The 121,896-nt window shown below is 44.5% G+C and overlaps 3 protein-coding genes across 11 annotated transcripts; 2 read left to right on the top strand and 1 right to left on the bottom strand.

Moving 5' to 3' along the window:
* Positions 1–4,408: 4,408 nt before the first annotated feature.
* VEPH1 (ventricular zone expressed PH domain containing 1) lies at positions 4,409–90,012 on the bottom strand. 5 transcript variants are annotated; one of them, XM_040566746.1, is made up of 15 exons: positions 89,686–89,923; positions 81,950–82,020; positions 77,364–77,655; positions 75,384–75,599; positions 70,549–70,723; positions 56,572–56,738; positions 54,560–54,769; positions 48,050–48,270; positions 42,262–42,471; positions 40,758–41,152; positions 27,809–27,948; positions 23,753–23,887; positions 18,692–18,809; positions 8,759–8,895; positions 4,409–5,189 (listed from the first exon to the last, which is right to left on the bottom strand). In XM_040566746.1, the coding sequence occupies exons 3-15, from the start codon at positions 77,499–77,501 to the stop codon at positions 4,953–4,955; spliced, it is 2,499 nt and encodes an 832-aa protein (XP_040422680.1). In that variant the 5' UTR covers positions 77,502–77,655; positions 81,950–82,020; positions 89,686–89,923; the 3' UTR covers positions 4,409–4,952. The 5 variants fall into 5 exon arrangements, with proteins under 5 accessions (XP_040422680.1, XP_040422681.1, XP_040422682.1 ...); XM_040566747.1 differs by lacking the exon at positions 89,686–89,923 and adding an exon at positions 84,603–84,901; XM_040566748.1 differs by lacking the exon at positions 89,686–89,923 and adding an exon at positions 82,375–82,393.
* Positions 60,638–67,210, top strand: PTX3 (pentraxin 3). Its single transcript, XM_040566751.1, has 3 exons — positions 60,638–61,476; positions 61,869–62,399; positions 65,926–67,210. Exons 1-3 carry the CDS (start codon positions 61,329–61,331, stop codon positions 66,537–66,539), a joined length of 1,293 nt encoding a protein of 430 aa, XP_040422685.1. The 5' UTR covers positions 60,638–61,328; the 3' UTR covers positions 66,540–67,210.
* Positions 90,013–94,164: 4,152 nt separating the features above from the next.
* Positions 94,165–111,407, top strand: LOC121074653 (lysosomal amino acid transporter 1 homolog). 5 transcript variants are annotated; one of them, XM_040567022.1, is made up of 10 exons: positions 94,165–94,336; positions 96,544–96,655; positions 98,062–98,145; positions 98,272–98,407; positions 99,641–99,770; positions 100,709–100,799; positions 102,553–102,677; positions 103,592–103,687; positions 104,640–104,825; positions 110,517–111,407. In XM_040567022.1, the coding sequence occupies exons 3-10, from the start codon at positions 98,070–98,072 to the stop codon at positions 110,616–110,618; spliced, it is 942 nt and encodes a 313-aa protein (XP_040422956.1). In that variant the 5' UTR covers positions 94,165–94,336; positions 96,544–96,655; positions 98,062–98,069; the 3' UTR covers positions 110,619–111,407. The 5 variants fall into 5 exon arrangements, with proteins under 5 accessions (XP_040422956.1, XP_040422951.1, XP_040422955.1 ...); XM_040567021.1 differs by having other exon boundaries at positions 94,180–94,336; positions 98,062–98,172; XM_040567019.1 differs by having other exon boundaries at positions 94,224–94,336; positions 98,062–98,407; positions 110,517–110,630; positions 110,848–111,407.
* Positions 111,408–121,896: the final 10,489 nt, after the last annotated feature.

Here is a 121,896-nt window from a genome sequence, read left to right as displayed (position 1 = left end):
ACCTATGGCTCCCATTTCTAGGAAACGCTGCCGAGCAGGGCTGCAGGCGTGGAAGCGCGGGGCCTTGTAGCACGGGGCCTTGGAGCACAGGGCCCGGGGAGGCTCCAGCCTGGCCTGCGCCCACGTGGGCCGGCTGCATGTGGGAATGTGCCCACTTTGGAGCACAGCAAATGTCCCGGCCTTCTGAGGTTCATTTTCAAGCTCGGTCAGTTCGGCCCTGGGGAGGAAAGAAGGATTTAACAGGAGGGTTTGTGGGAAACGCTGCCATCGGCTGGCTGTGGGCGCTGAGCTCATGCTGCTGGGACAGAGCCGTCCCCAGCCAAGCGGCACGAACTGACCAGAAAGTGTCCAGAAACTGCTGTTTGCAAACTGCCCAAGAAGTAGCAGCAGGATTTTTCAGAAAATGTCGGAATAAATACATTCAAAAGGAAGCACTATTTGCTTATGAACAACAGAAAAATAGTTAAATACCATTCATTGTCATACACACCCTCTGTCATGGAGCTACCTTGGTGGACACCAAGTCTCCCACAGAAAAGTGGATTATCTCCTTACACAAAAATGCTCAGATGAGATGGTGTTTGCAAGAAGTATGTTTCCTAGAGAAATTACACTCATCTGTAAGACTGGGTTCCACCTGGGAACTGCTGGTATTCGGGAGCGTCCAGATCCGGCGTCGGGTCTGGTTTCCTCGGGGATGCTGGGCTGGGATCCGGCCCTGGTCTGTTCCCGGCCAGCAAAGGGCTGCAGGGCACCGGTGCGGGCTGGGAGCTCTCCCCGCTGGTGGCTGCAGCCCCCGGGGACATCCCGTGGCCATGCTGGGGACAGTGCCACCATCAGGCCCCACCACCAGGCCCCGCCGCCAGCCTGCCCTCGGTGGGTCAGGAGCGAGCGCAGTGCTGGCTGTGCCTGGCGGTTTTAGCATCCCGTACAGCCAGGGCTTGGAAAGTATTTGCTGCACCTCTCGCCGCAAGACGAAGGCTGTTTTCCTTCACCAAACACTTCCTGAATAATGGCGTCCTTCAGCAAAGGTTAATTCACCCAACAGCAGAGTGAGAATGACATCTTCTGTGCTGAGCGTTGCGCAAGGCGGTAGGCGAGCGGTTTCCTGGAAGAGAGGCGCAGCGATGCTGCGCTGGGCCCTGCAGCCGGAGAGGGACCTCACAGCCTGCACCAGGGCACTGGGACACTGGCCTTGTCCCCTGCGGGCAGCGGTGGCTCCAGAGAGGAGCAAACAAACCGGGGCAACGCAGCGGGAACCACCAGAGTGTGCCCTGGTCAGAGGGCAGCGGCTATTCAGATTTATAAAGTTCCAATACATTTTGAAAAGAACCAGTAAAAGCTATTTATATATTTGTTCAAGAAGAAATCTTGCAACAGTGGGATTTTTATTTTTTTTTAATTTTTATTTATTATTTTTAAATCTTCTTGCTCTCATCATAACTAGATTGATGATTTCTGTGTTTCTCCTTTTAGGAGGATGACTAGAATAAGTTGCCAGCTGAATTTCTCTTTTATTTTATTCCAAGTTTTAATTTAAGACAGGAGAAGTGTGGCTAAGCTTCTTATTTTATGTAATTATTTCTTGGCACAAAACCCAGGGTCTCTAACAACACAGCTATGCATTCCATATTGTTTCAATCATGCTGAGATTGAGAGGAAGGACGTAAGGGATGGATGACAGCGAAGTGCTGACGACAAAGCTCTGAGGCAGCAGGTGAAGCAGCCACAGCCTTGTCCTGTATCAGAGTTTCACACTCATGCATGGGAATCACTCAGCAGCACCCTGGATTCTCAGTCGCAGTGTGTGCACCCTGCGGGCTGCCTACATATGCACGCACAGGTGATCAGGTGCCTTAAACTGATGCATAGGTAGCAGCCTGAAACGTGGCTCCAAGATTAGGAAATGCAGCCCATCTTGTCTATGGATGTTTTGTTGGCCAGCCTGTTATGCCCCTGAGCTCCAGTGACGTGACCTACACCGATGCCACCAGACTTGCTTGGATTGACTGGTCCCAGGCAGGCTGTCGGTACTTCCAGTGACTAGCTTTTACAGAGCTGTTGCGATCACTCTCCTACACTTATCATAGCATCACAGAATATCCCGAGTGGGAAGGGACCCACAAGGATCATCGAGTCCAACTCCTGGCACCACACAGTAGCACCCAAAAATTCAGACCATGTAACTAAGTGCACAGTCCAAACGCTTCTTAAACTCCGACAGGCTTGGACTACGATGCCATGCTTGCTGCACCCCAGGATGTGGTTGGCCCTCCTGGCTGCCAGGGCACACCGCTGGCTCATATTCAACTTGCTGTCAACCACAACCCCCAGATCCCTCTCTGCGGGGCTGCTTCCCAGCGTCTCATCGCCCAGTCTGTACGTATAGCCAGGGCTGCCCTGTCCCAGGTGCAGGACCCGGCACTTGCTCTTGTTAAACTTCATGCGGTTGGTGATCGCCCAGCTCTCCAAATGTCCAGAGCTCTCTGCAAGGCCTTTCCACCCTCAACAGAGCCAACAGCCCCTCCCAGTTTGGTATCATCAGCAAATTTGCTCAAAACACCTTCTAGTCCTACATCCAAATCGCTTATAAAAACATTGAAGGGACTGGCCCTAAAATGGAGCCTTGGGGGACCCCACTGGTGACCATCCGCCAGCCCGATGCAGCCCCATTTAACACTACCCTTTGATCCCTGCCAGTCAGGCAATTATTCACCCATCGCGTGATGGCTTTGTTTAGCTGTAAGCTGGACATTTTGTCCAGTAGGATCCTAGGGGAAGCTGTGTCGAAAGCTTTACCGAAACCCATCAGCTGGTTTCCCTTGATGACTAGATGTGTGAACTGTCGGTGACTAGCTTTAACAGAGCTGTTCCGATCACTGCTGCACTTGATGATCCAGCACTCATCTCCACCTTGTAGCTGTTACGGGAATTTTCAGGAACTGGAGCACGTCGAGCATCTCCCCAGAGAGCCGAGACGCTCGGGGAGTCTGGAGCTGGTTACAGCACCGCAGGGGCAGCACGCAGCGGTTTTCTCCTTCCCCTCCAACACCGCCAGCGGCGATGCAGATTGATTGCTTAGATCCGCAAACCTGTGGCCGGCTTTGAAGCCCTCCCTGATTTCCCATCACCTAGGAATGCTTCACCAGCTGCTCTGTTCCCAGTCGCACGCAGTGTGATGTGATTTATCGGGACTTCTTTGCCAAGGACAATGGGGGTGTTGGAAATAACACACCCTCTCCTCACACCAGGCTCGCCCACCCCCTGGGACACGGGTGCCAAGGCAGCTGCTCAGCATGCCTGGACGCGTGGCTGAAGCAGGGCTAGGACACGCTGCAGCTGGAGCTGCAGTCAGCAGGGCTGGAGGTGGCTCCAGCCTCGGCTCTGGGAGGAACCGGCTCGCAGAAGGACTGGGAACCCTCCGGAAAAACAAAGTCAAATTACACGAACTCCCAGCAGTCGATAAAGGACTGTGAGAGCATCAGGAAGGGTTTGCCGGTTTTGTTTCAGTCTCAGAGGATTTGGGGAACACATGGAGAGCTGGACAAGAAAGGAGCTGGGTGCTGGCGGGGCCCCCCGGGCTGGATGGTCGGTTCTCAACAGCAGCATCAGGAGTAAGGGCGGGCAGCATGGTGGCACCAGGCAGATCCGTCGTCCCTGCCACCAGAAAGCCCCTTTTGGAGCCTGGTCTCCTCAGATCACATCGCCCCAACCAGCTTCGAGCTGGTTTGCTTTTATTTCCCACCCTCCGCTCCCAACACCGTGCCCACGTCTGTCCCAATAACCAAATTAGAGCTCCTGATGGGGATCACGGCTGAGCAGCAACAGCTCACATGAAACCGGGAGAGCTGCGACTGTTCAGGACGGTGCAGAGATCGGGCTGTGAATTCAGAGGCAGGCGTTACTTCTGTCCCACCCCGCTGGAGAAACAGCGGCCGCCCGGCAATGCTCTGCAAGGAGCTCTCTGAGATGCCGTGGGCTCTCCTGATGAACAGAAGGTCCGGATGTCAGTTAAATCACTACAGGCAATTTTTTTTGGAAACATCTTTTTCCAAAAGATACATTTTTCTAGGTTTTAGGCAGATTGGGAAATTTAAGATTTTATATCTACTCAGCCTTGATCTCCAAGTTAATTTCTTCATCTCCAGACTTCTAATTTTTTCCCTCCTTTCCCTCCTTTCCTCTTTTGCTTTCCATCTTTTCTGCAGTACTTTCTCCACTTTGGAATTACTTTTGGAATTACAACAACAACAAAATACCTGGACATTTTTCAGTTTTGGAGACATTTTGAAAATTTGCAAAACAGTGAAGACAAGTAATTAAAAAAAAAAAAGGAAATAGATATTTTTTAAATTACATTCAGTTACAAATAGGGGAAAAAGCAGGAGAAAGAGGAAAAAGCAAAACGTGTAATATAGAATTTTATTTTTCAGCACTATTAAATCTTTAAAATTGCCCCATCTCAGATCTGAAAGAAGAAGCAACTATGATTTTTTTTTTTTTCATGGGCACATAAACAGTAAAAAGGTACATTGAGATTAAATAAGAGGGAAAATTATCTTTTCACAGACGGACAGCGAGTGAGGAACGCAAGAAGCCCATACATGCTCAAATGCTCTCGGCAGTGTTCAAAGCCACAGAGACCTCATCTCTCAGGAGCTGGGAGGCCAGGGCCGGGCTGTTTCTGACCACGTCTCCTGGCCTTGAGGCAATTAGGCTGAAGAAAAACCTGCATTTTGCTTGCGGATGTGCAAGCTATGTCTATGGGCTATGTAGTGCATGTGTATGTGCAAGCTATGTAGTGTTAAAGCTGCCGCGCTGCCCCACGGCCTCCCCGGCCCCTGCCAACAGCCTCCCGCCAGTTTCCCACGTCCCAGCAGCTGGCCAGGGCCAGGGAAATTCCCCTCGAGCAGTCTGCAGGCAGCTGCCCCGTTTTGGAGGTGCCAGCAGCCCTACAGGTAGGTGGTGGCCTCTCTGCTCTCCCTTTCTTTTGCCTGCGCGACGGCAACGTTGATGCACTGAAGCCACTCCTCCGCGTTCTTCTCGTCCTTGGCCTTGAAGACGTAGGTCTTGCTGTCCGTGAAGATTTCGAAGGCCCGGGGCAGGCTGCGGTCCCGGCGCTTCTTCGCCACCACTTTAACGCTCTGCACCTTGCTGAGCTCGATGGGGCAGTCGTCGGGGTCGTCTTTCTGAAACACAGGGCGGGGAAGACAAACAAAACCACGTTCATGCAGTACAGCTTCCACCATCCTGACAGGTGATCCAGCAGTATTTCCTTGAGAAACAGGAGACAGCTCTGTCTCTTAAGGAGTGATAAGCTGACCCCCTCTCAGGCTCTCCCCAAGAAAGGGAAGCAGCAACTCCTTGTACTGGTTGTAACAACAGAACAAATACTTTGTGTCTGGCCCAGGAATATGAGGGAAGTTGGCATTTTTCAGTGGGGAGCGGGGAACATGGCACAGCTCAGTTGTAATGTGGTTTGAAAATGTACAAAGTAGTACATCTGTGAAATCTTGGCGTCGTGGTAAGAGTGGGAATGTGATGCAGGGAGTGTAAGAGATGGTTACACAAAGTCACAGACGTTTCCTGCAGGAGATCTGTGAGCTCATCAAACAGATACGAATTGTGGTTTCCAGATGAGAAGTTTAAACACAAGGCTCTGATTTGTCAAGACTGTTTAGGTTTCTCCTGTTGAGCTTCCTATGCTTTTTACCAAGAGGAGTAAGGCGGGTTTTCCAAAACCTTTCTGCTCCCACCATGCAGGCAAGCAGTGTCAATTCCCCATGTACCAAGAGAACTTCGCACCCCGTGAGCAGCCCTTCAGACATAGATGCCTGCCTAGCAAAACCGATCTGCTCCCTTCATGTTATGTCATGGACACACAGCACTTGACCTCAAGTTGCTAAAGAAAGTTGAGAATGTACCCTAGGCACATTTCTGTGGAAGGAGTTTACCACCGTTTTCCAGGAGTCTGGACTCATTTCAGACCTCTTCTATTTTGGTTTTCTAATTCTGCCCCTTCACCCACTGGCCATACAATCGCTTACGCAGAGCAAATGTTGTCCTTCTGGTTACTTCTACGAAGGGAAGGTTTGTAGTGGGACTCTGGGAAGAGGCAGGCACAGCCAGCTGGCTATCTCACAATACTTCCTCTGTGTTTGGTTTGTGTTTTCAAGTGAGCAGCGTGAAAAGTCCAAACACCCACGCGGCGCCTGTCCCTGCTCAGCGACGCCAGAGATGAAGGGGCAGAGCTGTCACGCTCAGCCAGGCAAGCCCTGTGCTGCTTCGGGCACCGCAACGAGCACCAGATGTGGCTGGGCAGAAACCTTTCCTTTTTGATACAGAACCATTCACCGGCAACACCTCAAGCCGCTTGGGCGCATCAGTCCTTGCGACTGCAGCGCTTTCAGTGCCTCCGCTGCCTCCCCGCTGCTGATGGCACCTTCCCTTCTGCTGCTCTCTGGCCCAGCACCAGCACTTCGTTGCCTACTCCCTGTCTGACATTGACCAGACTTCCCCGGCACTGAGAGGCAAACTGCTTCACCCCACAAGGGTGCAAAGATGCAGGATCAGTGCGTGAGAAACTGCCGAGCCCAGCCTGGGACGCGCTCCCTCACAGCTGCGGAGGAGCGCAAGGAGCCTGGCTGTCTCCTTCGCCTGCTGTCAGGGCACGCTCAACAGAGTGGGATTTGAAAACCTTCTTTCACACTTTTATTGTCTGAAGCACTTCTGTGCAGTGTCCTAGCTCCAGCCCCACTGCAAGGCAAACCCTTTCTCTTGGTGTCTGCAGCAGTCAGCTCTGGGCATGCACACAAGGCAAGCTGGAGGGCTCAAGGGGTTCACAGGCTGTAGCCCAAGCAATGGTTAACAACAGGACTCAAGTCTGTAATTTAAAAAAATAATAATAATGCAGAAGTAACAGGATATAACGCAGCAATTTGAAAGACTGATTGCCCAGGCACAACAACCCGCTACTGTCCCCGGGGGCTGGACGCCAGCCTGTTGCTTGGAGGAACCAGATATTTTTGTTCAACTTTAGAAAAAAAAAAGAAAGTTGGAGTTTGCCAGCTAAAAAAAAGGTCAGTTAAGCTATATAGACTCTGCTATTAAGCAAAATCTGCTGTTTGACAACCTAACCTGCCAGCTTCATCTGCCACCAAAATGCTGAACGCTCCTCACGTTAACAAGAGGAGCGCCGAGAATGCAAATGCAAGGAGGCGACTGCTACATGCTAATCGCATCCCAGGAGTAATCAAGGTGTTCTGACGTGACTTTTGCTTGGCTTGTTTGCGGAGCTAATTAAATTCACTCCATTAAATCCATTTCTTTAAGCCAATCAACTTGCTAGAAAAGTGACAATTATTCTGACACCTTAAGAAGGAAACATCAGCCAGTACTGAACTGAAGCTGGAACACTTGTATGGATTGAACTGTCTTCAAGATCTCAACCAAACATCAGAAAAAGTCGCTAGAAAGTAAAGAAAAGGCCGTTTTATGAAGTACTTGCTCTCAAGAGGGTCGTACTGCCCCATGAAAGGCACATGTTTCTCCTAGGCTGGATGCCCTGATGTGTTTCTTGGAAGAAGGGACTCAGGAAGCCATTTCAGAAGCTTAAAGAGCTTTGCTAGGTTTCTGTAACAAAATATACTGTTTACCAGAAATATTAAGGCTTGGTTTTAACTGGAAGATGCTGCTATTCTTGGTTTATCTAAGAGAACACTATTGCAACAAAAATAAAAGGACTATTTTGCCCAATGTTTGATAATTTTCACTGTGAACAGCTGAAGAAAGTTAGTTTCTAATAACTGACAAGTAATAACTATTGAGGACTGGATTCAATTACCTTCTCTTCTACGCCCAGAACAAACTTGTCATTGAGTCATATTGGTGGAAATTTCAAACAATTTTGCAGAAATTTCAGCAGAGTTACCCTGAATTTAGATGAGGGTAGAAGTGAAAGAACAAACTTGGATCCTCTCGGAGAAGAGCACTTCAGCATCACCTTGCTTTAAGCAAACCTGCACCTCCTGTACAAATAACACCAGTTATAACGCCATCATCTCAAGAACAGTTACTAACGTACAAAAGCAGGCGAGGCTTTTAAAAAAAAAAGTGAACTGTTGTTTCATTATGGAGACTGCCCCGAGATGCTTGGACGGGCCTGACTTCCTAGCCATGCTGAACACAAGCACCTCACCCCGAGCACTGCAGATCCCGTGACACTGGGGACCCAGGAATCACCGCTCCCTTTCGACGCGTTGGCCGTGGCTGCACCACATGCCATACGCTCAGCAAGTGGGAAAGCAGATGCACCTAAGCAGAATTTATTGAAACTTTATCTAATGAAATATGAACCGCTAGCCAAGACTGACAACTAGTGCTTAGCCCACTGGAGTCCTGTCAGGATGGGATGCACTCATGAAGCAGGAGCTTTGGAACACCTGGGAGGTGGTGCCGGGTGCCTGGAGGCAGCGGGGACGATGCTCGGGCAGGGGGGGTGTAAAGCACTGAGATGTGAGGGCTGCATCGCCATTACCCTGAAGAGCAGCAGTGGCAGCTTAACACTGAGTCCTCTCCAAAGTCTCGCGCTCCTGATCCAGAGAGAAAAGCATAAACAGACCCTGTGAGCAAACGCTTGGCTGAAGTCAGCCGTGTGGTGTACAGAGCCCATGGAAAAAGCTGAGTGGTGAAAACCTCTGGGAAATGGTGATGCGGAGGAGGGAAACAAAGGGATCAAACTGACGTTCTTCTGACTTACGGATTTTCCTTTCCGAAAGAGCAGCTGGTTGCCAGCCAGGGTGAAGTAGCGAGTTTTCCACCTTTTGATAAACTTCCAGCGGACTTGCTTCTCTTTGAGCTTGCCTTCCATCAGAGGTTGGCCATCCTGATTTACCACTGCAGAGGTGAACACACAGCGAGGGGTTAGTTCTTTCCTCCCTCAGCCTCAGCGGAAAGCCAGGCTTTGCCGCGATGCAGAGAAGGTTTCTGCAGCTTGGCTGTGTCAGCGCCAGCCTGCATTCCTCCCGACCTCAAGCACTCAGCCCTTGGTCAGATTTTGCTTGGGAGGCCTGACAGATGGAGCCGATGGCTCAGACCGCTCTGCCTGTCACTTTTTCTATTATTCCTTTATCCATCGCATACTTCCCCCACCATAACGCCTCCCAATTGTTCCTCAGCCCTGCGATAATAATTTATAGCCTTGTGCGATTAAAAGTCAGCATTCGTGCTGTCTCGGAGCTTTGTGCCCCACTGCAGAGCTCGGTGCTGTTATGCTCCTGCTCTGGGGTCCGAGGGACAGGAACAGCTCGGGGCTGACCCTGCGCTCCCCTTTCGCAGCAGTGGCCCCGTGGAGGGAGTTAAGAGCCAGGCTGGGGATTTCTGTGTGGGCTGTCAGGCCAGGCGCCCGTCCCACGGGAGCCCCCGCCAGCCCTAGGGCTCACAGACAACTCCAGCCTGGAAACGTGAACTCTGCTCAGCAAGAGGTGAAGGGCCTTGTCCCAATGGCACGGCCTTCCCTCCTCATCCTCCCCTTCCCTCCATCAGGACCGGGCTCCCTCACTTGTAAGGACAGAGGCGTTTTTCGCCAGCCCCCTCTTCTCTCTTCAGAGATATTTCTAAAGTCATTTAAAGTCAGTGATCCACTTTGTAAAAACCAACCCTTACAGCAAACCAAGTGGTACTTCTGCCCTGTAAATCTCACAGCACTGACCCATTGGGATTGTGATGTTTTCTGTCGCTTTTATGTTTTTAAAGTAACACGATTTGTTTTGATACAGGCCCACAAAGGCCAGGGCCTCACAGCTCAGCCCACGCAGGGGTCAGTGCCGCCCCCACAGGAGCAGTCAGGGCCCTCCACTGTCACCGGTTGGGACAGCCAAGTTTTTACTGTCTTGTGGCAAAATTTATTTACAGATAAACTACTAGCGTGTCATCAACCATTAACACTGCTTTCCTTGTACTGGGTGGGAATAGCTAAAGCAGCGCTTGTGCCACACGTGCAGGTAAATGCCACCCGTAGGAGCGCACATCAGATGAAAGAAGGGGTAGCTCTGCCCGAGTCAGACGGCTCAGCGCCATCCAGACCGTTCATCTCCCACAGCGATCCGAAAAGTGACTTCAGCCTGCCTTAGAGAAATAGCTCAGGTTTGTCACCACAGATTTTTCTTCTGTTGATTCCCTTACAAAGACCAAACAGAATCGTTATTGCAAAAATATCGCTATGTTTAAAACTACTTTGAGAACTCAAAGCACTGCACGAATGTTGGGAAGCCCTGCACTTTGTTCACGTTGTGGTTATAAAGCTGGGGCCACCTCCACCATCAGCCCCATGGCCGCGGAGTTTCAGGAGCCAGAGGAGCGTCCCCAGACCTTGACCCCAAGAAGGAAGCTTCCAGCACAAGGAAGGCCCAGCAACTACGAGGATCACCCTGGGCTTTAAAACACTGCCCTCAGAGCAGCCTCAAGCTGCTGTCCTTGCACACGGAGCAAGCAATTTTTAACTTTTGTAATGCCACTGTTGGTTCTTCTTTTCCGCTTTCTCTTCTATTTTTAGACAGACAGGACAGGACAGATCAGATGGACTGAAGAGCAGTCCAAGGCGTAAGCAGCCTGAGAACGGATGTGTTTTGATGTGATGTTTGGCTTGGAGTCCTTCCCAGCATCTGTCAGATAGTTCGTTATCCTCTGGCTGGCCGTACTCGCATACCTTCGCATTCAGCTTTATCCAGCAAAGCTTTTTCTCGAAAGCCTTTGCTGTCATCTGTGCATGGCCCTTCAGAGCCCAGAGCACGAGGGGCCGCTGTGACACCGAGGCCCTTGGGAGGACACGAGGTGAGCACGGTGGCCAAGGGCAGCCACCACAGGCAGCGCTGCTGCTGCTCTGAAGGGCTTCACCTGGGGCTTCAGAGGCTTTGTGGCTTTTTGGACACGTAGCTCTCTTCGCTACCTCCGCTCTGGTAGTGGGAAACAATGCAAATGCAATGCATCAGAGTTAGATAAAGAATGTATGCTTTCCCCAGCGCTGTTTGTATTGGCAGAACTGCAGGCATTGGGGGTCTTCAGTGCGTACTACTTCAATTTCCTCATGAAAGACGACAAATATTTCTGTCTCTGTAGACAGCAATTTTCTGGAAGGAGATACACTGAATGAAAATGGGGGTGGCCAAGTCGCAGCCGCGATGGGGAAGCACGCCTGTGATTTTTGTGATAAAAAGGTCATTTTCCCTGCTCCCCGCAGCCCGCTGCACCCCTAGCTCGACGTGGCAGCTCTTTGCATATTCTCATGCCAGCACCAATACATTACAACACCCAACCTGACATGGGACAAAGTAAAACAGAGGCTTATTTTCTCCCTGAGCAATTTTTTGTCACTGCAAAACCGCACAAATTTACGGGGAAGCTGGTTTGGGGCTGCACCAATTTCACAACATGCCTTCCAGTGGGATGGAGCCACGTCTTACAGTGTGCCCCTTAACAAGAACTTTTCAACTGTGTTAAATATTGTTTTCAAAATGACTACAGATACACGTCTTCCTTTGTTTAAGAAATTTCCTCAGCTGGCAAGCTTTTGTGCTCGGCCTTCCAGAGAAGCGTGGTTGGGGCGGGGGCAGTTTGGAGATCAATATTCAGTTGATGTGAAAATCCTGGTGACTGGATCAAGAAAATGCATGTTGTTGTCAAAAGGTGAGGGGATTTAAAGCCTTCCTTGGCCACAAGGAAGTTACAGCTTGCAGGGATGAGGTGACTGCAACACCTCTTTGCTGACAGCGGCCCAGCTGGCTGCTGGGGATGTGCACAGGAACCCCACTGGAAATGATGGAGCTGGGGCTGGGTTTTAATTGAATGACATACAGGCTCGTACCTCCATCGTTCCCATTATTTGCCATTCACATGTGCAGGCTCTTGGTGGAGGATATTTTGCCACCATTAGAATATGCAGTTTGATGTCAGGAAATACTATCTCAGTAGCATGTAGGAGATAAAAACAGGGCACGGTTCCATATCGTCTCCCAAGAGAAAGTGTCAGAACTGCTGCTACGAAGCCCACTCAGTGAGACAGAAAGCAAAAGATAAGACAGGATAGGAGTTTTACTTCTAAATGAGAACTATAAAGAATTCATAATGTGTACAGTAACTCTCAGACCTTGATGGCAGATGTATAAACATCTAGATACAGCAAAACAGTTTTGCTATGAAAAGACAACTGCTCAACGTCTGGGTCTTGTGCACCTACCTGGCTTCTGATCCATGGGAACAGCTTTGATACCAATTCCAGTGCAGTAGGAACATGTTCGAAGCCAAACTAAGAAGCTTTAAAGCACAAAGTTTTCTGCACTGGAAGATACTGAGATGGTTGGTGGTCAGGAAAACAATTTTGTCCCAAATTGGATATTTATGGCCAAAATCTTTCAAAAACAGGATTTACTAGAGAAATGCTGGTCTGCCTTTAGGCACTCAGTGGCTGGAACCAGTGATAACAGAGCACTTCTTGTGTACATCCACAGAGAAGTCCACAGGGAATTCTGCTGTCAGCTTCCAAAGTTGTCATAATGAAGCAGATGCCAGTATGTCTGAGGGTCTGATTAGAAGAAAAAGATTCACAAAAGATAAGAATGAAGCTCTTTTCCAATATTTTTCTAAGTCCTTTTGCTTATTTTGATTGCGGTTAGCTTCACAGAATGACAGAATAATTCAGCTGGAAGGGAGCTCGAGGGGTGCCTCATCCCACCTCCTGCTCAAAGCAAGGTCAGCTCTGGGGTCAGGCTAGGTTGCTCACGGATTTATTGATCTGGGACTTGGAAATCTCAGCAACCTCTCCAGGCAAACTGTTCCAATGCTCGATCATCCCCACGGTGGGAAAGTTTTCCCTTATAGCCAGCCTGAACATCTCTCGTTCCAGTTTATACCTCTTGTCTCCTGCCCTTGCACCCCTGGAAGAGCCTGGCTCCACCTTCCCGATCACCTCCCCGCAGACATGAGGCCACTACCACGTCCCTTCAGCCCCGCCTGAACCAGCCCTCGTCCTCCAGCCCCAGACATCCTGGTGCAGCCTGTCCTGGTCTTTAGTGGGATTTTACTCAGTCACCACTGTGGCCGCTGAACCCATGGTGTGCGGAAAGTAGGAGTAAGTGCGCAGGGTTCTGTTGGCAAGGGGCACCAGAGCAAACCCGCACTGCCTCAGAAATGCAGAGTTACTCTTCTTTCTGAACTCTAGCCAAAACCAAATGCACTCCCTGGTGGCCCCATTGCTTACCACATCGAAATACCTGCATTTTTAATACAGTTAGAATAATTAAAAAAATGCAAACAACCGCCAGTTGGTACGTGCACATTCCTTATACACAGATCGATTGCTGGAACCCTACGTCTAGTTCTGATTTCTTCACCTCGCATGAATCTAGACAAACTAAGAAGACTTCAGAAAAGTCATACAAGAATGATTTAAGGCTGATCTTTCATATGAATATTCGCATCATGGGAAACTAATGAAGTGCATTCTCTTTAATTTCTTAAGCAAAGATCAAGATGTGACATGATAAAATCTACACAGAGATTTTCCTCATAACAGGGAAGGGCCCAATGTGATCCAGGTCTTAGAGACAGCCCAGAGATAAACCCACATTTTAACAGGAGGTTAATTTACCTAAGCAACAAATGTGTTCTCCTTCACTTGACTGTTAAAAAACAGGTTTAGACATCTTTAGAAACATATACTAAAGTGTTACAGATCAAAAAGAAAAATCTTTGACATAAGCATTATTGGACTGGATTCTTTAGCTGTTGTTTTATAGAAGGTCAAACTAGGTGATCACACAATCTCCTCTGGGTTTGAAATCACTCTGTGCAGTGGTATGCCGACATATCATGAGCATAACATATCTCTAGCTTGAAAAAAATGGAGTTGAAGGATTCTAACTATCTACTATATATTTTTCATTACTTTTTTTTTTTTTTTCCTGAAGAACACCCAATAAGGCTAAAACCCAAACTCAAAATGAATAATTGCTTGCTATAATACCCATTGCTTCTTAAACCATCTCAGGAAAGAGAGACTAACTGCAAAATCAATTCAACCCTGAATAGTACCCATTGATGTAAGAGTCCTCCGTGACATAAGTTGGAATTATTTTCTTCTGATTGTATCTCGCTTTCTTTGCAGAACTACACTGCATCAAACTTGAAGTAGTTTGGGTAGTGAATAAATAGAAAACAAACAAAAAACCAAAACCAAAACCAAACTCTTGCAAGATGAACTCAAGTAAGGAAAAAAACAAAGTATTAAATCTTCCATTTGATGAAACAAAGCCATCCACAAAAATTCAGCCCAATCATGAATGATCTCAATGATAATAAGCTCCTCTTAACTTGAAAGAATGAAACGTGTGGGTGGTAAGCAGAAGAAGATAAATGCAATTAACCTAAGGAAATATGGATTCGCTCTCTTTCATTAATTATCACATTTGGTTTTGTTGAAAACCTGGAAAGGACACATTACTGAATGCCACTTTTTATAATTTTCAAGCAAGCATTATAGCTGGGATATTCCGGTTCACTAGATAATCACCACTGCTAGCAAAAGATAAATGTATTCAGAAGTTAATATGGTGTAGGCTATTCTGAGTGAATTGCTTTTTTAAGGAGAAATTCATAAAAACCCCTCGGTTTTACCCGAAACATTGCCCATGGGCACAATGTCTCTTCTGCAGCCCACAGGGATTACTGCAATTTCTTTGTAAGCTTCCAGAATCTGGAATGTACTGCAATTCCCTCACAGGCTATCAAGTGGTTTTACTGAATTTTTTTGTGCAAGAGCTTGTGAAGCCAACTGTCAATACAGAAGGTTATGTTGAAATGAAGCTCTTAAAAGCCAGCTTTTCCTAACAAGAGGCGCACTGTATTTACTAAAATTTCAAATGCCTTATGTCCTTGCTTGAATGGTTATTGTTAAAAAAATAAAATAAAATAGTGCAACTTGGTTTTCCTAGCTCTGGGACCAGCCGCACAGTTAGGGCACGTACGCGTATGTGGGCAGATGAGTAGGGTTCGCAGGAATGCTCTCTCCCTCCTTGGCTCAGGGTTAGCAGGAAAAAAAAAAATCAGGATGATTTAACAGCACTTCTGGAAGAGTGTGGTCATCTAAATAATGCTTTAAAGCAAGAAGAATGCATGTGAAATAGGCAAACTTTCTCTGCGTTAATTGCCACTGCCTCTTCCCTTGCTAACTCGGCCTCCCAGAAGAGCACGGCTCCGCAAACCTTCCTCATTGCATCTGCAAAAACCATCACGGAGCTGGCATCCCGAGGCAAGAGCCAGGCTTTAAGGCATAATCCTTCCCTAAGTCTGGGGGATAAATGGCATCTTGCAACACGGTATCCAAAAAATGTAACAAAACCCAACATTAACAGAAAACAAAAGAAAATAATAGAAAAAGAATTTCCCTCTGAATTCCTTCTTTAAGAAGAATTGGGTTGCTAAACAGCATTGCTGAGAGGGAGAAATATTTTTTTTGTCTTTCAAAAGTACTGGTAGGTTTCAACAGGGTCCGTCCGACTGTGGAATGAGGATGAAAGATGTCTCACAGCCTTTACATTTCTTACACGCTCAAGGAGATCTCTGGGCTCTCTTTTTTCTGTCACATCTTACAAACCCCCAAAGACCCTCGGGTGTCCCCCACTCTGGCACGAGTTCTCCCATTGACACAGAACTGCATCTCCGACACTAGGAACTGGCCATTTTCCTGCAGGTTTTGTCCCGTGAAGCACTACCTTCTGTATTCCCTTCATGTGTCTTGACCCATTAAATAGTCCATTCTCTTTGGCTTCTAAAGGCCTTGAGGACTGAGAAGCAAGCTGTGATATTCACAATGTGCTGTACAATTGATTTATTTTTTTTAAACTGAGACAAAGAGAAATGGCTTACAAAAAGGACAGACAGTTACAGCCCAAAAATATTGTGTGCTCAGTTCCTCCTGTTCCTGGCCATCCCCAAAGGCACCTCATAACTCACAGCCCTGGCTCCAAAACCAGGAGTAAATGGTGATTTTGTAGATGCTGACATTTATTAAAGTCTCCCCTCCTCAGCTGCGGCAGCGGGGACAGACGGGTGGCAGGGCCACCGAGGGAGGCAATCTCTCCTGCCGACACCTAAGGAGGTTCCTGCTTTGGAAAACTCTTGTGCAGGTTTGGGAGGGGCCGGCGCAGGGAGCTGCGTTTCCCCTGCTGTGCATTCGACTCGTGCTAGTCGACGTGCGCCACTTGGGGTTGCTGCTACTGTGTTTTATACCCCCATGGATATGAGCAGGGTGATAAAATCAGTGGAGGGATCAGGAGAAAGAGAAAGGGGGGAAAGCAGGGGAAGGAGGAGAAGATGACTGCTGGGTTTGGGCAAGTGGAGATACCTGCATGAAGCAATAAGGAAGGAAACGATTGGAAAGAACAGACTGGGAGGAGGCACATTTTCCTGTCCCCATAGGTTAAGGTAAGTTACAAGGTGACACATGTACTCAAGAGTGTGGAGGATGCCCCTGGGCATTCGGAAGAAGGCCTGCCCTTCTCAGGCACTGAAAGCACGTGGGGAGGTGCCTGGAGTTCGCAGGGTTATCACTGTCCACGGGTTAGAAAAACTACACAAAGGTTAGGGACCAACCTCGCAAAGTCTTTGACCAGCGCGCATTTATAGTCCCTGGTCATCGCATCCGCTGAGCAGGTGGCATTTCACTTAACAGCTCAATGCTGTCCTTGCCTTTTTTTTTCCCTTGGGCTTTAGTTGACATTATACAAATGCAAGCCAGATCAAAAGTAAATGTAAAAATATTATAAGAAGCAGTATAATTTACAAGGGCCTGCAGAAGTCCCAGCACATAGGGCTGAAAGGGAAACAAGTGCAGTCTGTGCCGACCTGCTGGCCGAGCTGCTGTCCCCACCATGGCTCAGGCACGCCGAGGATGGATGCTTTGCACCCGTCTGGCCAAGAGCTGCTGCTCTGGCACACCTCTGCGCCAAACCCAAGCCCTTTTTGCACCAGCCCAGCCCAGCGATGTGTAAGTGGGGGAGCAGCGTGCCGAACCCCGCCGCGGGTGCTCCAGGGCACGCATCAGCTCCCACTTCCTGGAGGCCGTCAGCACCCGGCACCACGCGCAGTTTATGCTACTCGAGATGTCAGCTCAAGTGCTCTGAGAACAGACTCGAGAGCCTCTTGTCAGCGGCACAGAGATGTCCCCACGTCTGCACGCTCCTGCTGTACTCGCCCAAGAGCAAGGAGGAGTTCACTGGGAATCGCGGCCTGGCATCGGGGTCTTTCGTTGCCTTTCTCCCCCGTGTTCAGAGCCCTTAGAAAACACCAGCCCCATACTGCCCGTACTGGATCCCAGACCCAGCACCACACTCACGGGGTCCTCTCATGTCTCCAGACTAGTGCCAACAGCCAAATCCATGGCATCAACAAGGACATGGTGCCTCACGTTTCTCCAAGGATTGACTTTGCCACCTGTGTACAGTCCCTTGGCTGCCCTACCAGCACAATCAGTAACTTGCCACGAACACTCCCCTTTTTGGGCACACTGAGTTCTTGAAAGTTCAAAACAAAGCTGTTTTGTAAAGTTTTGAAATTTTCAGACAGACTCCTTCTTTGTGGCCTGACACACATCTAACACTGACGTGAGGGACAAGCCATGGTAAGGCCGCTGCACTGAGGAGAAATCTCAGCTCAAAGCATGATTGTTCTTTTGGGAGGTGAGTTCCACCTGGGAGCTGTGGAAGAAGGAAAATGGTCAAAAACCACCATGAAACGAGCACAGGCAGCTGTGCCACCATGCTTACAACACTTACTAGATTCAAGGTTGATGAAATATAAAGAGATGTTAGCTGTTGAAATAAAGAGCTGAAAAAGCAAATTCTTCAAAGGCTTGGCCAAAATACTCAGAATTCTTGGCCAGAATTGTGCAGGCTATCTCAGTGTGGCAAGAAAATCTAAGAAAAAGACCATCCTCTGAATTTCAGTGCACTGATCTAAAACACACGGGTAGCAAAGAGCTTCAGAAAACCATAATCACCAGAATCTTTTACCTTGGACAAAGTTTATTGTCCCCTCATCCTGTTTTCCATAACACTGTTTCAGTATTATGGCTGTTCTTAAGAGTTGCCTTGTTCTTAAGAAAATGTGCACTATGGACTCAATTATATTAAAACAAGTAATTCTGTGGAAAACCCTGTCCACCGCTCCTCGGGATGCCCTGTCAGATGAAGAGGACATGGATTGGCTGCAGCATCTAAGCCAACGTCCCCTGACACGTGGCACCTGGGCAGTCTCCAGTGGACCTGAGACATGGTCCAGAAGATTCAACTCCTTTATCTGGGTGCTGCAAGATGGGTGCAGATCCCTCCCACTCCCCAGGCATTAGCAGCCATGCAGATTTATGAGTTTACATTAATTTTGGATTGTGTCCCCATAAGCATACGCCAAATAAGGTTTGTGTTTGACTATCTCGCCAGAAATGCTCAGACAGAAGGAGTTTAATGGAGAATTCCAGTTAAAATAGACACTGTCAGTGCTATGCTGGGAGCTTTGCTGTACTTTTTGCATAGCCTCTGCCACCATCACCATTCCTGCACAGAGCAGAGCCACACCTCATCCTCCACCCGCCGCAGCCCAGCCACTGCTCGCAGCCCGTCGGGAACGAAGGCAGAGCACTCACCTGTTGCCTTTTCGGGGTTATTGCACATGAAACACTGCCACGTTCCCGCTTCCTCGCTGTAGCCGAATAAATCGAAGAACCTCACTTCTTCCAGGTGCATCTGCACGTGGTCCAGATCCTGGGCCAACAAGGAGAGAAACCAAAGGCGCTCACGTGGTGAACGGCTGCAGTTAGCGCCTCGGAGCCCCCGTTACAGCGGGCACTGACATGTGTCCTCTTTTGTACATCTCACGGGGACGAACAGCCTGCTGGGGCAGGTGTGCTCAGCAGGACGCACCTTCCTCATCACCAGCAGCACCTAACCTAACACGTCAGGGAGGCAGGGGACTGGTCTGCGATCTTTTGTGCCCCTGCAGCGCTCGCAGCAGCCCTGGTTTGTCTCCAACTGAGCCTCCTGCATCACCTCCAGCCCTTGTGGGACTTTCCCAACGAACAAGGCAGTGCCGCCAGTCTGCCTGGGTCCCCAGCGCAGCAAGTGCACACCGTGCCTTTTGTTGTTGTTGTTTCTTTTGTTAAGAAAGAAGTCCTGAACCCCATCCAAGAAACACTAATACAAATGTTTACCATGAATGTCTCAAAAAAATGCCGCAACAGCAGGAGTGATTTATCTTACACAAAACACAACCAGGTAAACACGATGCTATTCTTCCACTGAAAGCAGTAAGGAAAGGAAGGATTAGGCAAAGTAAAGTAAGGATTATCCAAAGTAAATGTAATGTCCGACTTGATGAAAAACCTACAGAGACTACATCTGCATCTTCAAGGATGGGAAAAGCCAGCAGATGCTCTTTCTGAGGCACTTAAAACACTGTATAATTTCAAAAAATACTGTTATCTTGCATTTAGAAAAATGTTGATATTAACTAACATCAAGTTTCTCACTACACAGAAGGAATTGCCAAGACCACTCAGAAAACACTCCTATTTGTTTACCTGGCATCATCTTAGATCTGTAATACTGCACACAGCAGCCCAAAGAAAACATGGATTTACGCAGTAAATGGGACAAATACCCTCTCCTGCCAGGGACACGAGTTCCACCCACTGAACAAGGCTGTACAAAGGACAGAACTGTCTGATTCCAGCCTTTTCCATTTGTTTCTATCTCAAAAGCTTTAGAGAATGAGAAAGCAGGAGCCTGTGAGATCTGCGAGACCCGGCAGCACGGCTGCTCTGCTCCCCAGTCTCTCTAACCCCGGCAAACAGCCAAGACACAGTTCCTTACACAGTTACTGCCCCAAGAACTGGAACACCCAAGGCCACTTCCCTGCCCTCGGGGACCCCAGGCTGGGCTGGGGCTGAGCTGGCACCAGCTGCTCCCAGGTGCCCTCTTCGAGCCTAAGAGCAGAGTCCCGATGGATTTCAGGCTGTCTTAAAGACTGGCAAGGCAGCATGCGAGCAGGACTAACGTCACCTGAGCTCCAGACAACAAAGGCTTTCTCTCCTTTGCAGTAGGGAAAATGGGCTTCACAGCACAGGGGAAAACAACAGCCACACGCTGAAGGGCTCGGACGCACGTTGGCTTTGGTTGCAAGAGGGTGCTGCAGGGCAGCAGACCCAGGCTCAGCTCTTCTCTCCATCCTCATGCAGGAGATGAGTGGCCCAGCTCCTTGGTGCTCCTGCCAGTCCCGTCCTCTGGCAGTGCCCCTCCAGTGCTCGGTGCCCCGCTGAGCACCTGGGGGCTGCCCACGGCCCATCCTGAGCTCAGCCTGGGGCAGACGGGTGGAAAGACTTATATATAATCTTAGACGGGTAAGGGCGAGCCGAGAAACACCGATGTCCTGACCTGCCTCGGGGCTATGTTTCTGCTAACGCATCTAAACACGGGCGAGTTTAAGCAGACCTCCAGGAGAACGTCTGGCATGAGATCTGTCATCCATGTCTGCTCCCGCAGGGCAGCCCGTGGGGCTGCAGGGCATGCACAAGAGAGCAGCTGGCGACTGCCCCCAGGTCTCCTTTGGTGTCTGCACCGCGTGGGGAGCTGTACCCACTGCTGCCAACCTGGCGCTTCCCTCGGGTGACCCGTGGCGTGCATGCACCCCCAACTCTGGCTGTCCTGCCTTGCCCCAGGGCACTGGAAATGGCCACTAGAACTTGATTATTTTGCTCTTTATGCATTGATGAAGTTCTTATTGTCCTCCAAAGAGGAATTTTATGCATGCAAGGAATTTGGCTGCTGCACTGTGTAACAGGAGAGCTGTGCAGCCTCTCTCCGTATTTCTCCCACCGGTACGTCGGTAGTGGATCTGGTGGTTTGAGCACCCACCGCCTCCCTTCAGCTGCTTCATGCACGGCGTGGGATCCAGAACTGCCCCCCGGGGCAGGAGAGCTGGCTCCTTGGGGAGCAGGACAGACAGACCAGCCGCTCGGTCCCCCATGGAGGGGAGAAGTCCCCCGGCAGGGGACAGCAGCACAGAGCTATCCCTGCACACCTGGGGGGACGCAGGATGGACAAAATACTTGGTGGCACTGCTCTCAGCGGGTCTGTGCGGGTCATTATAAGTGCGTGTGGACTGAGCTGCACAAAAAGACCAGGACATTTGCCATCCTGTGAAAAATCTTTTAGTGGCTGCAGTGAGCTAAAGCAGTGAGAGAGGAAATCAGGGAAATATCAATGCAGCAGTCATCCTTTTCCGCTCTGTACACCTAGGACACCTCAAATGAGCCACTTAGTTTGGGAGGTGAAGCACAGGGAAACAAAAAAGCCTAATTGGAGAGGAGAGATTTATCTCATCCTCTCCCTACATCATCTTGAAAGCTTCAGTGACTCCATTGTGAAAATGTGGCAATTCTTTCTGCTGCGTAAACTGAGAAAGCAAACAAAGGGCAAGGAAGAACAGAACTAACAACGGCTTTAAAATGTTAATTATTCTCTTGCAACACTGCTCAACAAAAGGCTCTCTTAGAGAATCACACGGGGCTTGTAAAGTAGTCACTGTGTCACTGCTCTGACACAGCATGAGTCAACACAAAGACTTCTGCAAAGGGCTCACACCAGCAGAGCTTTTATAATGTGTTCTGCGTGTACTTTGATAAAGAACTATGAAGCAACTGAACGGAAATCTGTAAGGATGTACATCTGGAAATACTTTACTTCTGGCACATTTTAAGCTGTGTTGTATAAATATTTTTTGTGGCATGAACACACTGCCTGGTGATACAGGACATTCTTTCTGTAAGCTAGGTATTCGCTGCAATTCCTCACACACACAGCTCAGCCAAATTCAGATAGCTGTCAGTGATATAAATCTGCAAGCATTTCTCAGAATTTACTCCAGAATAAATCAGTGATGTAATAGATTTATCTCCAGGTTTACAACATTCTTTAGAATACATATTAAAAAAAAATTGTAAATTCATTTATTGCAGAGCAGGAGTTGCAGCAAGGCTTCACTGAGGTTGCTGGTGGCTTCTGGCCCCAGAGCTTTCCCCACGTGCTCCCACATCACCCAAGTTCCTCAAATCCAGTACAGGTATTCAGATGTCACTGTAACACAAGGTGTAAAGCTTGAACGTAACACAGGACACTGATACTGCAGTGGATTTCAACCATTATGTTTTGGAATCTCTTGATTTCAAAAACCAAGGAAAAGTGCTATGTTTACCGAAACAACCACACCCAGAATTTTGCATTCTGCACGACTGGAAGAGGAATAATATTACCTGCAATCATTTTGTCAAATCATTCGCTGTATTTGAAGTTCTATTAGCTACGGGAAGAACTTCTCAAACTAAAATTTCAGATTACTTAGTAAATTAATCTGCAACTTCTGGAGTTTCCAAACTTCCATTTTCTGCCTCATTCATGAAATCAGCGAAGATCAGTATCTCATTTTCCAGCTCCACTATTTTGGGAATGCAGAGATACTCATCCTGTTACGCAGTGATGAAAGTTCCCAAAATAGGCCAAATGCTAGTATCTGAACAGTAGTAGGATTATGCAACTGATGCGCTGGAGACTAATCACGTTTCTAGGGTGTTGGATGTATTTTGCAGAATTTGTGCACATGATGCACTACATCTAATTCTAGCCATGAAAACATGCTCTTTTCTAAGCTCTTTATTCACCCCAAACTCTTCTACACTCCTCCAGCTCTGACTTTCGACTACTAGCTTTTGGCACGGACTCAAGTTAAGCCACTACTGAGCAGAAAGACATTTCTAATGCTTTTGGATGACTCAGGCTAGGATTTCAGAAGCAGCTAAAAGACTTAGTGTGAGCTGCACTGTGTCTAAGTCAAACTGGCCCATAAGGTGGATGTCAGACGTGGGGACCCCGCTCCTCTCACAAGCTGCAGTGGCAGTTCCCACTTCAACGCAATGCTATCTTGGAGGTTCAGAAGGTGTTTCTAACAAAACTCCTGTTTTTAAATCACCCATAACCTTAGTAAATTAATCTTATTCAGTCAGACATTTCTATGCCTCAAAATATCCTGAGAGAGAGTATTTTAAAATCATGTTTGACAATTCATTTCATCCAATTTCACTGGATGGAGATGTTCAGGAATAGATATTTGTTTTACAATCCTATAGCGTTCTTTTCCAAGAGCCTGATTAATAGCTTTGAAATAGCGTTCCTGAAATCCTGGAGGCAGTAAACAGCTTTGAAAGAGTAATCTTTTAAACTGATGGGGGTAACTAATGGTGCATGTGCAAAAGATCGTTTTCATAAAATCCAAGTCCGTGTTTAACTAGGTGAATTTCCTAGTGGCTGCCAGACAGTCCATAACGGCAGCTAATCTGAATCTGGAGTTTAAAACTGTGAGCAGGAAAAACTCCATATGTAGCATCACTAGTTTTCATCCCCTTGGGAACAATCCACATGAAGCGTGTAGGAGTGGCTGGAGAAGAAGCCTGGAGATCTTTCAAAGCACCATACAAAATAACACTGTGGACCCTCTGCAGAAAATATAATGGCTGGGGAAACATTTCCCAATCTCCCCACAAGCCAAGTGCTTCCTATAAAAGGGCAGTCAGAGGCATGCACTGCAAATTGCCATATGGTCACCCAGCACAAGAGGACTTGGCACATTATTAAGAGTTTGGTTCAGAGATGCTTACCTTTTGGTGTGGAAATGTAGACTGGATCATGGCAGTTTCAAAACTGCGTGTCCCCTTGAGCTGTGTCTTCTCCCACAGGGCCTTGAGGACTTGCACAGAATTACTCTGTATTGACAAAGGTTCTGCAAACAAGCTCTGAAGAAAATGTTGAAAACAGCATTTCAAGCATTTTTTACTTGGCCATTAACAAAGAGCATCTTGTTCTTATTTCATAGTGGGACAGCCAAGCAAAAAAACAGGAATAAGTTCTTTTCTCTATAAGGAATTATGAAGGATCAATATGCACACAGTTAGATAAATGCCCACATATTTAATTTGCTTCTGGGGCTTTTTTATTGTACATTGCATGTCTTTAAGGTCCTCAGCTCACTGTATGACCATGTATGGTCCTTGGCTCGTTATATATCAGCTATTACTATGCACAGCAACTTGCATGCCATGTTTGTATGCAAGTGCTGGTCTATGGAAATGTAAGCAAGGTAGGCTTCTATAGATGTACTCAGAGAAAGGCTGCTTTGTGGAAAAGACAGGGAGATGCCATTTACTAGTCAACGCAAAGAGATGATCAGCACCGCTGCAGGTTTGTTGTGCTCATTTGGCCCTCAGGCAGGGAAGAGCCGCAGCGCAGGGCTGGTGACTGCGGTGGGTTACACAGCAGCTGCACTGAGGGATGGGGGATGAAGTGCAAGAGGAAAAGCCCCGTGGAAGCTGCTCAGTGCAGAGTGCGGGAATTGTCATCCCCTGAACACCCATAGCACAAGGTGAAACAGCACAAGATGGAACAGCACAAGATGAAACCTGTTAGGTTGGCTGCTGTTACCTCCAAGACCACCTGCCTCAGAGGACTAGGATATAACATTTGATGTAGAATTATTCAAGGCAGCATAAGGTTAAGTTTTTAATTGTATAAACTGCACACAACGTCAGTGTTAAACGAACAGCACTGCAGTTATGAGAGCTTAACATTATTCCTCCACTACATCTACTACATGATCTTGTAAGTAAAAAATGCATCTGCATGCAGGAGCCAAGTTAACAGTGCACAAGCAAATCTGATTTTCCGTATTTTGAACACTTGATTCCACAATGTGTGCTATGTCCTTTTAACGTAGATTTCCTAGATGGATGTTCCTTGTTCTCTTTCTGAACCGAAGCCTGCCGATCCCAATTCCACCCCCAGGTAAGCCTCAGCCCAAGCCCAAGCCCTACCCCACAGTAATCCTCCTGGGCTGCCCACCCAGTGCCTGCCCCCCTTGTGAGCCTGGGGATCCCCAGACCCTGAGCCCCCTTCTCTGCACGAGCTCTGCAGGCTCCGGAGCGGAGCTGGCAGTGCTGCACGGGGACGGCCAAACCCTCCTGCGAGCAGCTCTGCCTGAGCAAGCCGCCTGCTCCTGCTTCAGAGCACGTAATGTAACCGGAGGTATTGAGCAAGTGGTCAGCAGGCATTTTTAGTGTGGCCGGGGCAATGCATTTTTTTCCAGCTCTGCTGTCAGAAACAGCTGGATCATCTTGTGCAAATTAAAGCTGAGAAACAGGCAGGGTGAGGCAGCACCTGGCACGAGAGGACTGCAGCCCAATTAACCTGGCTTTGGCTAATTTATGAACGGCTGTCAGGAAGGGACTGGAAAGGGCCACGGCAGGCAAGTGGCTTGCTTGCCAGTGTGATGCTGCACCCTGATGAGAGAAATCAAACCCTATATCCTACAGCAGTATGGGATGATATAACGAATGAATCTGGGAAATCAAGCACCTTGTCTATCGAATAATTGCTCTATTCACCCTTATTCTGATTTTCTTCCTTTATTGATAATCATTTTCCTGTACGACAACTCCTCTCTCAGCTCTCCATTGAAATATGCTCATCTTTCTACTGGCCAGAAGCTACTCAGCTGAGAAAACAGGAATAATTTGCAGTTTCACAACTTCCATCTGAGGGTTTCGAAACATGATACAACTACTCGTTAAAATTTTTTAAATTAAATAAAAAGCAGGGTCTTGAAATTAAGGATATGTTCTGGAGACCTCAGAGAAAAATATTTCTTGTTTCTACTGTTGCAGAATGCAATGTCCGACAGAATATAGCGTGACTGGCAAGAGGACAATAAAAATACAGTAACTTGTACAGAAATCTGCAGGAACTGTGTATTAGCTGTCTGTTAATCTATGACAAGTCTGCTGAAAGCTACATTTTTATCACCAGTCTTTCATTTAACTCATTATTAACACACTATAAAATATATTTTATGTCAAATTTATCTCTTGTGCAATTTCACAGACTTAACTAACATTTTTCCAGGGCCAAATTCAGAGCAGTGTGATTTAATAATAGTTACGTGTCCAGTACATAAAAGCTTTAGGATTTCGAACAACAAAAAAAAAAAGCACAAATTAGCTCACATGAGGCACCACACCGAAGCACTGCAGGTTTGGGTGCAGCGTTCTTTTTTAATAAGAGAAAGCACAAAGTGCTGCGTTTGTGGTGTTTGCAGGGATGCTTTGGGGAAGTGTTGGTTAGGAGCTTTTAGGGCAGCATCCTGAGGAAGCAGAGCCTGGCTGGGGCAGGTGGAGATGGGAAGGGGGCAGCGAGGACAGGGAGGGAAAGCCACGCTTCCCCTGTCTGCTGGGCAGCACGCGTGGCTTGATATTCCCAACGAGAAATGGCAGTGCAGAATTCAGAGCGATCGGGGAAGGAGTAAACAGGGAGAGCAGTTAAAATGAAAGATATCAGGAAAAGGCTGGGTGTGGGGGACTGCGGGCGTGAGCAGTGAGCATGCCGTCGGTGCAGCTGGGTGAGGCCACGGAGCACTGGTGGGGCGAGGGTCGGTGGTGGGGTCGGGGCAGCGAGCGAGGTGTGCCTGCCCTCTTCGTGTCTGCTTCTCCTCCTTCAGTTCTGTGCCTTTCAGTGCTGTGCACGTATTTCTCAACATCTGTTTCCCTTGCTCTCATTGAGAACAAAATGTTACATTCGTAACATAATTTATTTAATCTCTCTAGGCTCTGTTTAAATTCAAACTCCTCCTTCAGGCTTTCATTTACAGAGTCATTCACCCCCTTTATTTTCGCCCTCCCTATCATCTTCTCGTTCTTGGTTTTGCTGCTGCCCTTTTCTGCTTCCTTTTCTCTCTTCTCTAACCTCTCCTTCCTGTTGCCTGTTACCCACGAGTAACAACCACGCTGGATTTTTTAAAAATATTTTCTGTATTTATTTCTAGGAACAAACACAGGGAGGAGTGACCTGACCTGTTAGCTTTACAGTAACTCACTAAGCATGTTTTAAGTTTCAGATAAATCCTTTGTATTTCTAAGTCTGCAGTAGGGTGGGGTGAATGGCAATGGCCAACTCTACAAAGGTTAAGAAAACAAACCTAATCATTTTATTATAGAAACCTTTTGTTTCATCTTGAACTGTGAACATAAGGTATTCTTTTACAATTTCACGCTATTTGTAACCTATTAGGAAGTCCCATCCACATCCAAATAAGGGGCCGCATTTGGAAGTGGCATTAAGATTTGGACAGTACTTTTAGGGTTGGTAGGTGAACAGCACTGATCTGATTTCCAAATCCCACTCAGTCAAAACTTCCACAGTAAAAAAAAAAAAAAATAAATCCAGTGGGTGCTGCCCCTTGAACGTCACCTGAAGTCTCTGGGGTCGATTCTGCTTCCACACAAACCAACTGTGCTTCTCCTGTTCATGTGCAAAGCAGCAGGGCAGCACCTAGGACTTACTGCAAGCTTTGCCTGAATCAGGACAACAAGGTTTGGCCCCACATTGTGCTCTTCAGGCTTTGTAATCTCTACAGACAGTTTGAATTTGTTACATTCAATAGAAATCCTTAAACTGCAAAATCACTTCCAACCTGCTGTAATGTACCCACCGTGGTGAGATCCACAATAAACCTGACAGCTCTCTGAGAAATCACAAGGCTCACAAAAATTCATATTAACAGCACTGTGGATTAGAAGCACATTTCAACAGATTAACCATTAAAACAGGTACATTTCCAGGTACAACATGAAAAATACAGAGGTGCCACTAATCTGTACTGCACACACCTGCTGGAAGAGAAACATGATGTGGATCCACAGCGGGGGCTGCCGGCTGACGAGGGTGAAGCTGGATTTACTGTACAGGCAGTAGTGGCCCTTCAGGGGACAGCTGAAGAACAGCTTTGCTACGCAGTTTCGCACGGTATCTAGAAATAAATATAGAGAATATTAAAATTAGCTACACAGAAGACAGAAGCCAAGTGCCCGTGATGAGTGGGGATGCACTTCCAGTGCTGCTGCACCCCAGGCTCGTTACACTTCCACTCATCAGGCATCCACAAATCAGCTCCTGTGGCATCCAGAAGGGCACTGCTGTGTCTGTGCCCTCAAATTAAGGACAAGCCATGGGACAATACTAGAGAAATTTTGTCTCAGGTGCTTTAAATCCTACATAGCAGTCACTCGCACCCAAATACAAGAGGTACAAGACAGCACACGGGCTGTTACCATTACCCTTCCTCACATACTCTGCACTGCTTTGCAGCTTATCGAACCAGGCAGATTTGCCAAAACTGTGAATTGCTTCTTTAAAGAGTTTGCTGGGAAAAAAATAATCCCATATTAGGAAATGGCTAAGGGCTCTGTGAACCCCGCTTCTTCCCAACCACGTGTGGTGCAGGTCTGCTGTCTGATCTGCAGGTCTGATCTGTGCATAAACATTATTGACCAAAATCCCACAGTGCTTACGTGGGATCCAAACGCGCCCTTTGGGAGCAGCTGCTCAGCACAAAAGCTATAGCTACGTAACGTTACCTGACTTGAACTTCCCATGCTGGTTTTAACTGGAAATAAAGCCCATGAGATATGCGATCCTGCTTTTGAAAAATATTGACCTCAAACCTTCATTTTCTGTCTTTGGATGACGCCTCGTAATGATAACAGCATGTTAGGCATAACCTCATCAGGCTGCTTTACTAGCTTAAAATAACGATATCACTTTGTAGTCCCTTTGAACAAGGGCAATGAGCGTTCCAAGGTAAAAGGCACGGAAAACAGGAGGTGAAGATCCTTAAGTGAAGACCTCGGTGCTGCACCCGCATCACCCAGCTGGAGAGCTGGGCTTGACGGGGGGAGAACAACCAGTCCCAGCGGCTGCTGCCGCGCTTGCTTCCTAGCTACGGGCAGAACAGACGGACAGACAGACAGAAGACAAGCCACCCTGCAGCAGCTGATGAGCTGTTAGAGAGTGATCCATGTGCAGAGCTCCCCTCCCTGACCTCTCCTGAGGCTCCGTCCTGCCGGCACCTGCAGGGGGAAGCCAGGCGTGCACAAGGCAAGCAGCGAGCCCACGCGTGCTCCTGCGAGCCACCGGGCAGGTCTCCCAGTGCAGCACCCGCGGCGTGAATCATTCACTGAAGGTGGCTGACACGGGCCAGCTGGGCGAGGAGCATTACTCGGTCTCGTGCTGTCCTGGTGAGTCACAGTGCAGTGAAGGTGTAGGAATAAAAAGCTGCAAGGAAATAGTCTAATCGGAACAGTAAGCGGTAACATTTTGGAAGTGCTGTGGACGTACTGACAATGGGAGCCAGCAAGAAGGAAGACTCTTGGGAGGCAGCCTCTATGTCCAGCCTCTGTGACCATCTTGAAATCCTTGTTGCGAACATTTTTCATCTAATCAAGATGTGAAAGCAAGAGAGAAACGTAATAAATATAGTATTTCACATACAAGCATTGCGTGAGAAATGAATTTATCAGAAGCACAAAAGGTTGGGTCTCCAGAACCAAAATATCAGTGGGTCAAATTGTCACTGAATATGTGACAAATTCAAAGCCTGGGCTGCCTGAACCTGCCCAGTATGCTGCAGAGGGAGCTAGTGGCTGTCAGGGGCTGGGAGAAACTTCAGAAGCTGGCACGTGGAACCTGCTCTGTTACCCTTTGACAAAGCTGTTTGAATTTGTCGAGGAAAGGAAGTCACCTGCAGCAAGTGGGGACTGCTGGGGCTCCACTGCCACGAGGAGAAAAGGTGTGAGATGTAAAGGCAGAGGAAGATTAGAGTCAACAAAGAACAGCAGAGGCACTACACACGCTGCGGGGAAGGAAACACGGGCCGAGGCAATGCATCATGTTGGGAAGTGAAGGCAAGAACTAAAACTGACTGTACAGGCACTCAGAAAGGGATGAGAACAGTGCTCCTTCCTCGGGGTAAGGCTCACAAGTTATAATTGACAGCGTTACAGCTGATGAAGCTTGGATTACCTGGACACCACCGGGTTGCTCATCAGTCCATAACCACAGGCGGGTGCACGAGCCAACGTGGGGCCAGAACGAGTGACGCTGCACGGAAAGGAAAGCTGCAGGCGCTAGAGGGTCAGAGAGACGAGCTGGGAGGCGAGGAGGAACTTGGAGGAAGTTTCCTTCGCTGTGATACAGTGATGGGAAGAGGAGCTGAAGCGGGGCCACTGCTCCCGGCTTCACAGAACATACCAGGGACGAGGCTGACTTGCTGGGCACTCCTGCACAGCAAGGTCCTGGGCTGGTCTGAAAAAATGAAACCACCCAGGAACGTTGCCTTGGTTGAAGAAGGGAGAAATCTGCAGGAGGGGGAGCTTGATGCCAGGCATCGGGCATTTGCAGACTGCTCTTTGAAGAAGGTAACGTTGAGTTGTGCATTTTGACTAATTCTGACGAATCTGGGAGTGCGGTTTGGGCTTTCTTAATCATCTGGGCACAAACCCACTCTAAATTCAAAGGAGCACCAAGATCTACAGTGAGGCAATACGGGAAGCATATGATCGTAAGCCTTCAGCACTGGAAAGCCGAGGCTTAAAGTTAAGCTAACAAAGATGTTAATGCTGCTAAACTGAGATAATAATCCTGGAAAGAAAATTACCTTAGCTGCAGATCACAAATGCACCGTGCCTGCGAGCAACACTCCCACCTTAGCAGGAAAAAAGATAGGGCAGAAAATCTCTACTACTCTTGGCTAAGCAGCTGTGGGGAAGGCCTGAGTCTAATCTAATTACCCAAGCCACTAACCTGACAGTGTTCACATTCAATATACAAGAGGAATTTGGGAAACTGAAGGGGTTAATTAGACCGACCCTAAGTCCTGGGACGTATTACAGCACAGAACTAAACGCTGTCTCCAAGGAGCCTGCTGACAGAATGCTCCTCCACCAGCATGGTCCAAACTAAAGATCCCTGGCTTATGCATCGCAGATGCTAACAAAGAACCTTAATTTCAATATACTCCCCCAGACGTAGAGGTTTGGCTTTGGTCCACGTGTGTGAAAAGTTTAATGCTTCATTATGAGAAATCGCTCTTAGCTAAAAGTGACCATAAAGCACGTTCTGCCACTGCTAAAAGGAGCTGGCAGTCAATGCCTTCCTCTCCAGTGAGCACGGCGCTTCTTTTTTCATTACAAGTGGAGGAATTGACAAGAAACCTGGGAGGCATGTGAAGGCTGCAGGCCAGCACTGGAGTGCCTTAAACAATTGTGCAAGGCAGCAGAGCCCGGAGCTGGAGCTCCTGTCCCCCACATCACGTCCACACGAAGCCGATGAAGCCCCAGCAGTGCCGTCTGCCACAGAAGTCACTGCAGCTGTGGGCAGAGGGCGGCGGAGCCCCGGGGAGCAGCCGAGAAAGGGCACTTGGTGTTAGGTGGGACTGTGCTCGATAGGACCGCGAAGGAGGTTCCTAAAGGCCACAGAACAAAAAACTGCATGGGATTTATGGAGGGACACCAAAATCTAAGAAAACGCTTAGCAAGACACTGGATGACATGGAAAAAATGCTGAGGCTGATAACGCATGCCAAAATAAACGTCAGCTCAAGCACTGGAGCCCGTGCTGGCTGAGCAGAAAGCTAATTCCTGGAAAAAAGTAACATTCGTCTGTCAATACCAAGTGAAAAAACCTCCTACTCAATTCAGACAATATTCAAACCTTTGGTACAAGATGAGCAATTACTCATAGCTGTTTCTACTACATTTGATATGCTGAATGTGGCAATATCTGGTAACAAGCCAAAATTTACTACACGCAGCTCTAAATTGATGGCACGGAACTGCTAGTTTCAACACACAACAGCTAATCTCAGCTGTTCCACAGTTAGTGGGAAGTGATATTAAAATAATAAACCTATTTCTGATGAAAACTAAGATGACCCTGATCCCTATCTAGCAGCGTTTCACTGTACTTTGCTCAACTGCCAACCACAATGTCACTACCACGGCCATTTATTCTTATGGTTGTGGGAGATCTTTGAATAGGCAAGGCTAAATGAATTTCTTATCATCCAGGCACATGAAGCTGCCACCGTTTCAGACAACTAGTTACGCTGTGCCATTTCACAAAATGTTTAAAATGGAAAAAATTATATGGTGATTTTAATTCGCAGCAGCAGCAACAACTGATATGCAAGACTGATGCACTGGATCGACAGACACGGCAGAACACCAGTGCAGGATAACCAGCAGCCCGTTGGATCACACGTTCCCCACCAACAACCTCAGAGACAGACCTCTAACTGAAAAAACTAATCCTAAATCACACAGGGTGAGTCACCGTCCTTCGAAATTTGACAGCATCCATTGAACTGCAACCATGTCAATAGAGCTCTCTTCTTCTACATCCCACGTAAAAACATTGCAGATATTGTAAATGTTACTCAACAGGCTATCGAGCCTGTCTGGTTCAAAACGCCCCCCAAAATGTTTGTATTATATAGTATTATCCTACCACCCAGCTGTTGTTAGACTCGTTTGTATGCTACATTTTCATTTTTAAGAAGCTAAACCAAAGCACTGTTTCCAGAAGTGAAAATATAACTCTTTACAAGCATTTTCCCTCTCATGCAGGCATTTCAATTCAGAGTCTCCGCACTACATCCCACTGCAGCACAGAGTAGTAACATTAACTGCTTCTTGATATTACTAGTATAACATTACACTTTTATAGTATCTTATCCAAGGATCCCAGAGAACCATGAATTAAACCTCAAAGCACCCATTGTAGCAGGCCATTTTTGCTGTACCTTCTGGGTAAGTTAGAAGAGTGGCAGGCTCATTTAGGAGCGAAGCACGCACATAACACATCCGTGTTCATACTTGTGCTCAGACACTCTCTGAGAATGGAAAAGGTACTTCCAAAACCAAGTGTAGAATTAACGAATTACATGTACTTACGTGTTCAGTATACACAGTTTAAGAAGATACATTTTTGGGCTTTCCTAAAGCACATCTCCATACATTGGCTGAGCTTTAGGTAAGCTACGTTGCATACTTTTTCCAGTCCCTCATTGCAATGATCTATGAAACACTATGAACCAAATCTCAACCTTGTGTAATCCCGGCTGATCCCAGAGGAATTAAAGCAGAGATAATAATGCATAGCAAGACCTATTTGCACCTGTGAAACTTTAAGGCAGCCATTTCTAGGGAAAACAACTCATTGCATTTGCATTTGGCAGTGCAGAGCGGCTGACAAAGGGGAATGTGATGGCTGAACAGGGACCAGGTTCACAAGGGTAGCTAGGAAAGGGGAGCAAACAGATTTTTGCTTAGGATGAGCAAAAATAAATCATTTGCAGGCCTGAATCAGAGAAAAAAAACAGTTGAATTCACATAACAGGAAAGCGCACACAACTTAGAAAAACACTTCATTTAGTGACCTGTCCCACCTGACCTAAATTAGGATTCATGGAAACACCATTTCAGCCATCAGAGCTGTGACTACCACATGGGGTCATAAAAGCTTTAACTGCAAAAAAAGAAGACAACCCAACAGACAGACCTGTTTTAGGACTAGCTTAAGAGTGCTAGCCCTTGGAGCTGGACGACAAATATGGTCATTTTACTTGGGCCAGGAAAACCCCTTGCACTTGTCAACAGACACCAAAGGATGATCAGGCTCCCCTGGAAACACAACTGCTGGTCAGGAAGCACTTCTCACCACGTCTTCTGGTAAGTCCCAAACTCCTAGCAAGAGAATAAGCACCAACTTGTTTTCTTCTACAAGAAACAAGAGAATATATGTTGCAATTTTAAAGTTCACTACTAAGTGCTTGTGCCTGGGGAAAAAGAATATAAGCACAAGAATTTGTCAGAGTTGTTGCTTGTTGTTTACTCCAGCTTACCATGTGGGGGTAGCCAGGAGGGATATAACGTAGTCGAGTAGGTACAGAGTTACTGGCTCTGGGAACAATTCACGCATTATTTGATTTACTGTGGTAATCCTTTACTATTAAATAAAGTCTGTTAATAGGAGTAAAAGTATGCTCATAAATTTCCCAAATAGACTCAAACCCACCCATAAATGTGAAACTGGAGAATAAGAAATGGATACAACTTCTTAAGTGTCAAACCATTTTCAGCTTCCTCAGTTTCCTTTTCTCTTCAGTTTAGATTACAGATAAGGATGCAAACAATACATATGTTTGTAGGAGAAAAGAGTAATTTTTAAAGCAGTCAGCTTCAAGAAATTAGTATTATTTGGAGCACTACTAGCTTTACATGCATGCCATAACTCAGTTCAATGGGCACTTCCCCCAGTAAGTCATCCAAACTACAATGCAGAGGTACGATGTCAATGGGCTCGGGGAGCCCACTACAATGCAGTCAGTACGCAGGGTTCAAATCTGAGCGGTAAAAGCCATATATGAGAACATACAGATTTGCTTAACTTCATAACATTTTCTGACTCTCTCTTCCCTGTCAGGGTCATGAAAAGCCTGTGCCATCTGGGAAGGTCTGCCTCTCTCACGTCATCCCATCTTCAGCTGCAAAAGCGCGCTTCCCTTTCTGCCTGAATCGATGACTGAAGCGCAAAGAGCCCATGATGCCCATGCAGGACAGCCAGGTCCTGGGGAAATGTCCCCATCCCCATGGCCACCTCCACTCGGCACCCGCAGCCTGGCAGGGGGCTGCTGCTTGCCCCATGGCACGGGCACCAGCCACGCAGGGCTCTTCTCCCCTACCGAAATCGGAGCTCAGGTGTAGCAGGCAGGGCAGGGTAGGGCAGGGCTGTCCTCCTGCTGAGAGCGCTCCTCAGGGAAGCACAGGGTCCATCCTGGTCCCCACCACCGCTCCCAAGTCCAAGCCCTCTCGTTTGCCTTTGAGGAGCGCTAACAAATCCCCTTCGGGAATCCCTCTGCTATCACCAGGTAAATCACATCTGGGGGTCGGCCTGTTCCAGCGGAGGCTTCCAGACCAGCACACCAGCTGCTGTCACCGCAGACGCGAGGGCAGGCCGCTACGAGCGCCTCCACACCCCCGTTACGCTCCCCGCACCACGGGGGCTCTCTACGCAGCCCAGGGCCCAGATCGCCGCGAGCACAAGGGCCAGCCCGCGCGTTCATGCCTCCATTTTCACCGCCTCACCTGACATTTGGGATGGATTTGAACGTTAATACCAGTTCCACAGGATAAAACACCAACTAATATTTCTTTGGCCTAGCAGAAACGGAGCTGATCTCTGGAAACGCTGGCCTGAGCCCGCGCAGCGCCGCGGTGCCGCTGAGGGAGCGGAGGTGCATCTGGTCCCAATCAGGCCGGGCCAAAGGAATGCTGGAATCGATCGGCCCGGTGCAGAGGCGAGCACTGCAGGGGACCAACGAGCTTTTCCATCTACTCCGTCATGTGGTACCAATTAGCTCTCGGTACAGCATAAAACATAACAACAACCAGATTTCGGGCCAGCGTACTGCAACCTGTTTCCCCTGCCGCCGCCTCCTTTATCAGAGTTCTGTCATTAAGCCCACAAAATATTTGCTGTTTATATTTCCTCCTGCAGGGCAACTAGGAGCCAGGAGCGGCTCGCTACTATAAAGCGGCTATAATATCGTTCCTTGAATTTTTAACGTGGCTTCAGTGCCCGAGAATTGAGTGATGCATCCAATGTCTCTGGCCTCGGTCCTTCTGAGGTAGAGAGGCACAAATCCTCCACTGCCCTCTGTGCACACACACCGTGTTTTCTTTCCGGTGGCTTGCTTTGCACTGAGCTGTGGCATTAACAGTGGTGTTTTTATCTGAACTGTCTGAAGAGCCCCTAGAACTAGAGGAAAGACAGGGATCTTCCCTCAAATTATAGCCAAAATTAGCAGTTCCACAGGCTCGTGTCTGGGAACTGTTTGACACCAGCCACTCGCTGCCAGGGGCAGGCCATGCAGCCACGCATTTGATCCGCTATCCCTTCATGTCTGGGAAAGGAGAATACATCAAGACTTATCCAGCATGCAGGGGTCGGGGTGAAGCCCAGCGAGGCTAGAGCAGACGGAGCCGCCAGCTCCATGCTGCATGCAGCAGAAGTTGGACTAAACCAGGTAAGATATTGATTCAGGCCTTGGCTGGGTGGTGTGGCACTCCTGAGGTCAGCTCTGGCAGGTCACACCACCATTAATGACCAACACAGAACACGGTTTCTTGTTCTTGGTCACTGAAATTCCAGTGGCACCGAGGTGGTGGAAATCCTTCCCAGCCTATGCTGAAAAGCAGTAGCAAAGCTGGGGAGCGTTCAGGAAATTAGAGAGGCACAGCTCTGGGCTGCTGCCATCAGCAAGATCCCGGAGGTACCGATAAGACAGAAGATCACAAACCATCTGGAAAAATATGGGCTGATGAAAGCTGCTTAGCTCCACAGAAGCTAAAGCATTCGACAAATACAGTGGCCTTTTTTTTTTTTTTTTTTTTTTGAGGGAAAGGTCCACAGGATTAAGAGGATTAAAGTGATGAACATGATATAAAAGAATGTCTCAAGTTGCTTAAAGCAGAGCAGAGATGAGAATCCATGCAAGGTGGTTGAAACTAAGCGGTAACCAAACCAAACCATCAGCCCCAAGCTGAAACAACCTAAAATATAAGGATTTTTGTGGTTTCAGATGCCTTCTTTATGCACCATTTTAAATCCCCTCTCACACTGCAGTGTAAGTTCCAAAAGATTCACTCATGCACGTACACACGGACCCAGTAGGTTGTTGGATCTTGTCCATTCTTCAAAACCTTCTCAACTTGACCATTTCCTTAGCCTAAGATGTTCTGCACCCTGCTTGCGCTGTAGCAACATCATCCAGTTCACAGCTCTCCTCTGCCTGATGCACATGTAGCCCAAAACTGTAAATACCAAATGGGATAACAGAGCTGAGGACATGTCAATGTGCACGGGCGGCATCTTCAAATTAACTGTCACAGACTGACCGTGGATCCCCTCTTACGGTTTTTAACCAGTATCCCCTTCAGAGTTGTAAAATCCATCACTCGAGACAATATTTCATAAATTTTGACTATAGTTTAAATTGAATGAGCTTGTAAATCAACGAAGAGACTGAAAAAATGCATCCTGTAAAGGAAAAATATTTTGCCACGGCTATGAAATACATACCAAATGCATGAATCAACAAAAAAAGAAAATTTGCAGAACGGAGCAGAGATGTAATCAAAGACACGCAGGGGAACTGGAGCGGCCAGCAGATCTGCCTCCCGACCCACACTCGGTCTCCAGTGCCTGTGACGCTGGAGTTGTAGCCACAGGCTGGCTGGTAGTGTAAGGCAGGGATGAGAAGCAGTAACGTCTTTTATTAAACCAATGGGTGGGTGTAGAAGAACCAGGAATGGTTGAGGGGCCACCAGCCATTCTTCAGCTGTGTCAAACCCAGAAGCCAGCCTCTCCAGGTTTCTTTAATGTGCTTTCAGAAGTCCTCCACAACCTCCTCTGGCAGCGCAAGCTTGTAGTGCTTCTAGAGAGCTTTTCCTACTGTTTAAGCTGCATCTTTCTTGTTGATATTAAAGCTCATTGTCTTGTTCAGCATGGGCTGTACCTTTAAGTTTTACACATAGCTGAGAACCATTATCATATCCTCCTTCAGCCTTCTCCTTTTCCAAGTAAGTGCATTTTTTTTCCAATTTTCCTCACAAACCATGCTTCCCTGACCCACTGTGGGCACCCTCCTTGCTTCCCTCTGCTGTCTTCAGTGCTCGGGCAGCACCTGCAGGGCATGTTCTCCAGCTATGGAGGGATCAAATCAAGTGACTTCCCTGTGCACGCAGCTGCCTGCAGCGCTCGGGGATCGTGGGTGGGTGGGATGTCGACTCCAATTCGAGCAGGAGCCCAGCCAGTGCCATAACCTGGTGTTAGCTCGCAAAGGGTGAGGAAAAGCTGTAGGTGAGGAGTGCAAGAACAGGACAAGCAATAATTTCCCTTCCACTCACCTCACACCTCCAACTGTGGCTCTGGCATTTCCAGCGGCAGGGAGGTATTATTTTGATAACTCTTGAACGGCTCTAATCCATGAATTTACCTAGTCGCTTCTGAAAACAGGTACACTTTCAGTATAGTTAATGCACCGCAGCAATCAGTTCTGCCACTTATTTACGCGCATCCAATTAGGTGTTACGAGGCACCTATTTTGTATATTTTGAATGTGCTTCCTGCTGACTTCACTACGTGTTCTCTAGTATATGCATTAGGACAGACAGTGAGCCTCTCCCAGCTAGTCTTCTCTGTCGCTCATGATTTTACAGATCCCCATCACCCTTCTCTTTTCTGCAGTGTGCAGTCCCAGTCCAGTTCATTTTTCTTCATTTTGAGGTCTCCAATTAAGCTCATACTCCCCTTAACAGGTCTGCCTTGCCCTTCAAGCCCCAATTCATGCAGACAATGACATAACGCTGTCATCACGAGGTATCTATAGTTCTTAATTCTTCCCTGGTCCATTTGCTTTTCTGCCTGCTGCCGAGCACCGAGCTGAACGTCCTCTGTCATTCTGCAGGGCAGTTATGCCGTACCTGGGGAACCTTCGTGAGCTCCCCACTTACGGGAGCTAACGCTCAGCACTGCTGCACCCAGGCCTGACCACGCTGCATCCACCAAGCCTGGGCGTCCCAAACAACAGTCAAACTGCTTCTGTCCGAGCCCCTGTGCCTCACAGCATACTTCTGGGGACGGCACCCAGTCTCAGTTTTAAGCAATGAGGAATTTACCATGTTTACAGGCAGTCTGGCCAAAGGTTAAATGCCTCCAGCATCAGCAGTACAAGCATGGTTCTGAATTCTGCTCAAGTGCACTGAGCAGAATTTGGCCCATCACTGATGAGAAGTTCTTGTCACTGACGTTGACACTTTTGACCTGAACGTGAGCTGCCACTTGACAGCCCAGGAAAGGCATGACTCTGACAACAGGGTGGAATTTGGGGAAATTTGCACTCTCCGTTGTTAGCAATCTGTAGCACTACTTTGTTGCAACACCGTTTGCCACTGTTTCCTCCCAGTTCTCTTTCATGGTGAGACATTGCTCTGAGGTGCCTATCTTTTTATATTTTAACTCCTTTATGGACTAAATTTCCAGTTCGAAAATTCCTACATAACCAACATAAAATATTTAGAAATCTGTTAATATTTTCCAACTTTTTTAGTATTTTCTAAACATTTGATTTGAAAAGTAAAAACGGATACATTTGAATGAGTCTTTACAGTGTGTGGGAATCATAGAAGTCTAGTAACTGCCAGGTCTTTGATGGAGTGCTTTATGTAATATCTGAAGTATTAACAAAGCTGTCCCCTGTGTAAGGAGCCAGACTGCAGTTCTTTGAGCGTATTTAGAATGAGTCACATAAATCTCCTGTTCTGCACATGTGTCCCTACTCAAAGAATTTCCCTAAGAATGCTAGTTGCGGATTTCCAGGAAATTACAATAGTTTGAATGAATTTTGAAATAGTCACATGCTTAGAACATACCGTAATAGGTACTTCAGGAAGGAAATGGAGCAATATATTTAGAAATATTCAGTGTATTGCACGTGATTAATGCAAGATCACAGCATTCAGCGCTTCAAGCCGGATTGTTCACTCTTACTTTTCTATTGTATTTTTATGAAACAAAAGTTTTATCAATAATTCTAACAAATAACTATTTCAAATAGTAGACCTAACACTTGTCATTATTCAGAAATTCCCGCAGAATAAATATTAAAATATATATAGTTATATCCCTTTTTAATGGGTGGAGCCTGCTTTTCACTTATTGACTATTGAAAAAGTAAACAAACAGCTGATAAGATATTTGATGGAAGTTACACAGTATTAGAAGATGACATTTTAAGCAACTGCAATTTAATTTATAGAGTCAGCTCCTCCTTACCATCAACGTGACCCATGAAGGGTTGGACTGTGAAGTGCCCACAATCACCAGCAAGTAGTTAGATGCACACAGAACTGTGCTAAAGTAACCGACCACTGCTCATTATAAGCAAGAGGCTTACAACCGAACCTAAATAATTTTCCTTCAAAGAGCATAAAGGACCTATTTTGCAGCGTGTTGCACCCCTCCCTCACCCTGCAGCCTCACAAAAGCAGACAAAACAACCTTCTCGCACTTAAAAACAGATACCTGCCTGCCCTTGATGAAAGCAGAAAACATTAAAGAAGCCTAGGGAAGTGGTGAGGTAGTATCCAACCCAACCTGGAGCACCAGGATCTCATTTTATTGCTTTCAAGTAGCTTCTTTTCGGGGATAGAACATGCCGCAGGGAGGTTCCTGACTTGCTTCATCACTGGTGTAACTTGTAACTCATCTGATTTAACAATGTCATGTTAATGAGGGAGATCCAGGTCTGCTCTAGACCAACTCAGCAGGCCAAGAAGGACGTTTAAGTACCAGCATGTGCTACAAGTCCTGTCCTGTGCCCTGCAGGAGTGCCCGCAGGCGTCCGCAGCCCTCATCAGCAGCCCCGGCTCTTCTGCCTGGGCTGTGACAGGTCTTGCCCTCTTCTAGAGGGCTCAGGTTTTAACTTTCCTGGGAGTTTGGGATAGGTGAGAGCTGCACTATATCCCTGAAGTAAAACAGCAAAAGTCTTGGAAGATTTCCAAATACTACAATTTGTGAATGGTGTTATTTTATAAAACATAGCTTCCTCCCCATCCATAAGCTCTGTGCTATAGGATCTTTGCTGCCCATTTGCCTGAATGCTGTGATGACATTCAGTGTCGTGCTGAAGTTGTAGCCTGAAAGGCTCAGGCCTCTTACCTTCAATAACACACTGGTCAGGGATAGGAATTTTCTTCCCCATCTCCATGACGTATGCTTTCACTTTACCCAAGTTTTCCTTCAAGTGCAAGTAGAGTTTGTCTTGGTATTCTGCAGGACTCTTCAGCACCTCTGCGCTTTCTTCATGGGCCTTTTCTCTAGTGGATTCTGGCAAATTTTCTGATTCTGTGTAATCAATACTTTGGTGTGAAACCAAAGAATTTCCCAGTTGCATTTCTTCGGTATCAACACCAAAAGGTAACTTGTCATTTTCTTGGCTAATGTAGATCTCGGTGAAGGAGACACCCGCAGGTACGTCCCCGTTCTCCTCATCTTGTCCACCATCTAAGTTTACCGACTTCATGCGGACTGCATGCAAAGCAAGGCTTTTGGACCTGGAAGGCAAGTAAGGAAGGAAAAGTGCTTTGGAACAGAGGTAAGGTAGAACACAACATGCTGAGCAACGAGACAGAAATCATTTGAACATGTGCTCTTCCGAGTTACCTCTATGCAGCCAGTTCGGAGAGCAGAGTGCAAGGCTAACTTAGCCAGAGGCAAATACCTTCTGATAAATATGCATTTCAAAAGCAAAATGCAAGCCAGTTTTAATAAGCAAATGAAACTAAATAATACCCATATATCACAACATCTGCGTGCCATGGAAGGAGCCAGTCAACCTATCTGCAAGGAACTTAAAACCCCAGCACTGCAGCATATGCTTTATTGATCACATCATAAAAATGCCATCCGGCAGAGATTTAACTGCACCAAACCTGAACCTGAACCAAGATTCAGCCTCCAGTTCTTCACTGCCCCATATCTGTATGCCAAACATGAAACTGAAGTCTCCGTAAGAGCAAAAGGCTAGAAGAGAAGTGCCTGAAAGCGCACAAGCAGAGGTGATGTGCGCTTGCAGGGACACTGGCTGTGAGGGCACACAAGTGGCCGTGCCCTTGTCAGAGCTACAGGGGACGAGGCAGTGTCCCAGCCTTACCAGGGCTGCGGTTACCTTTGCTGTCAAGTTTACGGCAGAGTCTCTGCCAGAAACATTGGAGCAAGAAGAAGCAGCCTTGGCTGTGAACCTGTGGAGCACACACGGCCAAAGAACTTTGTGGGTGCTGGTGAATGAGGGGCCTCGTCTCACCCAGGTCCTGGGAGAGTCACACTCGTCCCAGCACGGAGCACGGGCAGACCCACCGACACAGGATTTGACGTATATCGTTAGCAGAAACATCCAGGAGAGGTCTCTATGCCTTCCTTTCTACAATTATCTGTGTGTAAACATTTTACTGACCTTCCTGCTATTTTAGGGCACAGAACTGATTAAAAAAGTAACTTTGAAAGATTTCACCAGCCTTCAAATTCACAGATATGAGACTTGGTTCGAATTAGAGTTAGGATGCCTATAGCTATCATGCAAGCAGACCAATTTCTCAATGTTTGAACCAAGTTTTCTTACAAAACCGATACTCACAAAAACCACTCGTGTTTTACAGAATCATACCTGTTAAATCTCATATCTTTCCTTTCTTCTTTAGAAACCTGGCCTAAACTGTATCTTCTTACTGAGCCAGGAGTACTGTTGTTGATGTTTATTTTTTCTTCAAAAGCCTGTATCTTAACTTGAAGCTTTTCTTCTTCTTCATTTCCATTCATAACAGATTTTAAATCATCCAGTGGTACAGGCGATTCTATTTCAATATCATTTTCTGTCCTAAGAAAGCAGAAAGCAGAGATTTAGCTCTGGCACACTTTGCTCCTAGGGATGCTGACACTGCATTTCCGCCCTTGACCCGTTATGTGTCTGCTAAAATAATTATGTTTCAGCAGAGATTTTCATAGAGGTTGATTAATCATTTTCAGAAACATCTTCTAGATCAACATCTCTGTCAGATGGATCAGAAACACTGAACATCTCTGACAACACTGGATTAGAAACTGCATGTGCTGTATCTGCATAAGCAAAAAACCTCTTTTCCTGATAGTCCCATAGGGAAAAGGTTTTCAGCTGAACTTAAACTATTCTTTCAAGCTTGCTAAACAGTGACTTATTGCATTATTTTCATAAACCAAAACTAGAGCTAATTGTAGAGTTTATAGAAGTCTGTGGTTTAAAAAGTTTGACAAAAGTACACGCAGTTTGTACTGACTTAATGTGCTCAGAGTAAGAAAAATATATTTTAAAATAACTCTGCATGGAAAGAAACAGGCTCAGGAAACTAAAACCTCAGGGTACCGTGCTGGTTCCTGGGATGGAAAACAGCACACTGTCCCTCCCAAATCCCAGCTTTGTGCAGCCATGGGGCCACAACTTTCCGAAGTAACCCAGACTCGAATGAGTAACCACATCCCACAGGTGTTCAGAGGTGAAACCAGCCTGACCCGTACAACGTTCAGAAACTCCGCAACCAGAATCCTCCTAGAGAATGAAGGGATGTTTGGCAACATTTACTTAGTTCTGCAGTTCAAAAATAAGCTCATTTTCCTTTTACCCCACCCCACTTATTTTGTTCTTCCTTTCTGCCCCCCTTAGGAGCAAACATCTGAATGGCTCAATCTGTGAAATATGGACACAGAAAGCCACAAATGAGAATTTTAACACACCACTTTCAAAGCAACAGTGTCTCAACAAGTCACGCTCACAGTTGGGAAGCCTATTAAGAAGTCCCAAACACTGCAAATTACTAATAGTGGAAACAAAGCATGCTTGGAAAAAAACACAACCAAACAAAAAACAAAACCAAAAAAGAACAACTGTGAATACTGAGTGCATCATGAAGTGTGCTTTTTTGTTTGTTTTGATAAAGGCAGTTCAGGGTATTTCTCAGGAGAGTTGGCAAGGTTTTGTCCTGTTTTGTTTTCAAATTTAGGCAATACCTCATAATATATTAACACCGCAGAACATTTTAGAAAAAAATATTTTTTTCTAATAAAGAATCACGGTATGACCTTTGCTAACAAATCTTCCTGCAGATGTAGGATGAGATTTAATTCCTTAGGAAACCGTCACTCCAGCAGCTCTGCCACCAGTGCTCTCATTGTGGGAAGCAAGCACTAGGAAAACATCTGACACGTACATACACATACAGCCCTCTGGCTGCAGAGTGGGGATGGATGGATGGACTGAATGGGTTTATGAATGACAGCCCCAAGCCAGCAATCCTTGAAGACGTTTGAAAATGAGAACAGACTTTCCTAACTGCACCTTTTTCCCCCAGCATTCTCCAGTTGAACCCTAGTACCTTTGTGAGGGAAACACAAGAAAATGCTTCTGACAAAGAAACGCATCAATGAATCCTCTTGCCATGTGCACAGCAGTAAATTAGTAAGTACAAGGCTCATCACTGGTGCTCACACCCCACCTTGGTTTTGACCCAGCTGATACCCAGCATTTCGAGCAACTGCGAGCGCTACTGGCTGCGGGATGACGCACGGCGTGGCTCCTCCGGGGCACCACCAGCTCTCACGTGTACCAGCCTCACACTCGCATCGATTCCCAGGAAGCCAAAAGCACATGCCCCAAGAGAAATGTTCAATGAAGCCTCCACCCCACGCCCAACGGGCTGCCTGGCAGGCCTTCCTGCTGGCCTCCCCTTGCAGCAACAGTAAAATAAACTATTGTTTGAAATCTTGGCAAGAGGCACCCAGTACATTGCTGAGGTTGCTGCAGAAGGATCAGCTTACACCAAAGCTTGGAGCGTTTCAAGAGGAAAAGGATGCACAAACTTATCGTGAATCATAAGGACCTTGCTGGCAAAGACCTCCATGTTGCTGTGCTCCTCACTGGTGCACTGCTTTTAAATGCTCTTTTGCAAATTTTAGAAAGACACCAAAATATACAGGTCAGCAAGTCAAGAGTGATGTATTAATTTGAAGAGTATTTCTCCAGAGCACCAACACCATTACCAGCATCTCAGTCAGGTGCTTAAAATGGGCAGAAGAGCACACAAGAATAGAAATTGCTAAAAATACACTGAGATGGGACTGGTTCCAGGATTCAACTCTGTTTGGAAGTAACATGAATGGCTCAAGTGCAGGTCCTCGTGGTTCATCAATGTACTGCCATAATCACCTCCTTAAACACGACGGAAGTGCAGCTTTGAAGAAGGCAAGCGGGGGATAGCACGGGGCAGACAACGAGGGACTGCTTGTCAGAGCCAGCAGAATCTCCAGCTCACAGTCAGGAAGCCCATCAAGAGCTTCCAAATATTGCTAGCAACCGATTATGGAAACGTAATCAGCCAGATATGTCCAAGGCTGAGGTGCTACACGGAGCTGCAGACTGCATCCTCCGACAGGTCAAACGCACGGCAGCTCACAGCCTCAGCATCCGTAGGTGGTAACGGGGGAACTAAAACACACGGAAATCTTAGATGTTATCCCAGTCCTCCTCACTGCTACAAGTGTTGATTTAAAGGAGGTCAAATACTGTACAAAACGAAAGGCAAATGAATGCTAAATGATGCTATGTGCTAGACCTACGCTCTCCTTGAAGGAAGAAAGAATTTCATCCAGCCACCAAACTGAGCAGCAGTTCTTACCCAGAACGATGGCTTGGAAGCACCATTACATTTTCCTTCTGCCCTTTCTTGCCTTCTTTTAATTAACCATGCTACACTTGTAGGTTAGATCAGTCCATTAAGACTCTGCATGTGTTCTTAAAAAGCCCCTCTGAGACTGAGTAGCTTGCGATTTTGTGACAGTGAGGGGCAATAGAGCATCACATGGTTTTAATTACACTCTCTACTAAACGCATGTAAAATTCCCAGTGTCAAACAACTCCAAGCCAGCCATCACTCTGAAGAAATCAGTTTCTTCTTATGTAAACACATGATTCTGGAAGGAATGGTTATAATCCAGCCACACATTTTAAAACCCTGTTTTCCTTTCACAGGGCAAACACTCGGGATTGCTGCTCTTTAAAAACCACTGCAGCTCAGTAACTGCAGCAGCTCTGCAGCCAGGAGTGGATTTCCATGTTGATCTCTGGATCCTCCCCACTTAACATTATTGCACTTAACACAAGTCAGAAGAAATGCTGCATAAATCAGTGGAGAGCTCTCACTTTACCCTTAACTGCTGCTCTATACTTGTTCTTGTGTGAGTTAGCTGATATTATGTTTGATAAAGGTTTGAAATGCAAAAGCAAATAACAAATCTATAACTGCAAAAAGTCTGCCTTTCTCTCTGCTCACTCACAGCCACGCTGAGGACCCCAGCTGCCAGCCTGAAAGGACCAGGGTCACGAAGGATAAGGCAGACGATGCAGGAGAAATCAAGTGGAAGATGGCAAATAAGAAATAGTCCCAGAAAGGTTGGTTTGAAAGGGTCCAGCACAGCAACTGGTCCAGGAAAGCTGCGTGTGAGGCAGACACCCCTCTTTGTCACCCAGAGCAGCATCAGGAACAGGCTTTTATTCGTATTTTATTCTGGTGAAGCAATACGAATTGCACCTGCCTTGTGGTGAGAGCACCTGTATTGCATCAACTACCTGAGCTCCTAAAAGCAGCAATTTATCACCAGAAATATTAAAAACTGATAGCAACAGCAAAACAAAAAGTGTGGAGGAACTTGTGTTTTAAGTTCCTTCCACTGCAGATAGAAGGTCAAACTCTACCCTCTCCTCCTCTCATAGGATCCACACATAAAATTGTATTTTGCTTCTGTAACCATGCACATACACAGCTGAAACAGCTTCTACCCCTCAGCAAAGCAAGTCCTTAAAGGGGAATTTTACAGAGAAATAGAGAAACACGACAACAACGTTCTAACGAAAACCTTTTCCTGTTGTTTTTTTTTTTTTTTTTAGGGTGGGTAGATCCGCTCTAGTGATAAATGTCATGCACAGAAGATAATAAGGAATAGGAAAACCATAGCATTTTAGCAAATAAAGTAATTTCTCTATCATAAATCAAGTGACCAGTCCTGGGCTGCAAGAGTAATTATTACGCTTTGTTACTGAAACCTCAGTTCCTGTCCTGTTTCGTTACAGTTCCCATAACATGTGACATTCTTCTGGCCCCCTTCGCTGTGACAACTTGCCTACTCTTTTTTGTAGTTGAACTTGACTACTTTGAAAAACACGTACGTCATTTCATGCTCACTCAGTTATTTCCACTTAAGCTTTTTCACTGTCTTCAGTGAAGCTTTTCACAAAGCCAGTTCTGAGGGCTCTGTTTCAGCAGATTTCTGCCACCAGGTGATGTGTGCACATTTATTACAGCCTTGTAAAATAAGTGGCTATATCGGGGTTCCTCTCCTTTCTCATTTTTAACTCTCCAGGATACCAATTAATTGTTTCTCAAATGACCTCAATGTTTTGGCTTCAACCCTACCAGTCTGTCTCCAAAGCTATCCTTCATGGTTATGAGTTTTCTGGCATCTGTGTTAAATTTTATATCACAGGATTGCTATTCCTTTGTGCCCTCCTGACCTATTTCAGTATACGCAGTGCTAATTATAAGTCTGTCCCTAATTAAAAGCGACTACTATCAGATATTTAACTGACACGTTCTTAATGTGACAAATGCAGCAGTGCTCCCAATGCTTTAATCTCAGGATACAAGTTTAAGGAAGCTAAGTGCTCAGAACATTTTTGTACACGCTTGAGAATATTTTTTCAGACTTGTTTAGCAAACCTTTGTCACAGAGCTGTGCCAGTCATTGTTCTCCTCAGCTTCAGTGGTTATCTTCTAGAATAAACTCAATGATAATTGTGTAGCCTGACTTCACCGATTTATTTTTAACTGAAGCTTTTCAGATTGCCTTAGTCTACTTTTCTGGGATGTAGCTTTCTTTCTGTTCTTTTGTAAGTGCTAAAACTTTAACAGCTTCTTTTTTCTCCCTTGCCAAATGACACAGCTGCTGTTGCGTGATGTTCAGAGGCCATTCTGCCTGGTAGCATGCATGTGGCATTTGCAGTGCACCTAGGCTCTTACTGACATCCTGGAACTATGGATTTCTGCTTTAGTGTTGATCGTCCTTATTCCTGCATTTGAAACGCATGCCTCAAGTTACTTCTACAAGTACGGATGTTCTCCATTGGGTGTCTGCACGCTTACCTGACCCTATAAATAATGCAATCCAATAGCTGAGTGAGTATACACTGGAACAATACATGAGAGATATCAAGATCAATTTGAACATAGAAACGTAGCAACTTACAGGAACTGCAGTACAGCTTATTTTCAGCTGGATGCTCATTCATTGCAACTTGAGTATATTTAATATAAATTCACACTGCCTCGCACAGCCCCTGGGACTGCCCCTCATCACACAAAACCCAGCTTTACCTGGCTGCTGACACGTTGTCATTCTCTAGCTGTCGGACGAGGAGCTTGGCTATGGCAGTGAAACTGTTGCTCATGCGGTAGATATCTCTGCTCTGGGTGCCCAAGACGCTGGAGAAGGCATCAGTGAGACTCTTAATTTCCAGTAAAAGGATGTGGTGAAATGAGTGCTCCATGTTGGCCAGATGGTTCACCAAATACATCAGGCACATCCTGGCTCGCTCCTAGACAACATAAGGAGATAAAAAAATTTTTAAACAAATGTATTCAATGTTTGCTTGCACAAGGCTGGTTTGTGTGCATGCTGCTGATTGAAACATTGCCATCAGGGAATTAGGGAAAAGTGGCTACCCCACGACTAACAAAAAGGCAGCTGCACCAAAAGCACAGTTTACTTTTGCGTGCTGTCAACATCACACGTGTTCGGCTTGGTGCTGCCCAACCTGGCTTAGGTTCAGTACACCTTTGTCTGCTCCTCAACCCAGAAACGGAGTCCCCAAAGCCTTTGGAGGGCCCTGCATTGCTCTAGGGCAGTAGATCAACCTGGTTCACAGATCAGAGCACCAGCAGCAGCCTTGGCTCCCATTTCTTCTTTGACGAGCCTTGTGAGCCTGGCCAAGCCACCTCACCTGCCCCATAACCCAGTTTCCATGCTTGCTTTTCTTTCTTTTCCTTCCTTCTAACTCCCCGCCTGTTTCTGGCAGGCAAACACTCGTGCTCGTGTGCCCCCAGCTCAGCAGGGAGCAGACCCTGTGGCTCAGGGCTGCTCTACACGGCCCATGGCCGACTCCATTGGTGTGGCTTTGTTACAGACCCATTGCATTTATGGGCTAATTTCCAGATTATTGCCTTGTCCACATTATCCTCCACAACTGCAACCACTCAAGAGCCACCAGGCAGTTAGAGTGAGCTCTGCGCATGCCACCAGCTGTGACAAGCACATAGCCAGGAGCAAATACCCATTTTTCCAGAGCACAAAAGTGTTTCCCAATCATGACTTCCTTTCTGGATCTGTCGGGTGTTGCCCATTTGCTATATTTAGCAGTGTCACCCCAGACCCTGTCTTCACCAGTGCTCCCCAGACCGAGAGGGACTCCTGCGACGGCGTCCTGCAAAGGAGGGCCAGGCACGGGGCTAATGGTGAGGGGTTGGAGGGCCTCAGAAATCACAGGGGCACTCTCCTTCCATTGTGCTGCATCTAGGAGCAACGCTCAGATGAGACCCATGACTAACACCGAAACAAAGAGGGGTTTAAAGTGAGATTTCGTTTTACGATCTCGCCACACGCGATAAGCTGCTGTCTGGCAGCTGTATCAATCCCTGCCAACACGCTGAAGTCTGATATGCCTGCCGTAGCCAAAGTTTTGCTGGTCAATTTATCAGCAAGATCACATCCCCCACAAATTACAATTAAAGGGGCTGCTTCAGATCATAGTGTAAGAAAAAAAAAAAGGCAAATATTTGCTAACAAATACGTTATCTCTGCTTGGCAAGTGCACACAGTTCCAATTCCTAGTATCTCTGTATGCACATGGGCAAGTTCTCACACTAAAACACAAACCCTGACGGCAAAGAAATGCATGAGGGTTTCTTTGTTTTGTTATAATTGTTCTAGGTGTATAAGGTTCCACAACCCTAAAAATACCTAAGTGGTAAAAGCAGCAAAGAGAGAAGCAATTAACTCAGAGCTCATATCGGATCCTCCGCTGGGATACCAGCGCATGGCTCCCCTTAGCGAAACCCACTCCACACTCAGCAGATCGTTACAGAAACCTGGAGATGTTTTGCTGTTAGAACCTGTGCTGAAATGCAAGCAGAAGCACTTTAGGGAAAAAAAAAAACAACAACTAAATCTCTTCTTCCCAAGTATAGCAGAAAAGGAGGGGAAGCTGCGTGCCATATACATCCTCCCAGCACTGCAGGGCAATAGCGTTATTGCCTAAGATTTCAGAAAAAAACTCCAAATTCTTCTGGGACTGTGTAACAGGAGAAAAAACAGTGCTGGAGGTTTAATTCCAAGTATAGCTGGGTCATAAAAATACACGGGAGACTTTGGCAGAGCGTTGCCCAAGTATCACGGCTGAGACACTTTTTGAAGGAAAAGTCAACTTCTTTCAAACAAAAGGAGATCGGCTACGCCGTGCCATGACAGAGATAAATGAGCACAGCTTATCGGACAAATTGCTTCCCCTCAGCTGTATGTAGAAAAACTACGGCTACTTCTTCAGGCGGGCTGGGCTGGTGTGACAGAACGGGCCTTTTTCTCAATGGTTTGAAAGGGGCTGACTTTTTGGTAAATATTCACTAGCTTATTTGGAAGACATTCCTCCCTCCAAGAGATAAACATAGGCTCAATTAACATTTAAAACACATTTGTGTTTCCTAAACAAACTGTGCAGCAGACGCAGCTCGAAGAGAAGTTGTGACCCTTTTCATGTCACTTTGATCCAGCTGGAATGTCTCCAGCCACGCTGAAACGCTGCTACTCGCCTGGAGTGAGGTAAAAGAACAATAAACTCCAGTGAGTAATATAATATGGAACTGTTACACAAAACAAAATTACAGCAAAATAGCTCAACATGAAAGCAGTTATTATCTCCGCCGCAATTTTTACCCCAAAATATTCAGAAAGCCTGTTTGGACATACATAACCCATTGTTATTTCAACTGTGCTTGTTTTCTGTATTCATGTGCTTTATCATAAGCTTATCTCGCGTTTTATGGCGTTACCTCTGCCAGTAGGTGAAGATCTGAAATACAGGCAACAAGGTGTGGCAACAGAGTTTGCTTTTTCTTAAAATCAGGCTCAAGGGACTACAAAAGAGACCACAACGATTTCAGAAGAAACTGCAATTCCCAGTTTGTCCAAAACATCTTAATACATATATATATATATATATATATATATTTCAGGAACTACATATCCAGCTGACTCGTGCTGATGGTGTTTTGCTTTGCACAAATTGCTGGTCAAGGGACACGTTCTGATTGCAGCTTCACCCATGAGACTCCCCCTGACATCAGGGGAAGCAGTGTGCATAAACAAGGGGGACCTCTAAAATAAAGGGATCCGTTCCCAGCCAAACCTCTCATCTCTCCAGGGGTGTGCCTGAGCTGCCAAGGGGGAGAGAGCAGCTCAGGAAAAGCACGAGAGCTCGCTTCTAGAAGCCAGCAGAAGACATTTTCTGCTCACGTTTGCAATCTGTATTACGAAGGGCCAACCCCCAACCCTTGCCACCTCTTTTCACCCAGTAAACCGCCCAGTGAAATAAAACACCAACAAATAAAGTTCCAACACCGCCGTTATCATTTTGTTTCTCGCTTGCTTTGCTCGGCCAGCGAGGGGTTGCTGGTGCAGGGTCCCGTCTGCGAGCAGCAGCTCGCGGTGCATCTGCAGCACAGCCCCGTCGCAGGAAACGGGAGGGGGCGAAGCGACCGCAGACGTGTTCAGGAAGGCACGGCCGAGATAAGGGACCCCATCAGCACGCACGGGCGTGCAGGGACCGCTGTGCTGCTCACACGTTTCTGCCGGGCCTACATAAATTAGCTGGCTGCAGTAATGCTCGTAACCGAGCAGTTCCTCTTAGATCAGTGTTACTTGAACAATTTCTTTTGGGTAGACTCATTTTTATCTGCTGAACCTTTACGATCGGCCCAGCTTTTATGATGCCAGATGTGTTTCTGCTATTGTATCACAGGCTGGGTGTCCACACTGCCGCGAGCGATGCCTCGCACATCCGTGAATTTCATGGGGCACTCACAAAGGCTTCTCTCCTCCCCTCTTTCAAGGCGCCCAATCTGCACGGGAGCACCCACAGACAGCGCCCATCCCTTTGCTGACGGTAGGGTGGGGACAAAAATCTGCAACAGGAACAGCCAGAGTAAAGCAAGAAAAAGAAAGCTTTATGGGGAGAATGAGATCTGTGTGTTTCTGAACAGGTGAGAGTGGCAGGGACCCTTCGGTCACTGTCTGGTCTCCTGCAAACCCTGGACCAGTGAATGGCCCTCCAAATAGCTCCTCATACCCCCAGAAAACTGTGGAACACAAAGCACTCGAGTTCCCTAAAATATAAAAAATAAATTAAATAAAATAGGATAAAAGACAAAAGTCGCAAGGAGAACGTGTGAGAAAGACCCTCAGCTGCAACGCTGAAGGAAAAGGGAAGCCGTCAGGTGAACCCGAGCAGGCGACGCAGGGAAGCAGACCATGTCCCACGCCAGAGGATGCAAAAACCATACAAAAAAAAAAACCAAACACATTTGGACATCTTTTTAGAAAGCAAACCCAGGAGACTAGAGGAGCCAGCTGTCTCACACTGGAGAGTTCACCTCTACCACCCTTTGCACGTCGCTTTTAGAAATGTTTTTCGGTCAAAAGTCTCCTGGGTGCCACTAAAGCAGAGCCCACACAACCAAGCCAAGCGTGCGCCCACCTCTCCAAGCAAGCACTGCTCGTGGCATGGAGCTGGGCTGGAATGTAGCCACGGCTTTCAGCAGCCTGCAGCCCCTCAGACACATCAGGCATACGGCATGGGGCAGCACGGCGGTTACCTGACACTTAGAAGACTGGAGATTAATTATTCTGTGCAGGTTTGGCCCAGGCCCTGCATGTAAAAGTTGGATGTTACATGTATCTGCAGAAGCCCAGGGATTAAAAAAATATAAGAAAGTGTTCTGCAAATTGTTTCTTTGTAAACTTTACAGTAGTCTGTCATTTCCAATAATATACAAAGCACAACACATCCAGGTGGCTGCTTGCTTGTTCTTGCTATAAATCAATGAATAAGTAAATAAAGGCAAAATAAATTCTGTCCCTTTTAAGAAGGGGAACACAGCAGAAAGGCTGCCTCAGACATTTGCATGGAAGAGCTGGTTCATCATGCTAAAACACAGAACCAGAATTAAATCCTTGAGTCCTAATCCCAGCTGTGCTCTTTCACAGATTAACCAGTTATGAGCTGTAAAGCTTTTAGGAGTTCTTAACTCTGAAGTACTGCATGCAGAAATAAACACTGCCTGCTGCAGTTCTCAGCAAGGTAAATTTTACTGGGGTGATCTACATACATAAGGAGAGAACAACCAATTTCATTCATGCTGGAAGCTGCAGCCACACAACACGTGAGCGAGTCTGTGCAGAACGCCACAACATTACCCTGCGTTGTGCCACGTGTCCCCAGCCCATGAGCCCCTGGGCCCCCAGGCAGGACCCCACCTCCTGGGGAGGCTTTAAAACCTTTAAGATAGTCCGCGAGCCCAATCCATATACACAGGACCAACTTCTCCAGCCTTTATGGAGACAAACTCCAGTTGATTTGGTGCAAGGATCACTGATAGGACAAGGAAACTACAAGGATTCACCTCTGCCAAAATAAAATTACCCAGGTTACTGTATGGCAGCATCAGTACCAAACTTCGGCAAACAGATTTATTACATACTATTCATTTTCTGGCTATATAATCAAGTTTTATCACAGCCATGAAAGTTTGAATTATTTAGCAGGAGCTCCATGAACTCAGCAGAACATTATTTTTACCTTCACAGAACCGTGATTTGAGGCAGAGGGAAAATGTCTATTATTAGCGGTGAAAGACACATAAGCTTATAACCAGGAATGAAAACAAAAGTTGTATTAAAAATCACAGTTATCATAAACGAGTCTAGCTAGCTTGGTGTCCTCAGGGCACCCAAAGTCTCGAGCAGTCTGGTAATTTGCAAGTTCGCAGTGGTTGTCTCCCTCAGGCTGCATTTTTAGGAGCTGGGGATGGCAGCAGGGTCTACGGCATTTCCCAGTCCCGGTGGGACAAGGCAAACAGCGGTGCTTCGTCAGCAGCATCCCTCACAGCTGGGGCCATGGGGAGCTAGGGGCTTGGGGAGGGCAAGGGGCTGGGACCTGAGAGCTGCTCGGCGGTGTGTGTAGCACACTGAGCCTGTTCGTAGCACCTGGAGCAGGTGAGCATCGTTTCTACGTCCAAACTGCACATTTATGGCAGAAGAAAAACTCCAGTGCAGATGTGTTACTCTGTCACGAAACTCATGAAACAATTTTAGGAGTTTGTGGCTTTAAATCCTTTTAAGGCACAATGTTCCCACTGGGTCAGGTCCCAAACCAAGTTAACAGTGAAAATGTTCCGGTGATGAGGCCTGAGTCCAGCATCACTGCCGGGCACTTTCCTTATAAAGACATTTGTCAGAAGTATTCAATTAACTATGGCTACAAATGCAAAATAGCTGGATTACACTGTATTGGGGAGTTCATATTTCCCTACAAATGCAAAATAGCTGGATTACACTATATTAGGGAGTTCACATTTCACTGCATGATTGCAATGTTCCTGAAGACTATATGCATCTAAAATTCAGTATCATACCCAGGGTTTGCAATACCTAGTTTGGAATACTTATGTATATTGCTTTGTTTCTTTTGTTAAATGTTGTACAAACGAGCACACGCACACACACACGCACACACAGAGCCATCCCCCGAACCAACCAACTTTTGTTTTCAAGCTTACCTCATCAATATGTCCAACAGCTCCAAAGATCTTTGCCGTTTGCCCAATCAAACTTGGAAAACTCTCACCAATTTCTTTTAGCTTCGGAAGAAAAGCAGCTAAGGCTACCGGGTCATAGCCAGATATTTCTACAAGTATGTTTAGAATAGCATCGCTATGGCTAGGGTCTCGTAAGTGTCCCAATAGGCATGGAATACACTCTTTCAGCACCTATTTAAAAAAAACATGACAAAGATTGTGAATATATTTGTGAATTGTGAATACATATAACCAAAAGAGGCATTGTACGTTGGAGGGATAGAACTAAAATGCCAGACTTTGATTTAGCACAATAGTTTTCCACCTTTGTTGACCTTTGCACAAAGCTATTGCTGAGGTCAACAGAAGTTCAGCTCAACATATGGAACAAGGGTATGCTGTAGCCTTGAAATATTGCAGTTATGCATATTTAAGTAAGGAAATACTCAATTGTTTAAAAAAAGGCAAAAAAACCCTCACCAAATATTTCCTTTGCTCTGGGCCAGTTCTATACTTTATGGATTAAAACAACATAGGTCATCTTAGTCTTCCCCAGCGATACAGTAAATTAAAGTACTAGCAGAAATTTTTGATTTCCCCCAGCAACTAAATAACTTGACAAGGTTAATAGCTGGTACAAAACTAAAAATAAGGGGCAAGATCCTAGCTGCACAGAAATGCTGCAGGCAAGTTGTCATTTCTTACAACACACTTTTCAAGAGGTTGAAGGTCCAGTCCTTCAGAACACCTTACAAACAGGATGCAGTGTACTCAACTACCTACTGAATGATTATTTTACATGTATACTAATGCATGTCTACGTGTATACTAAGACACTTCTGACTGTGAAACTGCTGCGTGCATGTAAAACACATTACAGCACAGAATGAGGGCATAAAGTGACTTTTTTTTTTTCTCAAGTGGGCAATCAGTTTTAGCAAGTTGTTACCAATGGCTCTGCCAAAATATTGCAGGTACATGACTGAATAAATTGTTAACAGTGGTAAATGACAACACTTTGGATTTATGGAGTGTGTGGCACAGACACAAAGCACTGCACAAACATGAAATACTTTAAAGCTATTAAGGCTCATGACTAAAGACTTGCATGCTATTATGACAGACTGGTCCAACACCTGCTGAAGCCAAAGGGAGGCTTTCCACCAACTTCCTAGGACTTGGGAGGATGCTCCAAGTGCTCACTCGCACATTTTTTGGCTTATACATCTACTTTTCACCAGCGCAGCATCTCCACACACTTACAGCAAGCACCTGACAGTTGCACAAAGCAACCTCAGACGCGTCGGCTCCAGCGTGGAGCCTCAGCGTAGCCAGCAGTGCAGCGCAGGGCCCTTCGGCTGACGACTCTCCTACTTCCAAAAGCAGCCCTATTTCATCTGTGACAGGGTATCATGGTAAAGTTTCCTTGGCTATCTGGAGGAAGATATTAACTACCGCTGATTCCTGTTTTGCAAAGATTTGATAGATTCCATAAATTTACAAAGCAGGTAGCTTTGTGTCTTGTTTGAATGTGCTGGGTGCTGTCCTAGAATTTTCAAAGCACGGGATGCTTTGCCTCAGTTAATCTCCAGTTCACTCTTAATCAGTTCCTAACTCATTTTAGTTTTCCTTGATATATTACTTAACGCAGCTCACATATTCCAACAGAAATGTAGTTATGGGCATTAATGCTCAGCTCATGGAGCAAGAGCCAAAAAAGTAGAAAACAGTTCTGGTTTAACACAACCTTTTTGGTCCAACGGAGTCACTGTTACGTCCTCTTTATGATCAGATGGAGAATTTTAAATGGAATTAAAGAATTCACAGGGAAATCCATAGGAAAATCATAGGAAAGCACTGCCATGCATGTTACGGGACTCTTACTGTTCTGAGAGCAGCTAGCAGACACACTTTGCCAAGCCATGTGAAACAAATAACCTCCCCCAAAAGGGGGTGCAACATTTAGCAGTGAGATATTCCAAATGCAGTTTTACCCCAAGTTCTTTCTTCCTCGCCACGACCTGGAGGAGCCTGAGGAGGTGGTGCTGTTCGGCTTGGTGCAGCTGAGCCAGCAGGGCCACCAGCTCCCTCAGATGGAGGTTTATCGGCTGTGGTTGCTTCTCGTACAGGGAAGGCAGGACACGCAGCAGCATTGAGTTCCCTGAGAACAGAGCAAACAAGAGGCCGGTGACTTACTGTATGTCAGTGCCCCACAGCTAGGGAGCACGCTGGAAAATCAGCACACACCTGGAGACACCAGTTTTTAAGAACCATAAGTACAGAACCAGGGAGGTGTAAAATTCACTGTAGGAAATCATGTAGTGTGCCAAGAAGCGCAATAAATTATCTGAATAGAATGAATTATTGCAGGTATAACAATGTATGTGTAAAAAAAGTATTTCCTATTTATTATAATTTTCAGTCTCAAGTACAATACCATGAGAAGGCCACTTAACGAGCTTTCAGGTTTGGATGATAAATTGGTCTAGGACTCCACAAAGTGTGATTTAAATTAATAACTAAAAAAAAAAAGCTAGAAAGCACATAAAAGCTCTATTTCTCCTTTGTTGAGATTAAGGCTTTCAAATTAAGTAACCAGCATATGGAAAGAATAGTTAGTTATTAAGAGAACTAAATGTGCATGACAGTAAATTTGAACATAAATAGTTAAGGATGCCATTTCCAGGAATAGAAAGAAGCCAGAGAGAGTCAACTGCAGACAGACACAGATATGCAAAACCCTCTCTCACACATTTTCTTAAGATGTCTGTGCATAATTCAATTTGAAGCCCAGGCTCATACCAAAATACATAACTTCACATCGCTGTACATGCCTGCCTCAATATATTTAAGTTTCACTTGAACAACATATGGAAAACATCTGCCTATTGCAGTGCAGTATGGCTTCTTTTTGTAAACCCTTGAAAGTCCTTAAGGTCTCTTCGGATTTGGTTTCCAAGAGGAACTAGCACTCTGGCCTGCTGCTTTTTCTCCCACTTAAATCCAAGCCTTATAATTTTGGAAGATAAGCAGGTCAATTCACGGATGGTAGAAAGAGGATATATGGGTCAGACTTGATCGCATCATGCTCGTGCCAGATACAGAAAGAGCAGCCCAAGACACTGTTAGGTCTTACAACATCGCCCCTGAGGCAAGTAAATAAAATGAAGCTCATTGCAGACTCAAAACTTTTAGGCAAAGCAGTATGTAATGATCCTTAAGGGGTCCTCATGCTTTGGAGGAGTGTCTCCGCACTGCTTATCCAGCCTCACTTCTGCATCCTATTCTGAAGCATTTATTCTGCTTGAAGAGTTGTTGGCTTCTTCCTGAAGGCAGGGCTAACAACGAGGTTCAGACCCCACCTCAATTCCCATGGACATGAAGAATTTATGTCTTGTTCTGTTCTACAAATAAAGCACAAAGGCCAGTTGCAAACGAAGGGTATTTGCTGATGGATTACCCCAAACAGATTAGCAAGCAGTTCAGCTCTGGCCACTTTCTATCCATACCTTCGTGCACATCTCTTCCTGATGCTACCAGCATGTAAAAAAATTGAGGGGCACAAGAGTCACTAACTTACCATGGGACTCATGCTCCTAAGTGACAGAGGTTCTTTTGAAAACGCCTTTGACCTGCACACGCAGCTTATAGATTTTATTTTATAATTTTTAAACTACCCAGGACAGCAGCAGCAGCTGAGCACCAGGAAAGGCAGTGGTTGTGAGCAGTGCAGTTAAACACAGCCATCAAAGCACCAATTCGCCCACGGCTAAAACTAGAATGTTAAGATCGATTTACTTGAAGTTTTCTAGACTCACATCTGAGTTTGAAATTGAACAGTCTTGTAACCAAATGTACTGAAAAATTTCTTGTTCTCTGGATAATTTCGTGCTTACTGAATTAAGCCCTTTCTTTGTACTTGCGCATGTTTAGTTTCCACTGGAAGCTTTCTGCCCATGCAGAACAGACCCCTTAAGCTCCAGTCAAATTTTCAGCAATGGTAACAACTGCAAAAGATGAAATTTCCTTGTTCCTGGACAGGCAAAATTCTTGGTTTTAAGTATGGAGGGAAATGATTCAACAGAAAAACAAGAAGTAGCAGCTCTAAATGAAGAAAGACAGCCACTAGCCTGAGATTCGCCATTGCCTAAGCCAGAATATCACCGGTAGGAAGATATCTGGAAACTAAGACTAATTATTCACCCTGAGAAAACCTCCATTTTAACTATTGGATGCATTAGAGGAGGTGGTGTAATTTGCCATGACATGATGGATTGCAGTTATGAAACTTCTCTGAACAAAAGTACTTTGTACAAAAGTAAACTTGGGCAGCTCATCCAGTCACCACACAGCAAACATTACTGCCTTTATATCCACTAACCAGGATAAATGAAAAAAAAGGGCAAATTAGAAGCTAGCCCATCATTTTGGAGTGGTGTTTAAGTGACCTCACTGACACGGAATCCTTTTTAATTGAACAACCCCCATATACCAACCTGCAAACCATCCAAGCAGACACCACAGTTTGTGCCTGTTCTTTGTATAACTTAGGAAAGGTCATAAAGCATGACCCAATTCACTACTTTCTCCTGTCTGCATGTTTCCAGCCAGCTCTGAGCACCGTTGCCATTTGCCATACCTTCCCAGTTTCTAAGCAATTTCCCCATGTGCAGCTCACCAACCTTCTGCATTCTCAGAGCTCAGTCAGAGGCGATGCTCTGCCCACTCCCAACTAATTCACTTTGCTCCATCTTGCTTCATCTCGCTCAGCCTAAACCAAGAGCCTGAAAAGCACATTTGCTGTCTGAGAACGGAAAAACATTGTACTCAGCTCCTTAATTACCTTCTCTCCCTCTTCCTTCCCTACCACCCTTATCCCCAATGCTTTCCAGATTAGACTTGCTCAGACGTTCCAAGCAGACCACACACTGGGAATTATGCAACTCAGGCAGAAACTAACGTACAGTTGGGGACATCCGATGGCTGAGCCAGGCTGGCTGCAAGTCAGGCAGGGCAGAGGCACGTACACCAGCAGCAGCCACAGCCCCAGGACCATGCCGCACGCACGTTGGCCGATCCCCTGCATGCACAAGGAGTGGCAAAGGCAGCCACGTGCTCTGTCCCAGCTCTGCCCCATCCACAGCCCAAACCAGCAGCGCTGTGGAAACGAGGCTGGCAGTGCTGTGTGAACGTACAGCCCTGTTCTGGCCTTCACTCCGGGAGGAGTACTCTGGGAAAAGCACGTGCACCAAGAGCACTGCTTTCCCTGGCTGTCCCAAGCTGGGCAGAGAACTCTGAAAATGTTCACCTCTGCTTTACCAAACCGTTGGGCTTTGCAGGACACTGTGCCAACGTTACCATTTATTTCAGGTAGCAGGAGAGCAGCCGGAGGCCCCGCTGTGGCAGGAGCCACCCGCACGCTGTGGAACAGCCAGATGTGTGGTGCAGAGGAAAGGCACCGTGACAGGGCCAGCAGCGCGGGGAGCTTGACATCAAGCTCAGCAGTGCCGGGCTCTGGGCAGCCCTGTGCCGCTCCCAGAGGTGTGCTGAGGCCATGCGCACCTCCGTGCTACCTCCCCACACCTCCTGCCCCTGATCAGAAGCCCCGGTGGTGGAGCAGGGCGAGGAAGCTGTGGGGGGGGAGCGCGGGGCCCTCCCTGCCACCCCTGTGTGCAGCGCTGAGGGGCTGGGCCTGAGAGTCCCAAGCAGCAGGGGAACGCAGACTGCACGCTGAGTGCGGTTATGTAGGGTTTTTCCCCTCAGTTTTCTAAATATTTATATCCAATGTGTAACTTCTACCATCAGTATGTTACCCTTAATCTCAATTCTGCAATAATCAAGGGCCCATTAAACTGATAAGCTTGCCAGAGCTTAAGTGAGTCAACACCAACAACAATACTACTTGTCACTGGATTAACATCTAACCCACGAGTCCCTTGTTTTGTTGTTTCCAAGTGAAGAGAAACAGCTCTCATCCTGCAGCTGCTAACCTATGGGCTCCTGAAACAAAATACTAGCAGTAATGCCTTATCCACCAGTTACAAAGCTATTATTGGTAATTAGGACTAGAAAAAGTAAAACCCTAGCAAGCTGTCTTTATTTTTTTCACAAGTTCCCCTTTACTGTTTAAGGCAGCAAACTACCAGTATAAGAGAAGTTTTTAAATAAAAAACTATCAAAAAAAGTTACAAGATCTAGGTGAAACTGTACATATGTATCTAAACCAGTTGCAGATATATTTATTTCTCTACCAGTCCCCTCCAGAGCCCTGGCACATACCAACTGCAAAATGAGTTTGCAGAGAACATTTTCCTTTCCACAAAGGACACAAAATGGCATGAGTGATGCAGCCTGGGCTTTTAGGCAGCGATCTCTGAGTGATTTCATCCCCCGCTCTCACCCTCACTTCGCTGCATGTTACGGCAATCTGCTCTCGGAGGGGAAGTGGCAGCTCGCAAGAGCAGCTTTCCCCATTCCTTCCCCTCCATGAGGCAGTCCTTCTCCCCCCAGCGCAAACCTGGAAGGCTGCGATTGAGCAAGCTGCACGCCCCCTTTGCCTCGCCGCCAAAACCAACAACCAGAAGTGCTCTTATTACAACACTGGCACTAGCATCGCTCATTCATTCAAGCTGAGACACTCGGAGCATTTATTAGGGGCTCGCCGCGGCTCACTCGCAGTCTCGTCTCCGCTGAAGTCTGACTTCGACTTTAGCTCCAGACAGCTCAGCTATTTTCAGGAAGCAGCTGGAGAATGCTGCCTCAAGGAGTGCTTTCTCTGCTTACGCTGTTCTGTGTTTTCAGGGCTTCTGTTTCTGTTCTGGATGAAGATGACGACTATGATCTCATGTATGTGAATCTGGATAACGAAATCGAAGGTCCGGTTCTTGGGACTGAGGAAAGTAAGTAGATTAAGTAGATTTAAACTAAATTTCTGTTAAGTGCAGTATTGCATTCTTTGTTGCTTGCTCTTGTACCAATTGTTACAAAAATTTATTCATTTTAAGAGGAAGAAGCATGTGCTCTTACCAGTAGATTATTGTGAACAGCAAACGCTACAGTACTTGGATAGCGTGCCTTGGAAATTTGCTTTACACTATTGTTCCTGTTTTCCTGCAGAAGTGTGGGGTTGACAGTTTTAGAATTGCTCTAATACACACTGCCTTACCTTCCCATTTTGATACCGAAGGAAATGAACTGGCAGACTGGAGCGCATAAGCCTTGTGCAGAGCCAGATTTTGTTAAATACCCCTTCTTTTTAAAACCATAAGTGCATCTGCATCTTGCATTCCAGCTTCGTGTGACTGCCAGCGAGAGCACACCGAGTGGGACAAGCTCTTCATCATGCTCGAGAACTCGCAGATGAAGGAGAACATGATGCTGCAGACAATGGACGACATCCTGAAGGTGGACCTGCAGACGCTTAGAGCAGAACTGAGCCAGCTCGCTGCCAGCCTCGCTGGCACCTTCAGCACTGCGGTCGAGAAAGTCACTGCCCACGTCATCTCACAGGTAGAGCAGGCACTTGTGAGGAGCAGTGACCAAGGTGAAGAAGCCAAGGGGCTTCACGAGTCCCAGCAAGGAAAGCTTCTCGAGCACGTTCTGTTACTGAGCCACAACGTGTCCAACAGACTCAGCCGTCTGGAGAGCGCTTGCCTGAGAAGATCTGAGGCGGAGGCTCAAGAAACAGCTTTTCAGCAGGACAAATTCAGTCCCACCAGAGAAGACAACCTCATTTTGAACTCTCTGTGGAAAGAGCTACAGCAGATGAGAGCTGAACTGAAGGCATCGCAGAAATGGGCAGCTCAGCACTTGCTGCCAGCAGGTAAGTCCACACACGTTATTCTTTACTGGTGAGCTCTTTGGTTGGCCTGTCAAAGCAGACATCCTATAAACATTTACCTCCACATAGTACTCCAAAGCAGTCTTATGAATAGCCCAGAAGCTCTGAGCAGTCTGCAGATACAGGGAGGAAACCCAGTAAGTGTTCTTGAAAAAAGAGGCGTTGAGCTTTTCAAAGAAGGGATCAAAGCAGGGTTTAATCAAAGTCCTTACACAGGGCAAAGCAGCCACCCAGCTAGGATCCCACCTCCTGGAGGCTCTCCTAGATCAAAGCAGCTGCCAAAGAGCAACAAACATATTTTAAACATACAAAATATATTCTCTCACCTTTTACCTTCCCAGCTGGTAACTCCCACATATACTCGCTAGTCACTAATGCTCCTGTCCTCCTCCTGCGTGTACCCAATCCTCCTTCCTCCTGAGCTAAGCGCTGCCTCCTCCTCACCAGCTCTGATGCCCAAGAGCAGAGCCAGGGCAGAGGACGTGCTGCTGGTGCCAACCAGCCACAGCTACGCATGCTTCCTGCAGCAGGGAGGGCACGTTCACTGCACGCAACTGTCAGGACAGAATGCCTTCCCCAAGCAAGGGAGCCTGCAAGTAACACAGCAGAACTGACACACTAATTTTTTCTTCCAAAAACGTTGGTACTGGTGAGCAAGCAAGGTAGCCATAGAAAGATGAGCTCGTATCTCAAAATTCATTGCAGTTTTTCTGTGCACTGTAATGTGTCACCCAGCAGAAGTAGCTATGACACCTTAGGTATGGCAGAGCAAACCCCTACCTAAAGGGCGTGGGTGCAAAGTTGCTGCATGCACAGCGTAACCACGTTGAACGTAACTCTGCCTACTGGATAACTGGTGCTGCATGTTTTCTAAGAGCTGACATATCTTTGATGATCACATATTCCACAAACAAAAGTTTTACGGTAGTATAGAAAACACAAAACACACAGAAACCTACACTCACAGAATCCCACCCGTGTGAATAGGGAGTTGGGTGGTTACACCAGCCTTGGCAGTGAGCCGTTAGCAATGCCACCAGCATGAGCTCTTACACAGGTGAGCAAAGTGTGCTTTTTGCAGCTGCAAAAACCAACAACAACTTACACGAGCCTATTACGCTGCAAGCACAACAATAGTTTATAACAAAGCATTTTACAATCCAACAAATCTCTCCTTCAATGGAGAACATTAATTCAGCTTTGTAAGTAAATTGCTTTTACTTCTTTACTGTAATATTTTGGTAATCTGCATGTCCTGGAAGTAGCTCTTACAGCATATTCCTCCTCCCCTCCCTCCCCCAACACATGAATCTCGCCTTCCAAAAAGCATGATCTCACCCTTTATCTCCCCTGTAACACGGCCAGCCTTGCAGTCAGTTACTGTGCGCTGGGTGAGAGTAAAAAAAACTCGCTCAGCTTTAAAGATCCCAGACTCAGCACTGGAAATTCAGAGTATTTCCACTAGTTCCTACACGATTTTATAGAAAGCGTTTTGTTTTTTTTTTTCCTTTCTTAATTTAAAAGACACATTTTAAGTACTTCCAGGGTCTCCCTCCCTGGATATTTTTTTTCAAGGGAATTTTTAGCAACTGACTTTAATTTCTCCCATCTTGAATTACTGCCAGACACTCTTGAGGGATTTTCAGATCACACTTTTTGTTCTTCAGCGAGGCTGTTTTTAATTTTGTTTACTCCTTGACAATAAAGCCAGAAAGCTTGCTCATTAAAAGCCATTTCACAATAGCATTCATAAGAAGCATTTTAAGGAGCATCCCCAACAGTTGCTTGCTGCCCCTCAAATCTCTCTCTCAAAAAAAAAAAAAAAAAAAGAACGAAGAAATGTAAAATCTGCCCAAAGTTTAAAGGAAGCAGTCTATGAAATAACACAGCAGCACTATCCAGAAGGACACAAAGAGTCCTTCATGCACTGAGGCTGAAATTTCCACGCACGTTTTAGACATTTTAGATCCTCTAGCTTGTTTAAACAGGAAATGAACCAGCTTAATTATAGAAGGGGGCTGCTTTTCCCCCTCCCACTTAGCGTACTGAGTTGTACCTAAGGACCAGGGAACAGCACGTTAGAATGCCAAGAATGTCTTGTGTTTAGTAATCATCAGACACTTCTCTAATAACCGTGAATTCCTGTTAATAGCTTTAATAATCTAGCTTCTATTACAACATATTGATAAATTGGAGAGGGAAGGGAAACTGCTTTAAAGATACTAAATATTGGAAACATGAGAAACAACTAACCAGTGCAAGAGTTACCAACAGCCCTAAAGCCAGGGTCAGAAAAGGAACTGATAAAAAAACAAAAAATACATCTCAGCATGCTTCTGCCAACACTCCCTGCTCGTGCTTTCCAGCAGCCCGTCCCACTCTGCTGCTGGAGGATGCTGCCTGAGACCAGCTGCAGGAAATCGCCAGGACATAGGCACGCGTTTGCAAAGGACAGGGGAACCAGCGAGGATCTGAAACTGCTCTCAAGTATCTTACTTAGTACAAGATCCTATTTGTAGTTAATCCACCACAAATCCGCCCCAGGTGCTAGTTGTGCAGCCCTGGGTTCGTGCTGACGTAACCAAACAGGGCTGGCTCAGGAAGGCGCATTTTCAGCTCGTGCTGTTATGGGGCAGCATCAACAACAAACAGCCTGTGCTGCTCCGAGCGCAGCGAGCTGGCAGGGCTCCTCGGGTCACATCACAGCCCCGATAACCGATGACATTTCCTGAGCCAGAAACAGGACATACGAGATCAAGCCTTGCCCTCAGAAGTGAGCCTAAATATAGGCACCGAAACACCGTCAGAAATCTGACAGGCAACGCGTCAGCACATCCGTTCGTCCCTCGGGCCTGAGGTGACCGAGTGCCGGCGGCGCTGCCCCAGTTCGGACGGAGGGCTGCGGTGACAGGGCTTCCCCAGGGCCACGCTCAGCTCCTGGCGGGCACCGTTCCACCGTATTGCGTTGCACAGAACGGACATACCGAGCCCTGCTGGTACTCGGAAGACCGTCATCAGGTATCCAGCCCAGCAGGACACGCTACAGCTGCTGGTGACACAGCTATCCGGTGGCTCTGTGCCACCGGCCCCGGCAGCATTTCACACTGCTATCCCAGGAACGTCACAGTACATAAAACTTCCAGCCTGATAGATTGGCAAACCCATCCCTTCACCATAACATGGCCAGGACAGGCAGGCAGCGTTAAAACTAAATGCCCATTTTGTATGCTACAGGACAGCAATACACTTTTATGGTGAAGGGAAGGCTGGGTCTTGTTAAAGTAGCATGATTAGCCCCTAGGCTCATTGCCATACCAAGTGCTAAGCAAATTCATCCATCAGACCTGCTAGCTTCCTCAAAGCACCCCGTAAGTGGGTCCCTACATTCCACAGGATGAGCCAAACCAACAGCTCCCTCCGAAAAGTCCAGAGGGGAGCATATGCCAAGGGTCCTAACTGTGCATGTACAAACCTTTACTTACATAATCTTTCTAATTAACTTTTTCAGGCTGCGAAACAGCAATTCTATTCCCAATGCGTTCAAAAAAGATCTTTGGGAGCGTTCATCCAACTGCTGAAATGACCCTCCGCTCCTTCACTGCTTGCATCTGGATCAAAGTGACTGAGGTTTTGGACAAAACTATTGTCTTCTCCTATGGAACCAAGAAAAATCCATACGAAATTCAGCTTTATCTCAGCCGTGAGTCTGCAGTGCTTGCTGTTGGCAGCGACCAGCGCAAGTTAGTTGTCAAAAATGTAATTGTTCCTGGGAAGTGGATCCACCTCTGTGGCGCCTGGAGCTCGGACAACGGGACCGCGTCCCTGTGGGTGAACGGTGAACTCGCAGGCACTGCCGCGGGCGTTGCTGACGCTCACACTGTTCCAGACGGAGGAATTTTGCAGATCGGTCAGGAGAAGAATGGCTGCTGTGTTGGAGGTGGATTTGATGAAGCTTTAGCCTTCTCAGGAAAATTAACAGGCTTTAACCTGTGGGACAGAGTGCTCAGCACCGAAGAGATAGCAGCGCTGAGCGGAGAAGATGCGTGCAGTATCAGGGGCAACATCATCGGGTGGGGAGTCACAGAAGTTCTGCCATACGGAGGAGCTCAGTATGTTTCTTAAACTCTTGTAAAACAGTTTCTGAAGCAGAGAACGTATTTCATTAAGAGCAGAATGCCAATGCATACAAGTACACAGAGCTGAAAGAGCCTGCACCTCCCAACCTCCCAAGGAAGACTAGCACTGCAAGTTTACAGAATGAGGTACTGTGGAGATGGGATTTGATCTCTACCTGCTGTTTTGGCAAAACACTGAAAATAACACATCAAGGCTTGACATTGGAAAAGCTATTCCTGAGGTCAGACGACCGCTGTCTCTCTGGCTTACATATAAAAATGAGTGCCACTGTGGACTGAGCAGAACCGGACTCCTACAGTTCCTGCTAAGCTCCTACATGTCTCCGCAGAACAGATGCAAAGCCGCACATCTTCCAGGCTTCTCCAGTTGTTGGTTTTTATAGTGCTAATGTCAATTGTGCAGAGGAACCACAAAAGCCAAGAAGCATGTTGTTTATTAAGTGTTGTTAGTAATTTGTAGACTACAATAAAACTAGCTTCTTGTTTAAAGCATTATTTAATGCCACGGATTGACCTAACATATAAAAGTAATATTCACCATCATAATCCGATGTTACATTCTGAGAAAACACAGCTGTATTATACTGTAAATTGACTTTGTAATAATTTTATTGAAATTATTTTTGTAAAGTTGTTCTGTAAATAAAGATACTTTACTAAACTAAGATTTTCCATGGCATTCATCAGCTGGAACTCTTGAAATATATAGAAAATGGGAATTTTTCCATGTTGTTAACCACTCAGTTTTAGTTGCTAATAGAGAGAAAAACAAATATTAACATCTCACACAAATGGAGAGACCCTCCCCTCAGAGGACTGACCTCCAAGCACTTGGCAAAGCCAGCTTTACTGGTCTGTCATGGTAACAAGCCCCCCGTGGACACTGACACGTGGAGGGATCTGCTGCTCCAGCAGCTCTCCATCGTGGGCAGGGTTGCTCGTGCAGAAGGAACGCTGACACTGACAAATGCGCTTCAACCCGAGGGGATTCCTCAATGTATGCTGAAGCCTCTGAACAAGTTATCTTGGAAAATGTCTTATTCAAAGCAATTCTTACTTTCACTGGAAGCAGCACACCTTTCTGCTCTATTCCCATTTTCTTTCTCACTCTCTACAGATGTCTTAAGGACACGCTCTGAAAAGTTGCTGCTATGTTCTTTCCCGAACACAATGCAGCTACCAAATCCTTCCTTTCGCAACACAGAAGTAGTAAGAAAAAAGCTATGACAAGGTAATTTCCACTTGACTACGCCATTCAAGGGGGTTATGCTTCGCAGCTGAAGTTACACAATCTGCTTCAACATTTTGGCAATGCTGTGTATTTAAGGCAAAACTAACTTCTCAGAATGCTGGAATTTCTCCTACTACTTGCAATAAAAATGTAAAAAGCCCTTACTAAATAATATCTGCAAATAACCTGAAGTACAGAACGATGAAAGGTTACCTCTGTTCATCTGATGTCAGCCAGAAAACACATCTTCAGAGTTAAGAAAAACACTCTTCTTCCCAACATTGTGCAAGCGCAAAAATACTCTCAAATCCTCTTTCCATACACTGCCATCCATTAAATGAAAACAAATGTCCATGAAATAAAGCAGAACAAGCGAAATCCTCAAAAAGATTACCGAAAGTCATTCCTGGCTGCTTTTCTTTACTGTTCCTCATACCTGAAATGCTTCGTCTTTCAAGTATCCTTTTCCTATCTCCGCACTGGTTTGGCAGATTACCAAACGCAAAGCCGGTCCTTTCGTTCCCATCGGCTCAGCTGGAACACCCTCCTCTTTCCAACCGCTTTTCTTTCCCTTTCTAACCTCCACAAACAAGCAGAGCTTTCCCACGGCCAGTCCCCTCCCGCCCAGTACGAGGCACCTCCACCACCATGCTTCTCTTCTCTTCCCTTCAGCACTGAGCTAAATTTTTCTTTGTTAACAGTTACTTGGCCCGTTTGGAAGACACAAATTAAGAAGTATTTGGGGCGAGTTTGGTCTCCAAATACAGAAGAGCCACTGTGATCCTGCTCCTGCACTGAGAACATAAACTCGAAGGAGCAGACATGAGTCCCATAAGCTGGTGTGTGGCGTTGAGCTCGGCCCTGCTCTGTAACCAGCCTCTGCCCAGCACAGCAGCACGTGTGCGCTGCCCCAGCTCCCCCAGAAGACAGAGCAGCAGTGGGACTCTCAGATGACTGCAATGACTGCAGGGTGGTTCTGCTGCCGTCCCCTGGAAGCAGGAATAAGGCTGCCTGGTCCCTTATCCTGATGGAAGGTGCCAGCACGCGGCCTGTCAGCATCACGCGCGCGGCACAGACACATGCGTGCTTGGAGGCTGAGTTCACACTAAACAGAACAGAGTAGTTACACGCTCACTCTAAAGAGCTCTCTTAACTAGTACGATAAGAAACTGATTGTGCAGCCAAGCAGTTGCCCCAAGTAGCCAAAAACCCAGTCAGCTCTCAAACACCCGCAGGCAGCGGGCCAAAGCCTACTATCAGTCTCGCTGGTGCCACTAGGCTGCACCCAGTCTGCGCAGCACCAGAACAAGGCCCTTTGTCTCTGCACTGCTTCGTAAAGCCATCTTTAACACCCCCTTGCTTCCCTTCTCCCTTCTGCAAACAGTCTCTACCCATGGTTCTTAGCCTGCTGCACACACCAGCCTTTTCATGCCTGAAACACAAATTGTGTACGGTGCCATTAAGCCAGTACGTGAAGCAGAGCACTGTGCCTATGCAGAGTACTCTCGTCCAATCTGCAATTTCCATCTCTGATGTCTACAGCAACATCTGCTGGTAGAATAATATAAATACATGAAAACCAGCAGGCACAGTCGAATCCTTCAGTTGTGGGCATTTGTCACTCTTTTCCTAAACTTATGACTGTGCCACAAAACTTGTGTCACTTCATCTTTCTATTCATAGTGCCGTGCCTCCCGTGGCAACATACAACAAACACATACATACCCATGTCACAAGTCTTAAAAGAATTATCCATGTGGCTTTGTAAGTTAACAAAATCCTGTTCTTGGACTACTCTATCAGTATGATCACACAGCTCATACATATTTCTTTCTTTTTATCGTATTTATCACATTTGTCCTTAAACAAGTTAGACAGAAATAAGCAAACTCTTACTACAGTGTTTTAAGGGCCAAGTTACTTTCTAGCTCAGGGTATCCCTCCACATAATACCAAAAAATAACTAGCACCATTTTTTGTTTTTTAAATAATGCACAAATTTAGTTCAAGGGCTTAATATTTTCATAATATTCACGGCATAATTAGACAGCTATTGGTACTCATTGCTATTACCTGTGCCTGAGAAAACAATGGCTTTACTGCTGCAGTAGCACCATATTGCAATAAATACTGTGAACTTTACTACCTCAGCCAAAATGGACTTACTTTTGCAGAGGTATGAATATTTTTGGTTTCTTTTTAAACCACAATAGTGAAATTTATGGAGTTTAGCAACAAAACTGTCTAAAACTACTGATGTGGGCGAGACTAAAGCATCGCCATGAAGCTTTTATATCTTACATCTGACTACTTTGCCACAAAATGGGATTCATTTCATCCTCATTTATATTTTGGAATATTGCCAATGACACTAATAGAAAGGATAAGAGCCCAGTAACTAGCGTCTCCTAGCACGGCTTATTATTTGAAGTCCATTAGTATAATGCCATAACAACTACAGACATATTTCCTGCCCTACGGGTCATCCAATCTGCAATGAATCTTCCACAGTCAACAAGGTTCATTAAATTCACATAGTCTTGGAAGGTGTTCCTTGATGCATTCTGTTATTTTAGATTGCATCTGATATATTTCATCAAATGTTTATGAATGTTTGCATGCATGTTTTATACATACATGTCTCATAAGTGTTTTTATGCATAAAACGTTTATTTGTATGTTTGTATATACACCTGCTATAGACTAATTAATGTAATTATGGGCACACTGCAGGACTAAACCCAAAATCTCAGTGTGTTCATACCTTGAAGGACACTTTTGACGATGGCATCTGTGTGATCAGCCAGCAGGTCCGCCTTGGCTATTGCAGCCAAAGATAGGTAACTCGACATGTTTCTGCACAGCTCCTTATTGCCGCTCTGGAGAAATTTCACCGCCACTGGGACAGCTAAGGCCATTACTGGAGGTCGATTGTAATTCTGGAACAACATGAAGAAACACTGAAAAATAGGCAGCTGAAAAAAATTATTAAAATGAAATCTCCTGCTGATCAGAATTGGAGGAAGAAAAAAACAGGTCAAAAAAGGTTATGTTTTGGTAACACCACTGAAAACAGACTTCAAAGAGAGAGCACATAAGGAAACTTAAAACTGCTGCAGCAGGAGATGATGACAATACATCCATTTTTGTATTTTGCAAGAGGAGGAGAAAACACGATACTGAGTGCACTACTTAAACATTAACCGCTGTAACATTTCCAACAATACTTTTTGTTTTGTGCCATCAGAGAACACAGCAGAAACCATATCCATCATCCAGACAGAACAGGTAATTTTCACCCCAAAGCACAGGAAACACCTCAGAGCATCACTCCCGCTGTTGACCAGTAAATACTACTCACCACACTAGCAGATCCACCACTGCCTTTTTCCCTACCTGCAGGCACAGCGTCCAGGCAGCATTTTGCTGCTGCTGCTGCGAGGTTTGCTGACTTCCCCTGCCCTGCATCCTCCGATGCCCTGCTACCCTGCAACACCCACCCTCCCCAGAGGCCAGCTGGGGAAAGCTCAGAGGCCTGAACTGCATTCACATCCAAAAACGGCATCAGAGCACAGGACAAACACAGGGGAGAAAACCCTAGAACCACGCGGTTCTGCAGCACAGGGTCTCCCTTGTATTTGGCATGACTACGATGTTTCTGTCCGAATTCCTCGTTTGTTTAGTTGTGTTCTTCAGAATTTACAGCAAGGCATGAATATGGCAGCCATGTGTGATGACAGCCCAAAGCTGTAACTCAAAACCTTACAGCACGATCCACTGAACATTAAGAACTCTTTTCAAATTGCAGCTCCAAGTAAGTGAAAACAAAGAAGCCCTTTTTTGAAGGACAGGGGGTAGATGTAATTAACTCTGAAATCAAAGGCACACCTGTCAAACGAGGAAAAGAGTACACGTGAGAAGGTGTTCTGGAAGGCTTGTTCACAGGGTAACCCACAATTTTCCTCTGATAATTAAGATTTCCTTTCTTAAATTCCAGTCAATTCCTCTGACTGAACACCAGGCTCAACCGAATTTTTTCCTACACCTGCGACTAGAGACAGCTCACTTCTGTCCTCAAAATGGCATCGAGCTTCAGTGATCTTAGGGTTATCTGCACACACACATACTTACGTCTTGAGGTTAGGGTAAGGATTTCCTGCAACTATTTGTGTATGCAAAATTGTATGCACAGATTATAAACATCTATTGCCCATTAAGTTCCCAAGTTAAGTTACCTCACTGCCCTTGAAACAAGTAGGACATATTTGTTTACGTGCAATTGAGGATCTACATTCTTTCTAAAACCTCCTTAATCAGTGCTTTTCTCTCATCTTCACTCAGTTTTGAATATCTCTTTGAAACCAGAGTATGTCGTTGTTTTTGAAAATAGTCCTGCAATATGATTATATTTAATTAGCATCGGAAATCACAGGCAACCACTGGCACCCAGATGTTCCAGAAAGCAACAAAGTAGTGCAAATAAAGGCAGGCCAGAGTTAACACATGCTCATTCTGGAGCAGCACTGAAAAAAATAAATTTAAACCCAAGAAAAAAAAAAATCTGTTGTTCCATATACCCAGCTACGTTGCCTGCTAGGCCAGCTCTGCCTCTGTGAGTAGTAACTGCCTTGGCCATTAGCCTCACGGAGAGCAGGGCTGACCCTAATTAAGGCTGCAGTTTGCTGCTCAACCAATGCAAAAAAGCCAAGTTAACTGGCTGTGAGGATTCATCCCTGCAACAGAGACCTGCCAAGCAGTGCAGTGCTGCAGCAGCTCCGGGACGGTCCCTTTGCACCAGCCCCTAAGGAAGAACAGGCTGCAGCAATGCCTAGGCATCGACACAGCTCACTGGGGCAACTGCCACATGACCAAATACTGCATTTTAACAAAAGCCCTTAGAATGAATAGACCTTTAGGCAGCAGCATATTTAAATCAACATAATGCCTCCTTGCGTTTGGAGGAGAGGCACTACTGAGTAGGAGCCAAATTCTGCCTCCATTTTATACTCTAGGGCTCCATGGAGAAAGAAGGGGAAGATAAGACTTGGCCCTCTGACTAGGATTTAAAAGATCTAAGAAAATTCCAAAAAATGGCATTTTTTCTTAACCTATGATAAAGGTGAAATAGTTAAGAAAAGGTTTTAATTCAGATGGAAGGAGAAAGGTTCCATTTGCTCCTTTATAAATAATATCAGGGCATGACAGCACACTTACGTGTAGGTGACAATGAAAACCAGATTTCAATAATATGATATAGTGCTGTTTGCAAACCTAGGGGACCTCCCTGCTGCTAATATCAACAGAAACATGCCGTGAGATTCAACCCAGCTGTCAGATATTCATTACTACTTCAACTAACCCTCGCATATTGCATAAAAACCCAGTTTATGCCTTTCATTCTTCTTTTATGCGAAGAAACTTGCTCAAAGCAGCTCTGTTTCAGAGAGCAGTACATGTTGTTATAATTCCCACTTCAGTGAACTCCTTTCTCAAAGCAATCTGTAACACAGTACAATCCTGAAAACATTTGGATAAGAGCTCGCTTGATTTAGGCACGCAGTTGCCAACAGCACAGACTGAAGGCTTGGACGAGCCGTGGCGCACTGCAGCATTCTTATGAAGTACGATATGATTTTACAGTCTACAGCCTTTGGTCTGGAAAGTTTAAGTGGTGCTGCAGCCAGCATCCAAATCCAGTTACTGCCTCACCCCCAGAGACACAAGACAGAAGGGGAAGTAAGCAGCACCCCCAGGAATGCACTGCGTATCAGGGGGCACGGCCCTTAGCAAAGCCAGCCGTTCACAGAGAAGGGCAGACAGGATGCGACCCCCCCGGCACACCACTGACCTTCAAAGGATGCTTTACCAGGCCCTGCTCCGGGGTGCAGCTTACGAATCGCAGCTCCCAGCTGCCAGTGCAGCACAGAAGAAATCCTGCTAAATCTCATCCACAGACTTGACCTCATGTCTGGCTAGAATAAACTCCTACTCTTCCTAAACCAACACCAGTGACAACCTGGCTTCAGGATAAGGAAGTTTCATCCTTCTTTTAATATTTTATTATAATACTTTTTTGTGTGTCGTCAGAGTGAGGGACCGAGAGTAAACAACTGACCACAAATGATTGCAAACTAAAATTTAATTGAAGAAAATTCATCTTTAATTCCACTTTTTTTTCCTGAAACTTCTTGTTTCTTTTGGATTTTAAATACTTTCAGCAAAACTAGATGAGGAATCTCAGTAAGTTTACTGAGCAATCCTACAAGGGGCTAAGCAGCAGCTTTCATGGCACAGTGACATACTTGTGCCAGTACCACTGCAATTCTTACAACGAAAGAACCAGAAAATACACATCTGATTTTAAGAGGTACAGAAAGCAATTATGAGACAGCAGACATGCTGCAAACACCACCCCAAAGCAGTCCACACAAAAACACACTCCATAGCATTTGGAGAAACAACTGCTGTATCTGACCCATACATTGTACCCACAGACGAGACTCTGGAAAGAACCCTGATTTCTGCTCCTCACTAGATAACTGTACACAGATTTCTCTAAGGGCCAGTCCAGTGTATGATAGTTTTTTTTCCCAACAAGAAATAATATTGCTTGCAGTCCCTGCTTTTAAAATATAGTAAATATATATATATATATATATATATATATATATAAAAATCCCATATTAAATCAGGTTGGGTCTTAGGGGGATTTTTTTCCTCCTCCCCATCTTTAAATGGCTTTTCACCCTAAGATTACCTTCTTAGAAAGCCTTGGAATAGCCTACTCCTACCCTAAAAGGCTGCTGTATACTTTGAGGTCTTATTTTTAGTCTTCCATTTACAGGGTTCAAATAGGACCTATTTTCAGCTGTTCTTCTAGCAAACATTTTTGGGACCTAAATACTTTTTCCATATTATTGTTGCTGCCTCCAGCATTTAGTAAAATATTCTAAGAAATTATTTCAACACTCTTGGCCAGGGCATAACCTCTTTCTAGTCCTCTGCTTAGAGCTGTAGCAATCAGGTTTTAGGTCAGAAGTCAGTCTTCTGCGTTGTATCTGGACTCAGCTTTTGCAATCCAAATTTAAAGGGAGAGTCTCCTTGCTGACAGGATATCCAATGACCTAAATGCCACGTTATTAAAATGTCTTCAGTATTTTTCTGCCTTCCAGAACAATTCCAAAGAATAACCTCCTTCCCGATATTAAGTGCTTTCCAATGAAACTTTCTGTAACCACAGAAAATGGTAGCCCTGTGTCTCCCACTTTAATTCTTACATTAAATGCAAATACTTAGAATTGATGAGCATTAAGATAACGAAATCTGGCACTACGAAATCTGGCACTACGAAATCTGGCACTAAATAGTCACAATATTTCTAAAGATAAGTAATCTGCCAAAATGTTTGATTCATCAGAAGAGATAACACATATACGTGATAACCTACATTAAGATTTGGGGTCATATTCTTGGTTTCAAACAAATGCAACTACTCTTGTGCACCCTTAGAAAACATGAAGCACAACTGCTTTTTCAGAGATAAAACTGGATAGCTGAGGAATGCATGGCACTCCCTTGCTTTTTCCAGCTCATTCTTACCTGCAAGATACAGCTCATGATATCAGATGCTATTTTGGCATGTGGCGTGTCCTCATCTTTTCCAGAAGGCTTCAGGTTGTGCTCCAGACACGACTCCCAGAGAGCCACGAGGGCCTTCCCGTGCTTCTCGATGGACTCCGTCTCCCTGATGGCAGTGGTGATGCGAGTGATGCAGATTTCCACCACAGCCTGGTCGTTGTCGTTGGTTTGGTAGTCCTGGTTCAAATAAAGACATCTGCCAGTGAACGCACATCCTTTATTAGACCCCACAAAACTAACCAGAAGGCTTGAGGTTTTTGTAACTGCCTATTGTTTGCTCACTTCCACCTTCAGAATTAATGTTTAGCACGATTAAAAACAAATGGGCCACGTCACAGATGATACACTCGCTGTTCCAAGTCTTAGTTCCCATTACTGTCAAGATGCAGATTATGTTATCACACGATTTTTAGCAAACTGTCTCAAAGCATGGTCTTCTTGACCAGAGACTCCAGCTGCATGCCTTATAAACACTTGTGTGGGCCTCTTCTCCCACAAGCATCCTAAAACTCAACCTGAAATTGTTACCTACGTATAGCCAAATGCAGGGTCCCAAATATTTCTCATCATGTCAGGTCCCATGACGTAAGCACGGTTAGTTTCAATTAGTATTAACATAACATGAATAAAAATTAATTAAACAGGCTTTATTGCAAAGCCCTGTAATCCCCCATAATTACTGACACACACCACATGGCAATAAAACAGTAGCACTGCGCAATAACTTAAAAGGCTGCTGGGGAGAATCACACCCAAAATACAGCTCCTCCGTGCTTCCCTCTGACCTGTGCTGCTCCACCCTGAAAAGTAACGAAGATGAAAGGCGGACCATAGTATTAACCAAAAGTCATCAAAATTTCCATCAAAAATGGAAAAATATGGACATTTTACAAGGGTCAAATTCAGCATGAGTTCGCAATGTGCTGCTCCAGAGGGTCTGTGCTACAGCTGGGGATGTCTGTGAGTGCCGGGCAGAGGTGATGACACTTGGGGCTGTCGCGGGGCAGCTCTCTGCCTCTGCTCCCAGCTGCGGGCAGCACTTGGAGCCCTCTGGCAGGCAGCGCCCAGCCCTGGCCCCGCTCCTCGCACTGCTTCACACAAAGCCGTATGCTTCAGAAAATCCGATGGCAGGTTCGGGCATTCTCTCCTGAAAAGCATACCATGTTTTACACAAAATCCCCATGGTTATCTGCAGTTAGGTTTGTGGAAGTGCATTGAAAACAGCAGCCGCGGCGGCCAAAATAACTTTAACTTTGTGAAGGACTGCAGATATAACTGCTGTCGGAGAAATGACCAAAGAGAAGACAAGCCAGTGCACAGTGGCCATCTTGGTGACTGAGTCAGGTCTTGTTAGGTTTGGACATTGCCAAAACTGATTTTAAAGATCACATGAAGTAACACGCCAGGAAAGCGCAGCTGTTGGAACACATATGTGTTGCTGCTTGAGTATCCTAGCGCTCCTAAGAGCTTGCCTTTCCCTTCTGGAGGCTGGCGCACGCTCCAGCCAGAAGTGCATTTGAGGGGTTCTGAGGCTCTGGCTCAAGTCTGCTGGGAAATATAATTAAGGAATGGACGAGCTGATCATTAAACTGTACACAACTCGCTCTGTAACCAGACAAGTTAAAGGCAAAACACAGGGACAAAGAGGTGACAAAGGTAGTCTGAGGAGACAAGGGGTTGGACTCTGGCGATGGCAGCATCGTCCTGCCTCCTTTCAGAAGCTCACCAAGCGTTTTGTAGCCACACTTCACCAGCCCACTGCAACAACCCCCGAGCCTGGAGCTGTCCATGAATAAATGCAGGAGCAAAGGCAGGACACATATTTTGTATGGCATTCTTGAGTTTAAAACCTTGAATTGTGTATGTCACCATCGTTAATGCTTTGTTTATATGATATATTTTATCTCATGAAAAATTATTAGAGGACAGTGTCTCACTTACAGGAGATGAACTAATCAGTCTTATTTGTTCAAGAGCTTCCGAGAGGCTTCCTTCAATTTCAGCATCATCTAAGGAGAAGAGATCCCCCGCGCGTGAAAGGTCCTTCTGTGCCAAAACCAGCCTGAAGAGATGATGCATGGCTGTGTTTGCTGCCACTCAGCCAGGCCCCTGCATGCAGCATATGCACGAAGGAGTTAGACGAGGACAGAATGGGAACAACCCTGCGGACTAGCCATCAGTGTAATACGAAGAACAAATCTGTGGCACATTTCAAGACTTCCTTGGCCACAATCTAAAAGGGGAAAAAAAAAAAAGAAGGAAAAATTAGCAAATGCATTCACTATCATCCAGTTTAGCAAAGAGTTTTAAACTGTGCGTGTAAGCAGTATGCAGAATTCCCGATCTAGGGACGTCCTTAAGCACCTACCATGAACTTCATGCTGAAGTTGAACAAGAAAGGTTCAGCTTCGCCACTCATGGCTGGCTTTGCAGAGTGCAAGAGATGCATGACTATGAGTCAAAGGTGGTCAACGTAAAGGTAAGACATTAGACACCTGCTAAATATGGTCCTCATTTAATGCACGGATTTGAGTTAGTTTCAAGTGTTATGCACTGGAAAAGCAGTCACTAGAGCTGGATCAGTCTGCTTTTGTGCACATTGCTTAAATAACATGGTCTGTGTTTCCAATGAGCAAAATTTCCCTATATTATATAGAGGGGTAAAAGAGTCAGAGATTTGACATATATTAGCAGAAGTAAAATACAGAAGAAAAGGGAATTTTATGACAAGTAGGCTATTCATAATCTGGACAGAGTGATGAAGGAGCTGGATGAGCACGACAAGCCTGGGAATGAAGCACCACCTCACTTTCACGCAGGTTTGGGTTAGCTGAAGGCGTGCACAGCCACGTGTGCCCCGACGGCAGCGCCGCAGGGAGAGCTCAGGTGCTGCAGCAGGAGCACAGCAGCTGGCACTGCAGGCTGCAGGCAGCCGAGGCTACGCACCTACCCAGCCTGAAACCTGAGAACACAAACATTACGTCACAAGGGAAAGAATTCCCTCTGTCTTCACTTATTCATATTTTAAAAAATATTTACTGATTTTGAGGATAGCAAGAGATCTACCAAGCGCGCTTCCAGATTGCCCACGTGGTGCATTCATGGCCAAACTCCTCTCCTGAGCTGATGAACATAGTTCATCACGTAATTATTAACTGGAATATATAGAGTATCCTTAATTCCTGTGCTCTATTTTATGCTATTTTTTCAGGAAAAAAAAAAAAAAAGCGAAGTGTGAAATAAGTGGCAAAACCAATGCAAAACACTGAGAACTTTCCAGAAATAGTTCATTGAAACAATCTCTATTTTAACAGAATAGACAAAACCCTGAATTTGATCTGCCATAAACCTACTGTATGTTTTTTAATTTAAAATACTTAACTATTTAAAATGATTTAAATAGGTAATTTAATAGAAAATTTTAAATCTATCAATATCATTACACAGTGTTTTTTTATTTGCAGCAAGACAAAAGCAGAAAAAAAGCTACTAAAATTCTAAACCCCAAGGCACAAGGGGCTAGATTCTCCTGACAAGCTCAAAGACCTAAACCAGCAGTCACCCAAGTAAGGTGATGGTGCTCTGCCTCCAAAAGAGGAGACCGGGCCCATCGTACTCATACTCAGCAATTCTCAAATTTATAAATAGAACTTCGAAAAGCCATAGACAAACTGTTTTTTTTTTTTTTTTTTACCTGTTCATGATTTCACACTGACATCCTCAATGATGTTTAGAGGTGTAAAGTTTGTGTTCTTTCAAACAAAGCCTGTTTGCTTTGCTCTCCTGCTACCACAGGCAACATCCAAGGGCACGAGTGGAAAGCTGGGGAATCTGGTGGTAAGCAGTGAACCCGAAGCTGTTAATTGCAGTGCCAGGAGTGAAGCATTTCAGGAATGCAGACTAAAGCAGCCTAAAAGTTACCAATCTCTCCGTCAGGTGACTAAATGAACCTAAACGCAGAGAGGCCTTATCTTTGAATGAAACGCTCTGTTTCTAGGACAAAATACAAAGCCTATTCCACTTGACTGCAGTTGTTTTTAATAGAGAAGACAGAACTCTCTGTGTTAGTGGAAAGCTATCCTTTCCTGGGAAGAAGGCTAAAAAGAAAAACTCAGTAAGCTCACACTGGTTTGTTCACTTGTTCTTTTTCTTGCAATAGAGGAGATTTTCTGTCCAAAGGAATAAATGCTATCGTTCTGTAACACTTTACATGAATACAAAAGAGAGTCTGAAGTTTTTTGGCTTTTAACATTACTTTTAGAAGTAGCACAACAAAATCTGGACATAGAATTCAGAAAAATGCTTCAGGAATGAAGTTCCATTTGAGTCCTCCCTTTGATCGGATGCACTGAAACACAGCTACCTTTTCTTGGCATTTTGCGAATGATATCTACTCAATGTGCTTCTGCAGAAGAGTTTCTCAGAAAGGTCCTGTTCTCTCTGATGGACTGATTCCATTTGTACATGGTTTATAGACAATAAGGACAATATTGAAAAACATTTACTTAACCATAACCTCTTTGAAATGGAATTGTATTGTCATCTTAATACTTAATAACAGTGCCCCAAAGACTCTTCTTGCATAGGTCTTACAAGGAGAAAATTGTTCTTTAAGCAACTCCTTACTCACTACAAGGTTTTAGTTTACTGCTAGTAGGTAGCTGCTACTGAAGAAAAGATAAAACATAATACATGTCTTTTATTCTTAAAAAAAAAAAGAACCTGGTTGGACAATTAAATTGCTTCAGAGCATGGTTCCTGAGATGCCTCATCAGCTCGATTCCACATCGTCAGAATCTTCTTGTTCAATAGGACAGACATCACTGTCTGATCAGCATCTGAGATCAGACTTAAATTTGTGCCCCACGTACACAGTCAATGGAAAACAGGCAAAAGGACTTGCCAAAGTTCCTCCCTCCAGTGCGGCTCCCCGTCAGTGCTGTGTCCGTGGGGGCTAGCAGCAGGGATCCACACCTTCACGTGGTCAAAGTGTGGGAACAAAGCAGTGACTCCAGCTCTGGTAACAAACTCCAGGTCATCATTACGCATAAAAAGAAACAGCTTATAACACAGCCTGTTTCCACAGGTTTGTGGTGCTCTCCCACACCTAATTCAAAGTTTTTATTCTGATTTTCTACACCTAGATTCCTTTTTCATGACAAACTGAAAGAGCCACATGTTCCCTGGGACCTTGAAGCTGCTCCCCTCCAAGGTGAGTCTCTTAACTTGCTGGAGGCACAACATTCTTACCAAAGCTCCTTATCAGAAGCAATCAGAACAAAAGCTAGCCTGACAGGTTTCAGAGCTTGAAGCAATTGAATTGGTCTGTTTGCAAAATAATTCCCCCAATGAAAGAAGATTAACAATAAAAAATTCACGTAAAAGGGCAGTCAGACCTAAAGGCATCCAAGAACCAATTGAACTCTGCTAAAAAAAGTCATAGTTTTATCAGGAACTCAGATTCTGCAGAAAGACATTAGAATGACAAAAAAAAAAAAAAAAAAAGTATTTTTGGAATCAGAGAGGAAGGGGAAGGAATCAGATATATTGAATTTTTAGTGGGGCAAATGCTGCAAGAAGTTGGAGTCATTTCCATAACTTGCAAAGGACTTGAGATGAAAGTACGGTTGCTCAGTTTTACCAGATGGTGCTATCCTACTGAAAACAAAAGGGCAATCTTTGAAGAACTGTGCAATATTGTTAATCTAGCTGTACACTAAACAACATAAATATGAAAAACCCCTCACTATACTTAAGGAAGTTTTGGAAACACAGGCCACCTGCACTTAACGTTAAGTGAACCTTACAGCATCTTCCAGTTTTCTCACTAAAAAGCAAGAGGCCCCTAACCTCTTACTGCCCTGTTCAAGCAAATTAGAAGGGAATTTACATAACACTGCATTTCAGAACAAAGTTAAACATTACCGAGTCCTGAGCTAACTCATCTCTGCAGTAAAATCCATAACCCACAGCCTTGAGGGATAAACTCTCAAAGCCACTGACCGGTTGCAGTTGAGCACTTCAAGAGACAACAGTCTGGGAGGATGAACCTTGCTGGAGCCACACCAAGGACAGACTCTACTCCTAATCTCGTGCACAGCAAGGGCTCCCAATTCTTAATCCATTCCCAAACCCCATTCTCCTCCATGACACCCATTTTGCCACAGGCACTGAGCATGGTTCTCCTCAAACACCGCAGCACAGCTTCAGACTAGAGCCTTGCCACCTGATGTTTCTGCTTCTTTACTGATGGATCAAGCAACCCTAAAAGCCAGAACTCTTTGATAAAGAAAAGGTAAATTTCCTTTTCAGTATAAACTGAACACCCAGTGCAAAAAATATTTTAGGTTTAATTGTCAAGCAAATTACACAAGAGAGAATTCTCCTTAAGTGAAGAGACTTGTGTTAAAGGACTGGGAGGCCAGAGGTCTTGCTGTACCATAGCAATCCCATGCAATCCCAGCCCAATGCTTTGACTATTCTATCAATAAAAAGGAATAAATAAATAAATAAATACATTTCCTTACCTCACAGACACGTTGCCATGCTTAATACACTGGATTGTATGAAGTGCTTTGGATGCCTTGGATGAAAGACGCTATAGGAAAGCAAAAGCACAACAGTGTTAGTAGCTCTTTCCCTTTTCAGCACTCTGTGTGCAGACTATAAAACATATGCTGCATGATACCACCAGGAGTAAGACTGTATATTTCACTGAACTGGGTTTAATATTTAGGACATGGTCCTATTAAAAACAAAAAAACACAGGAAAACAGATAGGACAGCAGCTCTACAAAACCCTGTGGGTGTTTGATGTTATTCACACACACATGGATTGAACAAAGAGAGGTTTGGATTCCCATTCTCTCTGGGGGTGGGGACAAATATTCCCAACAACTGCACATCTAGTTTTATTTTACTTTTCTGTGAATAGGAGGAAGATTACAATCACCTTCAAAGTAAACTTTCACTCTGTGTATACAGCAGGATTCCCTTCTCTTGAAATCCTTCACCCCCGTCTCACACGAAAAATCTTTTCTGCAGAATTAGAAAAAGGATGTCTCGGTCACAAAAGTTTCTAATGTCTCCAAGACTGTTGGATACTTCCTTCCCCACATGCATCCATGCAGGAAAAAAACAGAAAGCACGGATACATTTCCTGATTATTTCGGGCCTGAAACTTTCCCAAGAACATTCACATACGTAATTTATGGATAGAATATTGCAAGATATTTTGGAAAACTGCCCCCCTCCGTGTTACAATAATAATTTGATTTATTTTTGTATTTGAAACACATTTACTTACTAAAATAGAGCGCTCTTTCGAAACTTTTAAATAAAGTTCTCACATTTTTCAGTGAAAGAAAAGGATTAAAGATTATTTTGAAAGAGCATCATTTTCACACAGGGTGAATAGACTACAGCAGTTCCCATGGGATCAGCTGCATATATTTAAACTCTTCCCACAAAACAACCATTGTTTGCTGCAAGCCTGTTTTTTTTCTGTCATGACAGGTTTCCACACTTCATGTCGTCTAGAGATCCCATGGATGCTGAGCTGGACCAGATGATGAAACAATGAAACACGAAGTCTACTAATTAGGATTTATTATTTTGGGGGGGGCTAACGAAACACCTTGCTGCAGTCCTGGGAGCTGCAAGCTGACTAATGCCCGACCTCATACAAAAAGAAACTGTATTCTTACTGGAAGCAACTGGAAAACAATCAGAGGAAATGTACTGCCTCTTAAGATCCATCTCTTCTAACAGGCTTGCAGGGCTTTTAGGGAGGTCTGTCCCCATTCTGAAGGTCAGTACCCTTCCTTGACATGCAAACCACCAGGTAAATATTCTCCCCTGCGATTAACTGGCTTAATTGGTAGGTTTTATAGCTCAAATGATGCTTTAAGCGAGCCAGATCTCACAGATCTGTCACAATTTTGGCTGCAAAAATCCATGCAGAACAAAACCGATGGAGAGTGGAAAGAATGTACCTGTAAACCTGTTAGAGGTGTGCCTCTTGCAAAAGGTTTGTAACTTGACCAAAAAAATGATACTTCATTTAACATACCTGCTTGATAACCTATGTACTATTGAGAGAGTTTTCTACAATTTTCAGTATATAAATAATAGAATCAAAGGTTTATATTCGGCTGTTGCTTCAGAACATGCTAATGCTATAAGTAACACAGCAAAAACATTTTTAAAAATTAGTAAGACAGATTTGTAAGAAGTCAATTTCTAAGTAGCTTCATTAAAATATCATGCTAGAATAACATTGCTTACATATCTTAAACTGCTTCATGTAACAAATACCACTACACTTATTGTCATGGCAATGCTGTCAGATGTTCACCATTTTCAAGTATTTCTTAATGAGAATTCATATACTCGACAGGTTTTCAACACTACATGGTGTTACAGGAAAAAGACTTGTTACAAAGTTTTACTCAATGTAAAAACATCATTTCTGTTTAAAGAGCATGAGAGACTAAACAGAACAGACCATCAGGAGATGACAACAGGATAAGGTCTCCAAGAATTTCACTCTGGAAGTAAAAATGGGACTAGAACGATTAAAAAGTAGTAAAAAACAATCAAAGTCCCTGTCCCTCAATGTCTCCTGAACTGGAAGTCACCAAACTATCACTGAATATCCTAAGGTTCCTCCCAGGTATCTGGCAATCCACTCCAGCCTCTCTTCAGTACATATTTTAGTACAGACAACACCTTCTCTAGTCCGTATTTTCCAAGTTCCCCTAACGTAAGGCAATAATCCCACAGCACGGGGTACAGAGTACCTTCTGAGAGCGGGGAGGAAAGCGAAATGCATTTGAGCCCCAAGATGAATCAAGAACGCTGTGGGATTAACACCCGTGCTGTAACACACCCCGATGCACAGGTACTGCTTTTTCTCTCTAGTCAACTACGAGCTAATTTACAACAGTTTTTTAACAAACATTATTGTAATACATTTATACATGTAATAACCACAGTTCCTGCATTCACAGAAAAAAACAGTCACTTAACCAGTATTAAAGACAACATTTTATACACTGTCAAAAACCTCTTCCATTATTTAATATTTGGATGTGCTACTCAACTTCTTTCCATGCAGTAATTTATTCATTATTGAAAGTGTTACATGAATGCATATTTATTTAAGTTAGTTATTCATACCTCTCAGGAGAGAAACCTCTGAAAAACATTAATAATTGAAGGCAAATTGTTGGTCTTTAGAGAAATTCTGATAAAATCCATTACAACTGTCAGTTCCCCTTCCATCCCCCTGTCTCTGGTATGTGAGGCTGCTGGCTCGGTGCACAGCCTTGTCAAACCAACCGTACAGTCTATTCAGTTACCCTGGAGCTGTCATGTGGAATCAAGCAAACAAATATCTTCTCTCCATTTTCCCCAACTCCAGAACTCAAAAACAGCTCAGAACTAATTCTTCCCAAAGCTTAAAGTCGGCAGCAGCTTGAGTGAAATGCTCCGAGCTCGATATGGAATTTGAATTAGTTAAAAGGATTTATCAACAGCCAGTGGTTACATTCAGTTAATTAATAACTTGCTTAAGAGCAACGAGGAAATTGCAGCAGTTAATATAATATAATATGGGGCCTCTTGTCAGAAGTCAGCGAGAAGGCTGGACTCTCCGTGTCTTTGGAGGAACACCAGCCCAAAGAAAATTCGGGAAGGAGCAGGACGCTTGGCAGGACGTGCATCCTTTCAGGTGACATCTGTCCTATCTCGCCAGCCCACAGAACTTCAGGCAGCCCTTACAAAGTGCCACTGCCCAGGTGAATCCTGTGCTCAGGACCTACCTCAACACCTCCAAAGCTTGGCAGCTGCAGTGGAGAAATCATTTCTAAATCATTCTGGCAGATTTTTGCACGCAAGCTGAACGTGCTTGCCTTCCACATTAAGCACGTCTGTATACTTCTCCCTTTAGCTTTCCTTTGATAAGTAAATTCCACATTTCCAAAGCATTAACCGTAACTAAACCCTACCCTACACACAGGCCCATGGGGAGCTTGACAGAACTGATATTGGGCTATATTTTCCCCTCGTTGCTGAGCACAGGAGCAAACCCACACAGGGAGTGTCCCAGCACTGCCATTTTTCTAATAATGGTTATTTGGATATTGCTTTGGCCACCTCGCAGAACAGCGAAGGGTAACGTCAAGCACTCTCAGCCAGCTACTTATCCAGAAGAAAAGAAAGACTGTTTGCCCAAAGATAACGAGGAGGCACGTTTGTACCATTTTTGTTAGGTCTTTTGTCTTTTTGCAACACAGTAAGGATTTATAAGCTATAGCTTAAAAAAATCCGCTCCACAGAGTATACAATTAAGTTACAAGTCCTTGATTTTAACAGTAAGCACTCAGAATAGCTTTTTAGCTCCAGATCATTCCAGCATGGCCTCTACAACCAAATACAAAATTAACGGTGGGTGAACACATACTTTAATGAAGCTAAGAGACTTTTTTTTTTTTAATATGATTGCGTTCACTGCATCTTCCTTTTAACTTAGCATGCATATGAAACACACAGTTTGCTTCCCTCTGCCTGTGTGAGGCTATGCAAGACTTACAGGTTGTTAGCAGAACATAAACCTTCACTCTAAAAATTGTTTTCTAAACAAGAGATGTTAGAAAGTATTTTAAAAATCAGGATGGCCTAACTATTGGCTTAGGAGAGCACAAAGAGGATCTTGGATTTTCCTTCTGCATCTGATTTAAGTTACTGCACAGTGGGAATTAACAGGCTGATTCCTTCACTCGCTGCAAGCAACAGAAGTAACATTTCCCCCCAGTGTCTGACAATCTTTTCAATTTTTTATACAGAAGGAAAAGTAGAACCACAAGCTGGTTTTGTGCCTACTCAAACACAACTACAGTCAGAGCTAATCACAGTCCCGAGAAGATTTATGTGGAAAAGTTCTTCTGATAGCTACACTAAAAAGGATAAGATGAACGTTGACTGCCTTCTCAGACAAGCCATTCTCTTAATACCATGAGGTGGACAGCAGCAAGGGGTCCTGCACAGAATATATCTTACCCTGGAGTGAATGTTCTCTGCTCCCAGAATCATCTGTACAGTCAGAGAGAAAACCAACAAAGACAGCTGACTAAGGAGAGTAAGGCAAAGTAAAGATCAGGTGCAAGAAACCCAAACAAGCTTAGAAAAGAAGACTGATGGCATTACCTTGAAGAAAGACAAAGCAACATGGCACTTTTCTGGCTAGGGGCTTCAGTCCCTTCCAATCTGTACACTCACTGCAGGGCTTTGCCATGCTAGCATCACCCTTTACAGCCCTGACACATTCATACCTTAATTCTTTTGTTTTTTCATTGATGGATTCACTGTTATACACCACTAATGTCACTAAGACAATGCAATGTTAGCTAATGCAGGATTGCACGTTAAAGAAAGTCACAGGAAGCCTGAGTCAAGCCACCCACTGCAGTCTTCTTGAACGTTCTTCGACTTCCCTCCTACCGTTTATAAAAAATGTAATCGGCTACAGAAAGAACACCGAATAACACTGGACCAGGATATGCTTGGAAAGACAAACGAAATTAAAGACAATAAATAGCACTTGAGCAACTCACGACTCTAAAGCACATAAAGCTCATGATAAACAATGTATTGCAGTTAGGCAAAAAGATTTACATGCATACTTCACTATCTGAAAGAGGAGAATTGACTTTATGAAGAGTTTTCCCATCCTAGAAAAAACTTGGTTTTAACCTTCGTAATAGCTGCAATGAATTTATGTCCTTCTTAAAGTCCTGAAAATAATGTATTTTGTTAGACTTGTTTAAATAAACATCTTGTTAGGAAAGAAAGATGCTATTGTTCTCTCTGACTAATTGGTGAAGAGAAACAGAATATTCTGTATTCATTGCATTTAGCCTAAATGAGTCACATTATCTTCTACTCAGACAAAGCAGTTTAATTTTAATAACAACAATGCTGACAGCTACAATACTGTTCTTGCAGAAGTTTGCTTGTAAATAATTAACAATTGTTGTAGAATGACAGTGGGCTTTTTGATAGCCCTATTAATTTCACAGTCAAGCTGAAGTCTCTTTAATTTAGAGCATTCATAAAAATCCACATTCACCCACAACCTACTAATGTAAAAAGATATTAGAAAAAAAATCAGGTTTATGTTCCTGCATACGTCTAGATGCCAGAAATCTGTTGTATGCCCGAAATCAGCCACAGAAACCAATGAGGATAGTACAGAAGTTATGGATCATGCCTCTGGATAGTTTACATTAGACTAATAATTGCCTGATTTTGAAGTTAAAGTCTGCGTTCAGATGATCAGCAAGCTCAAATAACAAAATTTAGCTCTGTGTTGTAGGGCCTGGTGGTCAGCCACCAGTGGTAGCATTGTCAGAAGACAGATTTAGCACAAATGGCGCAGTGCCTACTGCTGTCCTTTAAGTATGTGCACTGATGCCTCAAAATCTTGCTAAGCAAGACACTGATGACTGTTCCCTTAATCCACTCAGATTTTTAAAACCTGGCAAAAATTCCTGATTCTGATGGAATCGGTGAGGACACAAATACCTTGAGGAACATGGAAACATTTCCTTTGTAAGCAAATTCTTTACCTACCACATGCCACATAGTTAACTAGTTCACAGCTGCATCTTTTACACAGATATTAACGATTTTGTCTAAGAACTATAGAAACAGATTCAATGCTTCCTCTACCATAATGAGATAAATATAATTTGATTTTTTTTTCCTTTCAGATAACGTATCCTGGTGTGTCCATTCCTCTGAGGAAGAAACATTTCTCTCCAGAAATAAGAACCTCTCAAAAGCTCACTGAAGTCAATTGAGCAACTCTTAGAAGGTTTTCATCTTTTGTTCTCCCAGTACGTATTTCCACAAGTTTCCTTATGCCTATTTGCTGTTCCAGATAAAGAAGTGAATAACGACACAGGCATTCATGAAGTAATCTTTGGTTTCTATATGGACTAGTTTACAAGAAATATTTCTGGGCCATGCATTTGACTGGCAGCAGTCCAATAATTAGTGTACTTGCATAATTTCATACACTGGAGTATTTAGGACAGTAAACTCTCCTGCCAAACAAATTGTTAGATATCAACCTAATATTTCTATCAAATTCCATGTTAGCTATTAACACTATTTTTTAACTATTCTAGTTATTATTTGCACACTAAGGATTGTTTATACTCCAATTACTGACAAAGCAATCTGGTTTGACACTTTTAGAATAGCTGTTTATTTCTAAAGGCCAAACCCTGTGTTCCAGACAAAGTCAAAGCTCCTGTTGAAATTAAAATAGGTTTTCCCTGAATGAAGACTAAAAACCATATGATTTGACCCTTTGTCTCAGAGGAACTAGACTCTGCCTCAGCACTGTAGCTGTTCGTTACTTGGGTTCGTAGGTGGCTATTGCCTGGCAGCCCTATCTTGTAACAATACACAGAGCTCATTATCAGCTGCACTGCTCCAAAAGGCTCATCTGCATCACAAAAGACAACATCTGCTGTGCATCTAAGTGCCATCTCATTGATGAACTATATCAGAAACAGAAAAGTTTGAATACTTATTTCTTTATAGCCAGTTCTGTTTTGGAGAAAGTTCCACAATACTCATAGGCAACAAACAAATGTCACTTCAGGCCCATCTGACGGTTCTTCAGATGCTCAGCATCCTTCCTTGCTGTGATGGACAAACTGTAAGCACACCCAATCTATTTTTACACACTCACATGCATACATGCACACACACCCTCTCACATTCACATTTTGCATATCAGATAGCATATTTTCATTACCTACCTGAATCATTTTCCAATTGAACTGCATATTTTACTTCAGGCGTCTATTTCCATTCACATTGTTTCCCACATAAAGGACCTTCTTAATTGAGCTGCATAGTTTATCAACTGTGGTAATTGAGCTGCATAACTCCACTGCAGAGTTTTTATATACTGTACCAAGCGGCATATTGAGTGTGGATTTGCGCCTCCGTAGTTACAAGCTCTGCAAGCTGAGGAGCACTTCAACAGTTCCACTGTATTTTTCACTTCTGAATTTCTGTATGTTTTTCCTACTTTCCTACCCTTTCAACCCTGAATGGGTAGAAATCTACACTTGGCTTAAGCAAAGTCTTTTTAAGGGTAGCCAGGCAAATGAGTTAAACTGCTGATGACAGCCCAAGTAACCCTTGTATTCTGTCCCTGAGAGCAGAAGTCAAGAAAACTTACCTTAGGAGAGCAAAGGCAGCTACTCCCACACAGAAGAAAAAACTGCCTGACTGCAAGGGACTGTTTCAATAGGCACTCACGCTCTTCATTTCTGGTTAAGAGCCAGAAACCTTTTAAACAGTCCTAGAACCAGGGAGGAGAAGCAGTATCGATAAGCAGCAGTGAGGACATGCTGTTCTCAGCTGCCTGGGGACAAAAGCTCAGCAATCAGGACGTGCCTTCTGCAGACAGGAACAGCATCTAGAACCAAGACTGGTTCTGCACAGCATCCAGACACTTCTCATGCTAATTAAGTCTATAGGCTAACAGTGATTATTAATATTAAACTCCTATCCTCTGAAGCTGCTAATGATACCAGATAATCCGTACCATAGCTACACATTTAAAATTAATACAAGCATTCCTGCTAACTTTTGAGAAAGAAACGCAGCACACGTTGATACAATGAGCTCATGCCTTTCCTGTGAACAGGTTCTCCTCTTGGCTATGGATAGATGCCAAAGTAAGAGTCAGTATTTAAAAACGACTGAAACATCTGTTCAGGATATAATACTTCAAAAGCTTACCATCATTAATTCTATAGCTCACAGATGAGCACAATGCTTTGAAAGATACAAACATAAGGAATAGTACTTCCACCAGGAACTCTAAAGTCAACAATGGCAGAGCTAAGTAGTGGCAGTTGTTTCATGGCTCAAGGAAACCAGTCAACAAAAAAAAAAAGAGACAACACCTCATGGGAGAAATTATTTAAATGAATTAATATCAGCGCTAGTATGTATGCCTAGGAAAACTGCTTTCCTAGACCTAATTTTGTTTGCTAGATTTGCAGAAGAAAGTCTCTGTATAAAGTGAGCATGGAACCATAGAAATGTAGGATTGGAAAAGCCTCAAGATGTGATCTAACCTACATCCTTGTGCTGAGGCAAGAGCTGTCAGGTATAGACACACCTGATGTTTTTCTGCTCTGTTATTGCTTCCCAGAGGTAAATGTTTCAACACTTCACAATTAAGAATTTACTCAGTAGCCAAACACTTCTTCCAATTTCATTAGGAACAGATGATAACAGATCACTGTTCTGTTACAGGGCCTCACTTTCTTAATGATTCTTTGCTCTCTCAAATGTCTCTTGTGGAGCAAACATCTCATTCAGCTTCTCACCTTTTTCATATTCTCTTGTCAATTTCCATCCCACCCTTGTTGAATCTCTGCTATCTCTCTTTTCTGGAAGAGATGCATTGAAAACTGAACACCGTGGCCTACCTCAGGCCTTTTCAAGTGTAATTACAGTAGGATTGCAGTCTCCCATGTCTTGCAGCCATCTCCCGATGAGCACACTTCAAAGCTACAGCTGCTTTTCTCCACAGCATCATGCTATTGACTCATCACTGTGCTGTAGCTTGGCAGCACCTCCCTCACATACGTAACCATTGTCAGCTTCTCCACCATTATCTGTCACATTTGGCAATTTCTCATGTTTTGCTCAGTGCTTTTCCATGTCTTGTTCAGTTAATTTAACCTTAGGGCGGGACCTAAGCTAAATTTGCTTCACAAAGCTTTCATGACCTCAAATTCCTCAGGGTGTTTTTTTTGTTTGTTTTTTGTTTGGTTGGTTTTGTTTTTTATACTGCTATACCTATTGTCCTTTTCCTTAAGCATTCCCTTTTGCCCAAGAATCTCCTACCCACAAATGTGGCACACAGCTAACAACAGGGCTCCAGTATGAAAACAACACCCTTAAATTTCAAAATATTGCAGAGAAACCATTTTTTCCTCTCAAACTAGAAAATTAAACCAATAGTCTCTGCAATGTAAGTCAACATCTGATCCTTTGTGTCCAAAATGTGATTCTCAGTTTTTCCCCGGAAGGTCTGAATTTATCAAATAGTGAGGTGTACACATTGCATTAAAATGAAGTAATAGAAAATTCAGTGTTCACCTTTCACGTCCAACTCGGTAGTAAACTGATCCAATTTTTCTGTCAACTACATTACAGGGAAAAAGAAGAAAATAGGAAAAAAAAATCAGATTAACACATCCTGAGATAAATGGTACTTCAGCTAAGTTTAATCTTACTTTTGAAAGGTGCAAACTCATCATATACATCTATATGGAGAACTCTGCAGAATACCTGGGAGGCTCAACATTATGACAGCTACACCATCAAACTGTATATGGGTTTTCTCCACCCCTGCCCCTCAGCTGGGCTCATGGGGCAAGACAAGAATTTAAGCTGGGGCCTGAAATTCCCATATCCAGTCCAACCACGTTTAAACATAAAGGTAATTTTCTCCTAATCGCCAAGACTGATTACCCCTTTAGTCTTCCTCATCAGACCATAAATCCTCTGACTTCTTGGAAAAAAAATAAATACTTAATTTGACTTAAAATACTTAAATACTTAAAATACAAAATAGCTTGATATTCTACAGTTAAATCTGATCAAGCAGAACTTTTAGTCTTACCTGGAAGTTTTCTAATGTTTAAATAAGTCTTCCCTGAATCCACCTTCCCATTAATTCTTGCAAAGGAACTCTCTCTTTCCAACTGGTTTCTACAAAAATGTTCAGATAATAGAGACTGTCAAAAAGAACAGCATTTTCTTGTCCAAATAATATTCAATATTAATTCCATTTATCACATCTCATTAACAGAAAAAGAGTTGTAAAACCATCCTGAATGTCTTCAAATCTTAGATGAATCTCATTAGAATCCTTTCACCTTAAAAATTATAAAATCTACTTCAAATTTACAGTCTCATAGTACCTTCACTCACACTACACTGTACTCCCAGAAAAGGGTTAATGTCATGCATATACACAGACCAAGGACTTTATTTTAATGGCAATGCAACAAAGAAGTTCACTTAATGACAAGTTCTTGGACTAATGTATTATTCATTTTGTTATGTGACAGTAGAACAAAATTGTATCCATAAATATATAATGCCGTACATCACTTTTTAGTGTAGTTTACATTTATGAAATAATTGGCTGTCTTTCAGCACATTACCCTCTCTTTATTCACTTTTTAAAGTGGGTGTCATAAGATGCAGCTCATGACATACAACATACATATGTTCTAGAAACAGAAGCAGCAACTGGCCTGGATAAACCTATGAATTTCAAGCTCTCTTTCTGGAAAGATTTTCTAGCCTCTAGAAGCATTTTAGAGGTATCATAACAGTGCTTTTCCGCACCTAAATTGCTAGTTTTCATTTTCCTTTACAATTAACATTATAAAAGCATATAAATCTGCATGCCTTTGCGAGTCAGCAACAGATGAGCCTTGTGGACATAAGCGGGGAATTTCACAGTGCCAGACAAATGCTGCTCAGCTGCCAAAAACAACACTGAATCATTGCTTGAGCAGCAATTAAACCAGAACAATACAGATACCCAAACCCTTCCTTTAATCAGTCTCCCAACCCTGTGTTTATTAGCTAGGCTGCAGTAACTACAGAAATGATGAGCCTATATGAGAATAAAAGCAAAATTCTATTAAAAATTCAGTAAATTATACAATATTCCTTCCTATCAAAATATTTTAAAATATTCATGCCTAAAAGTGCATGTCCTGTGAAGATCCCAGGATTGTTCATTAGACTTCTTGTCTCTTGGATCACTACCTGCCATTACCAATTAAACTAAAAGGCAGCGTCTGAGAGCCGCCAGCAGGCAGCGAGTCCAAGGGGCACTAACTCAGCAGTAAAAAGGGCAGGTTTGGAGGCAGCAGGAAGGTCGTGGCTGCATCCCAGACAAAGGCCAGGCCTGCAAAGGGCACATCACATTCAGCCCTGCAGTAAATGACTGTGCGTTGCTCTTCATTCTGGGTTGAACCTAGCTTTTAGTCACTGGGGATTAGATGCCGATTTCCCAGTTTTCAGAGGGAGACCCAGAACCTGACTAGAGCCCACACAGGAGCTTCTTGGAGATGGCCAGCTCTGCAGGGACAGCCTGGGTCTGCACCTTGGAGCCTCTGGGGGAAAGAGAAGCCTCCAGAAAACCAAGGTGCGTTTAGAGCATTTGCCCGTGAAGTGAATCTTGCCCAGATTTAACTTCTGCTTCCAGGGACCTCAGCTTGTGTTTCTCAAGGGCCGGGAGGACACCCTTGTGGATGAACCTGTGCTCCAGCTGAAGGCAAGCCATGGAGCAGCACGGAATTATGGAGCAATATGGAATTATGGACTGCTTGGACCACCCAACAGATTGCTCCTCTGCTCAGAGACTCACCCCTCACGGTGACTGTCCTGGTGCGTACAACACGGAGGCAGACCTGGAAGCCGCGGTGCTGCACAAGAGGGGGGCACACTCTCGAAACAACCACCCGGGCCTTCAAAAATCCCCAATTTTCCACCCTAACGAGCCCAGCTCCTGCGCCCCCACGGTGAAGTTTTCCCCCTGCAGGCAGCTCCGCAGCCCCAGCGGCCGCCCGCAGAGGGCGCCCGGGCCCCGCCGCTGCGGCTGCTGATGGCGGCGAGGGGCGGTGGGGTGCGGGCGGGCTGCCTGCCCGCCGGCCTCCCCGTCACCCCGGCAGGGCCGGGCGGCCGCCTGCCTGCCTGCCTGCCTCCCTCCGCTGGGTGCCGGGGCCCTCGGCGCGGGGCCGGCCGAGCCCGAGCTGGATCCGCGGAGCAGCAGCAGCCGTGGCCAGGTCGGTGTCCGCCCCGCTTCGTGTCCTCGCCGCGCCTCCCGCACGGCCCCGTCCCGGCCTCCCCGCGAGGCCGCCATTACACGGGGCGGGGGGCGCCTGCAGCAGCACGGGCACCCGGGGCTGTCCCCTCCGGTGGCGGCCGTCCCGCTGTCGCTGCTGTCCCCATGTCGCTGCTGTTCGCCCCCCCGAGCTGCCCGGCCCCGGCTGTTCCCCTCGGCCCGGGCTGGGCACGGGGAGGGCGAAGGGCTGCGGCTGCCCGAGGCGGTCGGGCTGGGGCTGGGCGCTTCTTTGGGACGGCGCTTCTTTATCTCTCCTTTTTCTTCTTTCTTTGATAAGCTGGAAGCTTTCTGTGAGAACTGGACTCGGTTTATGGGGTCGATTTGGCCGTGCTTTATCATCAGCGCTGAGAATGCAATATTCACAGCTGGGGCTGTGGGAAGATGCACTTACAGAAGAACTAGAGCCAGGGGTAGATGAACGGGTTAATGCTCGGGAGCGCGTGAAGAAGCTCCCAGTTACTCCTTAGCTTAACTCATTTTAATTTTCTTTTTTACCCACACTAATAATTAAATTATGAACACTACACAACTGAACATCCTTTTGGATTTCAGGCTGTTACCAGCTGCTATCTAAGGAACTTGCAAAAGTGCCAGCTGCACACACACATCCGACATCGTTACGCGTTACTCGCAGCGACCCGTTACTTGCCACCCCAGCGCTTGCCGTGGTCGGAGCACACGGGTATTTGCAGCAACTTGGCTGCTGGAGGGGCAGAGCGGCTGTGGCAAGTCTCCAGACTTACAGGAGAAGCATGTTTTGCCTCCTCCGCACCGTGGAGCTGTTCTTAATGAAGAGGACTTCACTGTTAAAATACTATTTATTTCTGTTCAGGCATCTTTATTATGTAATAGGGGATTAAAGTAAGGGAGTTGTCCAAAGCAAAGTCTCAAGCTACTGATTCCTTATAACTAAATATCTGAAACCACAATGGTTTTATTTCTAGCTAGACAAACACTAAGCCTTTTCAGAAAGGTATGATGTCAAGCTTCTGGGCTAACACTTCATTGAAAATAATAAATAATACCTTTACTACAACTTTTTCAAATGCTAGAAAATGCTGTTTGGGCAGTAATGTAAGAATGGGGTTGCACGTGTGAATTTTTTACAGGGACATAACTCACCTTTTATTTTCCTTTCTCACCAACTCTATGATTATAGGAAGAAAAGAAATGTCATGGCAAACTCATCCTGTTTTCAGATGCAAAGCATTTCATGCAACAAAAGAGAAGTAAGAAGGGCTTTGTGGCAGATACATTTAGTTGACAGCATCCCATTGTTCTACCCACGGATGAAATTGTTCTTGGTATAGGGGCACAGTATTTTGCTGGGGATTAAAAAACAAAAAACCACACAATTATTTTAAGACTAAAAGTATAGTCTCAAGGGCCAGCAGCACAGAAGTTATCCTGCTGTATAAATGTTAAGGAATAGCAACCCAAGAATATCCACGTGCTTTAAATGTGTTAAGTGCAGCATGTGGCAGGAGGCCAATGCACAAGTCTGCAGTCATCTGGGAAGTGTAAGTGGCCTAACTCCTACCACTTCTTAAACTGTTTGGTTTTCTGTAACAGCTGCAGGGTTTTGGAGCAGGGTATAGCCTAAGTCAGGTGGCTGAGTCTGAATTGCCTCATTTAGACTTCTTACCCCATAGTCTGTGATTTTTTTTTTTAAGAGAACTTTTAATGCATGAGTCAAACTGCAGTCATGACATTCAGGCATAGTTTTGAATACCATATTCAACCTTTTTTTTTTTTTTTAATGTCTAATATGTTTTGCATATATTGAAAGGGTCGTTTTGGGATGAAGTTGAGGTGCAGTGTTTTCTGAACCTAATAAAATTTGCATGTTTATTGTTACAGTGTTTATAGATAGTTGAAAGTTTGTGGCCTAAAACCTGCCAAAGTAGCGTGCGTACTTTGTTTCGCTTCTTTAGTGGATGGTAACACCCTGTTCAGCTTCAGAGTACCAGAACGGGAAGCTTACTTTAAACATTACTCATAGATAAATTTTTTTAACTTTAAAAAATATTTTCAAAGATGACTACAAAGTCTAATAACTTCTCCAGTATAAGCTAAATATATCTAATAGACTAAGATGAATTCTCAGTGTATGAAAACATGTTCTCTTTTATTGTTTATGTGGTTTAGGTCCCATGATGACAGCTCTCTTGAGAGGCAGCCAGTTTCTGCAGAAAACTTGTTTCAGCACCGCAGATACTTGAAGTCTGGAAAGAAAAAAGATTTCCTGATGATTAGCAAAGTGAGTCCTAACATCACAGTGAATGATGCTCTGCGAAAACTAATGCTGTGAACCTTCATCAAGGCTTGAATGTAGTTTGCATAATGAGAGTGGTTCCAACATGTTGTGTTGTAGGAAGGGTAGAAAGCTGAGCCCTTCCAAGCCCTGTCCGTTTCCCAGGCACATGGTGTTACAAACATCAAAATTCCTGCCACAAACATGAGGCCGTTGGGGACTGTTGTCCTCAAGATACTTAGTCACATCTAGGAGGATGCCCTTATGCCTCAGTGTTACTTCTTCCTGGTTTCTGAACTTGCTGTGCTTCTGAGTTGTTCCCAAATGGTCTTAAAAATTCTCGTTGTCTTTCTTGTCACTGATTTGACATCTGGCTTTAAGTACTAAACAGGTGAACCTATTAATACAATACATATATATATTTAATTTTTTAAATATGCTGTGGCTTTTTTTTCATAGCTAGTTGATTTGAGACTTCTCTGCATGGGAAATTATTAACCCTCGGAGAACCTAAGTATCATCACAGTGAATGGGAAAGCAGCTTTTTTTTTTTTTTGTCAGCAGTAAATCTCAAGGAATAGTCACAGATAATTCTGCATTTTTGCTAAAAATTTTTTCTTCAATTTTATAGTGGTTAGCCTTTTAGGAAAAAAAAAAAAAGATGTTCAATAGGGTGGATATTTCAGTAGGAAGAACAATAAATATCCAGAATTATTATAATTAGCTATGAGAAGATATTTTTTAAGGTCAGAAAGACCTTGTGCTTCAAAACTTAAGCTTTTTTTTTACTTCACCTGCTTCATTCTGTGTGGGATGGGAGTGGAAATACCATACATTCACCTTATGAGGCTTCTCATGCTTTCCCTGTTTCCTCTGAAGTATTAAATAATACAAGCTGTTTGACACTATATTGAATCGCTAATTAGGCTGATTGGGCTACATATTCAAGTAGACCTTAGAGCTTGTCTGCAATCTGTGTAATAAATAACTTCTCTTTCATAATTTTAGCTGGAAATTAATTGCGTATAAAAGATCATTAAATTTATGTTCCATAAGTGTGAATAGAGTGTTCAGGATGGATACTGTTAAAGAAAGCACTGTTGCTTCATTGCAATGATGTTGAATGTGAAAATCAGAGTTTTGGTCTTAAGTGCAAATAAATGGCTGTGTTTACTTTACCCTGTAGCAGATTTCTGGCACCTCTCTCTAACACAGGCTCAGGCTAAAATGCTACAGTGATAAACAGCTGGAGCGTTGCATATTTGTCAAGGGTTAATGAATGCGATGGGCTACAAAGTATTTTTCTTTCTTGGAAGTCTTAACTTCTTTTCTGTAAGCAATAAATATGATCAAGCATCTTATGGTTAATGTCTTATTCACATTGGCTATATTTATTTCTTTGAATTTGGCAGGTTCATTTATGAGATTGGAAATAACTGCGATATCAAGCATCCGTCTGGATGCAGAGGTCTTTTCACAGCGGATATTCAGCATTGGTAAACAGATTTGCGGATTTGCATGGGGTAAAAATGGAGGCAGAAATAAACTTCTGAAATTGAATCTCAGTCCAGAAATGATGGCTTCCCAGCTGTATACACATGCTTTCAATATCTCCCCAATAGAAACTAGGAGACTGTGTATAAATGGAACACCATGGATTTGGCATCTTCTGGAAGAATGTGTTGAGAATGCGTGGGAGTACTGGAGCGTTGTCATAGGACTGATTTCCATTGTCTGTTTTCTGTTTGCTGCACTACCGTAAGTTTAAAGTCTTAGGCAGTCCTCAGACTGAGACATGAGTAATCTTGCCTGAAGCCTTTTTCACAAGCTGCCTTTTTTTAGTTTATCTTGGATATGTTTCTCTATCTGCATAATACAGATATAATATGCCAGAGAAGCACGTTGTTCATGTTTAGAACAATATTTGGTGGTTGACAAATGAGCTTGATGTACTGTTCTGTTGTACTGACTTGACACTAATCTCTGCCACTTAGAGCAAATGAGAATAAATCACCTCTTCTCTCTTATCTTCTCCACCCTGAGATGTGTGCACATGCAGCACACTTGCTGCAAAAACTGGCTCGGTGTTTATTTAAACCACATGCCATGCCACCAGTACTGTTGTGCTGGCTCCTGCCATCAAAGTTTGGACTCAGAAAAGGTCAGAAAAAACAGCACATGAGTTAGCACTTTGGTAGTGCTAAATCAGTTGTTTGGTGGACTGGCACTGGGTTCAGATTTCAAACGTAGGTTGGAAATGGCAAAAGAAAAGCAGAAATGCTGCTAGTAGACGAGAATGCCTGAAACAAAATGGGATCGACTCCAAAGTCTGTCCCCATAAGGGAAACATAATTTACTGAACTTATAAAAGTGCAATGGAAATCAAGCAAAATAAAAACACTCTTAGTAAGCTGTTGAGATTCTGAAATATTAGTTGAAAAGGGACCATACATTAAAAGTGTCGTGTTTGTGGGTATGGAATTCGTCAAGACATGTCTAATGGACTCAAATTTGGGATTGCTTCATAGCCCCTGTTATGAATCTGAGTAACAGTTCTCCAATTTGGAAGCATAAGTGCAGTTGTCAGCTCTTACAGGAGCTTTGTTCATTCTTAGCACTTCTGTGTTAAATAAGTGTTTTTCTTCTTTTGGTATCTTAAAGGCTAGTACTTACGGCAGAGGAATATGAAATGATGATGGCATAGTTCTGGTGTCCAGAAAACGATACTTCAGTGCAGGACACACAAAAAAAGAACTCATACAAGCTGTAAGGAGGTTGTGATTTCAGGTTTTCTTACATGAGAGTAAGACATGGTGAGCGGTAGTGAATCTGAGTTCTCATTCAAACTGTAAGTGGGGTATTGCTGTGATGGGTCTCTTGTGGTTAAGAGCTTTAATTTTTCTTTATTCAGATTTTGAAAAATGTATTTTCAAGCTTGTCAAACATTTTTGGCTTACAATATTTTATAATTACTTCTGGAATTTGTGCCAGTCAAATTTACGTTGCCTGTCAGAATGGAAAAGTGGATCAAGCGCTGTCTTTGGGCTTTCTGCTGTGTTGGATAGCTGGAGATCTTACAAATTTTATAGGCTGCTATTTAACAAATCAACTCCCAATTCAGGTAATCTGTTGATATTTCTACTTTTTGATACATACTTTTCGACTGTCTCTTTAACCTCTAGGATAATGTAATATTGCACAGTGTAATAGGTACTGGGAAAGAAAATAGTCTTACATTCTATTCTATTTATAAAACAAATTATAATTTCCCAGATATTTACTCTGATACCATTGTATTACCAGAACCGTTTCGCTCTTGCAGTTAGCATTTTGAGCGACTTACCGGGCTATATTCAGTAAGGAATGAAGTGGGGAATTATCAGCCAATTTTCACCTTCAAAGTAAGGTTGCAGAGGTTTGTTCGTTTGTTTAACTGGTTTTTTAACAGCTTCTTTGAACTAGAACTTTCTTGTTAATCTGTTAAAATTTGAAAATACAGTTCCAACTTCACTGGAAGAAGCCTTAGTTGTCAGTGATCTGTTAATTGTGTCTGGAACTTTCTTGTCTACTGTTTCTATTTTCAATTCTTAATGAAAGAAAGATGTATGTGTCAGTCACAGAAGTTTTCCCAAGCTGGAGATGGACCCAAGAGTGGACAGAGTTGTCATCTAGTTTACAACTTAATGTTGTCTAACAGTTTCATCTCCCCCATTGTAAAGGGGCAAGAGAGAATGTCAGTTCTGCCTTCTTGAGGCAGGAGGCACTAAGCAAGACTGATAGATTCCAAAGTGCTGGGAAACTGGGTAGAGTGGACTTAAGCTTCTGGGCAGGAAAGAATTTATCAGTCTGCCCAGGCAGGAATTTGTGCCATGCATCCTGCAAAGTGACACACTTGTGATTGTGTCAGCATGTCACCATTGCGCAAGCTTTACATCCCATTCATCTGCTGCTGTCTAACTTGGTATTTGTTGTTCACGTTATTATTATGAAGCACAGTTAAGTTCAGAAAGTTTTAAACTTTTTGTATACTGAACAAGCAAATGTATTTTTCTCTTTCAGACCATCACTGCCATCTCTTATGTTAATATGGATATAATTATGATTTCACAATATGTATACTATAAGCTCAAGAATCAGAAGATGACAAAATGTAAGATTTTTAAGCAATTAATATTCTCCGTTAAGTAGCACATTCTTCACTGTGATGTTTCCTATAGCATTTAAAGAAAAACTACCTAAAAATAGAGTACACAAATTCAACCTGGAGTTGTCAGGCCTATTTCTTCCAGTTTTCTTAGTCTTTTTGTGAAAGTCCTATTCTTTCTCTACTCCACCTTTTCTGCCCTCCTTTTACCCACAAAATATCTGTACATATTTCCTAGTACTTTCAGTTTATATAGACATAAAAAAATACTGTAGCTTTGTGGAATCTGGTTCCATATTTTAACTTGCTCCATGGTTTTACTACCTACTTTCAGCTATCTATCTATATGTGTAAGTTGAGAGTAAGCATTATTGCTTTGTGTGGCTCAGTTTCCTTCATGTTGATTAAAACGTGACTTTATTTGCTTATAGCATAAAATATCTTGACATCTTCATGCGTCCTGTTTCATACCTACAATTAAGAAGTATTAATGGGAATGAAATTGCTTGAGTTGCTTCATAAAATCCTGGCAGTAGTTGTAGTATTCAGCCTACCAAACAAACTACTGCCTTTACTGAAATGGAAGACAGAAAGCTATGTTCACTCTGTATCAAATCAAAAACATTATTTCATCAGTCTAAACAAAACAAAAAGAAACAACAACAACAAAAAAACACACCTAAAACCCATGGTGCAGTGGAGGTAACAAAAAGCTGAAGCGAAACAGATGCCTGTCCAGCAAACTAAATAGGGATAAAGCAGATTCATTCAATATGGAGCTGATAATAAGCCTGGAGATAGGTCAGTGCTGAAGATATTTCCTTCCTGCTGCTTGCTCTTGAAAGCAAATGCAGGCTCTTGTGCATTATAACTGTCCATGCCCGTTTCAGCTCAACTCTTTGCGCAGCTGGAGAGGGAGAAATGGTATCGTGAATAAAGCAATAAAAGAGGGCTGTCCAATAGCCTGTTACTGCAGGCAAGTTGGTCAATTTTGCATCTCCAAGCCTGCGAAACAGCAGTATTGCTTCCTGTGTCTCTTGTACAGGTTGCAGGTCTTTAGGGCAGGCTTTCTAATGCTATACAGCAATTTGTTCCGCAGGTAACAGTGACTGTAGGAGCTTACCAGTACCTTTTAAATACAGAAGATAGCATGGCTCGAGAGATCAGTAGGATTGTTTATCATTTTCAGGTTGTCTCATAGGTGTCTATGGGGACTTACTAGACGGAGTCTTTATCTTTGCATATGTGAGCCTCTGCATGTAAAGATAAGGTTTCATATCTAGCTAACCATGGACATAGATGCTGGTCCAGCAGAGGACTTAAATTCAAAAATATCTTTCAGATAAATAAGAAATCTAAATTTCAAATATCTTTGCTTTTGCTTTTTTAAATTGCAGTGTGTCGAAAGAAACTGTTGTATTCTATTCTTAGCAGTTTTCTGTTTATCAGCTGTTACATAAAAGTAAATTACTAGGAAATGAAACTCTATATAAGAGATGAACTGAGTGTGAAAATTGTCTCAGTAGCAATGCTCCTGCACTGCTGCCCTCAGGTGGCGCATTAAGACACAGTGCGCAGTGAGCAGGACCAGACACAGAGCCCAGGAAAAGAGGAGGACTCCTTAGGCTTGCATTGTTGCTGAGAAGAAGATACTTGGTATTGTACCTTTAGATTTGCATTTTTATATTGCAGCTAACACCTGCTGTTAATTTAAAGTTACCTTTTATTTTTCAGCTAATTTGTTTGTATGTCATTCTAGGCAGCAAAAACCTGAAGAATTTCTGCGTAACGTGGATCTTGCTGTGTATAGCCCTGTGTATCGTCCTACTCTGTCAGCTGCTAATAAGAAACCAAGACCAGAGTTCAGTACTAGAAAGAAGTAACGTAAGTTCTTAACCTGCTTCCATTCCAAAACAAACAAGCAAAAAACCAGTGTAAGTGTCTTGAAAGGATTGTGTGCTCTGAGGTTTAAAGAAATTTGGATGCTGTTTTTAACAATGCCTTAGAAATCATAAATGTGGTGCTATTTGGACATTTTCAGTATGTACCATACATCTCAAAATAAAGTTACAAAATAGCTTCTTTTAGCAGCTTCCTGTGTTTTGGGCTTATTCTGTCCCTTGAGTTATTAGGATGTGCTGCTTTGTGAAATAACATGTATACGTGTTGTCTTCCTGCCTGTGTTAGATAATGTGGGCATCCATGTAGAGACTATGCAGTGAAAAGTGAAACCAATAAAAGTGGAAAATTACAATTGTACCTGCTGCTGCTGCTGCTGTCACTTCACCAGGAAAGTTCACAAACTATTCTAGCAATTTTACAGCCTTCGTACTAATGCCAGTAAAATAATTGTAATCCAGCAACATTGCTCAGCAGGGAGGCAGCTTATTTTCAAAATACAGCTAGAGTGAGAAAACTAACAATTCTCTTAAACTGAAAAATGAGTATTTTGCTTTTTCTAGACAGGATGATTTTTTTTTTTTAGTAGCCCTAGCTACAGTTTTTAGTTTTGGCTTGAATTATTGTGTTCAGGCATCTTGAGCAGAAGGACTGGATTGACATTAGTGTGACAGCCTAAAGCCTGGCACTGGTTTTGATCTTAGTCATGGCTATGACGCAGCACTGTGCATTGTTGTGAGATAAAGATTAAACCTTTTCTAGCCCTCTTTGGTCATTTGAAGAGCTGTCCTGAACTGCTTTGAAAGGAGTTCTGTCCAGAATAATAGCCTGTGGCCTCTCTGAGTCTTTGAAATGCTTGAAAATGTTATTGCCAAAACATATGTACCTTTATTTTTCAGACTTCTCTTGATATGATTGAAATGTCAGGCTTCATTTGTGGCTATGTATCTTGTGTGTTTTACTTGGGAAGTAGATTTCCTCAGCTTTATAAAAATGTAAGTAGGTTTTTGGCTAAGTATACTTGTATATTTTGCAAAATACTCTCCGTTGCTTGACATTTTGGATTCTTCCTAGCAGTGAGCCCTCAACATCAAAAGCCTGCTTGGCTTTTGTGGCTCTCTAAAATGGTAAAGAAAATGAAGGGCTTTATTTTTCCATTCAAAAGAGAAGAGGGTGGTAAGAATTTTGGAAAAATGATGGTCTTTAATTGCTAGAAGAGGACTGATTTGCCAGGAAAGAGGAAAGTTTTACAGTTTTACACAGTTTGATCAGATACATGAGCAGAAGCATGCTTCGTGTGATTGGTTTCATGAGCAAGTGGAATCTCCCCTTTTCTTTCTCCAAACTACTCTAAATTAAATAACCAACTACAGGATCAAAAGTTAAAATTAGAGGAAAATTAGTTTAAAGCTTTAGACTTTTCCACAAAGATGCCATTACTGACTTTTTTTTTAATATACCAATAGTGAAGAGTCTGTAGGAGAAAAAATGTTAAGGGATTTACATAATCAAATGTATACAGGTATTCTAGCAGAATATGTAAATGATTAATTTCCAAGTTTATTCCTGTGCCCCCTTTACCTATTCCATCCCAGATGGAATACCACAACATTTTCAAAGGGCTCTTCTGAACAGACTGATAGAGCAACAGACTTGCTAAGAACTAAAAATCATTTGGAAGCAGGTTATCCTTGCTGCTTTGCACTTACATAAATAAATACCATGTTAACTAGAGCTGCTTCTAAGAGTTGTAACAATTTCTATAGCAGTTGGTGATACGTGCTGAAAATACTAAGCTCAGAGGATTCAGAGCCCAGGAAGAGATGTAAAAGAATGTCTGAGAGTCTCTGGATGTATTATAGCACAAAATAGCAGAATTATCTATAACTGTCTACTGCGATGAATGTTTTAACATTTTTTTTTTCTGTAACATTTCTTTGTATTTAGTTTCGGAGAAGATCAACGGAAGGCACCTCTTACCTGCTGTTTGCATTAGCCATGCTGGGAAACTGTACGTATGGACTGAGCCTTGTTTTAAAGATGCCTGCTACCAAATCTTTCCAAGCTCTCTACTTTTTACACCATCTTCCGTGGCTCATTGGGAGCTTTGGAGTTTTGTTTCTAGACATTCTTGTATCCTTTTGCTGTTACAGCTAGAGTTTTTCAGGATGGGCTTGTTAATAAGTAGATCAGATATTAAGTGGAATTTTTTAATCATGTTTTAAAAAATCTTAACTTCTTTCAGAACAATAATTCATATGTTTTCTATAACAATATTTCTATAACATTAAGTTCATAGAAAATAACTACATTAAAGCTACATAGAACAGTAGCATAGAACTGCACAGGTTAATTTTAATGTTGTAGCTGATACATAGTATACTAAAATATAGTTGTTCTGTGTGATGTCTGATAAATGTAAAAACAAAAAACACCTCCAAGACTGCTTGTTTTTAAATGTAAATATAGAATTATAGCTTTGAGAAGTTGGCTGACTTGTAAGTGCTATTGGAAGAGTGCATTAACGTGACAGACAGACAATGAGATTTTGGCAAACTTTGTTTCAAGAAAATAGCATGTAACAAGGAAATGCTGCAGCTACCCTTAACTGTATAATTTGGGGCAAAATCAGATGCATTGATACAGTGAGTGCCTCTGAAAACCGTCAGCTGTGCTCACTCAGTCATGCTAAGAGCTGCCCTACTACTACACAGTTACATAGGTTAGTGTGCCTGTTTCTTGAAGTTCTGAGCAAACTTAAACACTATTTTTTTTATTCTTAATTCAGGGGACATATGTAAGATGTTTACAATGTTTTAGTTATTACTAGTCATGCTCTTTCTACGTTGAGCATTAGCATTCTGTGATCAAGAAATTAAAAGTAAAATATTTATGGTAATATTGTACTTTTGCTTTAGAAGTCTAGTGAATGATAATGTGGTATTTGCTGTTCTTCTGTTCATTGTGTGTTTATAGCCACCTGCCTTGTTACTTTAGCTTGCATTTTCATTTAAAATAGTATAAACAGGAGACTTTCTGATCTTCCTTGCAGTAAGAATTTTACTTTTGTTTCTTAAAACATCTTGGTACTTAGTTCCATTAACTCCAAGTACGAAATGGAATAGAGTGAAGAGGGATTTCAAGACCATGCTAAAGCATACTGTGTTAATCCGTTCCATATTAGAAGGAAGTTCTTTACCAGATTTACCTGGAACAGTTCAAGAAGTTATGATTCCCAGGCATCAGCCTTGTCTTTCTGATTAAAGTAATTTCATAAGCCACTCCAATTAGCCTGACGATGGGACAGCTGACCCTCGCCTTGGATGGGCTGTTAAATGGTACTGTCCCTCAGAATAGGCATCTGTGCTTCTTGCGTTTGTAAATTTAATTTTTATCTTTTGAGACAATGTAGTTTCTTTTGCACGAACAGACTGCAGGGCTTCAGGGTTGCTAGCCCACGTGGCTGGTGTGAGTGCTTAGGCCTTTTGTTCCACAAATGAAGTGGAAGTTTCTTTTCCTCTCCACAGCTGGAAACATAAAACTGCCAGTATTTATTTACCAAAAAAAAACCCTAGGATTTGATCTTGATGACCCTTACAGTACATTATGTGCATATTAGCAGATGTCTCTCTGTGATGTACTCCAAAACTTTTACGTTGGCCACAAACCTCTCCCCTCTGCGAGCCCAGCCCCGGAACTGCAGTGCCAGTGTGCACATGACATTCATTTCTCAGCTCCCTCTTGATTGGAGTCTGAATCCAATCTTGCTAATAGTCTTCCAGTTCAAATTATATTGAAAGCAGATGCTCCCAAATTAGGTTGGGGAGCTTATAGAAATCTAGTCAAGTATATAGTGTTAGTTGAAAATGTATGAAGTATTTGTAATCAAGAGAAAACAAAAGCAGACCTCCAGCTTTGAGAAGCCCTGAAGGTATGGAAGTAAATGCTATTTTTTTTAAAGAGACCTTCATTACTGTCTCTTGCCAAGCAAGAAAATCAAAATTCTAACAAACCGATATGTCATGTTAGACCTAGACCAGAAAAGAAAAGAGCAGGACCACTCGGGTTTTGAAAAAACAGAGGACTTAAATGAAAACGTTGTAATCTCTACAAGAGAGGTGTCTCGTAATTAAGCATTTGTGCAGCAGTCTCTGGTTTGAGGAGTAGTTGTAGAAATTGTCTAATTCCAGTACGGTTTATTCCTCAGAGTGTGCAGAGTTTCATTAGGTGGAAGATAAGCCCTCATTCCTCAAGGTCCAAGGAAGGATTAAGGGTTCACTTACTCTGTGTCTGCTGCGGCATTCTTTCTTTTGCTTCCGTCTGCCGTGGCTGGCATTGACTATTTTTAGAACCAAATGGACTCCCGATCGTAGCTGGAACAGCAGCTCCAGTGCTACTCAGTGCAGGATTACACCGGGCTGGTTTCAGCTTACTTCAACGGGATAACGTGGTCATCCTGTTTCCTCGGTGTCTAAAGCTAGTTACTTGATCTCACAATAAGCTAGTTATTTTTGATAGATAATGGAAGTGTGCAGTTGTTTGTAAAGTATGAGTTGTCCTCTTTTTCATTTTAAGAAGGAGTTTCATAATGTTGCACGTTTGCATTATAAATCGGACATGATTTTGTTTTCCAGTAATTGTTTCCTTCCAACCGCTGCTTTGCAGAGGAAGGTGGCTGGAGTTTCCCAAGGGTTTTTAGGGGAAAGTGCCCCTGCCTAGGGCAGAGGGATTGGGATTAGATGGTCTTTAAGGTCCCTTCCAACCCAAACCACTCTATGGTTCTAAGAGACTGTGAAGGCCAAGGTTTAAACGTGCCTGATGGGGTGGGGTGCCTTATCTGGGAGAGATGCTTAAGTCCATATTTGCCTATCTTAGGGTTCCATGGTGGACCTCACTAGAGCTTTACTTTGTGCATGATTATTTAATGGCTCACCTGTACATGAGGATTTAAAATATGTAGTATTAAAATACTGAGTTTTTGACCAGTTCTGCCCTTGGAAATGTAGTGCTGGCTGCTGCTAAAAGTCTAAGAGACTGAATTTAGCACGGCTTTTCTGGAAAACTTTGTCCTTTTCTCTAAGTATCCTCTTTCACCCTTGCTTGTTTCCTCTCCTTGCCCCCACCAAAACCAAACAACTCTGCTTTGTATTTAGATTCAGGTAAGGCCCTTTACTAAGATTTTTGCCTTTCTTTTTTGTTTGTTTGTTTGACATCACCCTATTGTCAGAGCGTGATGTTCGAATACTCTGCAGGTAGTTCTTTTCATTAAGTGTAGCCAGGTTGTAACTAAATAGCCAAAGTATATTCAGCAAGAGCCAAGCTGCTGTACATGGACTCTTTATCTAGCACCTTTTGTGAGTTGCAGGGCAAGCACTTGGAATCCATTATATACTTCTACAAAACATCATGCTTTGTAATTTAATTACACGCTGCAAAGAATGTAAGTCTGACCTGACAAGTCAGCAAGACTTTCCCAGCCAAACTTCTCTGCACTCCTGTAGCTACCTGCTGTTGTCTCAAAAACATTGCATTATTTGATTTGTCATTAAATTGTTTGTAGGTTTAATGAAACAGATTTGATAAACTTGTTCAGTGGCTGTCATAAACACCGGTCTTGAGTAGTCAGCTTGATTCTCGCCTCCACTCTGGGCTGTCTGCGTACTTAGGCCTTGGAGTTTCCCCCAAAAAGTCACAGACTTGAGCAGCAAGCATGTTTCTATATTAAGTAGTCTTGGCAGTCCAGCGTTTATTTTAAAAATACAACCAGATGAGCACATATGCTAAAAAAAGAAAAAAAACCCACAGCAACATTCTGGAAATACTTCTTGGTGAATTCCACATCAGAATGGTAAGTTACAAAAATTAAGAGCTCTGTTGCTGCCGCCAGCTTGGTGGCTAAGTGCTAATGCAGCCCAGTCCTGTCCCCAGCCTACAGTGTGATTTCAGCAGATCTGATCCCCAACCCACAACAGATTTTTCTACCAGTGCAGCTTTTAAGACCTGGGGAGGTGTTTGGCTGCAAGTCCAATAAGGCCTATTTGAAAAAAGAAAAAGGCAGGAAATTTAAGTGGTAGCTACATATGCTATAACACTAATTTGCTAAATTTTCTTCTTAAAGTTTCCTGCATAATACTGCAGAAGGGCTTGTAATGAGTGTTGATCTGCTGTCTCTGAAGGAAATCCTGTCTAGTCTTTAGCTGGGAGGCCTTAGAGGTGGGATGCAGGAGAGCTTTGGGAAAGTGGGACAACTCTTGGGGCTTTGCCTAAGAAATTTGTAGAGAATTTCCTCTGCTTCCATCCAGGCCTCCCAGAAAGCTTTTTATTTTTAATTCTTATTTTTATAAATAAGCATGTACATTAGCCTCAGACTTCTCACAAATGTTGTCTACCAGCCAAGTTATTTTAACTGGGCTAAAGTGTTCCTGGCAAAATTTTATATGCCAGATTTCCTCCCAGAGAAATGCAGTTTCAAATTAAAGTGGGGTTTTACGTGTAGTAGTAACGGTAACAAGTCTCAGTTAAAGCTGAACATAGATGAGCATCCACTGCGCTTTGCGGAGGGGTACCCAGGTATACGGATGGCTTCTCGTTTCCACACCCTGTGCTTTTAAGCCTGCTTCCCTGCTGGGGGGGGGAAAGGAAGAACCACAGGCGGTGCCTCACACCCAGGCAGCATTGCCACCTCGCTGCCCACTGGTGGTGTTCCCTTGTGAAGGCAGGCTGCTGGGCCCCCGCTGCTGGGGGTACACCTCAGTTCGTATCAGTGTACTGTCACTAAGAAATCTATTCTGGAAGATGCTATGCCTATGTCTTGTACTATTGAAACATTTTCCGTGGAAAAAAAAACACCACAGTCCCTTATGGAAGGACAGCTGGAGAGATTTGTATGATACTTTTATATTGTAAAATGGTGTCTCTATCAAAACCAAGTGCCTGGTATCCAGGTCAGTACTGAAGTATCAAACTCAACAATCAGAAATTCTGAGGAGTAAGGCATTTCTTATCCTTTCTATGTGCAAATCGCCATTTTTTTGAGGGCTAGATATGCTCAAAGTCAGTAATTTTGTTTGAGAGCTGGAATAATCAGGAAAAAGGACAAGTACACACTTGTTAATTCTTTTTAGATTAGCAGTATTTCCAGTGGTCTGTTTTACAATAGAAATAAACAGTTATGTCTAATTGCACAATTCTGTGTTGAAAACAGTATTAAATACTGAGTCATAGAGCTGTCGGCCTGTCATTGCCTTCCAATACCAAATGAGGGAGAATTTTGTTTCCTGATCAGGCCCTGTTGATCCACCTCTAAGAAGTTTTTACGAACTCCCCCTCCTTACCAGCAGCCCCACGTGGGCTCCCCAGGTGAATGATGCTCCTCTTGCACGTCTGATGAATTTCACGCTTAAGACCCTTGAAGGCAAGAGATAGCAAAGGATATTCTCATTTGTATTTGAGCCGTAAAGCTGAGGTTTTAAGTTAATTTTTTCCTGTATCTTCCCTTCTTTAGTATTGCAAATAAAATGATTAAATGTTTTGTCATAAAGAAATACTGAAAATGAGTGTTAAGTAAGATTTGGAAGAGCTTGTATGATAATGTAGAAAATTCCACAGTTAGGATTAAATAAAATGGATAATACCCCACAGTACGTGAATTAGATGAAACAAGTTTTAAGTTTTCCTCTGTGGACTGTGGTGCTCAGAGTCTGAGCCAGAGCTAAATGGGTGGCTGCTTTTATTCTGCGCGGCTTGCCGTCTTTCACTGAAAGCCAGTACTGCAAGTGCTGCCTCTGTGTCCCAGTTAATTACTTCCTTACCCCAAAATAACAGGTGACTGTGCAGTTTGTTCTGTATCGTCAGCACGAGGAAAGGCAGCCTGGCGTGGTGGCGCTGGAAGTGGAACCGCTGCTCCTGGGCGAGGAGACCGCCTAGTGCGGTGTCGTGGTAGGCTCCTGCCTCCCGTGCACTTTTGCTCTTGGATGACCTCAACAAACAGTTGAGATTGCAGTTGCTTAGGGACCACATTTATTACTTTTTTATTTATTTTGTCATTAATTTGTCATTACTTATTTGCAAATGATATGAAAATAAATATTTAATACTGTATTTCAGGATGATATCAAGTCTTTTTTCCTGATTTTTTTTTTTCCCCACTTTTTAGGCTGTTTCTCCCTATCCTGATAGGAAATCACAGCAGTGACTGCTTTAGAAGTATTTATTTGATGTCGTGATACAATGCATATCACGAGATGACTATTTTTAGATGAAAATCTACATCTAGATAACAGTAATGTGGCTGTTTAAAAAAAATGCAGGATCCATTGGTGTGCTTTTACGTCAATCTTTTAAGCTGGTGGGATCCTCATGTACAGCTTGTTGCAAAGTATTACTATGCATTTTATTGTCAAGTTAATTAAAACATTTATACGTCAATACCTGTGTGTTCCATGGAATATAATTACTGTGTGCCATCATACACTGTATGGAAAGGGGTTTTTTATGACTTGCATTTCTTTACAAGCTGCTGCTCTAGGTAAGTACTGGAGGGGGGTATGCTAAGGAGACTGTACCTTGCAATTATCTATGGTGTGTTAGGTATTTTTATTCAAAACTGTTCTGTTTGAAGAAAACTTTAATAAGATCTCAGAATAAAATTCTAGTTAATATTTCATTGTATATGCGTATAATGATTCACTTCAATAAATAACTTTGCGAACAAAAGGGCTGTTTTTTAAAAGTCAGTATGAGTCAGTGCATTTGTGGGCTTATCATGGAACTCATCCCCTTTGATTTCAGATAACTTTGTTGAAGGGACATCAGAAGAGATTTAAAATAATAATAAGAAGAAAATAAACTGAGTGCAATTGATCATATCTAAATCTCTGCCAAAAGTGACTCTAAAAGTGAAGCATTTTTCTCTCTGGACGTTCTAGAACTTCTGCACTACTGATTAAAACAACAACAATGAAAAACAACAGAACAACAATAAAATAAACCCCCACAAAATAGGGTGTAGAGTGTTTTGGGGGTAATGTCATCCCTGCTGTTGGGTAGGGAAATGTGAACTGATCTCACCCTGTGTTCCAGCAGTCACTTACCTATATGAGTGACTGAATTCTGTGATCTTGGAAAAGAATTTATAAAAGGGATTTGCCAAATAGTATTGTGGAAGGCCGCGCGCTTCTGAGATGTTTTACAGCCCTGCACAGCCGGGCTTCTGGGTGAGCTCCCCATGTGCAGGGTGCCTTCATTGGCCTCAGTGTGTACTGTGAGTGAACATGCTTTTCCTGGTTTCTTAAGCTTGTAGAGGGTATTAGAAGTTAACCTTTTCAGTACATAAATTAAAATGCAATTTGTCTCACTTGCAGATTTATATGCTGTACACACGAGATTATCAGACGCTTGCCTGGCTGCTGATTGAAACCATGACTTGTTACTTTTTAATGCAGTTAGAATTTGGTCTTGCATTATTTCTTCAAAGATTATTTCCCTTTTTATTGCTATAAGTAATCCTATTTCGGGTTGCCTTTTTATCCCTGTTTCATACAGCTGTTTATTAAAACAGCTAAATAGGGGATGTATAAAGTTACTGTGATTTAACTTAAGAATTTCAGTGGAAAATAACTTTCTAAATGCAAAGCAATGATAGTTTGTTTATTGATACTTCATTTATTACATATTTCACGTATGGGTTAACTGAATACTTGAGAAAAATAAAATCCAATCAATAAATTTGCTGTTGAGTGGTTTGGAGGGGCAGGGGATAGTTGTCCCTGCTGTTAGACATGAAAATGTGAACTCATTCCAGCTTCTGTTCCGGCAGAAACTTATATGAGTAATGCCTACTCGGTAACCAGCCATCACACAATTGTCGTTGCTGTTTCCCGATGCCTGTTAAGATGTGAGGTTTCTTTGTCATCACATTGCTCAGCCACTATTTGTTTTTTTTCAAAAGCAGGCTCTGCCACGTCAAAAGGAGAAGTTAGGGCTGTGCCAATGCACCACATTGGAGACGAAAGGACAGCTCCTGATTACCTCTTTGTTAATCTCAGGCAGGAAAATACGGCACGTAGTCTCTACCACTGCTGTTTTGTTGAAGAGCGAGGTGTCTTAATCTTCCTGCTTTATGCCACTAAGTCTTCTGCCCGCGTTGCATGTAATCCAGGATTAATAGCATTGTTTTCTAATGTTATTTTTTAACTATCATGGAAATCTCATTAACTAAAGGAAACATCTAAAATGCCTCGAGTGCTTTATTTTTACACAAATTAATCAAATAACTTACCTAATACAGTTCTTCAGTCCGCAGAAGAGTTATGCATGGTCATTACACGCTGATCTTGATTGCTTGTTTCAATAAAAATGTGCTTAATTCACCACTTCTGACTAGCTCTTGAAACAGTAAGTTGCCAGTGTTTTTTCTAAATGCATATTTATATTCCTGCGGATAAAGAAAAAGTAGTATTAGTGTAAAGGAAGCATGGCTTGACTGCTCAACAATCTCCTTGCCTCTTCTTCCAACTAACCAGCTTTTAAGCTCTGCAGCATCTCGTGGCGGCAGCAAACATGGTCCCTCAAGGTTTTAGTATGATACTTTCTGGGGGGTTGTTTACAGCTGCACCAGAAGCACAAGAATGCAGAAGAACAACCTTATTTTCAGGTACAAAAGCAGAGCCTGTCTCCATCTCATGTCAGCGCTCGGACAAGACCTGTACAAGGTCCCTGCTTTATCTCGCTGCTCTCTGTGGCTCCTTCTGGAGCCCAAGCCCTTGTGCTGGGTGCTTTGATGTGCCATGGCATCCTGCAGCCCCGGGACCCTGGCCGGTGAACACTTTTCCTGCTCCAGAAAGGGCTGCTCTGGCTTCTCCAGGCTCCGTTTCGTGAGCGTTTCCAACCAGGTCTTCCAACCAGGTCTCCTGCAGTACCCAGAGAGGAACATCCATCCACTGCTGCCGTGCTTTTTAAGGCACTTGGAATGGAGACAGGGACAGTTCATGAATATGAATTGCCCGTAGTACTTCAGTGTCCATCTGTGTCACTGCTTGCTAAATGCAGCTGAATATACAGTGTGCAGCCAGGGCACTGATTCATATCGGGACGAGGGGCTGCCGTAATGGGCTCCAAACAGCTTTGAGATGATGACTGCAGATGAATTAAGACCAGCTTAATCCAACTAAATAATATTCCTAATGATAAACCGTTAAAATCTAGTTGACTTTCAGATTCTAGCAATTGTATCAGACAAGGTGATTATACTGCACATCAGTACCGATAATCATTAAAATAGATTAAGCTATTGGCTGAGGAATAAGGGACGCGGGCAGGCTCCGACGTCCCAGCAGCGCTGCTCCCACTGCACCCAGCAGAGGTTTCATGCAAGAGGGCAAAATGATGAGGATGATCTCAGACCCCTTGGAGGAGAAACCCCTCAGTGTGCAAGATAGTTTCTTGGAAGAACCGTGCCATGGCACGCTCCAGAGCTGTTGTGGGGTCACCGTCAGTCGGTGCTGTGCCCCAGCCCCGGCTGGAGCGGGCTAGGGGGTGCTGCTGGGGGGAGAGCAGCCCCTGTGCTTGCTCCAGGCTTCTTTAATTGATTGCTGCTCTGGCTCAAGGTACTGTGTGATCCTGTAAAGGTAGAGAGGAGATGGGCGTTTTATGATGCCTGACTTTCCTACAATATCTTTTTATTAAGTAAACGGTAATGGAAATATTGGGTTTTCATTTCTTGCTTGCTTCTTTTCCAACAGTTGTCAGTAAATCAACGTTGCAAAAAGCCATCTCCTCCTCTGCAATGTCAGAGCTAACGGCAGCCTGGTGGTCACTTACTTTTGGAAATGATACCGCCTTATTTCCAGACACTCAGCAGACTTTAGTGCTGATGTATTGACCCTCGCAGCTTTCAGACCAAGGAAATATTAGAGGACAGCATTTCCAGCAGAGAAATGCCCATATTTTAAAATGAGGACTGTGACTTGTAGTTAAGCCAATTCACTGAGATACGGATGTGCCAAGCTTAGCAATAAAGCGAGTATTTCTTCCCCTGGTCTTAAAGCATCTCTCTTTGCTTCTTCCCATAAAGCGACCAGGGACACTGCTTAGTGCCGGACGAGCGGGGCTCTTTTCGCTCGCTGCAGCCAAAGTGCAGACTGTGCACACAGAGTTTTAAACTGAGAACTGTGCAAGATTTAGTGAGAGCTGACCTGGCCGTGGCTCCAGGCATATCTCCTGCCACCACCACGCAGCAGGGCAGTGGGGATGTCCCCTTGGGACCCGGGGTGGCAGCCGTGGGGTGGCAGCGGGCACAACTGGGGCTGTGCGGTGCCACCAGGGTGGTGACATGGCCAAGCTGTGCCCCCGTGAGCTCACGTGGGGCTTCCTGAGCTGCAGCAGGCAACCTGTTCTGGTAGCCAACCTTACAGCTTTGTTTTGCTGTAGCTTAAAAAAAAAAAAAAAAAAAAAAGAAAAAGTTCATAATCCGTCTGGCTTCCTTGCAAGCTTTGCATCATGCCACGGACTGATGTTGCCTCCTTCCCCACGTAGGTCCTTCCGTGATAATCAGGCTCAGGTTCTCATCTGGCCTGCTGGATATGAAGCTCGGGTCAAGGTGTCCCCAAAAGCTGGGAAGCTCAGCCTGAGCTCCAGATGTTGTGGTTCAGAACTGGCTCCGTGCTGGTGAATTGTAAAGTTATGATTTATTACCGCATGCAGCGTAATTCATTTTTACATTGAAAGTAATATTATGTTATATAATCAAATCTCATTTGTTATTTATTGCATTCTCTCCCCGCACAGATGTGGATGCTTCTCCCTCTCCCCGGTTGATAATTTCCTTCGTGCGTCTCCTGGTGGGGCTGCGGGGACCAGTGGGAGCAGCAGCGTTGGGGGCTGGAGGGATGCAACGGGGCAAAGCCACAGGAAGCCACCTTCTTTTGCCCAGGTCTGCCTGTAAAATTGCAATAACTTCTACAAAGTGTGACTGGGGCCCCAAACAAAACCCCAAAAGCTACGGCTGTGCCCCGTGTCCAGGCCACTTGAGAGCTGCTTTGAGGGAGAGGGGCTCGGAAGGGGGCCGGTGTCGTACCAACGTCCCCAGGTTTTTGGTGGCAACGCCAACTGCTGCACGCACAGCATTTAGCTTGGACTAGATTCCCATATATATTCCAGATGTATTAAGCTTTAGAGCATATCTTCCCTCCTAATCTTCCCCATGCCAATGTGTATCAGTTCAGTCTTCTCACCTGCACCAGACAAATGACCTCGGCCGTGCTTTGGAGCCCGACGGAATCGGCAGCGAACGTGGCCGGTCCCTGCCGCTACCGCCACCGCACGGAGGTGCCCCAAGCACTGCTCCAGAGACGGGTTTTATTTTAAACCCCTGAAATTCAATATTTCATATCATAGTTAAAAATGGGTATGTGATGAGGACATATTAAATGCTGAGCTTCTTGCTCAACTATCTGCTAATGTGATTTTTGGTACCACATCATGGGGAAAATGTGAATTCTTTTATTTTTATGTAAAAGTGCTGTCACAAATCCAAGCAAGTTTTCAGTGTGATGAGACCCTTGAAAAAGAGCGTTTCTCTCTTTTTTTTTTTTCCTGTTATTGATGTCTTCTGAAAAGGATACCCTTAAGATACAGGGACAGCTCTAGCTGCCGGTGCTCTGAATTGCGATGACGGCTCGTACCGTCAGGAGAGCCCTGACAGTGATGGATAGCCTCCGCAACTTCGCAATAGCGGGATTTGTTTATCCTGCCTGCTCTTTGTGTTTGTGTCAGGTTTTTCACTCGGGGCTACGCTCAGCCTCTGAACGCCGGCTCTGCTGCGCTTCCTCCCTGGGGGTGGGCGCAGCCCCCAACCCCAGCCCCCTGGGGGCCGTACCCTTCGCCCTGGCTGTCAGGGAGGCACCCACAAGTGGGTTTGGGCAAAAATAGTTGTTCCTGACCGACTCTGGGTGTGCGGTAGAGCAAGCGAGGCCGTGAGCAGCCAGATCTTGCCGGAGCCTTTGCCCTGGGACATGCACAGGTAAAGGACAGACCCCCCCCCCACCCTGAGACGCCCGTCGTGCCTCTCACCTCTGCAGCCACTGGGACTGACACCGTGGGGCTTTCCACCACCTCTTTTCTGTGACTGTCTTCTCCTCGATATGTTGAAGCTCTTTGGTTTTGGTTGAAAGGTTTTAATAAAACCGCTGCTGTGACGTGGAAAGGCTTTTCTTGACAGCTTAGCCGTACTTGTATAAACTCACTGGTTTCTGGTTCAGCAGTTTTCGTTAAGATGACCTGGTGAAAGCTGGGATATAAATGTGTGTGTGTGTGTGTGTGTGTGAGTGAGGATGGAGGAGAGTTGGGTTTTTGTGTTTGAAGTCTTGGAGAGAGGACAAGTGAGAGCTTTGGCCATATTGCCCAAATAATAAAACCTTTATAGGCATGGGACACGGCTCATGAGACTTTGTAAAAACTTCCTCGCTTAGAAAGAATTGGCTAGGCAGCAACTTCAGAAAGGAAAGAAGAAAAAGAGGTGGGAAGAGGATCGACGGGTACTGGAGCAAAGGCCCCGATAATGGAGCAAAGGCTCTGACACCCAGAAGGTGTCATCCTCGGGTTGTCCCTGGGGCCACATCGCGGCAGTCGGCTCCTCTTCAGCACAGCCACCGGGACAAACCTGACAGCACCAGGGCTTTGGGGCGTTTGAAGGGACCCACACAAGCCGGGTATTTCAGTGCAACCCCACCTCTAATTAATAGCGGTGTTTGTTTAAACAGATCAATGCCTGTCCTTGACCTCAGTGCACGATTTGAGCTATTACCGTATCACTAAATATGAAATGAACAGTAATACATCTGAGAGGCAAACCACTTATATCGAACCCAGTAATACAGATGAGAATCTTTTATTATATCAAATGAAAGCTGTGTGGTTATATTTAAATACTCCAACTGCTGAAGGCTGCAGTGAAAGACTTTTCCGCAGCTAATTCACCGAGGAGCATCGCGGGGGCTAACCTGTGCCTCCAGTGCGCATTAGCTCTCCCGAGAAGAAAAATTGTTTTGGGGGGAGAAGCTCTGCTACTCGTGATTAAAATAACCCTCTTAATGTATGCTGAATATAGTGCTTACAGTAAGTGCAGGGAGCTATAAATTTGTGGGGAAAAAAGAAGGGTGAGGTATGAAATACGGTGAGGGTTTGCACTGCGGGCTCGGTGCCTGCCAGGCGCGGAGCTTCCCCGCTGCCCCGGCCCCTTGCTCAGGGCAGGGGTGGGAACAAGAAGAAAGGAGAAGAGAGGTAAAGCCCCAGAGCTGGCCAAAACCAGCAAACACCTCGTTGAGAGATCACCTGCAATGGGCGTGATGAACAAAACCGGTGATAGCTCCTGCACTGAAGGCTGTCCTCAGAAGCACGCCTCTAATTAGCGGCAAGTTTAAAAGCCTCCTCCATCACATGGGTAAACAATCTCCTGGCGTAATAGAGCAGTTGTCAATGATGCTTTTATGTTCAAAGAAGCCTGTATTGTACTGTAGGTCAATGAGAAGCTGAGAGAGGTGAGCACTGTTCAATACTCATGGCCTAAGGTCTGCAGAAATTTCCATAATATAAAAATGGGTTCTGCAGGGACAGGAATGCTAAAACGCAGCGCTACGACTCCGGGCGATCACAGGCATGTGGCTGCATGCGCCATAAACATCCCCAATCACAACACTTCCCTATAGCACTTCACCGAAGAAAATAAAATAAAGAAGTGGAAGTGTGAGGAACAGCCAGCTGCGATGGTGGTGCCTCAGGCTGGCCTTCTCCTCCCTGCATCCCCCGGCACCGAGCCCCAAATATCGGCCATGGAGCACGCACCTCTCCCCAACTGCCTCCGCACTGGCATTGCTCCTATGGCTGGTTCTGTGTATGCACGGGGCTGTGGGTTGCACAGCCACCAGCTGCTTCAGATCATTTCTGTGAATTCATTATATATTTGGGGGAAAATATGGGAGTAGGGGCACGTTTCCCTTCTGCTCAAACCTTATCTCCAGCAGCGCCTCCCTGCTCTGGCTGCTGTACGGAATGAGGGTTTTTCATGTATGGTCCCGGAGGAAAAGTTGTTAGGGAATGCTGATCATTCCTCTTTAGTCTAAATTAATTAAATGACACAGTATCTATTGTATGAAATATATGGGGATCGTTTTACATGGTATACTGTATGCAGTGATTATAACGCACGATCTTTCTAGAGAAATATGGGAAAACAATGTCCTTTGCTGGAACAGGCAAGACATTCCTGGGCTCTGTAATACATCTCCCCGTTAAGCAGTAATGCGACGTAATCCACAGAGGCTTAATAACTTACATGACAGATGCATAATCTTGAGCAATGTAAGACGCTGCTGCGAGCATGAGATGCACGCGACTATCCTTCATCCGAAACGTGTGGAAATCACCCGCACGCCCGAGCCCAAGCCAGCAAACAAAAGCGGTGCCAATGCCGACGGAAGTGCCCAGGATTAGCGTCAGGTCTCCCCTCGTACATATCCCCCAAATTAGCCACTGCAAAGCAAACCAGGTGTGCTAGGGCTGCCCCGCTGGTGGGCTGCCTCCGCGCCCTGCTCCTCCCAGGTGTCAGAGAGGGAGCCTTCACACTATCCGACACAGAGCTCCAAGCATGCGTTTACTGAAAACTGCATTATTTTGCTGAAGATGACCAAACGCCATGAAACACCGCAGCATCATACAGACCGCTCTCAGGGAGAAGTGTTGCAGCACCCTGCCACGTCTGTCTGTTGCAGTTCACAGCACAAATTATGGCCAAAACTGAGGGTTTGCTTTGGGGTAATTATCAAATCCTGAGAAAGGGTTACTGAGAGAGGAACAGCAGCCAAAATTCCTCATAAATCATTTCAAATAATGACCACAGTTAATAAAACACACGGGGGGGGGGGGGGGGAGTTTGGGAAATTCCTTTGGAGAGGCTCCAGCTCCGTGCAGAAACATCACCCTCCGAAAGGCTTACAGCGCTGGTGAGCAGCTGAGAAATGACACAGGCTGTGTGAACGTACGCACCCCCATGCAGTCACAGCACCTTCTGCTGAGAAACTTTCTGTAACGTCGTCCCAGAGAGGCAAGAGCTCAGTGCTTTCAGACACTGGTCTGGAGCTCCGGGCTCCTGGATGCGTCCCGTCCCCAGCAGCTCTGCGGGTGTCCCCCGCAGGACACCAAAGGTACCCGAGGCAGGCGTGCAGCCCCCATCCCCGCCTGCTGCAGGGTTTGCGGCACGGGGAGGGATGTTTCTGGGCCTGGGGGTTCAGGCTTGTCCAGATATTTTGTCGACAGCATTTTTTACAAAACGTCTCGGCACTTTATTATGCAGACTGCTGATGTTTGTTTTCAGAAATAGCAAACGGTTTTGCGTTTTCCAGCCACGCTAAACTTGGACTCCTGACACATGATAAAAACCCTGTCCCAGCCGAGCTCTTTCCAGTTGCCCCGAAGGAAAATGGAAATATGAAAGAAATATGGAAAAAGGGAAATCAAACAGAGAACAAAGAAACGAAGAGCCAAATTTTCAGGAGAGATGAGCACTTCAGCACACAAAACTCCAGCTGCTGCGTTCTCTGCATTCATATATTCTTATTTTGACTCATCATATATCTCCAGCTGTGTCAGAAAGCTTCTGAGAAAGCAGCTCAAATACAAATTTTATGTTAAAGTGAGGGAATCAACAGAATTATTCAACCAGCACAAAAACAGCCTTAGTAAAACAACTGCTTGCAGCATTCCAGCTATTAATGTATTATTCCCTAACAGCGTTTTTCATTCTTTGAAACAACAGAAATGCCAGGTTTGCAGGACTCAGTTTGGATAAGAAAATAAAATATGCAAAGGTCTTCAGAGTGATAGGTTTTATTAATCTCTGGGGAAATCACACGGAAACCCTCGCAGGGATGCTTGGCCCCTCTCTTTGCTCTCATCCCAGGAGCCGCCACTGCCCTGTGCAGCCCCTGCGCGTGGGTGCAAGGGGTGCTTGGTGCCTCCTCTGCCTGACGACCTCATTAATTAGTAATTAAATGCCAGGAGCCACCGTGGCACTGCTGGGCAGCCACTCACTGAGCAGGCAGGGCAGCAGCAGCTGGGCAAGGGCCTTGCTGGGATGCAGTCAAACAGCTCTTCCTGTGGCACTTATTTGTATTTCCTTAAAGTAATCTCCACGAGGCACCAGAAGGACATTCCTTGTTTTATTTCCTTCCTTCAAGCACTTGGACTAATACAGCAGCGATGCCCTGAGTCAATGAGCGCCATCGCTACCCTGCCACTTTGGATTAGCGCTCCCATTTTTTGGCAACGAAGCCCTCAGCTGGCTGCCACCTCGGCCGGGTGCCCTGCGAGGGGCCAGAAGCACAGAATCACAGAAAAACAGGGGCTGGGAGGGACCCCTGGCGACCACTGGGTCCAACCCCCACCGGGTGCAGCTCCTGGGTCTGGTCCCTGCCGTGCCGCAGCCCCACTGGAGCCAGCGAGGTGGGCGCGACGTTGCAGCCCCGCAGCCCCGCGCTGATTGACACTGCAGAAGGAAGAAGTGCTGAAATGTTTATATAAATACTTAAACTTCGCTTACGGCCTTCAGCGCCTATTTACTCAAAAATATCCCCTTGGAAAGTTTGTTCGACATGATCTGCAAGCCAAACAACTTTTCAAAAGGCACTCCGAGGAAGGTACAAAAGAGTAAAACTCTCTTTATACTGCCGTATTTATATATTGAGCCGCGCTTTACGCCTGCTTTAAAAATGGTGGCGAGGGCCAAGTGAGGCAGAGCTGGCCACGGAGGGCTGGGGGGGTGGCAGGGCCCCATCCTGGCTTGCACGGAGCCGCCCCGGCTGCTCCCCGGCAGAGGCAGCCCCAGCGCAGCCTGGGGAGAGAGGAGGCACATGAAAGCGGGGCTGGATTTGCCTCGCAATGACAGCTGCATATTAATCTAAAGAATTTCTGAAAAATCAAAAAGACATTTTTCAGCAAAATACACCCCTAGAGCCTCGATCATAAAGCAAGGGAATAAACTTGAAACAGGATTGATTTCATCTTAAAGGGAATGTTTCTTTGAAATGCTACCAACTGCAGTTGTCTTATTTGGTTTTCAATACTAAAACAAAATTGTGCCATATTGTGTCAAATAAGGAGATAATATAACAGCTTTAAACAAATTTTGTAATTACGGGATCAATCGGGAGTG

This window comes from Cygnus olor, chromosome 9 (assembly GCF_009769625.2).
Source record: "Cygnus olor isolate bCygOlo1 chromosome 9, bCygOlo1.pri.v2, whole genome shotgun sequence".
Lineage (NCBI taxonomy): Eukaryota > Metazoa > Chordata > Aves > Anseriformes > Anatidae > Cygnus > Cygnus olor.
The sequence above is the reverse complement of the archived record's forward strand: the minus strand, read 5'-3'. Positions and strand labels throughout refer to the sequence as shown.

Excerpts from the sequence above, each read along its gene's own strand:
- PTX3 (XM_040566751.1), top strand. The coding sequence starts at position 61,329 with ATGCTGCCTCAAGGAGTGCTTTCTCTGCTTACGCTGTTCTGTGTTTTC. Across the intron at positions 61,477-61,868 it reads GGTTCTTGGGACTGAGGAAA|CTTCGTGTGACTGCCAGCGA; the intron begins GTAAGTAGATTA and ends CTTGCATTCCAG. Across the intron at positions 62,400-65,925 it reads TCAGCACTTGCTGCCAGCAG|GCTGCGAAACAGCAATTCTA; the intron begins GTAAGTCCACAC and ends TAACTTTTTCAG.
- VEPH1 (XM_040566746.1), bottom strand. The coding sequence starts at position 77,501 with ATGCATCATCTCTTCAGGCTGGTTTTGGCACAGAAGGACCTTTCACGC. Across the intron at positions 54,770-56,571 it reads CGAGGAAGAAAGAACTTGGG|GTGCTGAAAGAGTGTATTCC; the intron begins GTAAAACTGCAT and ends TTTTTTAAATAG. Across the intron at positions 5,190-8,758 it reads TCTTTCGGAAAGGAAAATCC|AAAGACGACCCCGACGACTG; the intron begins GTAAGTCAGAAG and ends CCTGTGTTTCAG.
- LOC121074653 (XM_040567017.1), top strand. The coding sequence starts at position 98,070 with ATGAGATTGGAAATAACTGCGATATCAAGCATCCGTCTGGATGCAGAG. Across the intron at positions 98,408-99,640 it reads TTTCTGTTTGCTGCACTACC|TCAAATTTACGTTGCCTGTC; the intron begins GTAAGTTTAAAG and ends AATTTGTGCCAG. Across the intron at positions 99,771-100,708 it reads CAAATCAACTCCCAATTCAG|ACCATCACTGCCATCTCTTA; the intron begins GTAATCTGTTGA and ends TTTCTCTTTCAG.